Source organism: Euleptes europaea, chromosome 4 (genome assembly GCF_029931775.1).
Source record: "Euleptes europaea isolate rEulEur1 chromosome 4, rEulEur1.hap1, whole genome shotgun sequence".
Classification (NCBI taxonomy): Eukaryota; Metazoa; Chordata; class Lepidosauria; order Squamata; family Sphaerodactylidae; genus Euleptes; species Euleptes europaea.
Genome location: NC_079315.1, coordinates 107,910,601 through 108,054,779, shown reverse-complemented (window position 1 = coordinate 108,054,779; position 144,179 = coordinate 107,910,601). Strand labels below are relative to the sequence as shown.

At 45.0% G+C, this 144,179-nt stretch overlaps 1 protein-coding gene and 1 non-coding gene across 2 annotated transcripts; one reads left to right on the top strand and one right to left on the bottom strand.

The window, feature by feature from the left end:
• Positions 1-74,144: 74,144 nt before the first annotated feature.
• Positions 74,145-74,216, bottom strand: TRNAV-GAC (transfer RNA valine (anticodon GAC)). Its single transcript has one exon. It is a non-coding gene; the product is annotated as a tRNA-Val (tRNA).
• Positions 74,217-83,965: 9,749 nt separating this feature from the next.
• On the top strand, positions 83,966-135,753 carry MALT1 (MALT1 paracaspase). Its single transcript, XM_056848668.1, has 17 exons — positions 83,966-84,120; positions 91,101-91,267; positions 92,696-92,817; positions 96,216-96,366; positions 102,924-103,102; positions 105,194-105,290; positions 107,656-107,688; positions 108,064-108,090; positions 110,241-110,276; positions 119,628-119,831; positions 124,615-124,792; positions 127,013-127,087; positions 128,430-128,557; positions 131,568-131,717; positions 132,989-133,146; positions 134,321-134,446; positions 135,283-135,753. Exons 1-17 carry the CDS (start codon positions 83,966-83,968, stop codon positions 135,751-135,753), a joined length of 2,457 nt encoding a protein of 818 aa, XP_056704646.1.
• The last annotated feature ends 8,426 nt before the right edge of the window (positions 135,754-144,179 follow it).

Sequence of the window (144,179 nt, the reverse complement as noted above, 5' to 3'; positions counted from 1 at the left end):
TCGCCAATGGAGAACCAAAAACAGCTCACAATAAAAACAAGATGGGGACCTGAACATTGACTAATAATCAACGCTCCATCAGCTGCTGCTGCTTTTAAACAACATTTTCACTCCTACAGCCCATAGAAGGATAACACGAGGAGGAGAAAGTGGAGGCAGTGTATTCTGAACATTTATGGTCTCATAATAGATTCCAGACACCAGATGCTGGAGTTCTGATTCAGTATAAGACAATAATGATCTCCGGTTTCACGGTAATTAGCAGTGCTGGCGAGAGTTTAGAGAGTTCGAGGCTCCATGAACAAGTGTTCAATGCATATGGCATGCAAATTCAACCCACTGTCATCTCTGGTAGACATCTTCTGCAGGTTTCTGTTGTGTTCCCAAAATGTGTAAAACCTGCTTAAAAACAGAGACGGCCATGGGACACAATAAATAAGCACAGTGTGTCCACGACAGGTAACAACATCACAGCCCAACCCTTTCAGCTCCCTTCAAAACTGTTGTCCACCTCCAGTTTCACGAGGCATGAATCCAACAGCATGATGTACTTGACATTTTTAAAGAGGTTGAAAGTTTTCCTGAACGGAATCCAGGGCTTGGAGAGGAAATAACTGCAATAAATACAAACGCAGCTGACAATGATGAATTAATGCCTGGTGTGGGGGGGAAATCAGAGATGGGTGTTACTCCATTGCACGGCTCCATGAAAAATATCAGAATGTTCACCCTGCTACATCTTGTTTTCAGTAAGAATACAAAAGAGGGGGAAAACCTACAAGGACTGAGCAAACAACAAGTATTATTAATACAGTGCAAATAATTAAGATAGAAAACCATTACAGTGTTATTGACCTGGAAATTGTCAGGGGGTAACTGAAATGTAGGAAATGTCTAACAGGGCAAAGAAGACAATGGTTCTTGCCAATCAGTGTGTTCTTTGGGGAAAGGGGTGTCAAATTTATAACAGCCATGTATGCCTGCACAGACCCACACACGAGATGATCATCTGTCCCAAAGAGGTAATCCCAGCCCTTCCTGCAAGTACACCATCCTGCAAGCACTCACTCTACCTATCTGCCTCCCTTTCCCTTGAGGCCAATATTTCTCTCACACATGAGCTGTAGATGAGACCATGTATTATCTGAGAAAAGGTATGTGTACGGGTTGAAGCCAAGCCTTGTTTTTCCACAAGTGGTGTGTGTGTGGGACAATCTAAGGCTGGGACAATGAGGGGACGGAGGGTCACATGCAGAGCAGGCAGTCCCCATGTTATCTAGTGATTCTCGGACCCAATTCAGATTACCGTTCTAAACCGGATATCATCTGTTGATGGCCCGTTTTGGAATAAAATGATACAAAGATGGGTGTTCATACAGCTCATTTCAACCCATCTACGAGCCATCTCTAAAGCACTCTGGCTAGTTCAAACAGCCCCGCAATTGTTTTCCCACCTTTTTTGCCGGTGCGTTCTTTTCCGGCATTTTTTTTTTTTTACGTTCTGAGATTTGCGTTATGGTGCTATAGACGCGCTGGCAAAAAAAAAAAAGGCGGGGAAACAATTGCGGTCCTTCCCAAAGTGCTCCACGCAGTTCAAACAGCACACTGAACGATTCAGAGGCGCAAGGAAGAACGGAAAACGGTTGAAAGCAGTTTTCATAAAAAACGGCTCAGCCTCGCTTTGCGAATGGGACACAAGCGGCTTTGTCTGAACAGGTAAAAAAAAAAAAAAATCCGTTAGCAGCCAGGAGCCAAACCGGTTGTGTCTGAACTGACACCAAAAAAATCCATTTGCAACCCACGGCTCTCACGGATTATAAAGGCAGTCTGAATAGGCCCCCCAGTGTTCTATACTCTACCACATCTCTTGGCAATAATAGTCAATACTGAATATCAGTGCAAAACCCCACTAAATTATCATCTAAGGTCCAGAGCAATTGCAGTTTCAGGTGAGTCCCTCGTCCACTTGTCCCATCCGTTCTCTCGTAGTGGCAGCTGGAGAAGTGAACATTTGGAAACGTCCAGAAGGAGAAGTAACCTTTCCCACTTGAGTGAAGATGTAGATGTAGCAGGTTCACACATAACCTTCTGGTCAGGCTACGGTGTGGGATGCATACCTTTCACATCACTTCTATGGATATTTTCAGCAGAATTATGCAAACAAAAGCTTTTTGTGTGTGTGCTGACAAGTCACAGCTGACCTATGGAGACCCAGTAGGGTTTTCAAGGCAAGAGACGTTCAGAGGTGGTTTGCCATTGCCTGCCTCTGCATCACGCCCCTGGTATTCCTTGGAGGTCACCCACCCAAATACTAACCAGGGCTGACCCTGCTTAGCTTCTGTGATCTGACAAGATCAGGCTAGCCTGGGGCTATCCAGGTCAGGGCGGAGAAAACCTACTAAATACAGTTTCCCCAAAGACCATGCTACTTCTGCATTATCTCCCAGAGATAGTGTGTAAACACCCCCCCCTCCCCATCCACTTACACAACCCATACACATGAGTCTGTTAACCATACTTGGCAATGGGATGCTGATTCCCACCCCCACCCTGTTGTGTTCCAGTTTGGGCAGTCTGTTTGGACGTACTAAGCTATCCACTCTGCAACTTTCTTTGCGAGAATTATGGTTACTCGAATAATGTCAAATGCTCGGAGGATTACTTCAGTGCTCAATACTAGAAGAGCACAGGGTATACTGGAAAGGTGAGGATGATCATATTTCCCCCTCACTTTTTTCAGAAGGTAAGAAATCTCCTATGTTTTCTTGGCAGCCTGTGCACCAACTCCAGTTTTCTTTACAGTACTTGAGCTTGGCTGTTGTGACTTGGGTTTAGGCACTGCCAGTGCCGGCTTCCTTGTTTTTTGACAGCTGGTTTGAAGGGGTTTCAGTCCCAGCATCTCACAGTATTTATTGCACAGGTGGAGGGCCTTAAATTGATCGATAAATGAGATGGAGCAGTTGCCTTTGAAACCTTTGTACCTGCAGAAGAACAAATGATAGAAACAACTGTTTGGTTGCCAAGACAAAATACATTTTTTTTGTGTAGATGCATCTGAAATAAGGGCCTTTACACATTTCCCCAATGGGCCACATTTCCCCCAGTGGGACTTGCAGGACTGATTTGGCTTGGGAAAACAGCATGGGGGGGAAGGCTGAAGTCCCTTTTCCATGCTTACCACAGTCACAATCACAGCACAGTTGGACACGGCACAGGTGGGAAAGAACACACAACTTACAACTTATGCCCTAAGAACCATCTACTCTCAAATGAATAGGGTTGCCAGGTTCCTCTTTGCCACCGGCAGGAGGTTTTTGGGGTGGAGCCTGAAGAGGGCAGGGTTGGGGAGGGGAGGGACTTCAATGCCATAGAGTCCAATTGCCACAGTGGCCATTTTCTCCAGGTGAACTGATCTCTATCGGCTGGAGATCAGTTGTAATAGCAGGAGATCTCCAGCTAGTACCTGGAGGTTGGCAACCCTAGGCATGTGATGTTTGACCTGGTCTACATGGCCATCAGTTGTAATAGCAGGAGATCTCCATCTAGTACCTAGAGGTTGGCAATCCTACCCTTCCCCCAAAAAATTACTGGCTTTGTATGGTGTTAACATTTTAATGTTGTTGTTTTTTAATGCCATTGAAGGTTTTGGTATTGGTATTGTGTTAACAGTTGTACAGAATTCTCTTCTTGTTTCAGCCAGCCAGCCTCCATACTTTGTTTTATTAAAAAACGCTGACAGCTTTTCCCAAAATAAGCCCATTGCTCTACAAAAGGATAGTCCTGTCATTCTGAATACTCTGCAGAATGAAATATTCCCCAGTAGATAAGGCAGGGACACAACCGCCAAAATGCATAGAGAGACCCAATTCCAGCAGCCAGCCTCTTAACATTTATTTCAAGCCGTGAAGCAGTGTGATTCTGCATTTCTTCCACCCTCCTTCTGCCAAAAGCAGACTAATGGGAAAGGCGGCGATATCAGGCACTGCTCTGGGAGCATCGATAATATCAGGTGATGAAAAGGCCACCCCTCCGGATGCCAGATCGTGATGGAACATGTAATTCCACTTTGGAATCGAAAAATGCCCCTTTGATGGATCGCACAAATCCAAATGTTTTTCGAAGGGTCTTTCCAGGCATTTTTTAAAACAGGCCCCGCTATATCTTGCCAGCTTATGAAAGGATATTATTGCTTCCTTGTTTAGAAGAGGAAGAATTTTCTCACCCTTTTTAAAGGAGAATCAAACTGGCTTACAATCTCCTTCCCTTCCTCTCCCCTCAAAAGACACCTTGTGAGGTAGATGAGGCTGAGAGAGCTCAAAGAGAACTGTGACTAGCCCAGGGTCACCCAGCTGGCTTCATGTGGAGGAGTGGGGAATCAAACTTGGTTCAAAAGATTAGAGTCCACTGCTCTTAACCCCTACACCACGCTGGCGTAAACATATGCACGTTGGTTGTGAACTTTGATTGTTCCATGACTACCCCAACCAGAGGGACCCTGCCTGGACATCACACCCACAAACTGTTGAGAAGCGAATGGTCGCCCTACTTCTATCCATAATGATTAGCCAAATGTTAATGCCAACTAGGGTTGCCAGGTCCCTCTTTGCCATCGGCGGGAGGTTTTTGGGGTGGAGCCTGAAGCGGGCGGGGTTTGGGCAGGGCAGGGACATCAATGCCATTGAGTCCAATTGCCACAGCGGCCATTTTCTCCAGGGGAACTGATCTCTATCAGCTGGAGATCAGTTATAACAGCTGGAGATTTCCAGATAGTACCTGGAGGTTGGCAACCCTAATGCCAACCCAAGGCACAAACCTATCTGTATTCACACACTTGTGTCCTATCCACAGCATGACAGGCCCTGCAGGTGGATTCCTTCCTGGATCTAGTTCTGATGTCCTTGCTGCTGCACTTTTCTGTCCCCATAGATAACATTAGTTGACTGGATCGTGGGGACAGTTCTAGGAAGAGACACTGCTCAGAGCCTATCTCTCTGCATGCATCCAACCCTGAAGGCGCCACCAGGATTCCAGGCAATGAGTTCCTCCTTCACATCTGGCTCCATTTAAGGCATCAGGTCATAAGAATATAAGAAAAGCCATGCTGGATCAGACCAAGGTCCATCACTGGGGTCACTGGGGGTATGGGAGGGAGGTATTGTGAAATTCCTGCATTGTGCAGGGGGTTGGACTAGATGACTCTGGTAGTCCCTTCCAACTCTATGATTCTGTGTGGACCCATGCTACCTCTGTGTGTGTGTGTGTGTTTAAAGTGCTATCAAGTCATAGCTGACTTACAGAAACTCCTGGTGGGATTTTTCAAGGCAAGTTATTAAGCAGAGGTAGTTTGCCATTGTTTTCCTCTGAAGTCTTCCTTGGAGATCTCTCTTCCAAGTACCAACCCTGCTTAGCTTCCGAGATCTGACAAGATTGGGCAATACCAAGCTGCCTTCCCTCCCATGCCACCTCTCTACCATCAAATAATGTCCCAAACCAAAACCACACCCTGGAAACTCTATGATTTTACCACAGAGTTCCTGGCAATTCCTAGAGCGACATGACATCACTTCCAGGTTTTCCTGGAAGGGACGTCTCGACACAAACACCCATGTCCATGCCCCCCAAACTCTCAATGATCACTAGGCATGGTCTGGCATCCCCAACTAGGTGAGATCCCTCCTCAAATTCCCTCCTCCTCAGGCACTGCCCCCAAACCTCTAGGTAGGGTTGCCATCCTCCAGGTAGTAGCTGGAGATCTCCTGCTATTACAACTGATCTCCAGTTGATAAAGATCAGTTCCCCTGGAGAAAATGGCCACTTTGGCCACTGGACTCTATGGCATGGAAATCCCTCCCCAAACCCCACCCTCCTCAGGCTCTGCCCCGAAAACCTCCTGCCGGCCGTGAAGAGGGACCTGGCAACCCTATCTCTAGGAATTTCCCAGTCCAGAGGTTACAACCATACAGGGTTCTGGACCCAGTTCATTGCAGAGGTGATCCTGGAACAGAGAGAAAATGCAACAGGGGAGGGGCTGTGGCTCGGTGGTAGAGCCTCTGCTTGGCATGCAGAAGGTCCCAGGTTCAATCCCCAGCATCTCCAGATAAAGGAACTAGGCAAGAAGGTGATGTGAAAGACCCCCTGCCTGAGACCCTGGAGAGCCGCTGCCGGTCTGAGTAGACAATACTGACTTGGATGGACCAAGGGTCTGATTCAGTATATGGCACCTTCATGTGTTCATGTGTCTGACATGGCCGCCCCCATGTGTCATAAGCTTCTGATATTACCTCCACAGTGTAGGAAACAGTCATGCCTCAGTTCAGTGAAAAGGGGGCCTTGTTAGGTGGGAGGACACGTCCCTTTCCCAGTTTGCAGAAAAATCTCACCAGTGTAATGTGAGAAGACGGCCTCAGAGGGAATATGCCATGACCCTTTGAAAACCTTATCTGAAACTAGCAGGCCCACATATTGACTGAGTCACAGAAGCCGTTCTAACAGCCTCGAAAGTGAACCGGGGCCCTTTGTTCCTGTTTTTCTCGATGGAAATGTTATTTGACTGATCTGGTTCTTTTCACATTTGGCCTGATTTGGTTGAGCTCTTGCAAAGCAGTCCAGTGGCTGCGCTTTACTTGTTTAGACCTAGCCGAGTGAAGTTGATTAAATATTTCGTTAACCAAGGTTAATTTCCTGACTTTCTCCAGAGGACTGAATACTTCTTCTTTTCTTTTAAAGGATAAAGTGTGCCCTCTACTGAGTGAAAATATACAGCAGCCATTTAATATTTTCATCAAATAGATATTATGATTGCCCTCGTGTTCTACCTCGAGAGCTAAAAGTGAATTATAAGTAGGAAAGTGCCAGATACATAACAGATGAAGGGAACTTTAACTCTCCTTATAACCTGGTAATCTTGAACTAGGGTTGCCAGCTCTGGGTTGGGAAATACCTGGAGATTTTTGGGGTGGAGCCTGAGGAGGGCGGGGTTTGGGGAGGGGAGGGACTTCAATGCCATAGAGTCCAATTGCCAAAGCACCCATTTTCTCCAGGGGAACTGATCTCTAATCGCTGGAGATCAGTTGGAATAGCAGGAGATCTCCAGCTAGTACCTGGAGGCCTGCAACCCTATTAGTTGCTCATGTTGAGTTTTCAGTAAGTTTGGGATTCAGATGTTTCCTAAATGTAGGGTTGCCAACCTCCAGGTACTGCTGAGTAAACAATAGTACAAGGCTCAAACACTCAGATAGCAAAGACGTATATTTGAAAGTTACAATAGTGAAAGTGCAGGAAGTGACAAAAAGGAAACTTAACACGAATCTATTCACTAAGATCTAAAGGTCGATAAATATGATAAAGTCAATAAATATGTCTCAATAGAATCTTTAAAAGTTCATAATAAATATATTCAAATCCTTGGGTTGTGGAGACGGAAGTTCCGTCTCCACAACGCAAGGATTTGAATATATTTATTATGAACTTTTAAAGATTCTATTGAGACATATTTATTGACTATCATATTTATCGACCTTTAGATCTTAGTGAATAGATTCGTGTTAAGTTTCCTTTTTGTCACTTCCTGCACTTTCACTATTGTAACTTTCAAATATACGTCTTTGCTATCTGAGTGTTTGAGCCTTGTACTATTGTTTACTCAGCCATACTTTGTTAGTACTTGTGCATATTTATCTCAGCTCAACCTCAAGGTACTAGCTGGGGATATCCTGCTTACAACTTACCTCCAACCGACAGAGATCAGTTCACCTGGAGAAAATGGCTGCTTTGGCAATTGGACTCTATGGCATTGAAGTCCCTCCCCTTCCCAAACCCCACCCTCCTCAGGCTCCGCCACAAAAACCTCCTGCCAGTGGTGAAGAGGGACCTGGCAACCCTACATAAATGGGGGGAAAGGTTGGGAGGGAATGCATATTCCAGATGTATGCCACGCTGCTAACATATAAACAGGTCTGATATGTAGTTCTGGTGAAGAGACTACTTCCTCAGGCTTTGCCCCAAAATCTCCAGGTATTTCCCAACCCGGAGCTGGCAACCCTAGCTCCTAAGCAAGACATGTTCAGTTCACCCACTGCTAGGGCTGCCAACCTCCAGGTACTAGCTGGAGATCTCCTGCTATTACAACTGATCTCCAGACGATAGAGATCAGTTCTCCTGGAGACAATGGCTGTTTTGGCAATTGGATTCTATGGCATTGAAGTCCCTCCCCTCCCCAAACCCCACCCTTCTCAGGCTCTGCCCCAAAAACCTCCCACTGGTGGCGAAGAGGGACCTGGCAACACTACCTGCTGCCAATTTCTGCCACTATTTTAAATGTGAGGATTGCCAACACTCAAATCATGATTTGTTATGGTGGCCAACCTCCAGGAGGTGGCTGGTGATCTCCTGGGATGACAACGGATCTCCAAATGACAGGGATTAGTTCATCAGGAGAAAATGGCCTCTTTGGAAGGTGGACTCTATGGCATTATAGCCCATTGAAGTCCCTCCCCTCCCTGAACCCCGCCCTCCTCGGGCTCCACCCCCCAAATCTCCAGGTATTTCCCAACATGGAGCTGGCAACCCTATGATTTGTCTTTCTTCAATCCCCTGCATTTAAAAGCGCAAGCTGAATCCACCTTTGACTCTGGATAATTTATTCTTTTGGGAATTCTACTGGATCCTGCTTTATGTTAACAATTGTAGGAGAAAAGAAACTACAGAGATATCACAGGAATCACGATTCCGTAGCAGCGTGATTTTCCAGTTTGGTTCTATTGCAATGGAATCCGCACTTTAGCTTAAGGGGGGGAAATTAATGGGTTTCAGCCACTGCTGGTAATACTATGCAGAATGCTAATCAGAGCAATCTTCTGCAACATATATTGGTATACTCATTAAAACATATAATATCAGGGGAGGAATTCATGGTCATGAATTATTCATATTGCTTTGCCTTAGCGGCTTTTTGTAAATCCGTGAATAATGATTTACATAAAGGCATGTGAATATCCTTTCTGTTCACTCAATTATATTAAGAGTTCGAGGCAAGCTATTAAAATTCGCTAATCACAGCCCTAATGCTTCCATGCTAGGCCACTAGGAAATGTAATAATGCATAGATTACAAATACTCAGCCCTGAAGGATCTTCACTGGTGAATAATAACCTTACAAAGCTTTCTACTAGAGTTGCCAGCTCCAGGTTGGGAAATAGCTGGAGATTTTGGGGGTGGAGCCTGGTGAGGGCAAGGTTTTGGGAAGGCAGGGGCCTCAGTGGGGTACAATCCCATAGAGATGACCTGCCAAAGCAACTATGCTCTCCAGGGGAACTGATCTCTTTTGCCTGGGAATCAGTTGTAATTCTGGGAGCTCTCCACCTGGAGATCGGCAACCCTAACAGTTGTGGACTTATTTACCCACAGTCCGATAAGAACTCCTGACAGGAAGGCTGGGGCTCATATATTCTGATAAATAGAGCACAGCAAGAGAGCAGCTCAACCTTTGCCCCAATGCAGGGGCCTTGATTGTGCGTCTAGCAGCAGCAATACAGCTATACCATGGAAGAGGTCCCCACACACACACACAAGTGAGAAAGGATATAGCTCCCCAAAGCAGCTTCTAAACCTGGGTTCCCCAAAGTTTTGGAGCCTGTGGGCTCGGATTGCCAGGTACCCCCATGGCAACAGACGGGGTGGGGTGGGGTTGGGACTCACCGTAGGGTTGCCAACCCACAGGTACTAGCTGGAGATCTCCTGCTATTACAACCGATCTCCATCCAATAGAGATCACTTCACTGAGAGAAAAGGACAGCTTTGGCAATTTGACTCGATGGCATTGAAGTCCCTCCCCAAAACCCTGCCCTCTCAGGCTCCGCCCCAGAAACCTCCCGCTGGTGGTGAAGAGGGACCTGGCAACCCTAGCTGACTGGCAGTAAACAGGTTGAGGCCTCCAACATCAGAATGTGACGATGTCATCTCCAGTGTGCACCGGAGGTGATATCATCACATCGCCGACAACCATGGGGACATTGGTATTTGGCCAAAACTCTATGGTAGTGTTTTTGCCACACAACACTATCAGTTGGAGATCAGCTGTAATAACAGGAGATCTCCAGCCACCACCTGGAGGTTGCCAGCCCTAGATCAGCCATTACAGTTTGCTTCCACTTGCAATTGGCTTCAGAATTCTCACAAAGTTTGTGATTTGGTTTTACAGACCACAAGGGGCCGATCTGAACATGCTCCGCTGTTTTAGTTCCCTTCCGACTATGATAATGCCCTCTAATATATTCCTTTATTATCTAGTTTCCTTGTCTGAAACAATGTTTGCAACTATTTTTGATCCTTTTAGAAATTCCTTCTGCCTCTTAAAAAATCCTAGGAGAATTTCATCCTCTGCATCTTTCTTTCTTTCTTTCTTTCTTTCTTTCTTTCTTTCTTTCTTTCTTTCTTTCTTTCTTTCTTTCTTTCTTTCTTTCTTTCTTTCTTTCTTTCTGTCTTTCTGTCTTTCTGTCTTTCTGTCTTTCTGTCTTTCTTTCCTTCTTTCCTTCTTTCCTTCTTTCCTTCTTTCCTTCCTTCCTTCCTTCCTTGCAGGAGAGTTGCTGAACCTAAACAGCCTTCACTGTGCCACGCGGAACGGACATACAATCCTTGCTGAAATCTTTCCTTTCCTTTTATCCCTTAGACGTTCCTTGATCAATTGATCTCGAGCAGCATATATCTAGTGTTGGAGGGATATAAGGACTGAAACAAATCTTGCCACTGACAATGTAGCCTTGGGGTCCCTATCACTTAGTAAAAAAGGCATTATGTCAGTCACAGAGGCATTGGATTTGTATATTAAAAGGGGGGAAATATAGTGCGATCGAAGATCCTCGTAAAAGCGGCATCCCAAAAGGGCATGGGCTAATGAGTCAATAGAGCCAGAAGAGCAAGGACAGATCCTGTCAGAGTATGGTATATTCAGAATTCTGCCCTGCATGCTGAAATCTTTCAGCAGTACAGAAAAGCTGTTTTAAGCCCAGGCAACGGATAAAGTTAATTTTGCTGAGAAATGAGATCACTGAACCTTTGTCATCATAGACTAACGAGCACATTTAAACAATTTTTTAAATTACGCCCACATATTTTGTTTTCATATTGCTTTGACTGATCTCTTAATCTTCTATTGTCTCAGTGCTCAGGGGAATTCCGGCTCTGCCCTATAGCTGAATATCAGACAAGAACACCAGGCTAAAGAATGGAACAATATGTAATGAAAGAGACAAGAAACATACAAGAAATAGTACAATCCATATAGTGTCTAAGCACACATGGAGATAAACATTACAGTCCAGCCTCACGAGGAGGTGAATAATGCTAAGCACGATGATTTGAATCTAATATGACAAGAGGCTTAAATGTTCTGTGAAAGAATTGAATACTATGCACAGAATCTTCTGAGATCGAATGAGTAATGAAGCCTTTGGCACAAACGGACTCCTAATTTGTATCCGGAACCACCGTCTCCTTCTTTGATCTCGCTGGGACCTTTTTGATCCATTTTGGATCATTGTTCAGCGTCCACACTTACTTGACCATCACTATTCTTCACGTCTTGTTGGATTTCTCTGTCTTATTCACCTCTACGTGAGGTTGGGAAATAATGTTTATCTCCACATGCGCTGAAACACTATATAGATTGTTATACATTGTAGTATTTCTTGTATGTTTCTTTTCTATTTCATTATGTATTGTTCCATTCTTTGGCCTGGTGTTGTAGTTTTTTTTCATACTTTGCTTTTTACAACACTATTTTTCATTTTTGACTTGAATATCAGACAAGAACAGAAGGCAGCCAAGGGCTAAGGGAACAGTCCGAACAGTGTCCTCTCACTGTGGTCTGTGGTGATGGCTGCCAACTTGGAAGGCTTTAAGAGGGGAGTGGACATGTTCATGGAGGAGAGGGCTATCCATGGCTACTAGTCAAAGTGAATACTAGTCATGACGCATACCTGTTCTCCCCAGGATCAGAGGAACATGCCCATTATATTAGGTGCTTTGGAAGACAGGCAGGATAATGCTGCTGCAGTCGTCTTATTTGTGGGCTTCCTAGAGGCACCTGGTTGGCCACTGTGTGAACAGACTGCTGGACCTGATGGGCCTTGGTCTGATCCAGCATGGCCTTTCTTATGTTATTATGGATTTATTTCTTTTTTAAGAGCCAAATCTGTGCATAACGTACGATGTCAGTGATTATTTCTCTACGGTTAGGAGACTGAAAAAGCCCCAGGGCTTCATGCGTTCCTTTCCCTGTCTTTCTTTCTCCCTTTGCAAGCGTTGTGCTTGTCAAATTCCCCATCTCTGCCATTTCCTGTGCTAACCATGGTGCCTCAGTGTCATGCCTGGACTGACTTTTATGCCAGTTGTATTTAGGCCTAAACTGGTTAGCTCTGAAAGCGAAGAGGAGAATTTGAGAGGTGGAGAAAGGGAATGGTATGTGGGAACATGCAGGGCACTCTCACAGCGTCGTCCTAAGCACAGAATCCTATTATTACTTCCACAAAAAGATTTCTTAACATTGCACTATCGATTTCACCACTAGAGTTAAGAGTTCAGCAACGTTATGACCTGCAGAGTGCATACTAACCGCCCACAGCTTCAAAAGATGTGTAAATCCGTTATGCTGCGAGCAAAATCATCACACCATGCTTTTCCTGCCCACCTTTTCTTTGGAAGAACATCAATTCTTTCCCAGCCAAGGTGGCTGAGAGATAGGGATGCCGGCCTCCAGGTGGGATGCGGAACGTTCATAAACCCATCAAATCAAAGACAGGGATCCGGTATTCATCCTGTTTCGAAATGCCTATGTTTTGATGAGTGGAAATGCTACCACCTTCTATTTGACAACTTGATTGTTCCTGGCAAGATTATGAACAACGCTGGACAAGCTTTGAAATCCTATAGCATCGCATTGGACTCATGTTGTGGATTTATAGGTTTATACCTGGTTGTTACATGATGGTATATTTTGTATGTTTGAATAGTTGGATTTGTATTATACTATTATTCTCATCGTTACTACTGGTGTGTTTATTAGCCTACTCTGCTGTTTGTTTGCCATACTTCCTATTACAGCAGGGTAATCTTTATCTTTAGTGTAGCCTCCAGGTGGGACCTGGGGATTCTCTGGAGTTACAGCTCATCTCCTGACTACAGAGATCAGTTCCCCTGGAGAAAATGGATGCTTTGGAGGGTGGACTCTACGGCATTGTACCCCACTGAGGTCTCTGTCCTCCCCAGGCTCCACCCCCAAATCTCCAGGAGTTTCCCAACCGGAATCTGGAAACCCTCTGCCCACCCCCCATTCCCACCAGTGGTCAGACAGGACCTGGCAACCCTACTGAGACATGATCCGGAGACAAAAACGCAGAGTCGGAAAGAAACCTCTTGCTCCCTGTCTTTCTCCCTGTCTACTGCAGAGAAGAAATGAGCTGTCATAAAAGGAAGGCTTCTGTGAACATTTTACAAACCTGGAAAGTCCCTGCTGAAATTGGTTTTTTGCTTTTATGAGTTGGGGTAGAAAAGAGAGAGAGAGAGAGAGAGGTTGTGCGTGCGCCCACCTTCCCTTTTGAAGTCTGTGCTGTCATGAGGATGATGCACAATACAAAAAAAGAAGAAAAGAAAAGCAGGTCGGCTGAGAAATGTGTTTTTCACTCACCCTTTGGCCAGGGTTGCTATGCCAACGTCCGTTAATTTCATTCCTACACCTACAAAACAAAAGCGCAAGCCAACGTAAGACGTGTATATTCAGGTACAGAAAAGCTTTATATATCTCAAGGCAGTTTTTGTCGGCTCTGCTGTTGATTGCAGATGTCACCCGACACTTTTTTTGGGGGGTAGATGCTGCCACAAATATTGAAGATTACTTGCTCCACTCTTGTTACCGAGGATGTGGAGGGTTGGTTCCCATGTATACTCCGTGCACAAAAGTACATCTTCCTTCCTCCCAAAGCAGCCCCAAATTCCCCCAGAAATGCTGCTCCTGGGGGATAGGAGACCTTAGGGGTGACATGAAGGGGGAGTTGGAGGGCTATCATAAGAGGGGGGAATTGTACCTTCTCTTGTGTGAGTGGATGTGGAGGGTTGGTTCCCATGTATACCCAAATCCCCCTAGTTGACTTAGAATGGGGCAACTATCCTTAGGATTCCATTACAAGTCACTGTGTAGCATCAGCTCTTTACAGTCTATGCATGTTGGGCTCCATGCACCTATGCATTAGTTCGATAGTATGTTTGATGCACATCACTGCTGGAACAGTTCAAATTGAGCATAGGTGGTCCTGGTTTCTCATCACATGTTGAGGATTTCTTAGCATGGCTTTTTTATTTTTGCTGTCAAGTCATAGTCAATTTGCGGGGATCCCTCATGGGTTTTTCAAGACAAGAGACATTCAAAGGTGGTTTGCCATTGCCTGCCTCTGCATAGCAACCCTGGACTTCCTTGTTGGTCTCCCATCCAAGTACTAACCAGGACTGACCCTGCTTAGCTTCCAGTGTCTGACTAGTTTAGGCTAGCCTGGACCATCCAGGTCAGGGCAACGCAGGACTAGACTTTGGTTTACATGCATGATTAGACGTTGGTTTACAAAGCTGTCAAAATTGCAAGCTAGAATGTCTTATAAGGAGTGTCAGCAGAGTAACAGACAAGCTAAAATGAACATTATATGTGTATTAAAGGCTTGTATAAAGCTGTTTTCTTCTCTTTTCAAACTGGCTGCTATCGAGAAGATTCTTGCTGTTTCAGTTACTTCAATTGAATATTACAGCACACTGTACATTTTGCCACAGCAGGCAAAAATAATACATTTCTTTCCCTTGTCAGTAGTAACACGTTTCAAATGAATATGGCAATAGCCTTGAGGGGTGGGAGGAAAAGAGATGCCCAGAAATCTTTCTGTATGTTTTTTATTCTGGTCAGGGCTGCTTTTGGATGGCAGGACGCAAATTCTAAAGCTGGTGTTGAACTGAGGAGGCCGCCTGAGGTCTCTCAGAGATAGCTTTAGATCTTGTGTGTGAGTTGACAAGTCACAACTGACTTACGTTGACCTCGTAGGGTTTTCAAAGCAAGAGAACGTTCGGAGGTGGTTTGCCATTGCCTTCCTCTGCGTGGGCTGAGGGAGTTCTGAGAGAACTGTGACTGGCCCAAGGTCACCCAGCAGGCTTCATATAGATGAGTGGGGAATCGAACCCGGTCCTCTAGATTAGATTCCCCTGCTCTTAACCACTACACACTGGCTCGATCACATACCTCCATACAATTCTGGCCAAAGGAAGTGCAAAGGAAACCAGCTGAGTAAATCTGCTTATGCTAACAGGCCAGAGTAGGTCAGATGGTTCCCTTGTAAAAGTTTCTGGGTCAGGTTTGCTCACTGGCCCAGCAGGAGATCTCCACCTAGTATAGAACCTGGAGGCCAGCAATCCTATTCTGCATGCAAAGCAGATGCTCTACCTCTGAGCCATAGCCCCGCAGCCATGTAATGATAATAGTCAGCATTTGTGAATGTTTGAACTTCTCAAATACTATTCTAGTAATCCTTACACCCTTGTAAGGAAGATTTGTATTATCCATCCATCCATCCATCCTCTATCTATCCATCCTCTCTCTCTCTCTCTCTCTCTCTCCATCCATCTATCTATCTATCTATCTATCTATCTATCTATCTATCTATCTATCTATCTATCTATCTATCTATCTATCTATCTATCCATCTATCCATCTATCTATCCATCTATCTATCTATCCATCTATCTATCCATCTATCCATCTATCCATCTATCCATCTATCCATCTATCCATCTATCCATCTATCTATCCATCTATCTATCCATCTATCTATCCATCTATCTATCCATCTATCTATCCATCCATCCATCATCTATTTATTTATTTATTTTTATTATTTTAGATTTCTATCCCACCCTCCCCAACTGAATCCAGACTCAGGTTGGGTAACAACATTAAAACCATCCTTACGAACATAATTATTCCCATTTTGCAGGCAGGAGAGCTGAGGCTGACCGAGACTACCTTTTGTAATAATGCCTAACAAGTTCATCGGAAGGGAGAGATTTGAGCTGGTGACTCCCTAACTCACAAGTCACACTCTTGGCTGCTTCACTGCACCAGTCCTGCCCTTGAAGTCAGTCTGGAGATTTCAGCTGGGACAGAAAGCTGCATCCCCTTTCCTCGCTTTTGACACGGGTGAGTCCCTGAGAACATGTCACAGCGTCGCTGCAGTATCTGCATTCAAGCCCTTTTTGACACAAGGCCCAGATTCCTCCACCCTGAGGTGGATGAGACCTGATCAGGTAAATCAGAATAAGTATTGAGTCCAGTAGCAACTTAAAAACCAACAAGATTTCCAGGATATAAGCTTCTGGCAGTCTAAGCTCCCTTCATCAGATACTTTGAATTTTTCTTCTTCTACTGCAGACCAACAAGGGTACCCATGTGAAACAGATATACTTATTTAGAGGAAAGCCAGCGTGGTGTAGTGGTTAAGAGCAGTGATTTGAAGAGGTAGACTCTGATCTGGAAAACTGGGTTTGATTCCTCACTCCTCCACATGAGTGTCGGAGGCTAATCTGGTGAACTGGATTTGTTTCCCCACTCCTCCACACGAAGCCAGCTGGGCTAGTCACAGCTCTCTCAGCCCCACCTATCTCACAGGGTGTCTGTTGTGGGGAGAAGAAGGGAAGGTAATTGTAAGCTGGTTTGATTCTTCCTTATGTGGTAAGAAAAACCACATAACATAAAAACCAACTCTTCTTCTTCTTCTGAATGATGTTATTTTTGAGTGATTTACAGTGAAATCCATTAAATTTTAATTTTTGAGATGTTATTCATGTTTTTATTAGAGCAACTTCCCCCCTCCCCTTCTCAGCAATCAGATTTACCTGATCTGCTCAATGGGTTAGGTTTTCTTTTCCCTTCTTTGCAGCTGGAACATCTAGATGAGACCTGAACCAGGGACTTCCTGTCCCACTCAGGTACTGCCCCACACCACTTTTGCATACCCACACTGCCACAAAACAGGCCGGCACGCACCTTGCATATCCGTGATGATCAGACTGCCTCCGGTTCTTTCATACACCCAGTGCTGAAAGGTGCAACATTTCTGCCCCGCTTCCGAGTCTCTCCTCATGAAGCTGATTTCTTTCCCATCCCTGACAGAGTATTTAACAAATTCTCCAATGAGCTCTTCTTCCACAGTTGCGTAAGGGATGTTACTCTTGGGCCGATGGATCAGGAAAATAGGAATGATTCTGGAGTCAAAAACCAACAAAAGAGCATCCTAAAGACTTAACAATCTGAAGAAGCATTTAATAATAGGGTTGCCAACCTCCAGGTGGTGGCCGGAGATCTCCCGCTATTACAACTGATCTCCAGCCGATAGAGATCAGTTCACCTGGAGAAAATGTCCACTTTGGCAATTGGACTCAATGGCATTGAAGTCCCTCCCCAAACCTCGCCTTCCTCAGGCTCTGCCCCAAAAACCTCCGGCCGGTGGCGAAGAGGGACCCGGCAACCCTACTTCCAGAGTCTCTAGAAAACATGTGCTGAAGAAATTTTAAAACTTAAAAAAAAAAAAAAAGCCTTTGGGAGATGAAGGATAAATTTTGAAGGCGTTTTTCCCCCATTAAGTTTTGATCTATATAATCTAATAGCAAAGCCTGGCCTCCATCTGTAAATATCTAAATCCATGGATCAGGGCCACGTTGACACTAAAGAGATGTTCCTGCAAGCCTGGGGACCCGCCCCCCCAAGTTTGCAGAAAAATCTTAAAACTTTAAGAGTGGACTCTATGGCATTGTATCCCAGTGAGATCTCACCCCTCCCCAAACCCCAGGCTCCACTCCTAAATCCCTAGGAATTTCCCAACCCAGCATTGGCAACCCTAGCCACCCCCAGACACTGGGTAGCCCTAGTGTGTGAGCGTGTGGCCATTTATGCAGGGTCGATTCTGCTCCTCGCTCAATGCTATCTTTTTTAATCTGACCTTTAAAATTACTGGTTCTTGTAGGTTATCCGGGCTGTGTAACCGTGGTCTTGGAAAATTCCAAGACCACGGTTACACAGCCCGGATAACCTACAAGAACCAATGAACTCTGACCGTGAAAGCCTTCGACAATATTTTAAAATTACTATTCACGGTCTCGATGCGAGAGGAGAAAGTCAAACAAATTCCACCCCCCACTCGCTTGCTCCTTTTCTCCTTCATTCGCATAGTCATTAGCAATAGTAGTTTGCATAGCTAAGCCATGGCTGGGAATCTGCATGCTTCCTTCAGTGAATGCTTCAATGCAGGGGCAGAGCAAATACAAAAGGTCACGTTAAAGGGGCTCTTAAGAAATGCGAAGCAGGTATGCTCCAGCTTTTCAGTGACTTCTGGAATGACGGTTCAGCATGAAGAAATCAAACAAATATGCGGGGCACTTCAGCCTGGAATGCACTGCTAATTACCAAGCATAAACGGCCTGTGGTAGTGGAGTGGCCCCTACGCCCAGGGCATCAGCTCACCAGGACTTTTCCTGGTGTCCATAGTGGCCAATCCATTCCTGAGGATGGGAGAACAATCTATGCCAATTTGGAGCTCCTTGGAAGAAGGCCAAGCAAAAAAAAATATCCTTAATAATAAATATTAAGTGTCAAATGTCACAACTGCGCCATCCTTATACAGTCACCACGTCACAAAATTAAAACATCCACTCACTCAGGCACTTCCCCGAAGCCTTCTAATTCTGTGGTTTCAGCAGCGTATATCTTGGCATATTCTCTTGCTGTGTTCTGAATGTAGCATTCCTATACGAAAGAGAGCCCAGAGGAATGGTAAGAAATGAAAAACCATCAACGCAGCGGCCGGTATCGGTGCCCAAAAGGAAGCCCTTGCCCCCGAGCCTCGTGCAGCCCGTGATACAGCATGCATTTACCTGCAATGCCAGTTTGTAGTTCTTTTTAACGAGTTCGTCATTGTTCTTGGTCCCATAGGCGATGGCGTTGTGCACTTTCAGAACACAGGGGTGACCGGGGCTGAACACCGGTACTAAGCCCTGCATGACTTTGCTTCGGAAAGCCTTCCGGTGGACTCCTTCCCCAAAATGTAACTCTTCCGTCGTGATTCTCCCATGCAGGCTGTTAGTGAAGTAACTATCGCAGATGAAGTCTTCTCTGAACATCAGCTGCAAGAATTCAATTTCTTCCAAGCCTACAAATATATGTGTGTGTGTGTGTATATATATATTTTTTAAAAATCCCAAAGGAACTTTACTGTGCTCATTAAAAGTGTGTGCAAAAGTATGCATACTTGTGTTGTCAACTGCAAAGAGAAAGCAATTTAGAAAAGGAGGGGGGAAGGCAACAAACTAGGTGGAAGGGGAAAGAAGCTCAAATCGAAAGGGAAAGGGACAGAAAACAGAAAAGAGAGTCAGCGTGGCATAGTGGTTAAGAGTGGTGGACTCTAATCTGGAGAACTGGGTTTGATTCCCCACTCCTCCACATGAAGCCAGCTGGGTGACCTTGGACTAGTCACAGTTCTCTCTGAACTCTCTTAGCCCCACCTTGCTAACAAGGTGTCTGTTGTGGGGAGAGGAAGGGAAGGTGATTGTAAGCCACTTTGAGACTCCTTAAAGGTAGAGAAAAGCAGGGTATTAAAACTAACTCTTCTTCCTCAGGTTCCTGTGTGCATGCTCAGACCAGCCATGGCTGGTGTGGTGGAGCACAGGCAGAGAGGATTCTGCCTCCCAACACTCCGTGTCACTGAAGGGGGAAGGAGATACGGTGCCCTTACTTGAGCATGCCAGGAGGTGAAGGAAATGCTGAGACTGTTGCTGGCACACCATGCAAGCGCATGAATACTGCACAAACAGCAGTACCCAGTGAACCTGGTGCCGAAAACTGATGCCATCTTCAGTGAAGGCACAGAAGACGGCATCAGTTTTTGGCACAAGATTCTGCTATCTATTCGGTACCTGCACGGCATCGCAGCCATGGCCCAGGGGTGTTCTCTGTTGCCTTCTTTTTCCCTAATGAACCTCCTAATGCTGCTTGAGAAGGAAATTATATTTGTATACACAGTTATTTGCAACACTAGTATAATGATATGAAGAGGTCCCAGTAGCTGTCTTTGTTCCAGCACCTCTCATAAGCAGAGGAAGATAATGGCAATTCTGATATTCAGACAATTGTTGTTCAGCTGAGCATACCAAATATTAGCATAATAGCATAACTACATGATGGGAGAAACTGGGCATGTAATTTGCCTGAAAGGATGCTCGGGGGCGGATTTGAGGGTGTATTATCAACTTCAGAGGAGCTCAGCAGCAAATCTGTAGGGATTTTATCATTAGAAGCAATGGTTGATTAATGGTTGATAAAATAACTCAATCATTTATCAATGGTTGATAAAATAACTATCGTACAAAACAGAAGGCCAGGATTATTATTTGAAATGTGGGTTTCGAGGCATGAAGCTCTTACTGCTTTAAGGCTTAAACCTGTGGTGGAAACTATTACCTCTTCTTCTTCAGCATTTCATCGCCCCTTTCCTCTCTTTATTTTACCCTGCAACATTGCATTAGATCAAACAGAACAAAATCTCAGAGTAATAACACATGAACACACAAGAAGCGGCCTTATACTGAATCAGGCCATCGGTCTGTGAAGGTCAGTCTTGTCTACTCAGACTAGCAGCAGTCCTTTTAACTATCAGTGGTCCATTTAAAGGGGGCTCTTAAGAAATTCGAAGCAGGGATGCACTGGCTTCACAGTGACGGTCCAGCGTGAAGAATTTTTTTTTTAAAAAAATGAGGGGCACTTCAGCCTGGAACGCGCTGCTAATTGCCAAGCATAAACGGCCTTAGTGTTTCACCCAAGGGGCTTCTTCAGGAGAATCTGTAGTTATTGCAGTACACTACTGCAATAGTCTACTGCAATAACTACTGATTCCCATGAAGAAGCCCCTTGGACGAAACGCTTAGGGAATTTCTATTCTGAATTTTTTAAAAAAACCTATTTTGCACCATCGGCCTTATTTTTATCTTACTGGTAGGGTTGCCAACCTCCAGATAGACCTGGAGATCTCCCACAGTTGATCTCCAGATGACAAGAACAGTTTCCGTGGAGAAAACGGCTGCTTCGAAGGGTGGACTCTATACCAAGTCCCTCCTCCAACCCTGCCCTTGCCAGTATCCACCCCAAAATATCCCAGGCACTCTTGATCAATAAATGAAAAACCGTGCACCTGTTCTAATGGGAATGGAGTGAGTAATCCCGCTTCTTCATGAGTCAAAACAAATTAGACCACCCGGTCAACTGGATGAACCGCATATGACTAGCACAATATGTCTGCCAATAGCTTCTGGTAAAACATTATCTATGGTTAATTACCGTACATGCTAGGGTTACTATTAAAGTCAGGCCAACACACATGGGCGAAAGCATCTGGCATGTGAATTCCTTGTCTTTCTTGCTGGATCATGTCATGACATAGGCCTTGACAAAGACCACATGTTCTAGCACTGGGAATACATGCCTCAAAGCAGGCTTTGGTTATGTTTCTTTTTTCTTTTCATCTGATTCCTTTACAGTAACCCCCTTCAAAAGAAGAAGAAGAAAAAGAGGAGGAGTTGGAGGAGGAGGAGTTGGTTTTTATATGCTGACTTTCTCTACCACCCTCCCCACAACAGACACCCTGTGAGGTAGATGGGACTGAGAGAGCTGTAACTAGCCCAAAGTTACCCAGCTGGCTTCATGTGGAGGAGTGGGGAAACAAATCCAGTTCACCAGATTAGCATCCGACACTCATGTAGAGGAGTGGGGAATCAAACCCAGTTCTCCAGATCAGAGTCCACCGCTCCAAACCATCGCTCTTAACCACTACACTATGCTGTCTCTCCAAGTGGAATTCTACCCTGTTGTGGCTAAAGTAGCCAAGAGCCATGAGCTTTCCCTATGGGAAATCCAGGGCACCGAGTGCAAGAAAGCAGCCGAAAGCTGGTCCCTTGAGGGATGCGGATGAGTGACATGTTCTCTGCATTCTCGGAATAAGGTTACTCAGTGGTGACAGGAAAACACTCTGCATGTATTTGAATATACCGTCTCTTCGTCATCACCACTTCAAGTGTTCAAGTATGGAATGGCACCATAAAAAAGTGTGAATTTAAGTCATGGCGAACCCCGAACATTAGTAAATGCTGTGGATACGCACCTAGACCAAAGACAGGGCTTTTTCAGTGATGGCACCTTATCTTTGAAATGTTCTCTCCTTGAAGGTTGCCTGGGGCCTACCTGATTCTCCAGTCCAAAACATTTCTTGTTACACAGAGAGCCAGTGTGGTGTAGTGGTTGAGAGTGGTGGACTCTAGTCTGGAGAACTGGGTTTGATTCCCCACTCCTCCACATAAGCGGCGGACTCTAATCTGGTGAACCGGGTTGGTTTCCCCACTCCTACACATGAAGCCAGCTGGGGGACCTTGGGCTAGTCACAGTTCTCTCCAAACTCTCTCAGCCTCACCTACCTCACAGGGTGTCTGTTGTGGGGAGAGGAAGGAGATTGTAAGCCAGTTTGAGTCTTCTTAAAAAGGTAGAGAAAGCTGGCATATAAAAACCAACTCTTCTTCCCCTTCTTCTACCCAGGCTTTTAACTGAAATATTCCAACTTTTAAAAAGCTGTTTCACAGTCTGTTTCTAAACCAGAGGACTGTTTTATGTTTTCCACAACTTTTCTTTAATGGTGTACTTTTAACGGCTTGCTTTTAATGGCTTCTTTTGGTTTCGTGGTATCGTTTTAGTAGTTTTAGTAGCAAGCTGCACCAAGCCAGTCTCTGGAGATGCAGAGTATAACTTTTCAAAATAAATAAAAGAAACGCAGAGGGGCGATTATGAGTTTGCACAGTTCACAATGGGAAACACTGAATGGACTTACCTTCGACATCTTGAAAACTTGAAAGATGCTCCAGGACTGCAAAGAGATGGAAAGCAGTATGGTAATGATTCAGCCAACAACCAGGCACCTGCTGTAGCTCTTTGCCGTGAGGAGACAAGATGTTAGCCATTACCTTCTGAGGTCAGGTTGAAATCCGCAGTGGCCTTTCCGTACATATTCTTCAAGCAGCAGCAATATAGTCCTTGATCTTTCTTACCGGCTTGGACTATTGCCAAGGATACAGGATACTCATCTCCTGCACTAGAAGAGAAGTTTGTATTTGAAAATGCTTGATTCTTGTGCAGCACTGGAATTAACACAGCCCCCTAAAGATATTACATGACCCGTTCTGCTCACACGAACGAGGAGCCTGCTAGCTGTGTAGAGCCAGCTTGGTGTAGTGGTTAAGAGCGGTGGTTTGGAGCGGTGGATTCTAATCTGAAGAACCTGGTTTGATTCCCCACTCCTCCACATGAAGCCAGCTGGGTGACCTTGGGCTAGTTACAGCTCTCTTAGAGCTCTCTCAGCCCCACCTACCTCACAAGGCGTCTGTTGTGGGGAGGGGGAGGTGATAGTAAGTTGGTTTGATTCTTCCTTAAGTGGTAGAGAAAGTTGGCATATAAAAACCAACTCTTCTTCTTCCTCTTCTTCCTCTTCTTCTTCGTCTTCGTAAGTACTTTCTCTTGTGAATCAGGAATTGCATGAATTTTCCATGCTTCTTCTGGTTCCATTCGCATGAATCTGAACCCTGATTTTCTAGGGTTTTGGTTCGTACACGCATGGAAAATCCTCATATTGCCCTATTCACATGAGATGGCAACCGCATATATTGGAGTGCATTGTGGGCACCTGTATCCTACCAGCTCATGTGAACTTAATGGAACGTCTGCAGAGGGTTCATGTCTCAAAGACATCTTCTTTCATCTGCCACAAGTCCATTTCTGATTTACTTGTTGTTCAGTGGTTCTGCTTAAGGAACTCTTGTTTGTAAATTATTTTATGTTTATCAGAACACAAACTGATGAACGAGTGAAGTACCCTAAACCCTCCAACAGCTAAATTTAAAAGAGCCCCAAATTTGCAGGATTAGTGGATTCTGTCATATCCCAGTTTCCATTCAACTTGCCTTCCACAAAGTCAGGAGAATTTCAGGATGCTAATAATAGACCTTAAGACAAGAGTCTACTTTAAAAATATTAAAACTTTAAAAATAATTGGTTTCCCAAAGCCAACTTTAAAGCTAAACTCTTTCACTGACAAAACAATATTTTAAATTCTTTATTTTTATTTGTAAAGGGGTTTTACTTTTCTTAATTTTTGTATTTTACTGCTGCCCTCCTAAAATAATATTATTTTAAAAATAAATATAATCTTCTTAATTATAGACTTAATTCCCCCATATGTATTCCTGGTAGGGTTGCCAACCTCCAGGTGGTGGCTGGAGATCTCCTGCTATTACAATTGAACTCCAGGCAACAGATATGGGTTCACCTGGAGAAACTGGCTGCTCTGGAACGTGGACTCTATGGCATTATACCCCACTGAAGTTCCTCCCTGCCCCAAACCCCACCCCCTCAGGCTCCACCCCCAAAATCTCCAGGTATTTCTCAACCCTCGGAGCTGGCAACCCTAGTTCTTGGTACTCTTCCTTTGTGGTGGCCTACAACGCAGCCCTGATATACATAGGGGATGAACGGGACCAAGGCTTTTCTGAGGATCAGAACCTGAATTATTAAGAGCTCCATAAATCTGAGGGTAGTTGAAGGCACCCATCTTTTAAGAATATGTTCTCCTTTGGCTGCCTTCAGGATTGTTCACCTTCTTAGGACTTTGTTCACATCATTCTCAGATTTTTGATCACAGAATATATAAAATATCCCTCTCTTTTAAAAATTATCACAGACAACATATCTTCACCCTTCCTTTTCCTACCAGCATGAAGGGAATGTTGTTGTTGAATAACAAATGGAACCTGCTGGCAAATAAATAAATGAAATAAGCTTCTTGCCTTTATTCTCCTTACCTTCTCTGTACTCGAGCAAGTAGCTGAGAGTCTTTAGTCCATGTAATAATTGTGTCTTCATGAATTTCGATAAACTGGCAGCATAGTTTGATATTTCCAGAGAAATCAGGGAACAATTCTGCTTGGATTTTCTTCAGCAGTTTGGGGGCTTAAAATTAAAAAAAAAAACATCCACAATTGAGTAAGCAAAGCAAAATACACAGTAGACCCTCGAGATCAATTTAAAGATAACATTTTTAAAGGAGTCGCTCCTGCAGCCTGATTAATAAATCTTACATTTGGAAATGATTAATGACGTACATTCCTTGCCAACCTCCAGGTACTAGCTGGAGACCGCCTGCTGTTACAACGGATCTCCAGCCAGTAGAGATCAGTTCCCCTGGAGAAAATGGCTGCTTTGGCAACTGGACTCTATGGCATTGAAGTCCCTCCCCTCCCCAAATCCCACCCTCCTTATGCTCTGCCCCCCAAAACCTCCCACCGATGGTGAAGAGGGACCTGGCAACACTAACATGGATGTTCAGGTTTTTGTGATGGCATTAACTCTGTTGTTAAAAAAGAAGCCAGCTTTTCACTTTATGTTAGACTAAAGAAGAGAAGTCAGGGCCACACCAGCAGTAGCAAGCAGAAGAAAAGAATCAAGGTGTCGATTAAATTCTTTACAGTTTTCCCATTTAATGGTGGTGCACATCTGCATATGTGCAAACACACACACACACAATTAGGGGGGAAGTGGGGGAGCGTTCAGCGTGATCATCCATGACATCACGAACGATGATGTCATCGTTCCCCCTCCGCCAGAAAACATTGCTTTTGGGGAAACCAGTGAAGACAGGATAAAACTCATTTAGAAGTGAACACGAAAACAGAAAATAATGTTGCAAATGGAGGCGTGCGGAACTACTTTGTGGAATGCGACACCAAGCCCTGCAGATTGACCGCCTGGAAAATCTGGGGTAAGCGATGCATGCGGAAAAGGCCTTCATCAAGGGATCTATGGTAGCATAAATCTAGAGATGCCAGGTCCCTCTTTGCCACCGGCGGGAGGTTTTTGGGATGGAGCCTGAGGAGGGCGGGGTTTGGGGAGGGGAGGGACAAGTGGCAAAGGGATTTTTCACACAGAGGTGTTGCCATGGTTTAGGAGTCAATTTTCAGTGGGTTTTTCCACCGTTTTCCGTTTCCTGCCTTTCATTGGTTTCTCTGGCCTTTCTCTATGCTTTTTAAAATCACATCAAAGGTGGTTTGAGAAAGCTGGGAGAAACAACCAGAAAAACACAGAAAGGCAACAAATGGAAAATGCACATGTGAGGAAGCTTGCTGAAGACACACTTCAGGTTGGCACTCAATCTGCAGGAAAATTTCCATGTGAAAAGACCCATAATCTTGTTGAATATATATTTTTGCCTTGATATTCACTTATATCTTCTAGGGGTGGCCTATGGCACCGAACATGGGAACCAGGACCATGCACCAATATTCCTGTTCCAAACTTTGGAACTCTCATTTGTTCCAAACTCTCATTTGTTCTTAAGTTGGCAGCCATCACCACATCCTGGGGCAGGGAGTTACACAATTTAACTATGGGCGAAAACGCATGATCACTTTAGCCTCCTTTATTCCCTGTTTCAGCCAGGATTCAGCCAGGATGGAAAGCATGCGTTCAATCCTGGCTGAATCCTGGCTGAAACAGGGAATAAAAGAGGCTAAAGCGACCGTGCGTTTTCACCCTATGACACCCAGTTGGGAAGGGCCGAAGCTCAGTGGTAGAGCATCTGCTTGGCATGCAGAAGGTCCCAGATTCAATCCCCGGCATCTCCAGTTAAAGGGACTAGGCAAGCAGGTGATGTGAAAAACCCCTGCCTGAGACCCTGGAGAGCCACTACCGGTCTGAGTAGACAATACTGACTTTAATGGAACAAGGGTCTGATTCAGTATAAGGCAGCTTCGTGTGTTCATGTGCCCTGTCTCAAACGGAGCTCTTCTATGTGCAAACAAGTTAAGCCAGAGACCTTCTGTATAAATCCACATGGGGCTCAATACAGTTTCATTTCCTTCCTTATTTATAATAAAGAACCAATTTGCATGGTCAGAGGAGGCGATAGTTATTAAATATCGGCTGAGAAAAAGAACTGGTACTGGGGAGGTAACAAAAGCTATGTCTTCAGTAGCTAATGGGCCATGGTAGCTGTTCATCGAACCAAGGATGCCGCATAATAGAAGGATTTATTTTTCAGTAACCGAGTATTGAATTGGGAATTGTTCATAACTCAGGCTTATGGTTCATGCTGTTCATGAGTAAGATCTCAGCTTCAGTCACTAGCTCTGGAGGGAGGCCAGGAACGACTTGTTTCTCAGGTCTGAGAGAGACGCTGCTAGAGGTTCATTGAAGTATGCAGGAGGCATTGGGGTTCTGTTCCTCCAGAGGCCAGCTTCCAGATGTTGTCATCTACAGCTGTTGCCCAATGGCCTCAGAATTAGAAGGGGAGATTTCATAGAACCATATCATTGGAAGGGGCCATACAGGCCATCTAGTCCCACCCCCTGCTCAATGCAGGATCAGGCTAGAGCATCCCTGACCAGTGTTCGTTCAGCCGCTGCTTGAAGACCGTCAAGAGACGGAGGGCTCACCACCTCCCTTGACAGCTGATTCCACTGCTGAACTGCTCTCACTGTAAAAAAAAAATCCCTAATGTCCAGCAGTACCTTTCTGCCTGTAATTTATACCCATTATTGCAAGTCCTATCCTCTGCTGCCAACAGGAACAGCTCCCTGCCCTCCTCTAAGTGACAGCCTTTCAAATACTTAAAGAGAGCAGTCATATCTCCCCTTAACCTCCTCTTTTCCAGATTGAACATTCCCAACTCCCTCAGCCTTTCCTCGAAGGGCTTGGACTCCAGGCCCTGGTCATCCTTGTCGCTTTCCTCTGCACCCATTCCATTCTGTCCCCATCCTTTTTTAAGTGTCTCTTTAAAGGGACAAGCTCCCTTTAAAGGGAGGGGGGAAAGGAGGATCCGGGTAGCTACCGACCCATCAGCTTGACTTCTATACCAGGAAAGGTTTTTGAACAAATCATCAAACAGTCAGTCCTTGAGCATTTAGAAAGGATGGATCTGATTATTAAGAGCCAGCATGGGTTTTTCAAGAACAAGTCATGTCAGACTAATCTTATCTCCTTTTTGGAGAAAGTTACTACCATGGTGGTCCCTTCCAACTCTATAATCCTATGATTCTAATGCTCAAACTCTCTTCTACCTTGGAACAGCTCTCTGGCAAGTATGGGAATTCCCCATCCCTGGACAATGCATAACTGGAAAAACACTTTCTGAGCATACCTTTGCTGTCTTTTTCTGAAGGCGGTTTCCGTGGCTCTCTCTTATCTTCCTTCTGACCCGTCTCCACTTTTGAGACCTTTTTCACACCACCGGTGTGGTTGCCAGCATTTTCTTTGGCTCCGAGGCGTGGCTTCTTGGCTTGCGCCTTTGACACCGTCTTCTTCTTTACGGTTTCTTGCTTACGCTTCACGTCCTCGGGGCTACTGTGAGCCTGGGGTGCCTTGCAGAGTTTGGATGCCTCTTGCAACGTTGCCCGCTCTTCTTTTAATGCACATGGACCATCTGGAGGTTCTGCTGACGGGCGTGGCAGAAGTCTGCCCTGCAAGAGCTTGAGCTCGGAAGAAGCTCTGTTCTCAGAGACGCAGGCCACAACACTGACCAAAACCTTCATCTTGTGCTCTGGTGTATTTAGATTTTTACTCTCCTCAGCTCCATCGTGGCTTGTAGATGTCCCTACACATGCTCCTTTAGGCACCCCAGTTTGCTCACTAGAAGGATACAGATAGTTTATGCTTTCATGCCAGGAATGAATCTGTTCTGAAGTCATGAGCACCCTCATATAAGGCTCAACTTCTACTTCCTCTAGGTCACACTCAAGGGACTCTTGATGTTCCCTGGTGTCCCTTTCACAAGGGGCTATTTGTTTTTCTTCTTTCAGCTTTTGATGCTCTTTCATTTCCAGTTCAATGCTACCGAGCCAAGGATGCACCTGCTCTTCAGGCCCCATTAGCGCTCGCATGTAAGGCTCCACTTCAGCTTCTCCATAGTCAAGAGGAACAGGCATTTCTCTTTGCCCTGGATCTCTCTCATTTTGAACCATGAGGATCTTCTCTTCTTCCACCCTCCGGTATTGATCTTGACTCAGTTCAGGTGTTTGTTCACTCGTGCCCTTCTCAACTTCACAGTGCGTGGATTCGGTTGGCATTAGACTTTCAGCCCTAGAGGATTCTGCCTCCAAGGCTTTCATGCTACACTCCTCATTCACATCTTCTTGATTCCTCTCTTGACTACAAACAATGCCTACTATATTGCTATTGTCCAGGCCTGAACTGCTACACTCATTTCTGATGATACCAGCCATTATATTTCCATAATCCAATGTAAAGCCTGTAATATCCGTTCCCATTACTTTCTCAATTGCACAAACATGGTCAGCAATGCTAGGTTTCCCCCCTGAAATTCTCTGTTGAGAGTCCGGAAGTAGTATCTCCAAGACAGTTTCTGATTCTGGAGCAGTTTCCTCTGCAGTTGCTCTACACTCCCTTCTTTCTTGGCTTCCAGTGTTTTCCTCGCTCTTGCAGCTTCCTAATGGAACTTTGGATAGGAATTTACCTTTGTATGAAGTTTTGAACACTGCTTCATATATATCAGTATCTTCTGGCTCATCCCGATCTGCTATAGAGGCAATGGCGAGAAGTGAATTTTGTTCTTGCATGTGGTAGCTATAATTCCCTGCATCGGGTATAGCTTGAAAATCTTTTCTGTTATTACCTGTCAAAACATCATAAGTGCCATAATTACCGCCACTTTGGGCATTCATTAACTCAATTCCTTTCTCCTGAAATTTCTCTTCCATCCTTTTGTCAACTGCCATAACTGAAGAACGTCCTTCACTCGTAAATTGATCCACTTTTTTGCCAGAAAAATTACTGGATAAATCCTCTTCTGGTGAGAGCTCAGCGAGATTAGCGCCGTCCTTTATTCTTGATTGGCGTAGCGCCATGTGAGAGTTTTTAGCAGGGATCTCGTCGGACTGCTTTGCGATGGCCCCATCTGCACAACGAAAATCTAGCTCTGTATAAGATGACTGGCTGAGGTAATCAGAGGCTCCCTCCGCTAACATTTCTCGGCCGTGCTCTAAAAGACCATCCTGAGCCCCTGTAAATCTGAATGGAGATTCCGCCGCAGGAGGTGAGAATGCATTACCAGTCGTAATCTTCCCTTCCTGAGCGGCAGGCTTTTGAATAGGGCCGTTATTATCTGACTGTGCCTGCCTTTGATAATCGTCCAGGTATATTTCCGCATCAAAGCGACTGCCGTGCGAAAGATGAACAGACGGCTTTTCTGCGTCGTGTCCAAAGGCAGCGCCTCGACGCACGACATCTGTTACTACAGGTAGCGCAAGAGAGTCCTTGCCCACAGATGCATTGCCGCGCGGCCCATCTGTTTTTAGCAGGCCGTAACAGTCTGTGTAGCCTCCCGTTACCGTTTCGAGCGCGGTTGCCAACTCGGTGACAGGCTGATTATCTTCTGTTAAATGTCCTGGCACAGGCTGAGGCTTGGAGCTTGCATCTCCAGTAACATTCAGTCCTTCAGCCTCCTTGGCAGGGTCAGGCCCAGCTGCTAAACTCTTAACCTCCCTGCCTGGGCAAGTGAAATCACCGTCCCACCCTTCTTCCCCATAAAGAAGTTTCTGTAACTGCTCGTGCATCAGGGACAAATCGGCTTCTCTAGCCTCAGGTTCTGAGCATTCCAAGGCTGCCTGGAAATCCACTTTGGAGAGATGCTCCATGCAGGGGGAGTCATAGATCATTTTTATCTCGTTGACCTCACGGGGCTCAGTTCTGCATGCTGTTCCTCTTTCCTCTTGCCTATCAGGGACAGCTCTAGGAGTCAGAATGTCGCAGAAGCCTTCTGGATGAGAAATGGAAAAGGTGTGATCGAGGGTATCCAGTAATACATTGTGGCTTACAGTACTGACTTGAAGGGTTTGAGACCAGCTTGGCTCCCGTCGGTCAATCGCGTGAGTCCGATGCGGTAGATAAAGGCTTGTGGGGTTTCCCGATATTGCGGTGTCCATTTGAAAGCCCTTTTTGACAGTGACTGCCTCCAAAACTGGGTGTTCAGCAAGCCCTGAGATACTTTTTGCAGGAGGAGAAGATGTGGAAACAACTCCATCATCTGTCTCAGGTTCTGTTATAAATAGTTCATTGTCAATGGGCACTGTAGTTTCAACCTCTGTTTCTTGTGGCTTTACCTAGAAGTGAGGGTAGAGAGAAAGAAGACATATTAGGGATTTAAGGTAGTCAGTAAGAAAGCCACTGTGCTAAACAGACACAAAATTATTCCTGAATTTCCTGTTTGTGATTGGTACTACAGTGGTCTGTTGTCAGGATGAATGAAAGCACCCATATGGCATTGCTTCAAAGAAGAATGAGAATCAATTTATTTAATTCATTCATACCCCGCCTTTCTCTCCAGTGGGGACTCAAGATGGCTTACATCATTCTCCTCTCTTCCATTTTATCCTCACAACAACCCTGTGAAGGAGGTTAGTCTGAGAGTCACCCAGTGAGCTTCCATGGCATGAGTGGGGATTTGAACCTGGGTCTCCCAGATACTAGTCCGACACCCTTAACCAGGACACAAAGACACTGAGGCCTTGAGTGAAACCATTTTAACAGGGCGATTGCAAACAATGCTTGCACTTTTTCAAACAAAGTTAAGCACTTTTAAAACCAATCATTCCGATGAAAGAAATGCATGTACATGGTCAATGTTCCCACTGAAATCTACAGACAGTACAAATGCTTTTGGCTAGATCATGACTTTAGTTTTAAGTATTTAAAGTCCAGTATTCATTTTAAACCAGGTGGGGTTAAAAATCAAGAGTCCGATATTTCTAGTGAACAGGTATAGATTAACCAGTAATCTTGCCATGTTTCAGAATGAGGCCTGCAGTCCTATAGAGTCCTTAACCTCCAGGGTGAGTCATTAAACTCATTCATTCCAACCCAGTGATAGAAGCTTTTGGATACAGAGCCTGCTCCCATGCAGTCCCTCTAAACCGGAGAAGGATGTTCCATATGCATAAAAGGAAGCTTTCCACTGAAGTGAATGGAGAAGTCCATTAATGAAAGGAGCTAAATGTAGATAACTCATTACTGAGCTAGCACATTTTCCTTTAGGTTGTAAACAACCCTCTCTATCTGGAGTATCTGACAAAGGGAGTTTTGATTCTCAAAAGCTTATACTCCAGTTGGTCTCTAAGATGCTGCTGGACCTGAATCTAGCTATCCGGAGAAGTGCATCCTTTCCCATTCTCTGCCCATCACAGGGACACCAATGCACCCTTCCATCACCATATCTGTCACAGCATCTCTTGCCCGTCTGCCCCTCATCTGCAACAATGACAGATAAAAGTTCAATGTATGGACTTCACCTGCCTGCGTGCATTAATTAATCCACCAACACACTTTATTCAATAAATGAAATGCCTGTTAAATCTCAATCAATAGGTTACCGTCTAAGATCATCTGTCAAGGGCCCCGCTGAGCTATCACGGCTAATAGCTAAATGGGGCATTCATGCTCCACAGCAGGTACCTTTGGACATCAGTTTCAGGGGATAAACATCAGGGCAGTCTCCAAGTGATCACCTTCATGGCTAAGGGTTCCAACCTCCAGGTACTAGCTGGAGATCTCCCGCTATTACAACAGAGCTCCAGCCAACAGAAATCAGTTCACCTGATCAGTTCACCTGGGGAAAATGGCTGCTTTGGCAATTGGACTCTATGGCATTGAAGTCCCTCCCCAAACCCTGTCCTCCTCAGGCTCCGCCCCCAAAATCTCCAGGTATTTCCCAACCCAGAGCTGGCAACCCTATTCATGGCCTACTTGCGAACTTCCAGAGGCATCTGTCTGGCCATTGTTAGAAACACAATACTAGAGTAGATAGGGTTGCCAGATCCCACCAGCGGGAGGTTTTTGGGGTGGAGCCTAAGGAGGGCAGGGTTTGGGGAGGGGAGGGACTTCAATGCAGTAGAGTCCAATTGCCAAAGCGACCATTTTCTCCAGGTGAACCGACAGCTGCCTTCAGATAGCAGGAGTGTTAAATCGAACAGCTGGTTATTGTGGGGACTCTATGCTGAATTGTGTATTCTAGGCAGTATTTAGCTCCTTGTTTTTTTTGGGGGGGAATACTTTTTTGGCTTCTGTGCTTACAGAGAACAGTTTGAGAACACAAAGGCACTGTTTTCAGAAGGCTTGTGCAGTGTCTGTGATGTGCCCGTCATGCTGAGGTTGAAGTTCCTGTGTAAGCAGGAAGGATGTGGTCAGAAACAACCACACGCTCTGTTCCTCCTGCCTGTTTGGTACTGTGCCTACACCGTATCCTTCTCTGCAGAAGGAAAGTGGGTAGGGTTACAACCATTGGCATGGGACAGCCAAAGGTTTAGGATGCTGAAGGTAACAGTTCTAGCTGAATGGCACCAGAGCTTGAAAGGAAGCACTGTGAAAGATCTGGTACAAGGAGAAGGCAGGAAGCATGTAACATTTCGCTGGGGAACCGGCCATGCAGATGTTTTGCTGCTGCACCAGCAGGAGGAGAGTCTAATAGACAGCAAAGCTGGCCAAGAACATCTTTTCCAGCTGTGTAACATTTTTGCTGAGGTCTGCTTCTCTCCTTCCTGTTTCAGGTACCTTGGAAAGACCGGGTGAAGCCAGAGGAGTGAGCCTTTGGGAGCAAGCAGAAGGGCAAGTGCCACAGGGCTTTTGGCCCCTTGGCTCTTAGCCTGCTTCTTTGAATGAGTCGGCCAATGAGTACAGATTTAGCTATTTGTTTTTGTTTTTGTTGTTTATTTGCTGTTTACTGGATCGTCCGCATTCCTCCCCTCCCCCCCGGTGTAAGCTGTTTTGCGGAGAACAATTGGATATAAATATAAATAAATAATATTGGCAATGTGGAAAGCTCCAAGAGAGCCAGGTAGACTGACGAGGCAAGCGTCTAGTGGTTTCCCAGTGGTAGCTTGGGCAATCTCCCATTTCTGCTGAGAAGGGTGCCCAGGGAAAGCAGCTGAGCGTAAGTTCTTCAAGCCCTACTGGCATATACAGATAGGCAAAGTAGTCATGCCTGGCTTCTTCACTGGGTGCCTCTCCAATAGGGTTGCCAACCTCCAGGAAGTGTCTATCCATGGCCATTGTAATAGTTATATAAAATAGGTGTACTGATCTGTAATTGTGTAACCCTTATCATACTGTATTCAGAACTTATAATTTTGTTGTTGTACATGTTGTTATGATAAGTTAAGTTTAAAATTAAGAGAATACTTGGAGAAGGAAACACTTTGAGAAAGAATATATTTAAAAGTGAACAAATTTGTGGCTGTGTACTGAGATTATTTCCTTAGGGTTACACAACCTCCAGGTACTAGCTGGAGATTTCCTGCTATTACAACTGACCTCCAGGTGACAGCGATCAGTTCCCCTGGAGAAAATGGCCGCTTTGGCAATTGGACTCTATGGCATTGAAGTCCCTCCCCAAACCCTGCCCTCCTCAGGCTCCGCCCCATAAACCTCCCACCGGTGGCGAAGAGGGACCTGGCAACTCTAGGTGGTTGTAAAGACAAACTGCAGAAAGTGTTACATCAGCACCTCTGCAACTGTGTATGGCCTCATGTGACCCCAGTGTAGCAGATGAATTATTCCTCCCCTCTCCTCCATTAAGGGAAGCGTTCATTTTAAAACAGACACATAGAAATGAAGGGTCTCTTTGCCTGTTCCAAAGCAATGCATTAACTACCCTGGTCCCAGGGTAACAAGGGAGCCCGTGAACTTGATGGAGGAAAATCAGGGTAGAGCTCTAATAGAGACACAGAAGGATGGCTAGCAGTAGTCTACGACTTAATACCACAGAGAGGTCTATGGGAATCTCATGTTTCAGCCTTGGAGAAAAACCCTGATTCCTGTGCTGTTTGTGGTCACCCTCTAGCTTTGCTTTCCCTCCCACCAAACCCACAGGGTAGAGGAAATCCCATTCCTTCCCACTGATACCACATTGCTGCTGGATCTATTTCCCCTTTCTTTCCCTTCTCCCTATTTCTCCACTGCTTCCCCCCCCCCCCATTGCCTCGGCAACCCAAAACGGCACCCGGGATCTTGTGAGGTCTTCTCATGAGATCTCAGTTGTTGAAGGTCTTTTGGATCTTTTAAATTTTTTTATCTCCTTCCACTTTTTTTTCATTTCAGAGTTTCCTGCAAACCTGGCTATCTCCTGTGTTTGCATAACTCCCTGTCAACAGCCAAGCATGGAGACCTCCCAAATTTAAGATACAGGTTGAGTATCCCTTATCCGGACTGCTTGGGACCAGAAGTGGTCCGTATTTCATATCTTTCTGTAGAATATTTTGGAATTTTTGCAGATACATAATGAGATGACTTGGGGATGGGACCCAAATTCATTTATGTTTTATATACACTTTATACACATAGCCTGGATGTAATTTTCAACAACATGTTAAATAATTTTGTGTTCATTGAACCATCAGAAAGCAAAGGTATAACTATCTCACCAGAATACCTGTATCAACTGTTAAACAAGAACAACAACAAACTAACAACAGCAGAGTTTCAAAATAATATAATAGCCACCTACGATGCAGTGTACACTGTATTTTATTTTTTTAGGTGAGAGGAAACATTGAGAGCAGGAAGCACGGATCTGCCTGCATGCCAGCTCGAACGGTCCGGTTTTTGGATCAGTCCGGATATGGGCTGTCCGGATAAGGGATACTCTACCTGTACATCATTCCGACCTATTTTAGGGCTGGTTCACACATGATTGTAATTCCAAGATTGTAATGCCAGGCAGGGAATGCAAATAGTGAAAACAGACTTCAAAAGTAGCTTGCTTTCCCCTAAATGTGCACCAAACCTTCCATAACCTGGTACGCTTCTACATACCCGAGCAAAACTCTATCCATTTCCTTTCTAGTCAGCTATCCTTGTCCAACTGTCTCCGCTGAGAATTAATCAAAAAGCCTTTAAGGTTTTGCTCTGTCAGAGTCCAGAAGAAGACAGCCTATCCTCTTACAGCTTAATCATTCTCGAAACGTGCCCTCTGGACTGAACATGTTTGCGGTATGACTTTTTCCATCACTGCAAGCAGCTTGTTGAAAACACTCAGTGATCCAGAGTTAATCTTGGAGGCTGATCTATTGGGAAATCGAATTACTCACTCTAATAACATCTTCATCTCATTGGACTAAGAAAAACAGCTTAGGAAGAGATGAATCAATAATGTTTTTGAAAGGGTACTTTGCTGCTCTTGTGGAATTTATGCTTGTTCACATGACCTGGGGGCATTCGAGAGCCAATGTGGACTCAACATTAGGGCAGAAATGGTCAGTTTTTACAGCCCCATTAATTTTTGCCTCCTATGATTTTGTCAATGGAGAATGTGGATGTCATGGGCACCCATAATCTGAATCACAGTGGTCAATCACAATCAATCAGATTAAAATGCAGTGAGGGCAAATGATGACAGTGAGGGCAAAGAAGATGAAAAAACTGAGAAGTAGAAACCTGGAGAACAAATGGGCTCTATATACTTTCAAACCAATGCAAATATTTGGCAAAGGTTTTCTTTTTTTTGGGGGGGGGGGTTCATTTGATTGCATCAAATAGAATAAGTCTGAAGGAAATATCAAAATTAGCAGATCTTTAGTATAGTCCTAGACCAAATCACCTCTTCTCAGTCTCTGTTCCTCATCTGAAAATGGAAATATCAGCAACCAATTTCAATGGTTCTTTTGTTAAAATTACTACATAAATTGTTACCGTAGAATCTAAAATGACTAAACTGAGGCTATCATACTTTGGTCACATTATGAGAAGAGTCACTGGAAAAGACAATTATGCTAGGAAAAGTTGAAGGCAGCAGGAAAAGAGGAAGACCCAACATGAGATGGATCGACTCTATAAAGGAAGCCACGGCCCTCAATTTGCAAGTCCTGAGCAAGGTTGTTAAAGATAGGACATTTTGGGGGACATTGATTCATAGGGTCCCCATGAGTCAGAAGCGACTTGACAGGACTTAAAACACACATGGTAGGTTAGGAGGTGAGAAAGGAACTGTCTGAAACCCATTCATGTCTGAAGCCTCAACTACATGATAGAGTAGACCATCAAATCTTTCAATACCTACAGTCCACAGTGACTACGGTCCATGACCACCTCTAGATGTCCCCTCTCCAGAAAGACCCTGGCCCTGGGGGTTTCGCAAGGAGGCTTTCAAAAGCCACCTACCACAAACTACTCCTAAATATAACACAACACCCATTACAAAGAAGCAAAGCTGTTATGGTAAACACAGCATGTACAAGGAGGGAATGTCACATAATGGTATGAAATAACACACCCACCAAAAGTAAGCACATTCATCATCTTAAGTGCATGTCCAAATCTATCCCGAAGGCTCTAATCCTCAGCACTCTTTCTGTGAATTCCCACTGAACCCAGTGAAACTTATTTCTGAATAAAACTTCATGAAGATCTGGCTCTTGAGTATCGAGAATGAATTGTTTGTATTGGTGGAGTTTGATTGGACTAAGGCAGGGGTTTCAAACATACAGCCCAGGGGCCGAATTTGGCCCCTTGAGAGCTCTTATCTGGCCCGTGAGCCAGCTGAGGCAGCGACACACACTCCAGTCCCGATGTGGGCGGGTGAGGCATATGCCCCTTGGGTTGCCATGTCCGTATTCACCACCAGTGGGAGGTTTTTGGGGCAGAGCCTGAGGAGGGCGGGGTTTGGGGAGGGGAGGGACTTCAATGCCAGAGTCCAATGGCCAAAGCAGCCATTTTCTCCAGGTGATCTGATCTCTATTGGCTGGAGGTCAGTTGTAATAGCAGGATAGTTCCAGCCGCCACTTAGAGGTTGGCAACCCTACATGGCCTGGCCCAACCAAGTGGCATTTATGTCATATCCAGCCTTCGTAACAAATGAGTTCGACATCCCTGGACTAAGGAAAAGAAGAAGAACGGGAAGGAGGAAGAAGAAGGAGGAGAAGATGGCCAGTCTTCTCTCAGCCTCTTGGCTTGGCTTAACCCTTGCCCTACATTACAATCCTTGCGATGTTTACTACTTGCTAGGTAACGGTATGGATGAGATCAGCTGACTGTCTTCCTTAAGATTTGTCAGAGGGACACAATTAATCAAACTCCGTATCTAGGGAAATGCTCTTTCCACCCATTTGTGTCTACCTGAAGTTGCAACACAGCACATTATTTTCCTACAGTAGCTGCTTGAAACATCACACAGAACGTCCCAATATAAACTCTGGCCCACACTCAAGAGTGACGTGAATAGCGGTATGCGATACATGCTGCTAAGCCCATGTAAGTTGGTACAACTTAAATATCAAGGGTGTGGAAGGACAGGTTGTCGAAGGTCCATCAGCCATGAGAGAAAAGGGTAGGAGGGACGGGGGTAGGGGCTGGAGCAATAAATTGGGGAAAGTACAGGAAGACTTGAGAGTGAAAGTGAAGAAGAAAGAAGAGCAGCAGACAGACCTGGGGGCAGCCAGAACAGAGCAAGGCAAGGGAATGAAGAAGGAGGTACCACAGTATGGGCATCACAGTATGGGCAGAGTGCAGCATCCGCATAACATCATCTCCTAAATAGGGTTGTGCATATCAATATACCTGAACCAAAAATAAACCCGAAATTAGCCATTTTGACAATATTTGGGTTTTGGGTTCACCGAATACCAAAACCTGGGAATCTGCCTGAAGCCGAATAGGCGAATCCTAAAAAAGCCAAATAATTATTAGGTACGGCTATTCGTCTTTGCTCAAATATGCCGCTCTGAGCTTTTCTCCCATTTTTTCTATCTTTGACTGGTTTTGTTAGGCCTTTTGAGGTAGGGGTCGTGTAATCGGAGCCAGCTTGGTCTGACCAAACTATCCATCTAGTCTGGAGGAAGAAGAGTCATTTAAAAGACGGGGATCACCCAGTCCCGTCCAGAGGGATATACCCTCCAACTAAAAAATGCCAACTTCTTCAGCTGCTTACCAGGCTTGTGAAAAAGACTCCTCACCTGTGCAGATAAGCAATCGCCTTCACAAGAGCTGCCTTGGTCATGACTTCAGCTGGCTCCGATATCACCCCCCTGAAAACCTGCTCTCAAACGGAAGGTCACCCTGAGTAGAGGCTTCGTTTCCCTGCACCATGACCATCTCTTGAAATCAGATTTTTGATGACTATAATAAAGGACTGCTCACAAGATGTCATTTGCCAACAAAAGAAATGTTTTCGGTGCCTTATTTTACTTGAATTTAGGCCTTTTTCCTTAGTTTGGAAGCTAATTTGCATGGACATCATGCTGTGCGCCCCAGATACGAAGGAAGCCCCAGACTTTGAGGTGCCAGCCTGCCAATCAGCTCTTTCTGCCAGTCCTCAGCAATGCTGAACTTCTGAACCTGAAAACTGATGGACAGCTCTGCTCGCAAATCCCTAGAAGATGGAGGTAACCCCTTTGCTAGCCTATAAAATTGGAACCCCTGTCCCAAAGTTCACCAAACTTCAGTGACCATCTAAGGAGAGTTCCTTGCAGCAATGCTGCAAATTTGGTGACTCTACTTCTATAAACGCCCCCACAAGAACTTTGAAAAGAGTTTTCCATAGACTATAATGGGCCCAAATTTTTTTCGGTAAACCTGGAAATAAGCTGAATATCCATATTTACTGGTATGGGTATTCGGCTTATTTCAGGTTTACCAAAAAAAAAAAAAATCGGGCCCAATAAAACTGAAATCTATATATATATGCAAAACCCTATTCCAAATATCCACCTTCCAGGTTTTCACCTGCTTTGCTGTGATCTTTCCCAAATGTGGTGTGATACAATCTTTTTGAGAAGATCGTAATCAAAGCATCTTTGCACTCTATGTGGATGGGAAGATGTGCATTTTTGGAGACCCCGTCTGCATTAGCGCTATTCTTGTTGCCTTGGGGGGGCTGTAAAAAAATCCATAATCAATAAATTACTATAGCATTATGAGTAGCTATTGCCATGGTTTCTCTGCATTCCAAATTTTCATTTTTACAAAAAAGCATACACCTCTAGCCTTTTTATTGCAGAGATATAAGGGGGAAAGTGTGGGCAAAAATATAAGGGGAAAGGTCAGGGCAAAAATCCCATGAAACTCAATGGATGAACCCTCTCTCTGTCTTACCACGTGGGGATGTTGTAAGGGGGGGCAGGACAGTTCTGTCCATGTATTCTACTGAACTCATTGAAGGAAGGATGAGTTATAAAGCTAAGGAATAAATGAAGCTCAATGGTACACTGCCAAGGTGAGGGGCTGTAGCTTAGTGGTAGAGCCTCTGCTTGGCATGCAGAAGGTCCCAGGTTCAATCCCCAGCATCTAGGGACTAGGCAAGTAAGTGATGTGAAAGACCTCTGCCTGAGACCCTGGAGAGCCGCTGCCAGTCTGAGTAGACAATACTTCGATGGACCAAGGGTCTGATTCAGTATAAGACAGCTTCATGTGTTCAACCAAGGGGCTCCGCCCGCGATATTTCCCTGATTTCTTTTGAAATAGCTGATGGGAACCTGGAGGCTAAGAGAGAATGAAAGTGGAGAAAACCACACTTTTCAGTTTGTTTGTTATAAACAGATAAAGTTTCTTGGGATGTGGAGAAGCGATGGAGCACATAAGTATATGGATTTAAAGAAATGATGCATGGTAGTAATAGAAGAGGCCTGAGGGCTTGGCCGTTCTGACCTGAAACCAGAAGTTCTTAGCCTTGCTCGTTGAAAGACTGCAGGACGCTACCAGTTTCAATCAAGACCACAAGATCTATTTTGCCGGTTATACATTCAAACCACGCTCAAGTTGGTGATTGCATCAAACACAAGAGATGCTTAGAGTTCTGTAGCACAGGAGATTACTCTAGCTATCTAGAGCTATCTAGATACTGTCCTATCTAGAGGCACTGAAACAAATGGGTTGGATCCAGTGATGCACCCGCCGAAAGGAAAAGGTACCTAGCACAGTTCCACTTGCGCAAGTGGGATAAGAACAGCTGCCGCAACAGAGCGTTTAATATCATTTTGTAGAGAACAAAGTGTGCACACAGAGCAATGGACTGTAAAACAGATGGTTCATGGGATTTCTTTTAATTTGGTTTTGAAATTGTATCACGAGAAATCCCTTGAGCTGTCTTGTGCTGTGGAAAAGTGGGGATGAACTGCTTCTATTCAACACAGTCAGACAGTGAGGAGTCATTTTAGTAGTTCTTCTTGCATGAGGGCTGTTGGGCATATGGAGAGCCAGCATGGTGTAGTGGTTAAGAGCGGTGGTTTGGAGCGGTGGACTCTGATCTGGAGAACCGGGTTTACTCCCCACTCCTCCACATGAGCGGCAGATGCTAATCTGGTGAACTGGATTAGTTTCCCCATTCCTACACACAAAGCCAGCTGGATGACTTTGGGCTAGTCACAACTCTTAGAGCTCTCTGAGCCCCACCTACATCACAGGGTGTCTGTTGTGGGGACGGGAGGGGAAGGGAAGGTGATTGTAAGCCAGTTGGATTCTTCCTTAAGTGGTAGAGAAAGATAGCATATAAAAACCAACTCCTCCTTTTCCTCCTTCTGGATCTAACCCACTGTTTGAGGAGATGGTTCCTGGGAAACCACTGAACATCAAAGTTGCTACTGATAGGATGATGCAGAACTATTAGGAAAGATTCCAAAGGGGAACAGTGGTAATCCATGGCACCAAAAATGTGTCACCTTAAAGACTAACAGGAAAAGGCTTAGGTTGGAACTAAATCTTAGCTTAGAATGAGCCACTAGAAAGTTCTTTTTTATGAGGAAGGATGCTTCTCTCAGCTTTTGAACTGCTGAAAGATGGTATGGTTCACCTGGGATGAATATGTTTCTTGCTCAAGAGTTCAACTATCACCTTTCTTTATCACACACTTGAATCTGCCTTATACTGAATCCAATCCTTAGAATCATCAAGTTGGAAGGGGCCATACAGGCCATCTAGTCCAACCCCCTGCTAATGCATGATCAGCTTAAAGCATCCCTGACAAGTGTTCGTCCAGCTGCTGCTTGAAGACTGCCAGTGAGGGGGAGCCTCACCACCTGTCTGAGCAGCTGATTCTGCTGCTGAACTAATCTTACTGTAAAAAAATATTTCCTAATATTCAGCCGGTACCTTTCTGCCAGTAATTTCAACCCATTATTGCGGGACCTATCCTCTGCTGCCAACAGGAACAGCTCCCTGCCCTCCTCTAAATGGCAGCCTTTCAAATACTTAAAGCAGCAGTCATGTAACTCTCAACCTCCTCTTTTCCAGACCATCAGTATTGTCTACTCAGACCAGCAGCAGCTCTCCGGGGTCTCAGGCAGAGGTCTTTCACATCACCTACTGCCAGATCCTTTAACTGGAAATGTTGGGGATTGAACCTGGGACCTTCTGCATGCCAAGCAGATGCTCTACCACTGGGCCATGGCCCATCAGTCTTTAGTGTCCTGTTTAGAGGAATTATCAAATTTCTGGGAGACTATCCTATTGTGTGCTAAGAGGCCATTGTATTGGGGTAGATCCTACCACTATCCTACCACTCCACTAAACAAAGTTGATTAATTTTGTAATTTACTTATTAAAATAAGTATACTCCACATTTTCTCTGGGTCCAAATTGAAGCCTTCCTCCAATCTAAGAATTCTTCTTCCCACTTTAGTGGCTCTTCCATTGTAGGAAGAGCTGATTATGTTGGAGAAAGGCTCCTTTGGCTGGGGGAAGGCTATTTGGAGAATGGTTTTAGTTTTAATAAGAGAAGCTGAAGGGTCCCTAAGTGCCTTAAAACTTGGGTTTTTTGGCAAGCAGCAACTTTCAGATTTGTGAATGTTGAAGGCAGCATTATATAATGGTTAGAGTGCCCAGCAATCAGGATCAAATCCCCACTCTGCCATGGAGCTCTCTGGATGATAGGGTTGCCAGGTCCCTCTTCGCCATCGGCTGGAGGTTTTTGGGGCAGAGCCTGAAGACAGCGGGGTTTGGGGAAGGGAGGGACTTCCATAGAGTCCAATTGCCAAAGCATCCATTTTCTCCAGATGTACTGATCTTTGTCAGCTGGAGATCAGTTGTAATAGCAGGAGATCTCCAGCTAGTACCTGGAGGTTGGCAATCCTACTGGATGACCATGGGTCTCTCTCAGCCTAACCTACCTTTCACAGGGTTGTTGTGATGATACATGAAAGAGAGAGAGAATAATGCGTGTAACTCTGAGCTCCTCAGAAGGAGGGCAGGATAAAAATGTACTAAATAAAGAAGCTGATTTCAAAAAACCTGGGCCTTGCTTCTGCCACATCCCCTTGGGATTCAAAACATGCTTGACCTCATAATCATGTTCAGCCCTGGGTGGAGGGGAGGATGCTGTGAGGACAATTTAGAGCAGAGGAAGGGCTGAGCAAACTGTCCCTGACCTTCTGCTTCCCCATTTTAAACTCCCCCCTCCCTGAGAATAAGAAGAGTCCTGCTGGATCAGACCAGTGGTCCATCTAGTCCAGCATCCTGTCTCACACAATGGCCAACCAGTTGCCTTGGAGGGCCAACAAACATGGCGCCAGTGGCCCAGGCTTCTCTAGATGTGGCCTCCTAGCACTGCACGTTTACTTTTTTAAAAGTTCAAGAGCTAGTAGCCGCTGCATAAGGGGAGGAAAATGAACAATCATAGGAGAAGAGAAAAGGCACCTGAGGGCTATAAGAATTGTGCTGGCCCACGAATTACACTTTACTGATCGAAGACATATGAGGTTCACAAGCCAAGGTCTGCAATGATTCTACCTACTTGCCCAAAGACCCCCAATTAAGTGTCAACAATCAAATACATGATACTATCCAACCTTAGCTCCAGAAACGGATGAAATAGGTTTGCCTAGGGTTGCCAACCTCCAGGTAGTAGCTGGAGATCTCCTGCTATTACAACTGATCTCCAGCCAGGAGAAAATGGCCACTTTGGCAATTGGACTCTCTAGCATTGAAGTCCCTCCCATCCCCAACCCCCCTCTCCTCAGGCTCCGCCCCAAAAACCTCCCACTGATGGAGAAGAGGGACCTGGCAACCCTACGTTCGCCCAAAAGATGGTGATCCGCACAGCTTCCTGGCTGTCTTGGGATTTAAACCCCAGTCTCTTGGCCCAGCTATGACACTCTAGTTGCTGTTTGGTCAAACACTTGGTGGACTATGTGATAATGCATAATTCAAATAAATAAGTTTTGAGTGGCTCCTCATCCCAAATCAGAGCTTGATTAGAGACTTTGGCCCTCCGGGAACAAAAAATTTGCTCTATTAAAAAGGATCAGTGCGCACAGCAAAAACCCATCACTAGACTTTCACACCCATCTCTGGCTTCCAGTCTTGTTCAGGGCCAGCCATACCCCCTGAAGCTTAAATGGTCCTTAAAATAAAACTGCTTCTAATGGGACACCTGTCCTGGATTAGCTACAATAAATCAGTATCTGTATGTGCTGCAGTTCCTCTGCAGAGATAAAGAAGAAACGTTGTTTAAATAATTCAAGAGCTTGCTTGGGCGGTCATGACTGCACAAAAGACCTCAGCAAAGAAACTCTAGAGTAGCTCTGAGTTTATGAATTTTCCATATCCTTGAGATTATGACATTCAGCACAGCTTTGCTGAAGCCCGGGTGTCAAATTGGTGTGTTTAAATAATTTCAACTCCAACCTGGATGGCCGAGGGTAGCCCAATCTTGTCAGCTCTCAAAAGCTAAACTGGGTCAGCCCTAGTTAGTACTTGGATATAGGGGCGTGCAAAAAAAAAAATCAATATTTTTTGGATTCTGGTATGTTGGATCTGAAAAATATCAGTATTCATGAATACCAAATACCAATATGGTATTCAGTTTCGGGGGGGGGGGGTTCCAAATGTTTTAAGTCCATTATGCTCCATGGAGAAATTTTCCAGGTGGTTGGGGGGAATTTTTAAAGATACAGACACCAAAATTGCAGGACTGTTTGGGAAGAAGTCAGGGCCACACCAGCAGTAGCAAGCAGAAGAAAAGAATCAAGGTGCTGAATAATAAAGGAATTATTCAACACCTTGATTCTCTTCTTCTGCTTGCAGGACTTTTGTGGATCTTTTCTTCTTCTTTTTTTCCTTGTGTATCCCAGAAAATTCCCGAATACAGTCAGGATGCCGAATATATCTGTAAAATGATATTTTTCAGATATTTTCGGCATCTCAAATATATTCAGGAATTTTCAGGAAAATATATTCAGGAATATTCAGGAAAATATATTATGTTTTTGGTATATTTTGGCTCGGTTTTACCCGAATGTGCATCCCTACTTGGATGGGAAACCAACAAGGAAGTCTGGGGTTGCCACATAGAGGTTCAGAACCACCTCTGAACGTCGCTTGCCTTGGAAACCCTGCAGTGTCTCCACAAGTCAGCTGCGACTTGTCAGCACTTTCTACCGCCACTAAGGTGTTCCACTTACCTTTTTGCATATGAAATAAGATTTATCACGTATAAATGTAAACCTATTATTATTATTATTATTATTATTAATTATTAATTATATTTATAACCGGCTGAAACCGGGCTCAGGGCGGATGAGCCCCCAAATGATGAAATAGTAAATAGAATGTAGCTTTTCTTATGAAATAGCACAGGGGAGTAGGGTGCATATTCTTTGCAATGAAAAAAAAAGGGTGGGTTGTGAATGTATATGCGTGTGGTCAGGTTTTTCACTGTTTTGCAATCCCCAAAATACATTATGATCTGCTGTAGTCAGCTGCATCTGGACTACAGAAAGACTTCAAAGGATGTCTGAAAGCCCCATAAAAAAATCTCACAATAAAATTCAGGAAGAACCAACAGCGTGTTCCATGAAAATCTGAGCTAAAATATTTTCTTGAATCTGCCTTGCTTAGTTCTGTTTCTTGATGCAAGAGGGTTGGATTAATACAGCACTAACGAAATGGCTGCATTTTCCAACCCCACAGCTGTTCGTTCAGCTGCACAAAATGATTAATTAGTGGCATCTGACTCCTTGTTGACAGGTGCCTTGTCTGCCGTCCAAGCGGCGACCATATTTACTGCTGTCTTTGTTTCCAAATGAAAGTCATTCCTCCCTGCCCTGGCTGAGTCATCTCTTTCCATCCCATTGTTGAAAACAAACCATGAAATGGGCAAGCCGCTTGAATCACTGAAAAATTCTTTATACAATTCCCTTGGAGATATCGGGCAGGGTCCTACCACCCTGTGCGTGGAATGCCTTTCTTTCCAGCATCCAACTGGTGCAGTGAAGTCACATGTGATTAAAGAGATGCACCCCAGGAGCTTTGGCAATATAACACAGGATGGTGGAGAACAGCTCTGAGATTGTGCACAAACACATCAATAAAAGAATTGCATGGAATCCTGGAGTATATCTCTGGAGCATAGAATCAGAGTTGGAAAGGACCACCAGCGTCGTCCAGTCCAACCCTCTGCACAAGGCAGGAAATTCACAACTGCCTCCCCACCCACACACACCCAGTGACCCCTACTCCATGCCCAGAAGATGGCCAAGATGCCCTCCCTCTCATGATCTGCCTAAGGTCATAGAATCAGCATTGCTGACAGATGGCCATCTAGCCTCTGCTTAAAAACCTCCTGGGAAGGACAGCTTGCCACCTCCCGTGAAAGCCTGTTCCACTGAGGATATGATGTATATACTTGGGGGGCAAAAGTAGCCTGGTGCTCCTCAGAAAATTATTTATGCCAAACAGGGACTCATTTTTTAAAAATATCTTACATGGCACCCTAAATTATATAGGAGCCACAGGGAATTAGGAATCAATGGAACTCAACCTCAGGCTTTACTGCTAAAATGAATTAGGCTGTGTCCAAATATGAAGAAATTGAATGATGGTTCTCTATAGTCCTTTGCAGTAGTGGTCGAATATGTCATTAAGTTACAGCAGATTTATGGCGAACCCATAGGGTTTTCAAGGCAAGAGACATTCAGAGGTGGTTTTCCATTGCATGTCTCTGCGTAGCAACCCCGGACTTCCTTGGTGGTCTCCCATCCAAGCGCTAACCAGAGCCGACCCTGCTTAGCTTCCAAGATATGATGAGATCAACCTAGCCTAAGCCATCCAGGTCAGGGCATAGTCCTTTGCAGATACGACCTCTGCCTGAGACCCTGGAGAGCCACTGCCAGTCTGAGTAGACAATACTGACTTTGATGGACCAGGGGTTTGATTCAGTATAAGGCAGCTTCATGTGTTCATGTGTTCATATAGAGTAACGTGTAATGGGAGCCTACCAACCATATAATGAGAGTGTGACTTATCCACGATCTTCCCAGTATGCACAATTGCCATATTATGTGAAGAGAAGCAATGCATGTATTTACCATGCATGTACAACTCCATATGCATGAATGTGAACCCTGAAAAATCCAGTTCGTGCTCACATGGCAAAATCTCACATTGCCCCTGTTCACACAACATGGTGACCATGCCTAACAGGCTCCCAGTGTGCATTATTGTAATATCTGAAAGGGTCTTATGTTTTGGTTGGATGTACAATCCTTTCCCCTAGCTGGAACTCGGGGGAAATCCTTTGTATAGATCCAAGTGGCTGGAGCTCACGGCAATCACAAAGTCAATGTTGGATTCAGGGCCACTTCCTGTGTCATTTGAGGCCTGAAGTTGGGTGAAAGCAGAGCTTACTCAGCAGCAGGAAAAAACCTCACACTAATCTCTGTTCATATTTGTAATGTATTTAGTTGGTGCAAGGTCTATGCTGAGCTCTTGAACTGTTGAACTCAGCGGTGTTGAACTATGTTGAGTTTGAGGCCCTGCTCCAGGCTCCGTCATCTTTTTCTCCTATTGGACAGTGGACTTTGGCCGTCCAACCACGGACTGGGAGGGGTGGCTCTGGGTGGTTGGGAACTGTATATAAGTTGGGGTTTTGCAGTTAAGTTAGTTCTCTCTTCCTGTTAGCTGAATGAAGCAGTTGCTGTTTGAACTGTGTCTCCGGCCTCGTGTGTAACCTTCGCATACATAACAGTATTTACATCATACTAAAGGTCCCATGAACTTCATCATGAACATGTTCAGCAGGCGAATGCATACTATTTTTAACAGCTGCAATCATTCATAGGCCTAGAACCTCTCATCAACTTGACTCACTGCCATGTGACTTGAGCAGCTGCCAAACAGCTTTGTGGCTGCACAGTAGCTGTGGTGGTAGAGTAGAGTTGCTGTCGGTGGGGCAACCAGTAGGGGAGGGTGGCGGTGGTGGAGCTTACAAGCCATAAATTGAGGCCTCAGCCTGGTCGCCATCAGTTCGTTGATGTCACTTCCCGAAGTGATGACACCCGTCACCGATGACATGGGAGATGCCCTGGTAGAAACGGTATTTAGCATAGAGATTTGCCTAAATACTAGAGAGTCACCCATGTCATTGGCGATGTGATGTCGCCATTTCCAGAAGTGACATCAACGTGCCGATGGTGACCAGGCTGAGACCTTAATTTATGGCTAGTAAGACCCCCACCAGCTGGCTGAATGGAGCTTGGGGGAGGGGTCCAAAGTGGGGAATCCCCTGATCCCGGAGGGGGTCTGGCAGCCCGATGGCTCGGTGAAAAATCAACTCTCTGCTTAGAACCAATGAGCATCAATGTGAGCTGAAGCAGATACTTAAGCATCCCTGATCTGAATACCCTCACTTTGGAAGGATGTTACGAACGTACATAAGTGCTGTCAAGTCTCAACTGACTGATGGAGACCCCAGCAAGGGGCTTTCAAGGCAAAAGGAGAGGTGGTTTGCCATTGCCTTCCTCTGCAAGGCCTTCCTTGGTGTAGTATAGACTCTGCTTAGCTTTCAAGATCTGATGAGATCTAGCTAAACCATACCACCTTCACTCCTTGGGGGGTTTACAAGGTACTTATCAAAAGCTCTTCAGTGGAAATTCTCCTGATATACATCTTCTGAAGATAAAAGCCTTCCCCCCCCTCTAGTGCAGTCCAAGTGCACTAAATGTAGCACTTAGGGTTGCCAAGTCTCTTTTTGCAAGAGGGTGGGGTTTGGGGAGGGGAGGGACTTCAATGCCATGGAATCCAATCGCCAAAGCGGCCATTTTCTCCAGGTGAACTCTATTGGCTGGAGATCCGTTGTAATAGCAGGAGATCTCCAGCTAGTACCTGGAGGTTGGAAAAAAAGGGGAAGGCTCCGTGCTGTATAGTAGGTAAAGCAAACTAGAAACAGCACACAAAAACAATATGATATAAATACAAATATATTAAAGTGACAAGTGAAAAGGTGAAATAAGCAAAAATACAAACAGAACAAAATGCACAAATATATACAACAAAAAATTCCCAGCCTAGACAATTCAAACAATCATCAGAAACTGATATAATATAACAAGCTCAAAGGTAAGTATTCAGATCACAGATCTTGAAAATGCTTGTTCTATATAATTTTGTATTTCTCTTTTGCAGGAAGAAGTAGACAGAAGGCTTGGGGAACAAACATCAAGAATTAATCCATAGCTTCATTGATAGGACGTGTTGTCTAGATCATGTGACCACGTTTCGCTATAGGCTTCATCAGCTATGCAATCTGCATTCTTTTATGGAAGCAAAACATTTAAATAATTCCAAAAGAGAAATACAAGATCATATAGAACAAACCTATTCAAGATCTGTCATCTGAATACTTACCTTTGAACTTGTTATATTAGATCAGTTTCTGACGATTGTTTGAATTGTCTAGGCTGGGAATTTTTTTGTTGTATATATTTGTGCATTTTGTTCTGTTTGTATTTTTGCTTATTTCACCTTTTCACTTGTCACTTTAATATATTTGTATTTATATCATATTGTTCTTGCGTGCTGTTTCTGGTTTGCAGTACCTGGAGGTTGGCAAATTGTAAGGTTCTGAAACAACTGATGCAGTAGTCTTCCTCAAAGACAACTTGTGCTTATTCTTGTGGAAATCCTAACCATTGGCCAGCTGAAACCGCACTTCACTGACCTTCTGACAAGCTTGAAAAATGGCAATTTGTCACGTCGGGCCTGTCACTAAGGTTACCCTGAACGGGTAATGCGGAGGGGGTGCACAGCTGCCTCCCAACTCTCCACGCAAATATGTTATGATTCTGAAGCATGTGCATTTTAGAAGTGCTATGGACTCGCTGGCCTCTAGTACAATTGGCTTTTAAAAGCTGTGACTGACGTGCTTTTTAAACATTAAAAATCATTTTTGTTTGTTGCTACGAATTCATGCGGTTTCCTCCACCCCCTCCCCAGGTATCCTATGCTTTATCATTTGATTTTAGCGTGCAATACCAACGTAGGAATAGAGCAGGATAAAAGCCAGAATACATTGTTATTTTCCTGTGCGGTGGAGAGATCATGCTGATTATATTTGTGGCCTGGCAAGGAGCACTGTGAAAAAGTTTCCTTGCCACATCAACGGACGTTGGCTTAATTGATGTGTTCACAGAGCTCTTTGCCCCCCACAATGATGTTTTGAACAATGTGGAAGGGAGTAGAAAGGATGGCTATTTGTTACTATTCCCACAATTAGGGTTGGCAGCCTCCAGGTGGCGGGGAGAAAAAAGGCACCTCTGTACTAATACCACGAGGTTAGGAAAACAGTACAGGATGATAAATATACACAAAGTGCAAATTTTATAAGCTCCTGAGATGAAACAAGGACCATATACATGACACATACAAAGCACAAATATATACAATATGTACAATCGGCATAAAGCAGAAATGATTCCGAAGGTCTCAACAGAGTACCAGGTAAGTATTAGTATTGTAATCTTGGTGTATAAAGTCCATATAAAGCCACAATCATCAATGGATACGGCCGTTTCAGATCCACAGCAGTGGAAATCTTTCTTCAGTCCTTCAAAAAAGTGCTGTTATACATTCATAATTCCTTCCCATGCAGGGTAAGTACAAATTGATTCAATCAGATGTCAGCAAAGTACATCACATAGTGCAGTGAGTGCACTCTGTTGAGACCTTTGGAATCATTTCTGCTTTATGCAGATTGTACATATTGTATATATTTGTGCTTTGTATGTGTCATGTATATGGTCCTTGTTTCATCTCAGTAGCTTATAAAATTTGCACTTTGTGTATATATATATATATATATATATATATATATATATATATATATATATATATATATATATATATATAAATCATCCTGTACTGTTTTCCTAGCCTCCAGGCGGCGGCTGGAGATCTCCTGCTATTGCAACTGATCTCCAGCCGACAGAGATTGGTTTACCTGGAGAAAATGGCCTCTTTGGCAATTGGACTCTGGGGCATTGAAGTCCCTCCCCTTCTCAAACCCCACCCTCCTCAGGCTCCACCCCAAAAACCTCCCGCCGGCGGCGAAGAGGGACCTGGCAACCCTACCCACAATGTGTCTCAACTGAGAGCTGCACAGAACAGTAAGGCCATTTATGCATAGTTGTTTCCTCACGGCCACCCCGCCGACTACTTCGGTTGCTTCGATTATGCTGGCATTTCCCGACCGTCAGAGGTCGCCTCGCTCTCCTCACGCGCTTCCGTGCGTTTTGCCCGCGTTTTCTGAATTCATGTTTAGCCAGCATCCAGAAAACGTGGGGGAAATGCACGGAAACGTGCGGGGAGAGCGAGGCGACCTCTGATGGTTAGAAAATGCAATCATGATCAAAGCAAAAACCCAAAGTAGTTGGTGGGGTAACCGTGAGGAAACAGCCATGCATAAATGGCCTAAATCTGACTCCAGACAAAAATCATGAGAACATAAGAAAGGCCCTGCTGGATCAGACCCAGGCCCATCAAGTCCAGCGGTCTGTTCACACAGAGGACAACCAGGGGCCTCTAGGAAGCCCACAAACAAGACGACTGCAGCACCATCCTGCCTGTGTTTCACAGCACCTAATATAATGGGCATGGTCCTCTGATACTAGAGAGAATAGGGACTATTTTTCACTTGAAATTTTAAATCTAAGGGCTGGTTTTTCAGGCGACAGAGAATTCCTGCGATTCCCACAACATGGAACACTATTAAAGTCGCAGGGTATCTGAAAGGAAACACTGGGTGATAGCTTCCTCCATCTTTAAGTGTATGGTTGCCAACTGCCTGGAGAGAAAATTTGTCCTGTCCCTTTAACAAAGGCATATTGGAATGTTATTTACCAGATGATGAATTTAACTCTATGCCATGAGAAGGTTCAGCCGCCTATTTCCACACATCGAGCACCTATTAAAGGACAGGATAGTTTTTCTCCAGGCAGTTGGCAACCCTTCTTAAGTGGCTGTTCCTTTGGAGCCACTTCACCTATTGCTTCTTCATAACCTTATTATTTCTCTGCCACAGAAACAATGAGGGGGTGTTATTGAAATAAGACTCTTTTAAAGGGAGGCCAACCCAGGAAAGCATTTGATCAGAGCAGCTCATCCATGTAACTTGACCATGGGAGCTAGCCTGAATTGAAAAATAGATGCTAGTTGGGATGATAGGCCAACCCTACCCGAGATGAGCACAAGAAGGAATGGCAGAATTATAGAATCATAGAGGTGGAAGGGCTGTCATATAGAGGAGGGGGCCGAATTGTTTTCCATTGCCCCAAAAGGTCGGACCAGAACCAACGGGTTGAAATTAAATCAAAAGAGTTTCTGTCTAGACATTAGGAAGAATTTTCTAACAGTTAGAGTGGTTCCTCAGTGGAGCAGGCTTCCTCGGGAGGTGGTAAGCGCTCCTTCCCTGGAGGTTTTTAGGCAGAGGCTAGATGGCCATCTGTCAGCAATGCTGATTCTATGACCTTAGGCAGATCATGAGAGGGAGGCCATCTTGGCCATCTTCTGGGCATGGAGTAGGGGTCACTGGGTGTGTGTGGGGGAGGCAGTTGTGAATTTCCTGCCTTGTGCAGGGGGTTGGACTAGATGACCCTGATGGTCCCTTCCAAATCTATGATTCTATGATGGGGCCATACAGGCCTAGTCCAACCCCCTGATCAATGCAGGATCACCCTAAGCATCCCTGACAAATGTTTGTCCAGCTGCTGCTTGAAGACCTCCAGTTCAGGGGAGCTCAACATCTCCCTAGGCAGGCAATTCCACTGTTGAACTACTCTTATTGTAAAAAAAACAAAAAAGTTTCCAAATATCCAGCCGGTACCTTTCTGCCCGCAATTTAAACCCATTATTGCGAATCCTATCCTCTGCTGCCAATAGGAACAGCTCCCTGCCCTCCTCTAAGTGTCAGCCCTTCAAACACTTAAAGAGAGCCATCATGTCCCCCTTCAACCTCTTCTTCTCCAGACTGTTCTCAATTCCCTCAGCTTTTCCTTGTAGGGTTTGGTCTCCAGGCCCCTGATCATCCTCGTCGCTCTCCTCTGCACCCGCATATGCCTCCCCGCCCCCGCAAGCCATCCAGTGCATTGGCCGTGCTTCTGACACCAACAGAAATCTACAGGATAGAACAACCTACAGGCAGTGCCACCTTTCACATTCACGAACTCTGTAAATGCGATTCTGCATTTAATCTAGCATTTCCGCCATCACACAGAACCAGAAGACTGGATTTGACCAAGCTGGATATTACATCATCAGATGGGGTTTTGCTCCAGGAAACGTGGAGCCTTGAAAGCTGCTCTCTTACAGGATATTCACTGTATTGTTTGAAAGCACAAAAAGCTATTTTGGGAGGGGGGCGTCCTGCAGCTAGCCTTGCCTGCTTGATTTATAATAGGTTTCCTCTAGAAAATATTCAGGTTTTTGAACTCCCGCCTTTGGCACTTGCAGGATACCTTGAATTCCCAGAACTGCCCATAATTTATACCCATCATCATTTCACTTCATCCACTAACCTTAGGGCTGTTTAGCTTGGAAAGAAGGCGGTTAAGGGGGGACATGATAGGGGTCTCTAAAATGATGCATGGTATGGAGAGAGTGGAAAGGGAGAAGCTTTTCTCCCTCTCCCATAATACCAGAATGCAGGGTCATCTGATGAAGCCGGAGGGTGAGATATTCAAAACAGATCAAAGGAAGCATTTCTTGTGGAACTCCCTGCCCCGGGAGGTGGCGATGGCTGCCAACCTGGAAGGCTTTAAGAGGGGAGAGGACATGTTCATGGAGGAGAGGGCTATTCATGGGTACTAGTAAAAATGGATACTAGTCATGATGCATACCTATTCTCTCCAGGATCAGAGGAGTATGCTTATTATATGAGGTGCTTTGGAACACAGGCAGGATGGTGCTGCTGCAGTCGTCTTGTTTCTGGCTTCCTGGAGGCACCTGGTTGGCCACTGTGTGAGCAGACTGCTGGACTTGATGGACCTTGGTCTGATCCAGCATGGCCTTTCTAATGTCCTTATGTTCTTATGCGCCTTGCTGTTGAGTCTCCCTCTTTTCTCAAGTAAGATAGGGTGGAAATTGTTGGACTATGAGGAATTTCTTAAGCTGTTTAAGTCAATTCTTCCCAAAGGCTAATTTAGAAATTGCTGGGGACCTTAACACACGTATTGGTATTCAGGATGAGGAATGGTTGCTGAAAGGGGGGATGGAAAACCTCAATCCTTTGGAGACAGGTTATTCCTTCTTTTATGATAGAAGCTCCAAGGAGCGTAAAATCAACCAGTCGGGACTGAGGATGATCAGATGGGGGGCACCAGGCAAGGAGGGAATAACATGTGCTCCCCCCTGCTCCTCACCATGGAGAGATGGTATAATATCCAAACTGTCCCTGTTATTCATACCAAGGCATTTTGTTTGAGCCAGCTGCATGGGTGATTCATTCCAAGAAAACATTTTTATGTACACATGCCTCCATGGAAATAATTCCAAAACTTAGCCTAGTGCTACAGAAGATTATTTTTGAACTCGCCTTTGGAGGCTGCTCCGTTAGCAGTTCTTAGGATGCAATAGTGACGGATATGCACGGGTGATGCCTGCATGTGCTGTACATGAGAGCAAGCCAGCCAAGTTCATTAAAGATGTCATAGAGCCATACTGGATGACCAGTGCTGAATAAGAATGCTGATAGCTCACAAGTCACACTTTGAGGAGGAGAAAAAGGAGAATCCATCCTTCCCCACTTAACACATGAACACATGAAGCTGCCTTATACTGAATCAGACCCTTGGTCCATCAAAGTCAGTATTGTCTGCTCAGACCAGCAGCGGCTCTCCAGGGTCTCAGGCAGGGGTCTCTCACATCACCTCCTTGCCTAGTCCCTTTAACTGGAAGTGCCAGGGATTGAACCTGGGATCTTCTGCATGCCGAGCAGATGCTCTACCGCTGAGCCGCAGCCCCTTCCCCTCCACTGATGCTAGTCCACAAGGAATAATAGGATCAGCCCCAGGGAGAAGAAAGTTATCGTTACACCTACTAGTAAAATCAACTTATAACCTCCACCAGGAAAAAACAAGCATCTCCTTAATGAGGAACATCCTGTTTTAAGGTATGGCATCCTGCAACTGTTGCACTAAGAAAGTGCCCTGAATCAGTCCAGGGCCTTTTAGTTATGGATTAAACATAAAACACATGAAGTTGTATTCTACCAAGTCAGGCCATTGCTTTATCAAAGAAAGTCTTGTCTACTCTGACAGGCAGCGACTTTCCAGGGACTCAGGTAGAGGTCTTTCGCATCATCCACTAACCTGAACTTTTTAACTGGAGATTCCAGGGATTGAACCTGCAACTTTCTGCATGCTAACCTGACGCTCTGTCTCTGAATCATATATATGCAAAATGCAGTCCTGGGATATCTGTGTGTATGTGTAAAAGTGGGAGAAGATAAAACCAAATGCTACAAGTTGTAGAGAAGTTAGAGAATGAAGCAAGGAAAAGATAGCACACAGCTCTAGTAATTGGTGTCTGGGTGCGTATAAATACCATCAAGCTGCAGCCAATGTACAGCAACCCAGTAGGGTTTTCAAGGCAAGAGACTAAGAGAGGTGGTTTGCCATTCTCTGCTTCTGCATATAGTGACCCTGGTTTTCCTTGGTGGTCTCCCATCCAAGTACTAACCAGGGCCAACCCTGCTTAGCTTTTAAGATCTGACCAGATCAGACTAGCCTGGGCCATCCAGGTCAGGGCACTAATTAGTCTATGAGTACTTAATTCTTTAGCGGTGATGAAACTTACATGGTATGGACTTAATTGGCGTTCAGGCGGAAGATTGCTTGGAGGCCACTAAATTGCTACAAACACTTAAAATCAAGAGTGGGGATTAAATAGAATAAATACACCAGAAAGGAGTCCTTAAGAAAGAGATTAGTGTCACATTCTCAGACAGAATATAGAATCAGGATAATCTGAGATTTGCAAACAACCCCCGTTCCCGAATTGCTCCTCTCCCTACAGTCCTTTTCTGCCAATTGCTCCTTTCCTCCATCCAGGCTGGAATCTTTGACCAGCACCAGGGAGAAAGCCAGACATTGCTTGAACAAGACACGCGGGGCAGATTCAATATCAGATTTCTTTTTCCAGCTGTCTAAAGTCCCATTAGCGCTATTCACTATTATCAGGACTTTCCCCCCACACCACCTCTTTCTCTCTCTATAATTAGGATGGCTTAAGGTTTATCTAGGCCTTTTTCAAAACCAGACTTCCTTAACAGCCGTAGCCATCAATCACGGAGGCCTGAATGGCAAGTCGTTTTTTGGGGTTCACATTCTTTGTCTTTTAGGATTCACATTCTTCCATGAGAAGCAGGAATAAAGTACACTCAAGTCAGTGGGTATATGTCTGCAACTAAGTGGTAAAATAATTTTCCTTACCATAAGTGCAGCATTTTCCTTTGGCAACTGGTTTCCCTTGGACAGATTGCTAATCCACTTGCCCTCCTGCGGACTGTTTTCATCTCCTCCTTTGCCATGCAATACACTATAACGGGTTGAAGAGTTGGCTGTATCCGGATACGCTTCGTTTGGATCGCGGCGGTTGCATCCATGAACCAGTGTAGCAGAATCCAAACAGCTCCTTTTCCCTTGAATCGTGCGACTTTTGGACGTGTGAAGCTCTTTGGGATGCAGTTTATTCAGAGGGCGGTTTGATGCCTTCGTCGGACCCGCTGCGTTATCTTTGCCTTTGTTCCCTTTCTCCCGTACCTTTGCAAACTTTTGCGAGTTTTTCCATGAGAGGTTTCTGTCCACATCCGGTTTCTCTGTGGCCGCAGAGGAGCCGCTTATACTGCAAGAAGAAGGCTTCATCCCCAAAAGCTCGTTTTCCATGTTCTGCGATCTGCTGACGGAAGAATCTTCAGTGGATTGACTGCTGCTGCTGTTTTCCTCTTCAATTCTGGGATAATCATTTTCAATCGCCATGGAAGCCGCCTGCTGCTTGAACTTCTCTTTGTCTTTCGTGGTGGGAGCTTCCCTTTGCTGTTGCCCAACAGTCAGAGTCATTCCTGTTGGGAAGAGTGATGGATTGCATGCGGTGAGATAGCTCCTGACAGCTACTTCTTTGGATTTTGACTGATGACCACAGAAGCCAATGGTAGCATCCATAGGCACGGCGTTATCCGACACTTGGAACAGGCGAGGCATTCCGCCGAGGAAGTAAGCACACCCGTCACAATCGTTCCCCAGCTGTAACTCATCTTCATCATCGCTTTCCAACAGAAACTGCAGCTTCCTTTCCCACTCTTGATACGTCTCCTCCGTCATCACGTCAGAACGTTCGAGGTCTTCCGGTCGATCCTTGTCAAAAGAGTCATCAGCTCTAATAAACATTCTGCCCGGAAGAATCTCAAAATCATTGTCGGCATTTTTATAGGAACCCTCTAAAGAGCTGGTCTGGTTTTCTAGAGGTGCACTTGTATGACTCAGGGACAGTTGGTCTTTTCTCAGAACTTCACAGAGGCAAATCTCTTCATGTGTCTTGGCATATTCAGTTGTCTGACAAGCAGCTAAGTCCATGGCATTAAAAGAACAGCTGTTTGTATGATCATCGATTTGACTTGCCGGTTTGGAATCCACTTGTGAGCTGTTGACTGTATCCACCTCTCTCTCAGCACAGTCCCTAGACGTTTCTCTCTCAGTACACTCCGCAGGCATTTCAAGGCCATCATAGATATGGGGATCAGATGTTTTTGGGGTCATGTCCAAAATGCTTTCATTATTTTCCTCGGGACTGAGTACATTTTTAGCACACGTATTGTCTCCTAAACAATGAGTATTTTTGTGCCAGTTTTCTATTGGAGAACAAATTCCATTTCCCATTGAGCGGGAAAATGTGGTTTGTTCAGTAGACAAACCATTGAATTCTGGCGCTGCAGGTTCTGATGATCCTACAGAGAAACAGCACTCATGGGCTGAATAATTATTTTCTACGACATCGTCTTTATTCTCTGTATCTCGATTAGAATTTTCCCAATGATACCCAGTAATGTCATTTGCTCTGCGAGTTCTTACATTGTTTTCAGGATTGTTGTGTAATGTTTTATACACTTCAGATTTTGTGCCAGGCGTCACTTTAAGGAAAGCTGACGACTGAACTCTTCCCAAATAGTTACTAGCCACAATTCGATAAACACCAGCATGTTCCTCTGAACACCTGTGAATTTACAAATAAAGATTTATTTAAATGGAAATGTTTACACATGAATCAATTAGTAAACATAAAAATCAGTGGTATGTTTTAAAATCTACAGCTGAAATGTTTCAAATAGAAGAAGAGTTGGTTTTTATATGCCGATTTACTCTACCACTTAAGGCAGAATCAAACTGGCTTACAATCACCTTCCCTTCCCCTCTCCTCAACAGACCCCCTGTGAGGTAGGTGGGGCTGAGAGAGCTCTAAGAGAGCTGTGACTAGCCCAAGGTCATCCAGCTGGCTTCATGTGTAGGAGTGGGGAAACAAATCTAGTTCATCAGATTAGCCTCCACCACTCATGTGGAGGAGTGGGGAATCAAACCCAGTTCTCCACCGCTCCAAACCACCGCTCTTAAACACTACACCATGCTGGCTCTCAATGACACAGCTTTGGTCACTTAACACAACATATGTATGTATGTGTCATAAAGTTGCAACTAACTTATGGCAACCCCAGCAAGGGGTTTTCAAGGCAAGTTTCAGCCAAGGAGAAATGTAATAAATAATGTAATAAATAAAGCTAGAAATGTAATAAATAATAATAATTTTTAAAATAATAATTTTTTGCCATTGTCTTGCTCTGCAGAGCCTTCCTTGGTGGTCTCCTATCCAAGTACCAACCTTGCTTAACAAGACCTGACAAGATCCAGCTATACCACGCTGCCTTCCCTCCCACTTAACACAACAGAAGAGTGAGTGTAATTTCCAAATTCTTGTGATTGCATGAACACTAGTTGTGAAGGAAGGGTTTTCAGCATGGAAAGGAATCCAAAACATAGGGGACAAAGAGTCAAATTAGAGAGAGATTCTTAACAATATGTTGTATCTTTTTCTCAGGACTCTAACCTGGAGAACCCCTGCCAATCCACCTGGCTGTTTGCCGACCAGCTGAGGGTCGGCGGGCAATGCGTGCATGCTTGCCTGCCCGTGGGGACAAGTCACTTCCGGTTTACACCCGGAAGTGCTGCATTGCATTGGGCCTTTTACCACTCAGTTTGAGTGGTAAAGGCCCCTTGCGATGCAGCACTTCCGGGTGTAAACCAGAAGTGATGAAACACTTCTGGGCACGCGCGACCCCTGCCCCCCAAAAACCTCCTGCCGAAGGGGGACCTGGTAAGCCTACTGCTGCATGACCTTGGGCTAGTCACAGTTCTCTCTGAACTCTCTCAGCCTCTCCTACCTCACAAGGTGTCTGTTGTGGAGAGAAGAAGGGAAGGTGATTGTAAGCCGGTCTGATTCTACTTAAAAGGGAGAGAAACTCGGCATATATAAAAAAGTTCATCTTCTTCTCTTCTTCAACTCGTTAAAAACCGAAATGTGTTGTTTGGCTCCTGGAAGGCTGTAACACTGCTTAGGACAACACTGATAGCCGAGTGTCCATAGGATCACTGCCTGCAATCCCTTTTCTCCATGGAAGTGTTCAAAAAACCAAATAAGTGGTGTGGAAGAGATTGGGAGTTACAAAGCAGACAATGCCACCTTACCCAAACAGACGTAAAGTATAAATCGGGTTATCATCTGTTTTTTCATAGTTGGAAAAGTCCTCTAGTTCATTGATATCTCGTCCATTCTTACACCAGGTGATGTCCGGTTTTGGGTTGCCTAGAAACACACAGAGAAGAAAATGATTCTTGTGCATTGGTATTTCTGAAAAACGAGGCAGTGACATAGTAAAGATGCTTGAGCAACATCTTATATTTCAGAACCGACATGGCTTGATTTGCAGCATCCAGCAGAACTAGGATCCTCATATTCAGAGGGTCCTTCACCTTTCAGCTTCAAGAGGCTGGGATCCGGTAGTAGGAAATGGATCCTTCAAATTAGGTTGGTCTTAGGGTAGACTTGCAGGGAATAGTGTTGTGATGAACAAAGAGTTAATCACAGCCAACTTATGCAACCCCATAAGGTTTTCAAGGCAAGTGATTGAGCAGAGGTGGTTTGCCATTGCTTTCCTCTGCAAATTTTTCCTTGGTGGTCTCCCATCCAAGTACCGATCCTGCTTAGCTTCCACGATCTGATGAGATCGGGCTATGCTGTACCATTCCACATCCCTGTAGAGTGGAGGTCCCGGACTTCATCCTACCAAACAAACTAACAATGCCATTCTAAGCAGACTTACATACTTCTAAGTCCATTGAAGTCTATGAACAAACCGCATTTCCCAGTATACTCTCGTGTTACATTCTGAAGAACTGTACAGTGCCCTCCCTGAGAATTGGTTACAGAGAGATCGCGGACTTTTTCCAGGATGGGCCCAGTCCTAGCAATGGCCTATCAGAGTGGGTGAAGAGGGCACTTTCATTCACTACATTTAGGAGCTGATTTGAGCTTTTATGGCTCCTATATTCACTCTCAGCGCAGAACTGAATCCCGTGCCTCAATAAAACCATTTAATTTATTTCAGTTAAACTACAGAGTCTGGGTTCCTTACTGAACTGGTTAATACGGCCCGCTAGGGACCCAGATTTATGGTCTCCAAGCCATTTGGGATACAGTTAAACTTACGATGAATCCCTTAATCATACAGAGTTTATGAAAAACCCAGCAAACTGACGTGAACATTAGTTGGTAGCGCTTACCAGTTATCTTGCAAGTGAATGTAGCGTCTCCATTTTCTGGCACAGATTGCGAAGTCAGGAGGGACAAGAAATAAGGGCAGCTCTTCCTGGCAGATGATTCTGAGCTTGACATCATTCAGAGCCACACTGATCTGAAAGATAGGGGGAAAACCTACAGTTTTAAGAAGCCCTGTGTCTTTCCTTGAAATACCTCTTCCAGCAATTAAGTTTGTTTTTTTCCTATGGAAGGCCATGGAGCAAGCAATTTTAGGGCTCAAATCTTGTTTGGTTTCGCCTGCTTATGTGGCTTTATCAGCAATGACTCACTGCTGGTGGTTTATATATATTTTGTCTCCATTTTTCAAATGCAACAACACAAAAAAATATTAAAAGCAACTCATAAACACATGAAGCTGCCTTATACTGAATCCATCCAGGTCAGTACTGTCTACTCAGAGTGGAAGTGGAACTTCAGGGTCTCAGGTGGGGGTCTTTCGAATCATCTACCACTTGATCCTTTTAATGGGAGATACCAGGGATTGAACTTCTGCATACAAAGCTGATGCTCTGCCACTGGGCCACAGTCAGGGTTCCCAACCTCCAGGTGGTGCCTGGAGATCTCCTGGGATTACAACTGATCTCCAGGCAACAGAGATGAGTTCACCTGGAACACATGAAGCTGCCTTATACTGAATCAGACCCTTGGTCCATCAAGGTCGGCATTATCTTCTCAGACAGGCAGCAGCTCTCCAGGGTCTCAGGCAGGGGTCTTTCACATCACCTACCTGCCTATGCCCTTTAACTGGAGATGCCGGGGATTGAACCTGGGGCCTTCTGCATGCCAAGCAGATGTTCTGCCACTGAGCCACAGCCCCTCCCCCAAAAGGCCGCTTTGGAAGGTGGACTCGATGGCTTTGTATCTCACTGAAGTCCCTCCCCTCTTCAAACCCCACCCTCCTCAGACTCCAGTCCCAAAATCTCCAGGTATTTCCCAACACAGAGCTTGCAACCCTAGCCCCCCGCCCCCCAGGTTGCCAACCTACAGGTGGTTGCTGGAGATCTCCTGGAATTCCAACTGGTCCCCAGATGACAGAGAAAATGGCTGCTTTCAAAATTGGTCTTTAAATAGGGTTGCCAACCTCCAGGTAGTACCTGGAGATCTCCTGCTATTACAACTTATCTCCAGCCAATAGAGATCAGTTCACCTGGAGAAAATGGTCGCTTTGGCAATTGGACTCGGTGGCATTGAAGTCCCTCCCCAACCCTGCCCTCCTCAGGCTCCACCCCAAAAACCTCCTGCCGGTGGCGAAGAGGGACCTGGCAACCCTAGCAAAGGGACATATAGAAGGAGATGGTCCTTCCACCCACTGTTTTTTTAAAATGCACCAGGTTGGATCCAAACAAAGTCTTCAGGTGGTGAAAAAAGGAAGGTAGGGTGTCCCTTTGGCTGCAAAAAAAAAAAGTTTTAACTGGGATCATGGGAAGCGCATAGAGAAAAGGCATGTGGGATGGAAGCTGTACCAAGGAAGGAATTTGAGCAGGACTATGAGGAAAAGCTGGCTGGATCTAACCTGTTATTTTGCAAACACAAATTTTACTGCAAATGTTGCGTAGAAGTGTTGCTCAGGGATTAGAGGACAACCACAGCAACACCTTTTTAAAAAGTATCTCCTCTTTGTGTTCTGGTACTGATTACTCCATTTTACTGGAGAGACTTATAATAACTGGTATTATGCAAATGAACAGCTACACTGGCAATAATACCCCCCTATTATTTTTAGCCAATGATCATTCTTCTTAAATAATTTAACATTTCCTCCAGAGTCATTTTCCTAGATCGGAATGAACAAACAGGTAAATTAAATGCATGCCTATAATTATTGTGCTTTACATGAAGTAACATTATAGTTGATTGCAAAAGACTTGGTTTCCCCCTCTTTTTTTGCAGTAAACAAAAGATAATACTACCGTATTCCTTGCATTTCAAAATGCTGTTATTTTCTCCATAGAAACATTTTGGTGGCAATCCTGTGCTCTCTTTCCTAACAGTACGCACTATTAAACACAGTGGGTTTTACTTCTGAGAAAGTATGCATTGGATTGTAGTTGTTGCTGTCTAATTTTTTAAAATATCACATAACTTCTTAAATATATATGTTTGGGTTAAGGGGTGTAATGAAGAGCATTTTAAAAGCTGCAGCTGTCCACATGCGTGTGATCCCCTGGTAGAGTTGCCAGTTCCCCCCCGGCTACCCACGGTGGGTGTAGGGTTGCCAGCTCCAGGTTGGGAAATTCCTAAAGATTTGGGGATGGAGCCTGGGGAGGACAGGGACCTCAGTGGGTTACAATGCCATAGAATCCATCCTCCAAAACATCCATATTCTCCAGGGGAACTGATCTCTGTAGTCTGTAATTCCGGGGGATCCCCAGGTCTAGGGTTGCTAGGTCCGTCTTCGCCACTGGCGGGAGATTTTGGGGGCAGAACCTAAGGAGGGTGGGGTTTGGGGATGGGAGGGGCTTCAGTGCCATAGAGTGCAATTGCCAAAGTAGCCATTTTCTAAAGGGGAACTGATCTCTATCAGCTGGTGATCATATGTAATAGCAGGAGATCTCCAGCTAGTACCTAGAGAGGTTGTAGGAAGGAAACAATAAAGCCTCAATTTATATCAAACATTGTATTCAGTGTATCTAAATATGAAACACAGTGTAACAAAGACAATACAGTGATACATATAATATACAACTATATACAAATTGGTCAAGTTAGACCAACAATGACGTTTGAAGCATAATAGCTCTCTCCAAAGAAAATGAAGACCAAAGAGTCCAAAGAGTCCAAACGAAAGACATAGGTAAATATCCCAGGGTCTGTGATGGCAAAAATTGCTCCCAAAATGTTCAATGGTAAAGGCGAAGAGAAAGAGGAAATGCTATTCCGGATATTCGTAGCGCTTTCACCATAGCATAGCTTCATCAGCATATGAATATTAATATAATATAATATGATACGTTTTGTATATTTTGGTACTCTCATATAAATTTTATAAATTTTATACCGTCAAACAATCACATGCAATTCATATTTAGATACACTGAATACAATGTTTGATATAAATTGAGTCTTTACTGTTTCCTTCCTACAATTGTTTGTTAACAATATAGTGAGTAGTTTTTTACTAGCACCTAGAGGTTGGCAACCCTACGCATGTTCCACATGGAGGATGGCATCCCCGAAGACCCTGAGAGTAGTGAGCAATCTGGGTAAACAAAGATACAGCGGCAGAACAGGCAAGAGGAAGGATAAAGAAGAAACTTGCATATTCACCTTACTAGTTCTGCTGCCTCGTCTGAAGTACCGGTGTGCTTGGCACAAAGAGACATTGTACAGTCAGTCATTTCTAATACATGGTAAGCTTCAGTACAGCACCCAAACTCTTCACACAGCCAGTAAGGCCTTTTATGCAGGGACATTTCCCAGCAGTCACTAGGGTTGCCAGCTCCGGGTAGGAAATACCTGGAGATATTTGGGGCAGAGCCTGAGGAGGGCAGGGTTTGGAGAGAGGAGGGACTTCAATGCTATAGAGTCCAATTGCCAAAGCGGCCATTTCCCCAGGTGAACTGATGTCTGTTGGCTGGAGATCAGTTGTAATAGTGGAAGATCTCCAGCCACCACCTGAAGGTTGGCAACCCTAGCAGTCACCTCCCTTGATTGCTCCAGGGCTTCCTTTTGAGCATGCATCCCTTTTCTGCTCGTCAGAGGTCACCTCGCTCTCCCCGCACATTTTGCCCGTGTTTTCCAGATAGCGTTTTAGCCAGAACCTGGAAAATGCGGGCAAAATGCCTGGGGAGAACGAGGCAATCTCTGACAGGTGGAAAAGGGATGCATCGTCTAAAGGAAACCCTGAAGCAGTCAGTGGGGATGACCCTGCATAAAAGGCCTAAGTGAAAGGCTCGTCTCATTCAGAGCTGGTCAGGCACTCTGTTCCAAAACACCAGCCTTACCAACCAAGCATCATCTCCGTCTTATGTGGATTCCATATTACCATGCTCTCTCTCAGCCATCGGTCCAGGTCCTGGCCAGAAACAGAGACCGCCACTTTTGTAGACTGGTTTAATGACGTACAGACCTTTGGTCTGATGTTGTAGCAAGGCAGTTTTTATGAGCAAGGATGCGACATCTAGGGTTGCCAGCCTCCAGGTACTAGCTGGAAATCTCCTGCTATTACAACTGATCTCCAGCCTACAGAGATCAGTTCACCCGGAGAAAATGGCCGCTTTGGCAATTGGACTCTATGGCATTGAAGCCGGGTGTGAGGACGATCTGGCTGCGATGTCTGTCACCCCATTGATCGCCAGGGTTGATTCGGCTGATCTGGCTGGCTAGGCGGGTGTCCCATCCCTCCCTCACCGCTCCATGTGCGTCCCTCCCGAAGCTGAGCGCTTGGTGGAAGAGGACGACCATCCCAGATAGAAGGAGTGTACCATTCTTCGGTCAAGGGTATACGATAGCTGCATTGAAGTCCCTCCCCTCCCCAAACCCCCCCTCCTCAGGCTCCGCCCCAAAATCCTCCCATCGGTGGCAAAGAGGGACCTGGTAACCCGAGCGACACCTGCATAATCTCACCAATTGTGATATTCCACTGGTGTCTGAAGCCCCTGAAGAAACCGAGTCCTCTGCAGCAGTGTAAATCAATGCTACTGAATAAGCAGCGGACATTGTCATAGCTAGATCTGGCATAAGAGAGGCGAGGACACACATAGCTTTAAGTGGCACAAGAATGAACAAAGAGGAGTACACGGCCAGGAGGATCTGATATGAAGGTCTGGGCTCTCTCTCAACAAAGCCAATGTCTCGTGTTGTAGACATGTTGCAATCACGGCGGGGGCAGGGGGGGATCGCGATGTGAAAAGATGCAAGACGAACCCTTTCAAAACGATATCTGAATTATGCATGAAGTCGTACAGAATGAAAAGAGGGCCTCCTTGGTAAAGAAAGAAATTCCTGGGAGATAAGGAAACGGGGAGGTAGATTGTACAAATCTGATGGGATTGTATTCCGCTGGCGAAATTAAATAGGAAACCTACAGAATTGGGATGGCTTAAAAGAGCAACGTACATGTGATGTTACATGCAAGCGTGTATAATGAATACCACAAAAGATTCTTTTAAAAAATGAAAGCCAACTGCTGGAGGCTGCAATTTTGAACAGAAGGGGAAGGGTGAACACAGTAGGTGCTTAACCCTTTCCTATTCAAAACTGTCTCCAAAGTTCCTTTCCCCCCCTGTGGTGTTACAGACATACAACTATCCTTGCATACACATAATTCATTATACTTGTGTAAAATTAGTTGTATTCATTTCTGGTTTTAAATTTGTATTATTTATTGTTTTATTCCTCCCCCCCTGCCCAGGAGACTGGGAGTAGGGATATTGGGGGGTGCCAACACCCCAACAGCAAGATGCCATTTCCGAGGGGAAACAGGAAGTGACATCATGCCACGCTAGGATTCACCAGAAACTCTATGGGGAAACTATGGGAAAACCGTATCGTTTCAGCTGAATGCTAGAGCTGTGTGACATCATTTCTAAATTCATCCCAGAAATTATATCTTGCTGTCGGCACAACCGTGATTTTTTGTGGGTCTTAATTCGAGGGTTGCCAACCGCCAGGTAGTGGAGGAGAAAATACGACACCTCTGTACAAGTATCTGGAGGATAAGGAAATCAGTACAGGAGCGAATACTAGTGAAAAATAGCAAAATATATTACAGCTAAACACAATAATTTACAATAGTGGTCTCAATGACCTTCAACATACAAAATGCAACTTGTGTCAGACGCAAAAAATTATGTAATAAGATAAGGTGAGTACAGTTATCAATCTTTCTTTTTTCACAGAGGCAGGTATGCATGGACGAGAGGATGTCAATGGACGAGAGTTCATCAAGAGGATACGATCGTTTTGAAGTCAAAAAGTTCAAATCTTCATCAGTCCTTCATCACAAAGTCTCATGATTTCATTTGTCATCATCCATATCATAAAATCCCCATAGGGTAAGCATTCAAATATTGCAATATCCAATATATCCCAAGAAGGGTAAGATCCAGAGTTCCTTCCACCCATGGTAAGGTCTGAAAAACTGCCAGGTAGTAGCAGGAGATCTCCTGCTAATTCAACTGATCTCCAGCCGATAGAGATCAGATCACCTGGAGAAAAATGGCCGCTTTGGCAATTGAACTCTATGGCATTGAAGTCCCTCCCCTCCCCAAACCCCGCCCTTTTCAGGCTTGCCCCAAAAACCTCCCGCCAGTGACGAAGAGGGACCTGGCAACCCTACTTATTTCCCCTCTGCTGGCCTATTGAAAGTGGGGGGGGGGTAGGGTTGCCAGGTCCCTCTTTGCCACCAGCAGGAGGTTTTTGGGGTGGAGCCTGAGGTGGGTGGGGTTTGGGGAGGGACTTCAATGCCATAGAGTTCAATTGCCAAAGCAGCCATTTTCTCCAGGGGAATTGATCTCTATCGGCTGGATATCAGTTGTAATAGAAGGAGATCTCCAGCTACTATCTGGAGGCTGGCAACCCTAGTTGGGGGTCAGGGGCTCAAAACAGGGGATCCCACATCGGGAGTGGGAAAATGGTAACCCTAGTTGGGATATAAGTATACTAAATAAATAAATAAAAGTAGCTTTGGGAAACAACTATGAGTGGGGAGAAATGTCCACTGGACAAAGGAATAAATACACACACATATATGGTGTTTCTCCATTTAAAAGTCACAGCTCCCCATGGTTCCTTTTCATTTGAAAACAAAAACCTCTCAGGAATTCATGTATTTTCATGCAATGTACAAGTCACCACCACAATTGCTTAAATCTGGTTCCCAGTTACTCAATGCACCTACTTCCTCATTGTTCAGCGTAGGGATGAATGATGCTCAACAAAGCCAAGATCAGAGGGTACAATTAATGCAAATGAACACAGGGCAGTAAGAATTGCCTTGTCTGGTATTGAAGGGATTTTCAAACCAGGAAACATTTCTGGCTGGGGACACTGGATGACTGCAAGAGGAATAGCAATCTGTATGCTCTGTGGTGGCAGCTGCTGTAGCAAGAGAATAGCTAACACCATATTTAACAAAGGGAATAATAACAGTAACCCAGGCTACCACTGTAGTTTGAAGTAGGGTGTAAGGGCTATAATAACACTGCTATATAATACCCATAGTACCTGCAGGGGGTGACAATAAGGCAGGACTGCGGAGCCCAGGAAACCAAGCAAAAAAGAACATGCATATTTGCACTGCCTCCTACTTCTTTCCAAGTTTTTGGCTGCTGTTTTAATCAAGATCTGGCTGCTTTTGAACTTATATGCTAATGTTGAGGGTGGATGCTTTGCACATTTCATTTATATATTTAGAAAATTTTATGCCATTCTTGTAGCCCATTTTGCCTGGTCAAAGGGTCACCAGCTGATCGCTGGCACCCAGGGGGAAATAGGGGGCAGGGAAATGGGGGGCACCGTCGCCACAACATCAGTTTCGGGGGAAATCCAGAATTGACGATCCGGTTTTACCATAGAGTTTCAGGTGATTCTTATGGCTGTGCGACATCACTTCTGGGTTTTCCCTGGAAGTGACAAACACCATTGTGCTGACTGTGATTTTTTTTTTAACCTCAACTTTATTCCTGCTGGATGACAGAGCAGCAGCAGAAAATGAGGGTTGCCGTCAAGAGACCTGGAAACCCTATCTGGCCACCCTATCATGACAGCCTATAAGGTAGGACATTATTTTATTTTTCTTGTGTTACGACAGCCTATAAGGTAGGACATTATTTTATTTTTCTGGTGTTACAAACGGAGTGGGTGAGATTGCAGCATAGTGCTTATAGAATCATAGAGTTGGAAGGGACCACCAGGGTCATCAAGTCCAACCCCTGCATAATACAGGAAATTCACTACTACCTCCCCCTCCATCCAACACACACCTAGTGACCAGAAGATGGCCAAGATGCCCAAGATGTTTAAAACCCCTGTCTTGAATGCTAAGGCACTGGTGAGGAGATGACCTTGCCTCCCCTTTCTGTTCTTTTTTAAAGAGCTACTTATACAGATACACAATCATACACTTATCTTGTAATTACAAAATTACTTTAAAAGCATTTAAAGTCTGTTCAAAACTGTTCTGAAGAAGAAGAGTCGGTTTTTATATGCCGACTTTCTCTACCGCTTAAGGGAGACTCAAAATGGCTTACAATCACCTTCCTTTCCCCTCCCCACAATAGACACCCTGTGATGTAGGCAGGGCTGAGAGAGCTCTAAGAGAGCAGTGACTTGCCCAAGGTCACCCAGCTGGCTTCATGTGGAGAAGTGAGGAAACAAATCTGGTTCACCAGATTATTGTCTGCCTCTCATGTGGAGGAGTGGGGAATCAAACCTGGTTCTCCAGATCAGAGTCCACCGCTCCAAACCACCGCTCTTAACCACCACACCGCACTGGCTCTTCTGAACATGGTGTTACAGGCACTATCCAATAGGTGCCTACGAGAGTCAGAGGAAAACACACACATCTCTGTTGCAGCAATGAACATAGCTCTAGCACTGCTGGATCTAGGGTTGCCAGCTCCTGGATGGGAAATACCTGGAGATTTTGGGGTCTGAGGAGGGTGGGGTTTGGGGAGGGGAGGGACTTCATTGGGGGTATAATGCCATAGAGTCCACCTTCCAAAGCAGCCATTTTCTCCAGATGAACTGATCTCTGTTGTCTGGAGATCAGTTGTAAAAGCGGGGGATCTCCAACCACCACCTGGAGGTTGGCAGCCCTAGCTGGATCTAGTTTGGGCTTTTCTCCTATAGAAGCTGGGATAGAGGGATTTTGATCAGAAAAGTGACTGCAGGCTGCTTCAATCAAATTTACCTTGCCCCCATGAATTTATTTAATGGATTTAGATCCCGTTCTTGAGAACATGTCCAAGATGATAAATAATGCTGAAAAAATAAAGAGCTAAAACCAGCAACAAAACTTCTCTGAAAGGCTACATTTCAAGAGGACACACTCTTCTGGAGTCATCTTATACGTCTGGCTTCCTTCAGCTCTTAGTGGTACACAGAAATGGGATGCTATGGTATCTTAACGGCGCAATCATCACACTATTCTAAGACCATGGAAGTCAATGGGATTACAAGTGCATTAGCCAAGCCAGTGGTGTTTTTCTACAAACCATTATTGCTGTGTAGGATTTAAGCTTAATGATAAGTGGCAATAATTGTGGATCGAGTAAGAAGTATGCATGTTGGCCAGTGAGAAAAAATCCAAATGCATCAGGAGTGTAATACCTTCTGTTAGAACCAGCCAAAACATCACAAAGTAATAACCACGTTTTTTCATCCCCCCATAACTCTTTTGAAAAATTTGGAGAACAGTTGCTCACTTTGTGCGTCCTAATAGAAGGTATTCTGATGCTGTCACTTTTAATTAAAAAGTGGAGCTAATTAAATCTAGGCAATCACAGACACATGCTGATCCTGCCATAATCTATTTTTAAATGTTCATCGAGTAACTGATATATTCACCATGAGCAGTTCCTTCAAGTCCACATTTTGGGTATGTACGCATTATATATATTTTAGGCATATGCGCCTATATTAGCAGGGATATATGTTCATTTATCAGATATTTCATATGATTAGTAGTTAAACTATGTAGTAAGTCTCCAGTGACATTAGGAATATTGGTTATACAGAACATAGAGGTCTTTCATCCATAGACCAGAACTGTTATGCGTTTCTTACAGGCTTCATCTAAATTCAAGTAGAAATTAATGGACATCGAAGGTATTTTAGAATACTACCCAAAACAATGAAGTTAGCAAAGCTTAGTAAAGATAAATGTGTATAATTTATCACTGGTGCGGCTTAAATAATGAATAGCAGTGCTTGTTCATCATGCTGTTTAAATTACTCTAGAAATATGAAAACAAGAGGGAGAGAGAAATCTGGCTATTTAAACACTGTCTTAAGGAAACAGAGCAAACAAGTTTCTTGAAACGCTTATATGTATGTACTCACAGTGGAATTCTCTTTATGGAAGGACGGGAATGACATAGAAAAGATTGATGACTTGTTCCTCTTTCACAGTGCGGCTCTTTGACAAAGGAGGGTTGCATGTAATTCCCACTTGTGGCAAAGTGTGGCTGAAAATGCCAGTGTTGTTTTGCTGGGGCTCATCGTATCTGTTAAGGATAGTTATTTCATCACGCAGTAGCAGGTGCTTCTTCCCAAGGACGTCGTGATGGGAAATTATGGGCCTGGCCGTCAGATCACATCACACACTTCTATTTTAATTGGGAAAAAAAATGTTTAGGCAGTAGGGCTATTATATTTGAGTCGAAGAACGCATTTTTAACTCCTAGGCATGTTCTTAACTGTACATCTGCCTTCTTGAGGAAAAACAAGCTATTAAATCCCTCAGCATCTCCCGTTGCCTGTGACAGGTTCAGCAGTGGGTTCTATTTGAGACGGATGGGAATAAGTGAGGAAATACTATTCGTGTAAGAAATTAGACAGACTGGCAGCAGAAATGCAAGAGCCAGTGGAGGGTTGCCAACCTCCAGGTGGTGGGTGGAGATCTCCCGCTATTATAACTAGGGTTGCCAGGTCCAGGTGGAGCAATAACTGGAGATTTTGGGGGTAGGGCCTGAGGAGGTCGGGGTTTGAGGAGGAGAAGGACTTCAATGGGGTGTAATGCCATAGAGTCCACCTTTCAAAGCAGCCATTTTCTCCTGGAGATCACTTATAATTAGGGTTGCCAACCTCCAGGTGGTAGCTGGAGATCTCCCGCTATTACAACTGATCTCCAGGCAACAGAGATCGGTTTACCTGGAGAAAATGGCTGCTTTGAAAGGTGGACTCTATGGCATTACACCCCATTGAAGTCCTTCTCCTCCTCAAACCCCGACCTCCTCAGGCCCTACCCCCAAAATCTCCAGTTATTGCTCCACCTGGACCTGGCAACCCTAGTTATAATAGCGGGAGATCTCCACCCACCACCTGGAGGTTGGCAACCCTAATTATAACTGATCTCCAGGTGACAAAGATCAGTGCCCCTGGAAAAAATGGCTGCTTTGGAAGGTGGACTCAATGACATTGTACACCCATTGAAGTCCCTCCCCTCTCCAAACCCCACCCTCCTTAGGCTCCACCCTCCAAATCTCCAGGTATTTCCCAATCTGGAGCTGGCAACCCTAGCCCTTGGGTCGCAGCAAAGCTATACCACGGTCCCTCTCAGAGGTCCAGAGAGGCCCAGGGCACTTTCTGATTTGGAGGCCCCTAGCCATAAAGAGGAAACAATTATGACACGTTATGTCCATAAAAGCAAGTTATGAAATTTATCAAATGCCAAAAAAATGCTTTAACAGGTGGCTAAATTTCAGGCCCCCTTTAAGCATGAGTCCCCGAAATGGCCTTCTAGGCCTCTCCTCCGATTGGCCCTGCGGCATCAACAAAGCTGACGTTGGGCTGCCAAGACCCCAGAGGGGGGTGGGTTATAGGGTTGCCAGGTCTCCCCCCCCTCCTCCGGCAGGAGATTTTTGGGGTGGGGATCACATGTGCGTGGCCGCAAGTGATGCAATCCCATCACTTCTGGATCACTTCCGTGCCGCATTGCAACGGGACAATTTACCACTAAAAACCCCCATTTGAGTGCAGCGCTCCTGGAAGTAAACCGGAAGTGACGGGATTGCGTTGTTTTTGGCCGTGCACATGTGCAATCCTTGGACTCTTTGGCATTGAAGTCCTTCCCCTCCCCAAACCCCGCCCTCCTCAGGCTCCGCCCCAAAAACCTCCTGCCGGTGGTGAAGAGGGACCTGGGAACCCCTTGTGGAAAGGGAGGAGGGAACAAACCTGCCTTGGGTGGGGTCTGCAGATCTCCCCTCCGTCCATTGCAGAGGGATTCCCAAATGCTGGGCAGGCACACCTGGGGCATGTGGGTTAACCATCCAACTCACCCTGTCCCTCATAGAATCACACTGCAAGCACGTCTCTGCTCCATCTGCTGGGGCTACTCTTTCTGATCCTGCAAAGCAAGAGGCGCTGGGGGTTAGGCCAGCAAATCTGTGGGGCGGGGGGTGGGGTGCTAGTCACCGCATACTGCAGTCATGCTTCCTGCAAGCTTAGAGAGCCAACGGAGTGTCATGCCAGCATATCCTAGAGTTGCGCTCGCATGGTTGGTTGCCCACTGGAGATACATGGGCATGCCCACCACATGCCAACACAGAATGAGGCATGACAGGTCAACTCTCCCACCCACAGAGGAAGCAAGGGCCTGCCTGTTTGGAGACAGACTCTGTTTCCATCAAGGGCAGAGAGGGTTGCCAGGTCTCCTCTGGCCATCGGCAGGGGATGGGGGTGTTAGGGTTGCCAGCTCCAGGTTTGGAAACTCCTGGAGATTTGGGGATGGAGCCTGGGGAGGGGAGGGCCTTCAGTAGGGTACAATGCCACAGACTCCACCCTCCACAGCATCCATTTTCTCCAGGGGAACTGATCTCTGTGATCTGGAGATGAGCTGTAATTCCAGGGGATCCCCAGGTCCCACCTAGAGGCTGGCATCCCTAAGGCCAAGCTGTTGCCACCTGCTTTGCCCACCTTTCCACCTTGTGGATTAGTTTGTGGATGACAGGTGGAGTTGTAGTTTGGTAATTAGGGTTTTCCGTTTCTTGTAGAATTGATCTTCTGTTATTGCTCACTTGCTCGTACATTCATTCATTCATTCATTCTCTCTCTCTCTCTTTGTGGTACACATGAAGCTGCCTTATAGTGAATCAGACCCTTGGTCCATCAAAGTCAGTATTGCCTACTCAGACCAGCAGCAGCTCTCCAGGGACTCCGGCAGAGGTCTTTCACATCACCTACTTGCCTAGTCGCTTTCTGGAGATGCCAGGGATTGAACCTGGGACCTTCTGCATGTCAAGCAGATGCTCTACCACTGAGCCACAGCCCCTCCCCATTGTAAGCTGCTTTAAATCTGTGCTGAACAGAGTAAAGCAGGTTAAAAAGTTCCCATGATTAATTAATTAGAGGAGGGGGCATCCTGACAAGGTATTGTGCTGACAGGCTGAGACCAGGAGGGTTGGCCACAGCCTGGAGGGAAAAAATGTCATGTCCCTTTAACAGAGGCTTAATAGGATCTTATTAACCATGTGATGTTATTTACCTCCATGCCCATTTCTTCCTATTAAACCTCTATTAAAGGGACAGTACTTTTCCCCCAGGCTGTTGGCGACCCTATATGCCACAGTTTTTGTTGGTGTAACTTTATGATGGTTTTGTGGGGCATTTCTGGGTTGGAGCAGCTTAGGGAGCAAACTATCTCCCAGCACATCCCCAGGCTGTGGGAGCCCCTCAGCTCCCCCTTCATGCTGCTGGGGTGGGGGATTTCAGATTGCAAACAGAGTGGGGAAGCAGGGAAGATGCACTTCTATGTGCACATGATTTACATGGGATCCAATCCATTATTAGGGCTATTGAACTAATGTCAATGAAACCTGTTAAGCATATAGAATAAAAGGAGAGGGCTGGCGTAGAGTGAAAGTATACAAAAGTTATCTGAGGAGAATAAATGAAACCTAAGGGGAGTTGGGCAACGAACACATAAAGCTGCCTTCTGCTGAGTCAGACCATTGGTCTATCAAGGTCGGTATTGTCTGCTCTGACTGGCAGCAGCTCTTCAGGGCCTCAGGTGGAGGTTTTTCACATTGTCTACTAATCTGAGCTTTTAAACCGGAGATTCCAGGGACTGAAAGTGGGACCTTCTGCAAAACAAATTCTCTGTCATAGAAACACAGTTCTTCCCCCGTTATATTTTCTGGGTTTATAAAGGTAGCTGCCTAATTAGCCATGACTACCCTGACCTGGATGGCCCAGGCTAGCATGATCTCGTCAGATCTCAGAAGCTAAGCAGGGTCGGCCCTTGTTAGTATTTGGATGGGAGACCACCAAGGAAGGCCAGGGTTGCTGTGCAGAGGAAGACACTGGAAAAACCACCTCTGTTAGTCTCTTGCCATGAAAACCCAAAAAAAGGGGTCGCCATAAGTCAGCTGCGACTTGATGGCACTTTACACACACACACACACACACACTGATCTCATAGAATCATAGAGTTGGAAGGGACCGCCAGGGTCATCTAGTCCAACCCCGTGCACAATGCAGGAAATTCACAACCACCTCCCCCCATACACCCCAGTGACCCCCTACTCCATGCCCAGAAGATGGCCAAGATACCCTCCCTCTCATGAACTGCTTAAGTTCATAGAATCAGCATTGCTGATTCTCGTCAGAGCTTTGGAGCTAAGCAGGGTCAGCTATGGTTAGTACTTGGATGGGAGACCACCAAAGAAAACTTGGGTTGCTAGGCAGAGGAAAGCAATGATAAACTATATCTTTTGCCTTGAAAACCCCAAGGTCCTGGGATCGCCATGAATCAGTTGCAACAACAGTACACAATTATTATTATTAAAGTAGTGGGGTGGATAGAAGGGGAATTAGAGCTGCTAAATCTTCGTGGAATCCGTGGATTCCGTGGACTGCCAAAAAAACAAATCAGTGGGTTATAGATCAAATCAAGCCTGAACTGACCCTAGAAGCTAAAATGACTAAACTGAGGCTATCGTATTTTGGTCACGTCATGAGACGACAAGAGTCACTGGAAAAGACAGTCATGCCAGGAAAAGTTGAGGGCAGCAGGAAAAGAGGAAGACCCAACAAGAGATGGATTGGCTCAATAAAGGAAGCCACAGCCCTCAATTTGCAAGATCTGAGCAAGGCTGTCAAAGATAGGACATTTTGGAGGACTTTCATTCATAGGGTCGCCATGAGTCGGAAGCGACTTGACGGCACTTAACACACACAACAGGGGAAAACCCCTGCCCCTCCACCCTGAGGAAGAGTTCTGGAGAATTCCAAAGCTTACCCACTGTGTTGTGTTTTTCTGGTTGTTTTTAATAAATGTTATTACACGGATTTTGTGATGACCAATGAATCCCCCCCCCATCTGCGGCAGTTCAAATGAATCATCACCCACATTTTAGGCAGTCAGCCCCCTCTGCTTCCCAGGCTATCCCCCCCCACACACACACACCAAATATCCCCTGCTTCAGAAGCATTAATCACTTTTATGTGTGTGGGTGTCGAAAGTGCCGTCAAGTCGCAGCCGACTTATGGTGACCCCCTTTTGGGGGTTTTCATGGCAAGAGACTAACAGAGGTGGTTTGCCAGTGCCTTCCTCTGCACAGCAACCCTGGTATTCCTTTGTGGTCTCCCATCTAAATACTAACCAGGGGTGACCCTGCTTAGCTTCTGAGATCTGACGAGATCAGGCTCGCCTGGGCCATCCAGGTCAGGGAAGTCACTTTTTATAGGGAGGGTAAATTTGCAATCCCGCCTACACACCTACTCTGGAGTATACTCCACTGAACACAGTGGGGCATCCTTCCCAGGTTAAAATACATAGTGTTAAGCCAGATGACAACTGGAAACAACTTTTCCCAAGGAAAGCTGCCTTGCAAAGTGTTTCATAGCTACTGTAATAAGTTTTTTTGGGGGGCAGCCGTTTTGGATTCATTACACTTAAAAACAATAACGCAGGAGTCTTGTGACACTTGAAAGACTAACCGTGCATTCCTAAAGAGAGTTACTCCAGTCTAAACCCACTGAAATGAATGGGTTTAGACTGGAGTAACTCTCCTTAGGAATGCACTGTAAGACTTTTTTATTCTGGCATTTAACACACACACACAAATCTTAGAAGGATATTTGGGGGAAAGTGAGGAGATCAGAGAGAGAGGTTTGAACAGGGCCTGTGAAAAATAAAGCCTAACTGAAGACCATCTGTTGGTGGACAGCTGAAGAGCAGACCAGTCTTTCTGTCGACTGTCTCAGCATTGTGTGTGTGTGTGTGTGTGTGTGTGTGTTTAAAGTGCTCTCAAGTCACAGCCGACTGATGCTGACCTCTTATGGGGTTTTCAAGGCAAGAGACATTCAGAGGTGGTTTTGCCGGTGCCTTCCTCTGCATAGCAACCCTAGTATTCTGAGGTGGTCTCCCATCCAAATGATAACCAGGGCTGACCCCGCTTAGCAGCCGATCTGACGAGATCAGGCTGTACCATGCTGCATTGTGTGTGTTAAGTGCTGTCAAGTCGCTTCTGACGCGTGGCGATCCTATGAATCAACGTCCCCCCCGTTCGGACGCACACCTTAACTTGGTGAGGGTGTTTGTGAGCGTCAATGAAGCTGGGAGCAATGCCATAAGGGGTCTAGACCAGGGGTGTCAAACATAAGGCTTGGGGCCCAGATCCGACCCCTTGAGAGCTCTTTTCCGGCCCGTGAGCCAATCAAGTAGCCACCCGCCCCACCCACCCTGGCCTCGATCTCGGCTGCCGAGCCCGTGGCAGGCTTGACAGCCAGGGCAGCCGCCCCTGTGCTCCCGATCTGGGCTGGAGAGCTCGCCAGAAAATGCAGCCACCCCCCCCCTCAGGTGCCAATGATCAAAGACCATTAAAAAAAAGAAAATACTGTAGGAATGTTATTGTTTTCAGCATGTTTGGATTTTCAGTAAAACATAATATAATTAATTGGCTTTGCCTGTGTCTTCTATAAAGTTGTTATCTCCGGTACCGGGCATTCAATGATTTGGTACACATGACCCGGCCCAACCAATTGACATTTATGTCATATCCAGCCCTTGTAACAAATGAGTTCGATAACCCTGGTCTAAACTCCTAGCAGTCACTCAAGGCTAGGGTTACCAGGTGCCCGGTGGTAACGGGTAAAATCCTGCCAATCCACCTGGTTGCCCGCCGATCAGTTGAGCGACGCAAACGCTCTGGCAACCTCAGCTGAAACTCTATGGAAACCATAGACCCGGAAGTGATGTAGATGCATTGCACGGGGTGTGTGCGCGTGCCGCCCCAGGCACATGCGCACACCGTGCACGTCTGCTGCAGCCCCACAAAGCTCCCACCGGTGGAGCTGCAGGGCCTGGCAAGCCGACTCAAGGCGGAATGGTCCACAGCTGACACACCAGACGAAGATGCGTCCACCCACTTCAGGGATCAATGGCCACATCTGCAGAAGAGGACAGGCAGTTCCAATGGTGATGGGGGCAGAGGAATCCTTGAAGGTTAGCTGCTGGGCAGCAGCAGTAGTGGAAGGTGACACTGGCAGAGGATCTTTCGTAGACAACGGCAGTGCTGCTACAGCTAACCCTGGTTAGTACTGCGCAGAAGGTGGCACTGGTAAACCACTTCAGCGTGGTGTAGTGGTTAAGAATGGTGGTTTGGAGAGGTGGAGTCTGATCTGGAGAACCGGGTTTGATTCCCCGTTCCTCCACATGAGTGGCAGAGGCTAATCTGGTGAACTGGATTTGTTTCCCCACTCCTCCACATGAAGCCAGCTGGGTGACCTTGGGCAAGTCACACCTCTCTTAGAGCTCTCTCAGCCCCACCTACCTTACAAGGTGTCTGTTGTTGGGGAGGGGAAGCCGGTTTGAGTCTCCCTTAAGTGGTAGAGAAAGTTGGCATATCAAAACCAACTCTTCTTCTTCTTCTCATAAGAAAAGCCTTGCTGGATCAGACCAAGGCCCATCAAGTCCAGCTGTTCGGACAACCAGGTGTGCAACCAGGTGCGTCTAGGAAGCCCCCAAACAAGACGACTGCTGTAGCACCATCCTGTCTGTGTTCCACAGCACCTAAGATAATAGGCATTCTTCTTCTTCTTCTTCTTCTCCTCCTCCTCCCAACCCTTACCTTGAAAACCCCACGATGAGACAATCTTAGCATTGAAACATATGAAATAAGAAGCCAGTGCCTCTGAGCATGTGCAAAGTGCTTTCCCTTCGTGGCTGAGTAACTAATCGGCACATACCCCTTCCAGGATAGCTGAAAGGTCTTCCAGGTCAGAAGTCTGGATGCTGGCCAGTCTAAGACACAGCACTTCTAAATTTAGAAATGAAGCAGAGGGCAGAAAATGAAGAAGGAACAAGTTGGGGGGGGGGATCAGCAGGGGTTGTACCATATGTCCCCTCAAACAGGTGACAGAAAAATCACATGACACTCCCAGGCAAAACATTATAGCTTGTCATTATAGCTTGCCTGTATGCGTGGGCCTTGAATAAGTAAGACGGAATGGAGTCTGTGAGGACATTTGGTGTATGTTGCTTTGAACAGAAGACAGCATGGTAATTTTATATATGTGCTACTCTGTGCAGAAAGGGCATTGGCGGGACTGGGAACAGGGCATTAAATCCTACCACGCATAGGAGTAGGTGGAAGAATAAGTATCAGAGAAATATGAGAACCAGGATAACACAGTGTCAGATTCGGCCCGGGTTCAGGTCCTTGCTTGCCATGAAACTTACCAGGTGCCCTTGGGCCAGTCCCCCTAGCCTAACCTACCTCACAGGGTTGTTGTGATGATAAAATTGAGGTGAAAACCGTGTGGGCTGCCTGGCGCTCCCTGGAGGAAAGGTGGGATAAAAATGCATCAAATACAGCGTTTGAAGGGAGCTCGTGATGGAAGTCCTAGGTGTAGGGCTACCACATTTCTTCCACTTCTGTTAAAGGTAGCCCCTAGAAGCATTGTCTTTGTTTTTATTTCACTGGGAGAAGGAGAACACATGCATTTGCAGCTAGTATTGGCTGCAAGTTTGTCCTCTATTTATTTAGGTACATTGCTGTCCTGCTTTTCCTCCCAGTCTAGAATACAGTAACTAAATTAAGCTGCAACCCCACTTTTCTGTGGGTATTTCTGTTGACTAAAATATGATATACTATTCATGCCATAGGAACCCCGTGGCGCAGAGTGGTAAGCTGCAGTACTGCAGTCCAAGCTCTGCTCACGACCTGAGTTCGATCCTGACGGAAGTCGGTTTCAGGTAGCCCGCTCAAGGTTGACTCAGCTTTCCATCCTTCTGAGGTCGGTAAAATGAGTACCCAGCTTGTAAAGTGGGGGTAAAGGGAAGATGACTGGGGAAGGCAATGGCAAACCACCCCGCAAACAAAGTCTGCCTAGGAAACGTCGGGATGTGACGTCACCCCATGGGTCAGGAATGCTTGCACAGGGGACCTTTACCTTTATTCATGCTATAGTATTCCCTATTACTATGTATGGGTGTGAAAGCTGACAGGAAGAAAGTAGATTCCTTTGAAACGTGGTGTTGGAACAGTGTTACGGATACTGAGGACTGCCAAAAACAAACAAACAAAACCAAATCAGTGGGTTATAGATCAAATCAAGCCTGCACTTTCCCTAGAAGCTAAAATGACAAAACTCAGACTATCATACTTGCCGTGGCTTCCTTTATTGAGTCCATCCATCTCATGTTGGGTCCTCCTCTTTTCCTGCTGCCTTCAACTTTTCCTAGCATGATTGTCTTTTCCAGTGACTCTTGTCTTCTCATAACCCCGCCTTAGGCTCCGCCCCCAAAAACCTCCCGCCAGTGGCAAAGAGGGACCTGGCAACCCTATGTCAAGCTGGGTACCCACGGTTGGGTGAAAAGAATATACATATAAGTCTGTGTATAAATACTGAATGTATAATGTATTAGAAGCGCTATGAGAAGTTAAAATTATTTAAAAGCATTAAAATAGCACAATGGCAAAAGCATTAAAATAGCACAATAGCAAATGCCATTGTGTTATTTTAATGCTTTTGCCATTGTGCTATTTTAATGCTTTTAAATAATTTTAACTTCTCATAGCGCTTCTAATACATTATACTTTAAGTATTTATACACAGACTTATATATATTGTCTTTTCACCCAACCTTGGGTACCCAGCTTCTGTTTTTAGGTTGGGTTTCATTCCCCTCCTTTTTTTCTTCCAACCCTACGTCAAGGCCACAGCGCTGCATGGCAAAACTTACTGCATTAATAAACCAAAAGGAAAACACAGAATTTGGGGGAGAATGGGAGGCATGGACAACATACTGTGTAAATGAACTTAACTTGGGAAACACTAAGGGATATGTTTTGATCTAATTCAAATTGTTTAAAGTAATTAAGATACCTAAGTTAAAGATTAGATTTTAAGATAATGATAAATGTGGGTGATTATAATGAATTAGACTTTAATTACAAAGAGAGAACTAAAGATATTAAATGGATAGAGGAGGGGAGAGGGGAAGTTAATTTTATACTTTTTTTTAGTGATAAGATAGAAATTGTTCATATTATATACTATGATTGGAATTCACAGTGGGTAGCCGTGTTAGTCTGTCTGCAGTAGTAGAAAAGGGCAAGAGTCCAGGAGCACCTTAAAGACTAACAAAAATATTTTCTGGTAGGGGATGAGCTTTTGTGAGCCACAGCTCACTTCTTCAGATACAACTGAAGAATCAAAGGGAGATTGGAAAGAGAAACTGCTGAATTACAGTGGATATTCAAACTAAAGTCAATGCATTGACCAGGGCTGAATAAAGACCTTGCATTCATGGCTCATGACCAGTGCTGATTTCGCCACCCCCATCTCTCCCCTGGACATCACAGACTCTTCTGCATACCACACCTAATCCCATCATGCCTGCAATTCACATTTACATACTGTTAACATTTACATACTAATTGTAGGTTATCCGGGCTGGGTGACCGTGGCCTTGGTCTTTTCTTTCCTGACGTTTCGCCAGCAGCTGTGGCAGGCCTCTTCAGAGGAGTAACACTGAAGGACAGTGTCTTTGACACTGAGAGACACTGTCCTTCAGTTGTTGCTCCTCTGAAGATGCCGGCCACAGCTGCCGGCGAAACATCAGGAAAGAAAATACCAAGGCCACGGTCACACAGCCCGGATAACCTACAAGAACCAATGAGCTCTGACCGTGAAAGCCTTCGACAACATTTACATACTGATGCTTGCCTGAATTCACTCGCCTCTACTTAAAGACAGATGGATTCACATTCTCGCTGCATCCGAAGAAGTGAGCTGTGGCTCACGGAAGCTCATCCCCTGCCAGAAAATATTGTGGTTAGTCTTTAAGGTGTACTGGACTCTTGCCCTTTTCTACATTTAGATACATTTAGATACCTGAAGAAGTGAGCTGTGGCTCACGGAAGCTCATCCCCTGCCAGAAAATATTGTGGTTAGTCTTTAAGGTGCTCCTGGACTCTTGCCCTTTTCTACATTTACATACATTTAGATACATTTCGATACATTCAGATACCTGAAGAAGTGAGCTGTGGCTCACGGAAGCTCATCCCCTGCCAGAAAATATTGTGGTTAGTCTTTAAGGTGCTCCTGGACTCTTGCCCTTTTCTACATTTAGATACCTGAAGAAGTGAGCTGTGGCTCACGGAAGCTCATCCCCTGCCAGAAAATATTGTGGTTAGTCTTTAAGGTGCTCCTGGACTCTTGCCCTTTTCTACATTTACATACATTTAGATACATTTCGATACATTCAGATACCTGAAGAAGTGAGCTGTGGCTCACGGAAGCTCATCCCCTGCCAGAAAATATTGTGGTTAGTCTTTAAGGTGCTCCTGGACTCTTGCCCTTTTCTACATTTAGATACCTGAAGAAGTGAGCTGTGGCTCATGGAAACTCATACCCTGCCAGAAAATATTGTGGTTAGTCTTTAAGGTGCTCCTGGACTCTTGCCCTTTTCTACATTTACATACATTTAGATACATTTCGATACATTCAGATACCTGAAGAAGTGAGCTGTGGCTCACGGAAGCTCATCCCCTGCCAGAAAATATTGTGGTTAGTCTTTAAGGTGCTCCTGGACTCTTGCCCTTTTCTACATTTAGATACCTGAAGAAGTGAGCTGTGGCTCATGGAAACTCATACCCTGCCAGAAAATATTGTGGTTAGTCTTTAAGGTGCTCCTGGACTCTTGCCCTTTTCTACATTTACATACATTTAGATACATTTCGATACATTCAGATACCTGAAGAAGTGAGCTGTGGCTCACGGAAGCTCATCCCCTGCCAGAAAATATTGTGGTTAGTCTTTAAGGTGCTCCTGGACTCTTGCCCTTTTCTACATTTAGATACCTGAAGAAGTGAGCTGTGGCTCATGGAAACTCATACCCTGCCAGAAAATATTGTGGTTAGTCTTTAAGGTGCTCCTGGACTCTTGCCCTTTTCTACATTTAGATACATTTCGATACATTTCGATACATTTCGATACATTCAGATACCTGAAGAAGTGAGCTGTGGCTCACGGAAGCTCATCCCCTGCCAGAAAATATTGTGGTTAGTCTTTAAGGTGCTACTGGACTCTTGCCCTTTTCTACATTTAGATACATTTACATACATTTAGATACATTTCGATACATTCAGATACCTGAAGAAGTGAGCTGAGGCTCACGGAAACTCATCCCCTGCCAGAAAATATTTTGGTTAGTCTTTAAAGTGCTCCTGGACTCTTGCCCTTTTCTATGATCGGAACGACACAATTGAATGGGAATAAGTTTGAAAAACTAAATTTTTTTTTTTATTTTTTTTTTAAAGGGCCCCAGCGCTGCTTCTTTCTGGCTACCTGGGAGCCGGCGACCCTAAGCCTAGAGGAGGTGTCCTTTTGCAGAAGGGGCAATGGGGGGGGGAGGAGGAGGCGCCTCCCCCAGGCCGCCCCCCTCCGCGGGGAGCGGCTCGCTCCTTCCTCGCCCCGCCCCCCGGGCCGCCCCCGCAGGAGGCGAGTCCCTTTCGCTTTGCCCGCCCGGCTCTTCCGCCGCGATCGTGGGAGCGGGACGCGTGCCCGGGCATGGCTGGCTCGCCGCCGGCCGCCCCGCTGCCCCTGAGCCGCCTGGCCGAGCCCCTGCTGCGGAAGCTCAGCGACCTGCTGGACCGGGCGGCGCCGGGCAGGAGCTGGCGGGACCTGGCTCACCTGGCCGGCAGCCAGGGCGGGGTCCGGCTCAGGTGAGCCGCGGGGGGGGAGGGAGGCCGGGAGGGACAGGTTGGGGGGGGAAGGGGCCGGTGGGGTGGCGCCTGAGCCTCGGCTCCGGAGGGCGTGGGCGCCTTCCGGGTGCCACAGGGTTCTTCGTCGCCATCTCACAATGGACAAGCTGGATCGGGTCCGGAGGAGGGCAACCGGGATGGGGAGGGGTCTGGAGACCAAGTCCTATGTAGGACAGGTTGAAGGAGCTGGGGATGTTGAGCCTGGAGAGGAGAAGACTGAGAGGGGATACGACAACCATCTTCAAGTATTTGAAAGGCTGTCCTATAGAGGAGGGTGCTGAGTTGTTTTCTGTTGCCCCAGAAGGTCGGACCAGGACCAACAGTAGTAGAAAAGAGCAAGAGTCCAGTAGCACCTTCAAGGCCAACAAAAATATTTTCTGGTAGGGGATGAGCGCTCACTTCTTCAGATACGTCTTCAGTAGATACTTCTTCAGTAGTCAAAAAGAGCAAGAGTCCAGTAGCACCTTAAAGACTAACAAAAATATTTTCTGGCAGGGTATGAGCTTTCGTGAGCCACAGCTCACTTCTTCAGATACAGCTAGAATGTGAATCCATCGGTCTTTAAGTAGAGGAACAGTATGTAAATGTGAATAGCAGGCTTGATGGGATTAGGTGTGATATGCAGAAGAGTCTGTGATGTCCAGGGGAGAGATGGGGGTGGAGAAACCAGCATTGGTAATGGGCCATGAATGCAAGGTCTTTATTCAGCCCAGGTCAATGCATTGACTTTAGTTTGAATATCCACTGTAATTCAGCAGTTTCTCTTTCCAATCTCCCTTTGAAATTCCTTTGTAAGAGAACTGCTACTCTTAAATCTGCAACAGAATGTCCTGGAAGGTTGAAATGTTCACCCACTGGTTTTTGAATATTGTGGTTTCTGATGTAGATACTTCTTCAGTATCTGAAGAAGTGAGCTGTGGCTCACGAAAGCTCATACCCTACCAGAAAATATTTTTGTTCGTTTTGAGGTCGGGTTTCATTCCCCTCCTTTTTTTTCTTCCAACCCTGCGTCAAGGCCACAGCGCTGCTTCTTTCTGGCTACCTGGGAGCCGGCAACCCTAAGCCTAGAGCAGGTGTCCTTTTGCAGAAGGGGCAATGGGGGGGGGAGGCGCCTCCCCCAGGCTGCCCACCTCCGCGGGGAGCGGAGTATCTGAAGAAGTGAGCTGTGGCTCACGAAAGCTCATCCCCTGCCAGGAAATATTTTTGTTAGTCTTTAAGGTGCTACTGGACTCTTGCCCTTTTCGACTACTGCAGACAGACTAACACGGCGACCCACTGTGCGGAACCAACAGGTTGAAATTAAATCAGTAGTTTCCGCCTAGACATTAGGAAGGATTTTCTAACAGAGCTGTTCCTCGGTGGAACAGGCTTCCTTGGGAGGTGGTGGGCTCTCCTTCCCTGGAGGTTTTTAAGAAGAGGTTAGATGGCCATCTGTCAGCAATGCTGATTCTGTGACCTTGGCCATCTTCTGGTCACTGGGGGTGTGGTGGGGGGGAGGTAGTTGTGAATTTCTTGCATTGTGCAGGGGATTGGACTAGATGACCCTGGTGGCCCCTTCCAATTCTATGATTCTCAGCAGAGGAGTTTGTCAACTCTGACTTGAAAAATTCCTGGAGATTTGGGGGGAAATCATAGAGTTGGAAGGGACCACCAGGGCCATCTAGTCCAACCCCCTGCACAATGCAGGAAATTCACAACTACCTCCCCCACAAAAAAAACCCAGTGACCCCTACCACATGCCCAGAAGATGGCCAAGATGCCTGAGGGTGGCGGGTTTGGGGAGGGAGGCCCTCAGCAAGGTATAATACCACAAATCCCACCCTCCAAAGTGGTCATTTTCTCTAGGGGAACTAGGGATGCCAACATCCAGGTGGAACCTGGAGATCCCTGGCATTACCAGTCATCTTGAGTTATAAATTTTTATTTTTTAAAAATAAAATAAAAGGATAAATATAAAAAAAAGAAGGATGGGGGCTATAGTGTGATGCTTCACAGGTCTTCTCTACTATTCAGTTATATCAACAAAAGTGTGGGTATCCCTTGTATCCCGATATTGTATTTGTCTGTTTCTATGTTTCTATCAGTGCATTCCTAAGAAAAGTTACTACAGTCTAAGCCCATTGAAATGGTCTCTCCTTAGGAATGCACTGTATATTTCTATTTAACTTAACCAAAAAATATATTTTAATAACTCAAGTTTTGGTATCCTCCATATCAAACTCCTCATAACTTATATTGTTCTCGCATAAATATAATAGAACCTCAAGTTTGAGATAAATTCTTCTCTAGGTAGTTTATTTAGGAATTACCGGTCATAAGTGGACTACAGACATCAGTTCCCCTGGAGAAAATGCATGCTTTGGAGGGTGGACTCTGTGACGCTGTACTGATGTTCTTGTCCTCCCCAGGCTCCACCCCCAAATCTGCAGGAGTTTCCCAGCCTCAGTCTGGCAACCCTGCCCCCTTATCCCCCACCAGTGGCCGGGGGGGCTGGCAAAGGGGAACTGACCTGTATAGTCTGGAGACCACTTGTAATTCCAGGAGCTCTCCAGGCCCCACCTGGAGGTTGGCAACCCTATCAGCAGCCCATTCAGGCATTCAGGGGAAGGTTTGAGGTTGACACGTTTGGCTTCACCAAGCCAGGGTTTCCTCTGCCTCTCAAACAGTTGCAGGGCAGAAATTGAACAGGTGAAGCTTTATCTGCCCTGGGTGAGAGAGTTTGTCTTACAGGTGTTCACTAGTGTTCAACTAGTTTGACGTATCTGGTGAATAGTTTCTGTATTTTCTTTTGTTATTGTTGTTAGATTTCAATTGTACATAGTTGTGTTTTGCTCTCAGCTTCCTGCTTTCTGTTGAGCCTTATTTTTTTTTATTTCCATGCCCCTTATATAAAGTGACTGCTCAGGATCTTATGCCAGAATAAAAAAGTCTTACAGTGCATTCCTAAGGAGAGTTACTCCAGTCTAAACCCATTCATTTCAATGGGTTTAGACTGGAGTAACTCTCCTTAGGAATGCACGGTTAGTCTTTCAAGTGTCACAAGACTCCTGCGTTACTGTTTTTAAGTGTAATGAATCCAAAACGGCTGTCCCCCAAAAAACTTATTACAGCAGCTGTGAAACACTTTGCAAGGCAGCTTTCCTTGGGAAAAGTTGTTTCCAGTTGTCATCTGGCTTAACACTATGTATTTTAACCTGGGAAGGATGCCCCACTGTGTTCAGTGGAGTATACTCCAGAGTAGGTGTGTAGGCGGGATTGCAAATTTACCCTCCCTATAAAAAGTGACTTCCCTGACCTGGATGGCCCAGGCGAGCCTGATCTCGTCAGATCTCAGAAGCTAAGCAGGGTCACCCCTGGTTAGTATTTAGATGGGAGACCACAAAGGAATACCAGGGTTGCTGTGCAGAGGAAGACACTGGAAAAACCACCTCTGTTAGTCTCTAGCCATGAAACCCCCCAAAAGAGGGTCACCATAAGTCGGCTGCGACTTGATGGCACTTTTGACACACACACATAAAAGTGATTAATGCTTCTGAAGCAGGGGATATTTGGTGTGTGTGTGTGGGGGGGGGATAGCCTGGGAAGCAGAGGGGGCTGACTGCCTAAAATGTGGGTGATGATTCATTTGAACTGCCGAAGATGGGTGGGGGGGATTCATTGGTCATCACAAAATCCATGTAATAACATTTATTAAAAACAACCAGAAAACACAACACAGTGAGTAAGCTTTGGAATTCTCCAGAACTCTTCCTCAGGGTGGAGGGGCAGGGGTTTTCCCCTGTTGTGTGTGTTAAGTGCCGTCAAGTCGCTTCCGACTCATGGCGACCCTATGAATGAAAGTCCTCCAAAATGTCCTATCTTTGACAGCCTTGCTCAGATCTTGCAAACTGAAGGCTGTGGCTTCCTTTATTGAGTCAATCCATCTCTTGTTGGGTCTTCCTCTTTTCCTGCTGCCCTCAACTTTTCCTAGCATGACTGTCTTTTCCAGTGACTCATGTCGTCTCATGACGTGACCAAAATACGACAGCCTCAGTTTAGTCATTTTAGCTTCTAGGGTCAGTTCAGGCTTGATTTGATCTATAACCCACTGATTTGTTTTTTTGGCAGTCCACGGAATCCGTAACACTCTCCTCCAACACCACATTTCAAAGGAATCTATTTTCTTCTATCAGCTTTCTTCACTGCCCATCTTTCACACCCATACATAGCAATAGGGAATACGATGGCATGAATTAATCTAGTTTTGGTGGCCAGTGACACATCCTTACACTTCAAAATCTTTTCTAGCTCCTTCATAGCTGCCCTTCCCAGTCTCAATCTCCTTCTGATTTCTTGGCTGCAGTCTCCCTTTTGGTTGATGGTGGAGCCAAGGAATAGAAAGTCTTCAACAATTACAATTTCCTCATTGTCAACCTTAATGTTGTGTAATTCTCCTGTAGTCATTACTTTTGTCTTCTTGATGTTCAGCTGTAGTCCTGCTTTGGCACTTTCTCTTTTAACTTTCAGCAGTAGTTGTTTCAAATCTTCACTATTTTCTGCCAATAATGTAGTGTCATCAGCATATCTCAAATTATTAGTGTTCCTCCAATTTTCACTCCACCTTCATCTAAATCTAATCCAGTTTTCCTAATTATACGTTCTGCATACAGATTGAAGAGATAGGGAGATAAAATACATCTTTGACTGACACCTTTGCCAATTGGAAACCATTCTGTTTCTCCATATTCTGTTCTAACTGTAGCCTCTTGTCCAGAGTACAGATTGCGCATCAAAACTATCAGATGTAGGGGCACACCCATGTCCTTTAAAACCAGCCATAGCTTTTCATGATCCACACAGTCAAAAGCTTTGCTGTAATCTATGAAACACAAGCTGATTTTCTTCTGAAATTCTCTCATATGCTCCAGTAACCAGTGTATATTTGCAATATGATCTCTAGTGCCTCTTCCTTTTCTGAAACCAGCTTGTACATCAGGCATTTCTCGTTCCATATATGGTAACAGACTTTGCTGTAAGATTTTGAGCATCACTTTACTTGCATGAGAAATTAATGCAATGGTCCGATAGTTGCTGCAATCTTTGATGTCTCCTTTTTTGGGAATTGGAATGTAAATGGATCGTTTCCAGTCTGTGGGCCATTGTTTTGTTTTCCATATCTGTTGGCATATTCTTGTCAAGATTTTGATGGACTCGTTTTCTGTGGCTTAGAATAGCTCTATTGATATCCCATCTGCTCCTGGTGATTTGTTTCTCCCGATTGCTCTCAATGCAGCTTTCACTTTACTTTCTAAAACTGTAGGTTCTTCTTCAAAAGATTCTTCTTGGAAAGAATCTTTTATCCTTTCATCTCTTCTATATAGTTCTTCAGTGTATTGTTCCCACCTTTTCTTTATTTTGTCCTGTTCAATTAATGTATTTCCATGCTGATCTTTCAGCATGCCTACCCGTGCTTTAAATTTCCCTTTGATTTCTTGGATCTTGTGGAACAGATCTCTTGTTCTTCCTTTTTTGTTGTTCTCTTCTATTTCTTTACACTGGTTATTATAATAGGTCTCTTTGTCTCTACGTGCGAGTCGCTGGAACGTTGCACTTAGACTTTTGATTCTATTTCTGTCACCTTTAGCTTCTCATCTATCTCTGGCAATTTTAAGAGTTTCCTCAGACATTCATCGAGGTTTTTCTTTTCTTTTGGCTACAGGAATAGTCTTTGCACATTCTTCCTTGATAATATCTCTAGTTTCCACCCATAGTTCTTCAGGTTTACATTCACTTGAACTCAGTAATGCAAATCTGTTCCTTACAAGGTCTTTAAACTCTTCCGGAATATTGCTTAGATTGTATTTTGGTGCTATGAATGTTTTGGTGTTTTTCTTAAGCTTTATCTTGATTTTCGATATTAACAATTCATGATCTGTACCGCATTCGGCTCCTGGTCTTGTTTTGGCCGAGAGAATAGAGCTTCTCCATCTTCTGCTTCCAATTATATAATCTATTTGATTTCTATACTGGCCATCTGGTGATGTCCATGTATACAATCGTCTATTTGGTTGCCTGAAACACGTGTTTGCAATGAACAGATTGTTGTCTTCACAGAATTCTACGAGGCGTTCTCCTGCTTCATTACATGCTCCTAGCCCAAATCTGCCAACAACATTTGATTTCCCGTTACCTGTGAGTAATTGCAGGCACCACTCCTGTTTACTTAATTTGTCGTGCTGGTGTGTCTTCGTTAAAAGAAAACAAGAAGTTGCATGGAGGAAATTTGGGGTATAAATAGCTGTGAAGCCCACAGTTGTGTACCTCGGTTAAGTGGTATTGGCAAAGGAACCCTTTTTTGAAGTCTGTTGCTCAGAGAGAATTGGTTTTGATTTCCGTAATTAGTTGCGGCTTTTTAATATAAAAACATACTTCCCAACTTTATCGTAGAACCATAGAGTTGGAAGGGACCACCAGAGTCATCTAGTTCGACCTCCTGCACAATTCAAGAAATTCACAACTACCTCCCCCCACACCCCTACTGACCCCCACTCCATGCCCAGAAGATGTCCAAGATGCCCCCCCCCCATGAGCTGCTTTGCAATCAGCATTGCTGTCAGATGGCCATCCAGCCTCTTCTTAAAAACCTCCAGGGAAGGAGAGCCCACCACCTCCCGAAGGAAGCCTGTTCCACCGAGGAACCGCTCTAACTGTTAGAAAATTATTCCTAATGTCTAGAGGGAAACTCTTTTGATTTAATTTCAACCCGTTGGTGCTGGTCCGACCTTCTGGGGCAACAGAAAAACAACTCGGCACCCTCCTCTATATGACAGCCCTTCAAGTACTTGAAGATGGTTATCGTATCACCTCTCAGTCTTCTCCTCTGCAGATTAAACATATTTTCCTCTGCAGGCTAAACGTATTATATTTTCCTCTCCCCCTTGAAATATTCTTCTTCTTCGCAGTCCTCAGGAGCTGGAACAGTGTTCTCTCCAAGTACTGGAGGCCGATGGAAGTCCCAGCAGGAGTCTTCTTCAACTCTTGGGTGAAAGAGGCTGCACCGTCCTTGACCTCAGGGAGCTGCTACAGGCCCTCGAACACAGCGAGGCTCTCCAGTGCCTCAGTCCTCCAAGTTAGTTTTGAGTTTTCATAATAAACCGCTTCTCTGTGTCTTCTGCTGAACGTCCTCTTTGAGATGGGCTGCGTGCTCCGCTCAGTACACAGGGGAGTCAGCGTGTGGGTTAAGGGTCAGACTCGGCTCTGAGAGACCCGGGTTCGAATCCCCACTTTGCCGTGGAAGCTCTTTTCAAGAGCTCGTTTTAATGCCTTTCCGTCGGCCTTGCTCAGCGGCAGATTCCAGCATTTACCCCTGGAGTCTAGGTTGTGCCCTTGTAACTCAGATGTTGAGACAATCACCCATATTTTATTGTATTGTGAATTTTATCAGGATGTCAGAAATAGGCTGATTTTGCCCTTGTTGACCAGAGTGCTTACACATTCAGATGATTTTATTATTAAATATTTACTTGAGGATAAAGATGCCAACATTTCCTACACAGTGGCAAAGTTTTGCTACATTGCCACTAGAGTGCGGAGAGCTCGGGTTAGTCCATCAAAACTGTAATCCTGGCTCTGTATTGATCAATTGTAACAACATTTATCTGCTGGTCAAATGATCGTAAATAAAGTGAACTGAACTGCCGTGGAAGCTCACTTGGTGAAATCGGGCCCAAAGAGAAGAAAAAATAGGGCTACACCAAGCAATGTGTCAGCAAAACAAAAAAGGAAAAAAGATCTAAGGTGACAGCTTTATTGTCATGTACAGCCCCACAGCGAAACGCATAGGGACTGTACATAACAATAAAGCTCTCACCAGTCGCCTTGCACGTTTTGACCTTGGGCCAGTCACACTCTTTTAGCCTCACCTACCCCACAGGGTGATCCATCAAAGTCAGTATTGCCTACTCAGACTGGCACCAGCTCTCCAGGGTCTCAGGCTGAGGTCTTTCACATCACCTACTTGCCTAGTCCCTTTAACTGGAGATGCCGGGGATTGAACCTGGGACCTTCTGCATGCCAAGCAGAAGCAGATGCTCTACAAACTGAGCCACAGGTTGAGTCATGAGAGCTCCTGTGTTTTTGATAATGATAAACCTTTTGTATATTTGGATTCAAGTCCAATAATGCCTTAGAAGCCAAGATTTTCGGGGTATACGTTTTCAAGAGTCAAAGCTCCCTTTGTTAGATAACTGAGCTTAAACTCTCGAAAGCTAATACCCTGAAAACCTTGTTGTTTTCTAAGGTGCTAGTGGACTTGAATCTAGTTGTTCTACTGCAGACTAACATGGCTATTCACTTATAGTATATTTTGTACTTTTATTAATATTTAATAATATAAACTATTTAGACGCCTTCCTTTCTCTTATGCTTGTTTTTAATGGCTCAGATCAAGCTGAACTATTGAATACGCCAACATGTTACTGTAGTAGTAAAGCCACATCAAGTATAAGGGCTTTAATAATTCAGTGTTATACAGCTTCTTTTCTTCCTCTTTTTGTAGGTATAAAGATAGTTGTAGAACCAGAATCTCAGGCAGTGTTTGCTGGGCAGATGGTGAGGTTGAACTGCTTGGCAACTGGACATCCACTTCTGCATTATCAGTGGTTTAAGCAACAAAAAGAGGTAACCACAGTGGAAAGTTCTGGAAGTGTGCTGGAAGTATTGGTACAGTTTGAAGCAAAATTGTAAATTTCAAAAGGGAAAAAATCCATAGGATTGGGTTGAAGATGCTTCTCAGAGCCCATGGTCATTCTGAAATATCCATCTGCTGTATCTTCTGAATCATAGTGGTTACTTTGATCAAGGTGAAATGCTGTCAGCATGCTGTATGGGAAGAGAGAAATGGACTATTTTTCGTTGTTTTGTGTACCGGCTTTTGGCTGAAAACTCAGAGCGGGCCACTGTGAAAAGGTATTTTGTATCTTTAAATGTAGGCTGTTACCGCACTAGGTATTCCCAGCAATGTATCAAGAGTTTGGAAATGTTATAAAAAATTCTGTTCGCACTTTCAATGTATTCCCACAGATGTATTAAGAGTTTGAAACTGTTATAAAAAATACTGTTCGCACTTTGTTTGGCCCCTTTAAGCTGTGAAGATGTCTTCCAACCATTTTTTAGCCGTGGCATCCAAAAACCCTTTCAAAGCGATGTTTTTTATAACATTTTCAAACTCTTAATACATCGCTGGGAATACATAATGCGGTAACCCCGTAGAGAGCACACAGATTACATTTTAAAATCACTTCCCCCCGTTGTTATGGCAGCTTATGATCCACTTTGCAAAGAAAGAGTAAGCATTCACATTTTGCTGAACTGTTGTACGAGCGAGTGAATGAATATCTGTCTGGTAAATGACACCCAAATCTATAAGGCCACTCAAATGTTAGTTACAAAGCATGAATATCTAGATGCTGTGGCAGAGACACAGATTGTAATGTTGCTTCTAGTCAGTTCAGGCTTTAAAAAGCAATTGCCTGCAAAATTGCCCCTCCCAAACCTGATTTGCTGTAAGATCTCAGTAATCACTCTTCCGTTTTGAGTTTGGTGGCCATTTCTTCCTCTCTTTATCCAAGGCTTATTGTGCTGTAACATGATTACCCCTTCCTTAGAAAGCGATGACTGTAGCTATTGTTAAAAGCTGTTTTAAAGATGAGTTTAACTGGGTGGTCAACAACTGGGTGGCCAAAATTAACTTTGGTCAACATGCTGAATTGCTTTTCTCGCTCTGATTCTAATAAAATGTCTATGAAATCTTTGCAAAGATCAGTCAAAGAAAAGACCGTTCTGAACTAGCAAGTTATTTGTGTGGAGTCCTTTACAAAGGACTTAATACCAATCCCTGACAGAATATTTCCCCCCATTACGGATAACGAGTATTCGAAATCTGTAGGAACAATTTATTGCTAGGGAAGAAAATATGGAGAATGTCCTGAAATACATGCTCCCTTATACAGAATCAGACGATTGGTCCACCGAGGGCAGGATTGTCTACTCAGGCTGGCAGCAGCTTTCCAGGGTCTCAGGTGGAGGTTTTTCACCATCACTTACTGCCTGGTCCTTTCAACTGGAGATGCCAGGGATTGAACCTGGGACCTCCTGCATGCAAAGCAGAGGTTCTTCCACTGAGTCGCAGCCACTCCCATAAATACCTTGACCTCAGTTTTCTTTAAAGGCTTTAGAGGTTATTATTTCTGTAGCATTTGAAAAAATCCGATGCCAAGAAAGGCTACACTGGCACTGCAGGGTAAAGAATCTCAGTAGTTATGCCAATGCGATCTTCCAAACTGAGGTATTAAACTTGTAGCACACAGAGGTTAGGCCTGTGCTTTAAGCAATTTCAAGTGTTGAGCAATGGAAGTACATAAGAACATAAGTATAAAAGAGCAGGAGTCCAGTAGCACCTTAAAGACTAACAAAAATATTTTCTGGCAGGGTATGAGCTTTCATGAGCCAAACTCACTTCTTCAGATACATTCTAGCTGTATCTGAAGAAGTGAGCTGTGGCTCACGAAAGCTCATACCCTGCCAAAAAATATTTTTGTTAGTCTTTAAGGTGCTACTGGACTCTTGCTCTTTTCTACTACTGCAGACAGACTAACACGGCTACCCACTATGAATTATAAGAACATAAGATAGGCCATGCTGGATCAGACCAAGGCCTATCAAGTCCAGCAGTCTGTTCACACAGTGGCCAACCAGGTGCCTCTAGGAAGCCCAAAAACGAGAGGATGGCAGCAGCATTATCCTGCCTTTGCACCTAATATAATAGGCATGCTCCTCTGATCTTGGAGAGAATAGGTATGCATCATGACTAGTAAAAAATGTGAGCCATAACACCAATATATGGTCCTCAAAGCTTTGCCATTTTCTTGGTGGCAAAGATTAGCAGACTAATACACGTATGCCTCTGTGGTGGCAAGATGTACTTAACTGCATGACATCAGAGGATTTGTTTCAGAAATTTCTTTGTGTCCCCCCCTACACACACACACATTGTGGTATAGTATCTACAATGTCCAACTTGTTTCAAAACTCTGCTCAGCCTTGAATTTTCACTGGATGACCTTCATCAAAAGCAGGTCTCTTACAGCATAACTTACCTGCACAAACACATGGGCACATTTACTTATTTGTTTAAAACATGTATTAGCCACCTTTCTTCCTTACAGAGCTCTGGGCAGCTTACAATATTAATAAAGTACATAAAATAGATTACATTTAAAAAAACAAAACCAAAATTTGCAGTCACGATTTAGGACTACTTTAATCAAATGCAGTCATAAATAAAGCCGACTTCAGCTGCCTCCTAAAAACCCTAAAGATTGAAAGTGAGAGTTCCAGGCGCACCTCCCTGGGGAGGTTGTTCCATAATTGTGGGGCTGCCACCGAAAAGGCTCTTCCTCGTGTACCCACCAAACGAGCTTCTTTGATTGGTGGGGCAGTCAGGAAGACTTCTTTTGGAGATCTTAATTCCTGGGCAGTAACATCTGGGAGAAGACAGTCCTTCAGATACCCAGGTCCCAATCCATGTAGGGTTTTAAAGGTCAAAACCAACACCTTGAATTGGACCTGGGAGCGGATCGGTAGCCAGTGTAATTGCTGTAATATTGGGGTCACGTGCTGCCTTATATGGAGTCAAACCCTTGGTCTATCAAGGGCAGTGTTGTCTGCTTTGACTGGCAGAGGCTGTCCAGTGTCTTGGATCTAAGTCTTTCATATCACCCAATACCTGACTTACGTGGAGATGCCGGGATTAAACATGGTACATTCTGCATCAAAAGCAGATGCTCTACCACTGAGCCACAGTAGGATAATATAGGATAACACCATGATGCTTTGAGGAGTGGTGGGATGAAATATGATGATAAATATTAATCTGAACCATTTCCAGGTTTCAAAGTCTCAGTTTCTTTATCAGAGCATTTGACTGCAGCTCTCATATGGAAAAATCCTTGAGCTTAATTTTGTGTTATGGTTTGTGCTAAGCTTTGCTGTTGTTTTTTTAAACCTGTGCAACATAGATTCCACATGGGAATTCTCCGGAGCTGGTGTTCAACCAAGTATATGCAGACGATGCCGGGTTTTACATATGTCGAGTGAACAGTGGCTTTTCCTTCGTGTTCAGCCAGTGGGCACAACTGACTGTTTGCAATCTCCAAGGAGCCAGCCAAGGTGAGTTACAAAACGCTGCGCATGATAACAAGGGAATATTGTGTGGGATCTTATGGCCAGGAAGTACTTCAGAGCAAATACTGTGTTAATAAACTTCAGTTGTATAATGTGTTGCATAATACAGTTTGCTATAACGGATCTATGCAGAATATCGCTTATGGATACCCCGTGTAACTTTTTTTTTCTTGTTCTGAGATTAATAGGAATGTGAATGGCTCAGATGATTGAGCTGTTGTTGATAGAATGGCATTAGCTTCAGTTTAGTCATTTTAGCTTCTAGGGTCAGTTCAGGCTTGATTTGCTCTATAACCCACTGATTTGGTCTCCTCCAACACCACATTTCAAAGGAATCTATTTTCTTCCTATCAGCTTTCTCCACTGTCCAGCTTTCACACCCATACATAGTAATAGGGAATACGGTGGAATGAATTAACCTGATCTTGGTGGCCAGTGACACATCCTTACACTTCAAAATCTTTTCTAGCTCCTTCATGGCTGCCCTTCCCAGTCTCAGTCTCCTTCTGATTTCTTGGCTGCAGTCTCCCTTTTGGTTGATGGTGGAGCCAAGGAATAGAAAGTCTTGAACAATTTCAATTTCCTCATTGTCAACCTTAATGTTGTGTAATTCTCCTGTAGTCATTACTTTTGTTTTCTTGATGTTCAGAAAACATGTTCAGAAAAACCCTCTGGGGTCTCCCTAGGTTCAGCTCCAACTTGACAGCACTTTCTACCACAGCCAATGGTGGAGAGATGGTGTTCTCCTAGGCAAGTACATGTCCATAGTGCTTAAAAACCACGTTCACATGGCAGTTACAATAGCCAGTAAGCTCTACGTAGGTGGTTGAGGCAAACTGCATTTTCCTGGAACAACACATGGCTCAACCAGTCAGGAGGAAATTCGATGAACCCACAGCAGAAGTCCAGCATTAAAGAAGGATGTCTGGATTCTATGTGCTACGTTACCTATTTTTTCCAAGAAGAGCCATTTGGCGTTTATGTCTATAAAAACTGCCTGGAAAAGCCATTAGGAAGCCTTTCTGTGAGCAATTTCCAGGCTTTCCTAAAGATTGTCAGAAATCTCCATAGTGGTTGTGTGCATTATCTTTGCTAATTTCTTCTTTTTCAGAGGCCCCAGGCTAAACTTCTGGTTTCATGTCTCTTCCCCCCCCCCCACACACACACACAAGTTAAGCTGTTTCCTTATTCATAGATTTATAGAAATCTTCCCACTTAATTTGTTGGCAGTAAGGCCGATACTCCAAATGTCAACTGTTTTGTAACTCTCAACTTACAGTGGTTTGGAATTTTAACGAGACGAAACAGAACTCACAGCAGCCATGAGCCACCAAGCAATTTTTGAATCCCCAAAGAGAAAACTGTGTATAATCATGCAAAAGTTCAGCAGAGTACTTACAGAATGCGAGGGTAGTGTTCCATTTGTAAATTTACTCTAGGGAGGTAAGCGTGCAGGAAAAACAGATTAATATTATTGATAAGGTTACAGGGGGGGGGGAGCTAGAACATCTGAAATGTTCTGCATGAAGTTCTTATATATCCTTCGGTTAGCAGAAACAAAGCAATTTATATTATTGTGGTCACCCCGCTCACGCAATTAGTTTCTTAGCTGCAAAAAAATATTTTTTTTGACGTCTAGACTGAAGTGTAACTGCCGCTGTTTTGTAAATGTGCGTTCTTCTTTCCTGAGAACTACTTAAACCGGGTTTTGTGTTCTTGCCAAAGTGTATAATGCAGGTCACTGATTTTTCTCCCATGTTCAGATTTTCATGGTGTTTCACCATCTATATTTGTAGCATGTTTTCCCTGGCGTGGATGGGTGCTGCTGGGGTTTTCTTCTCTGCTTCTCCACAGCACTGTGGTACCTCCCTGCATGGGTATTCTCTGCCTTTACTGGGATGTTCCCAAACCTGCTTTGTTGCGATGGTTGGGAAAGATTACAGCAAAGCTAGGACGTATGCTGTGTGGGTGGGAAAGTTCAGATTTTCCTGACCTCCCCTTTCCATTGTAGCCATTTCTCCTGCCCACAGTGACTGCAATAGCCAACCCCCCCCCCCCCACACACACACACCAGTGGTGGACTTTTTAAAGGTGTTCTTTGTTTTGGCAATTTTAATGGAGTACACAAAACCGTTATGAAGAGGAGAAACAGAAAAGTAACTATTTGAGTCTCCCTTGCCCTGATCTGGAATGGCCCAGGCTCGCCTGATCTCATCAAATCTTGGAAGCTCAAGTATTTGGATGGGAGGCCACCCAGGAAGTCCAGGGTTGCTACGCAGTGGCAGGCAATAGCAAACCACCTCCAAACATCTCTGGCCTTAAAAACCCTACAGGGTTGCCATAAGTCAGCTGCACCTTGAGGGTACTCTCCACCTCCACCAAGACTCCCTTAGAAGAAGAAGAAGAGTTGGGTTTTATATGCCGGCTTCCTCTACACTTAAGGAAGAATCAAACTGGCTTACAATCACCTTCTCTTCCCCTCCCTGCAATAGTCACCCTGTGAGGTAGGTGGGGCTGAGAGAGCTGGTGACTAGCCCAAGGTCACCCAGCTGGCTTCATGTGTAGGAGTGGGGAAACAAATCCAGTTCACCAGATTAGCTTCGGCCGCTCTTGTGGAGGGGTGGGGAATCAAACCTGGTTCTGCAGATCAGAGTCCCCTGCTCTTAACCGCTACACCGGGCTGGCTCTATAAGAGTAGCGTAGGAGCAGGATGCGTCTGTTGTTGGTCCCTCTGAAATGTTGGCTCCTGGTTGTACGTGACCTATAAAACAAGAGGATCTGGGACAGTGGGGAGACCGAAGCATTCAGTACACGTCCGTTGTTGAACCTTTAATCCTCCGGTCCCTGGCAGGCCGGGTGCCAACTCCTGTTTGTGTCTGGATTGTCTAAACCTTTTAATCTGCAAACACCGATGTGATTGACCGCAACAACTGAGCTGAGAACTCGCAATAGATCCTTCCCACCCAGAATTGTTCAGCGTGCTCCTTGTACATTCCACACAAGGCTAAAGCCCTGCTAATATAGCATGTGCATTCGAAATGTTTAGCCCTCGTGGGCTTAGTTGTTTTTATTTTAAATGCAGTTAGGAGCGTGCCTTAATTAATTTTAAATGTTAGTTAGCAGGTGGGGCGATATGTACTGCTGGTGCCAGGCATTCTTTTTTTAAAGTATATATATATTATTAAAGAATTTTAAACATTAAACATCCACTTACACTTACACAAACCGATTGTAGCTTCGTCCAGGGCAATTAGGAAATAATTATACATAAGCCGACAAATAAACTAATAAGAGCACTTTCACACAGCCCAAATAATGCACTTTCAGTCCACTTTCAATGTACTTTGAAGGTGGATTTCATTGTGTGAACTGGCAAAATCTACTTGTGAACGATCGTTAAGGTGCACTGAAAGTGGATTGAAAGTGCATTATTTGGGGTGTGTGAAAGTGCCCCAAAACAAAAAAAAATAATTTATACTTTTAATTCTATTTATCAGTAACCTATTCTATGTTACAAAGATATCACCTAAGCTTCGTATTTTTTCACCCTACCAATATTTGACTCTAGATTTTAACATTACAGATAATATCTTATATTACTATTCTTAATCCCCCCCACACTCTGTTATCGGCAGTCTTCTTCTATCCTTTCAATCCACTGTTCCCCAAGCACAAGTATCTTATTTTAAACTTTCAGCTGAGCGTAATCATAATAACACTTCCATTTCTTTTGAAATTCATCTGTCGATCTCCCTTTGAGCAAATTAGTTAGTTTTGCCATCACCGCATATTCCAACATTCTTGAAGAGCTTTGAGTCTTGTAAAACGGAGACCTCAGGGTGGATAAAACTCTTGCCCCCTCCTCAAGGAGATGAGGCTACAGGGGTTGAATGCATTCTTGTAAGCTTAGTTTGTGCAATTTTAAAAAATATATAGAAGGGGGACTGCACAAACCTAGCCAGTAAATGTGTGTGCGTTAAGTGCTCTCAAGTCGCTTCTGACTCATGGTGACCCTATGAATCAATGTCCTCCAAAACGTCCTAGCTTTAATGGCCTTGTTTGGGTCTTGCAAATTGAGGGCCGTGGCTTCCTTTATAGAGTCAATCCATCTCTTCTTGGGTCTTCCTCTTTTCCTGCTGTTTTCGACTTTTCCAAGCCAGTAAATAGATCTGTTTTAAAAAAAAGTTTAGATTTTTTTCCTATTAGATCAGGATTTTCTTCCTGAACTTTTAAAATGGACTAAGCTTGACCTTTTTGTGTCCTCTTGGACAAAGATAGTAGAAAAAAGACTTTCAAGTTGCAGATTTGCTGTCCAAGTTTTCCCTCAGACCTCCCTTTAGTAATGAATAAGATACTCACGGATTTAGAACAAAGTGACCATCTTAAACTATGTGGTGATGCCAGAAGGAAATGCACATCCTCCTAGAACACATGAAGCTGCCTTATACTGAATCAGACCCTTGGTCCATTAAAGTCAGTATTGTCTACTCAGACCAGCAGCGGCTCTCCAGGGTCTCAGGCACATCAGGGGTCTTTCACATCACCTACCTGCCTAGTCTCTTTAACTGGAGATGCCAGGGATTGAACCTGGGATCTTCTGCATACCAAGCAGATGCTCTACCACTGAGCCACGGCCCCTCCCCTCCAGTACTTTGCAATCCTCTTGGGAACCTGCTTGGCATTGGTATTCCAATTACATTTTCTTGATGTTGATTCCTAGGGGAGAAATGTATACACAAGTTGAACATTACAGCAGGTATGAAGAGTTGTGGCTGGCTACTGTGGTGTATGGGGTGGCATTTTAGCAATGGCCAATGACAGCAGCCCCATCTGTATAATTAAAATATCTCTGGCATTCACACCAATAAAGGAAGGTGGTCATATCCAGTGCTTATTATATATCACCGGTGACAAATCTCAGTGTGGCGTAGTGGTTAAGAGTGGTGGACTCTAATCTGGAGAACCGGTTTTGATTCCACGCTCCTCCACATGAGTGGCGGACTCTAATCTGGTGAATCAGGTTGATTTCCCCACTCCTCCACATGAAGTCTGCTGGGTGACCTTGGGCTAGTCGCAGTTCTCTCCAAGCTCTCTCAGCCTCACCTACCTCACAAGATCTCTGTTGTGGGGAGGGGAAGGGAAGGCAATTGTAAGCCACTTTGAGACTCCTTATGGTGGAGAAAAGTGGGGTATAAAAACCAACTCTTCTTCTTCTCATCTGGCTCAGGAATGGCTCTCTTCTAGAAATGTATACACATCCAGTGGAGAAAAAAACCCCAAAGGTGGTATCATTCCTGTCACAGTGCTTGACTGTGAGTCAGAATCTGTGTATTATGTAGGCTATCTAAGCTAAGCAACCTGAATATCCGGGGCTAGCTGAGAAGAACAAAAAGAGAAGGAAATAAAGAAAAGGGCCAAGAGAGGGAAGGAAAGGACGGGCAGGGAGAAGGAGGCCGGCTGTTGATGCAATGCTGTTGCGGTCCTCAACCATAAGCCTGGTGAAACATCTCTGTCTTACAGGCCTTGCAAAATGGGGTTAGGTGAGTGTTTTCCTCCAGCCCCTTTTCCCACCTGACAATTGCACATTCTCTGTGGGAAACACCTCTGTGTTCACACTTATGTATATGAAAGACAGGAAGCATTTATGTGACACCCTATCTGCTGGTTTTCACCTGGAAATCATCCAGGGCCCCTCCCATCTCCTTGGCAGCAGAGAAAGAGCAACCTACGTTCCCAGACTGTCTGTGGTTCCACGGTAGAGCATTTGCTTTACACATAGGTCCCAGGTTCAATCCCCAGCATCTCGTAAGAACTTAAGAAAAGCCATGCTGGATAAGACCAAGGTCCGTCAAGTCCAGCAGTCGGTTCACACAGTGGCCAACCAGGTGCCTCCAGGAAGCCCACAAACAAGACGACTGCAGCATCTCCAATTAATTTAATCTCCAATTAAAAGGATCAGGAAGTAGGGTGAAGAGAATGACTATGACGTCCTGCTTCCAGTCAGGGTAGACAGTACTGACCTTGGTATGGAGAGAGTGGGTCATCTGCTGAAGCTGGAGGGTGAGAGATTCAAAACAGATAAAAGGAAGTATTTCTTCACACAATGCATAGTTAAATTATGGAACTCCCTTCCCCAGGACGTGGGGATGGCTGCCAACTTGGAAGGCTTTAAGAGGGGAGTGGACATGTTCATGGAGGAGAGGGCTATTTATGGCTACTAGTCAAAATGGATACTAGTCATGATGCATACCTGTTCTCTCCAGGATCAGAGGAGCATGCCTATTATATTAGGTGCTGTGGAACACAGGCAGGATGGTGCTGCTGCAGTTATCTTGCTTGTGGGCTTCCTACCGTGTGAACAGACTGCTGGACTTGATGGTCCTTGGTCTGATCCACCATGGCCTTTCCTAGGTTCTTATTATAGACTGCTGGTCTGATTCGCTATAAGGCAGCTTCACATGTTCATGTGCCTTTTGCTTCCAAACGTCAAGCTCAGCTTTGAACATCAAGTTCTTTCTCTCTTCCCCCACCTTCAATTTAAGGAAGCTCTCTCGACCTGCCTGAAAACAAGTTATATATTTGCACCCATCCGCTGTCCCAAAATCTGATAGTAGGGGAAACGTTGGTGCTTCAGTGTGGAGCTATTGGGATTTCTGCGCCTCAATATCAGTGGTTCAAGAATGGCTCTCCGCTGACTAATGGGGACAAAAAGGCATACATGGTGAGTCTCCGTTATTTTTCTTCCGTCAAAGCCTCCTGAAAATTAAGTTTATTTTTAACTGTAATCATGAAAGTCTTATAAAATGACATGTTATTTAGAAGAAGAGTTGGTTTTTATATGCTGGCTTACAATCACCTTCCCTTCCCCTCCCCACAACAGACACCCTGTGAGCTGAGGGATCTCTAAGTGAGAGCTGAGAGAGCTCTAAGAGAGCTGTGACTAGCCCAAGGTCACCCAGCAGGATTCATGTGTACGAGTGGGGAAACAAATCGAGTTCACCAGATTAGAGCTCACCACTCGTGGAGGAGTAGGGAATCCAAACCCGTTTGTCAGATTAGCATCCACCGCTCATGTGGAGGAGTGTGGAATCGAACCCAGTTCTCCAGGTTAGAGTCCACTGCTCCAAACCACTGCTCTTAACCACTACGCCATGCTGGCTCCCTGGTGCTCCCTAGTGCTCTGTCCTTAGCATGCTGGTAAGGCTTGCCTGGATTTCTTTGGAGTACTAAACTCTGAAGTGGGAGTAATCGCTTGTATACTGTTTCTGAAGGTATTCGCTGGGTGGGTGGGGATTGCGCAAAAGGTCTTTAGCTGTTACTGGAAATGTGATGCAAAGCTAGATGCTTCCCTCCTACACAGTGGCCTATTGAAATTCATAATGGAGGTTCAGGAAACGTTTGCACTCGTTCTGTTCCAGGGTACTGATGTCTTATTTATAACCAATTAGGAAGAATTTCCTGACAGAGCAGTTCCTCGGTGAGACAGACTTGGGAGGTGGTGGGCTCTCCTTCTTTGGAGGTTTTTAAGCAGAGGCTAGATGGCCATCGGGAGGAAAGGCAGCATGGTATAGCTCAATTTTGTCAGAGGGCCAGCGTGGTGTAGTGGTTAAGCATGGCGGACTCTGATCTGGAGAACTGGGTTTGATTCCCCACTCCTCCACATGAGTCATGCTGCGTACCTATTCTCTCTAGAATCAGAGGAGCATGCCTATTATATTAGGTGCTGGGGAACACAGGCAGGATGGTGCTGCTGCAGTCGTCTTGTTTGTGGCTTCCTAGAGGCACCTGGTTGGCCACTGTGTGAACAGACTGCTGGACTTGATGGGCCTTGGTCTGATCCATCAGGGACCCTTCTTATGTTATGAATAGCGGACTCTAATCTGGTGAAACGGATGTGTTTCCCCACTCCTTCATATGAAGCCTGCTGGGTGACCTTGGGCCAGTCATGGTTCTCTCCGAACTCTCTCCAGCCCCACGTACCTCACAAGGTGTTTGTTGTGAGGAGGAGAAAGTGATTGTAAGCCGCTTTGAGGCTCCTTTAAAGGTAGAGAAAAGCAGAATATAAAAATCAACCCTTCTTCATCTCAGAAGCTAAGCAGGGTCAGCCCTGCTTAGTATTTGGATGGGAGACCACCAAGGAATACCAGGGCTGCTATGCAGAGGAAGGCACCGGCAAACCACCTCTGTTAGTCTCTTGCCTTGAAAACCCCATAAGAGGTTGCCATAAGTCGGCTGCGACTTGACGGCACTGTGCAGGCACAGATGGCCATCTGACAGCAATGCTGATTCTGCGCTCACTATGAATTGAGGCAGATTGTGAGAGGGAGGGCAGGACGGGTTGAGCCAGTGCTCGGCTCTTGTGGCCCTTTCTTATATGCCCAGGGTAATGCCCATTGCCACTTTCAGCCCATTCCTGAAAGCCACCAAGGTAGGAAAAAAAAGGGGGGTTATTTCAAAAACGAAGGGGAAGGCCCCGTTGCAAAAAGTGATGCTCTGCCACCAAAAATGGTGTCACAGCAATGCCGTTGCATTAGGGGGCATTCCCAGCGCGAAAAGAGTTAGGAAGTGTACCTCCCAGGACATTGGTGCAGGGACTGGAGGAGGAGGAGAAGCCCTTCCTCTCCCCACAACAGACACCTTGTGAGGTAGGTGGGGCTGAGAGAGTTCAGAGAGAACTGTGACTAGCCCAAGGTCCCCCAGCTGGCTTCGTGTGTAACTGGGAAATCGAACCCAGTTCTCCAGATTAGAGTCCACCGCTCTTAACCACTACACCCCACTGCATTTCTTATTAGGAGTTATGATGTTTTCCTAGGTTTCCTGTGTGGATGTCGAACACCAAGGCACATACTGGTGCCGTGTATACAATGATCTGGAGGCTCAAGAAAGCAAGAAGGCCGAAGTCATTGTAGGTAAGAAACCCTAGTGAGTTGTTGTACTGTAATAAGTGCGATAAGCAGAATCCTATGTAAGAAAACCAGCAATTACTGCTGGGAAATGCGGCCAAATAAGCAAGGCTTCTGCAGAAGCTTGCGGGGGGGGGGGGATTCTCTTTATACCTCTCCCTTCTCCCCCCCCCCAATTCTTGTTCCTCTTTTCCTTCCTCCCTCCCCCTGTTCTGGTTCTGCTTCTTCCCTTCCCCAGTCTTTTCTCTCACTTAATTTCACCTGTCTGACGAAAGGTGTTTTGACTCTTGAAAGCTTATACCCTGAAAATCTTGCTGGCCTCTAAGGTGCTACTGGACTCGAATCTAGCTGTTAATTTCACTAGTGATGTTCCAAGTAGATTTTCTGCATACATTATACACCGCACCGCACACATCTCTCCATGTAAGTGAATGGCAGCAGAGTTTAATTCAGAATTAGCTGGGGGGGAGGGAGCACTCCTCCTTGATTACTCTCGGGTCAAAATACCGCAGAGGGAGAGTTGCACCCTGCTAGAGATGCCAGCCTCCAGGTGGGGCCTAGGGATCCCCCAGAATTACACCTCATCTCCAGTCTACAAAGATCAGTTCCCCTGCAGAAAATGGATGCTTTGGAGGTTGGACTCTGTGGCATTGTGCCCCACTGAGGTCCCTGCCCTCCCCAGGCTCCAGCCCCAAATCTCCAGGAGTTTCTCAACCTGGATCTGGCAACCCTATCCCTGCGGGTGGGCAGAGGGGATCTGGCAACCCTACAACCTGCATCCATGCAAGCACACACCTTCTTAATGTGGGAACTGGCAAGTTCTCATTATACAGCAGCATACTTAGAAATTTGCTGAGTGATGGAGAGAGCTTATTTGCTGATGTCCGGTGTCACGTTTCTCCTGTGCACATGACGGTGGCGAGTCTAACAGTTGCAGTGGTAACATAAGAACATAAGAAAGGCCCTGCTGGATCAGACCAAGGCCCATCAAGTCCAGCAGTCTGTTCACACAGTGGCCAACCAGGTGCCTCTAGGAAGCCACTAACAAGACGAGTGCAGCAGCACCATCCTGCCTGTGTTCCACCGCACCCAAAATAATAGGCATGCTCCTCTGATACTAGAGAGAATAGGTATACAGCATGACTAGTATCCATTCTAACTAATAGCCATGAATACCCCTTTCCTTCATGAATATGTCCACTCCCCTCTTAAAGCCCTCCAAGCTGGCAGCCATCACCACATCCTGGGGCAGGGAGTTCCACAATTTAACTATGCGTTGTGTGAAAAAATGTGAGTAAATGTAGAGGTTAAACAATTCAGACAAGGTCAGATGGTCTTCTGCAAGAAGAGGCATGACAGAAAGTTACCAACAGGACAAACAGCGGATGACTCAAGCAAGGAAGCCGAGATAAATGGGGGAAGCTTCTGAAGCAGGGGTGTCAAACATGGGACGGATCTGGCCCCTTGAGAGCTCTTACTCGGCCTGCAAACCAGCCAAGTCAGCCACACCCCTTTCTTGATCTGGGCTGTCGAAGCATGGTCCGGCCTGACCAAGTGACATTTATGTCATATCTGGCCCTCGTAACAATTGAGTTTGACACCCCTGTTCTATAGCAAAAGCATCACTTGTCTATCGGTTTTTGTTTCCCAGCCAGTGTCTGTTGCAGTGTAGTACTAAAGTTACATCAGTCTGGTTTAAATCAGGGGTCCCCAACATGATGCCTGTGAGTGCCTTGGCACCTGCTGTCACCTTTCCTGGTGCCCACCAAGTGTTTCTAGAAAGTGGGAGGGGCCAGGGGGGCTTTTGCATGGCAAGGCGTCTGATTGCCCATTGGAGATGTGGTTGGCTGTGCAGATTTTTAAAAAGGTTGCTTTGACAGCAGCTGCCACCACAGCACAAGGATCTTCACTGTATGACTGAAGGGAAGCTGTGGCAGCCATTTGGTGGCTGTGCCCACCTCACTGTGTTCAGAACTCCAAAGGTGCCCGCAGGCTCGAAAATGCTGGGGACCCTTGCTTTAAACTATTTATTTATTTATTTAATTTATACCTTATTCTCCCCAGAGGGGAACCAAAATAGCTTACATCACTGTCCTTTCCTCCGTTTCCCCCTCACAACAACCCTGTGAAGGAGGATAGGCTGAGTGATTTGGTCCAAGGTCATCCAGCCAGCTTCGATGGCAGAGCAGGAATTCGAACCTGGGTCTCCCAGCGCTTAGCCCAACAACTCTGACTGCTACACCACATCCATTGCTCATTCATAACCAATCTTTCAAGAAGTTAAATTACCCTAGATAATTTCCCACTTGTGTTTAAGACCTGGCCTAAATGAAATCAAGAACTTCTTCTTTTTGTTTTCTTGAAACCCAAGGTGGAAAATCTATTGCAGTAGAATGCAGCGAAGGTAAAATCGGCCTTTGGTGTGGTGGAGCTTCATGGTGAATTCTGCATGCTGGGAACTATATAACGTTATAACATTAATTGCAATAGGATCTATATGCTGTTTTGAGCATTAGTGCTGTTTACTGTGTTGATTTACTTCTGCATGTCTTCATTTCTCCATTTACACCTTCTATTAATGATAGAAAAATGTCCTTTCCTTTACCAATGAATGTGGAGCAGCTTTATCTGCTGACCATATTTAACACATCGTTGTCAATCATAATCATTAAACATGGCCTTCCCTCTATCTTTAGCTTTCTGTTAGATCCATTCATGAATCTCCTTTTAATATGTCTGTCGAATGCACGATCGCTCAGTTTTCTGTATTCCCTTTCAGAAGATCTAACTGGCGTCGGAGGGCCTGGTAAGTATAACATTACTTCATAAGACTATGAATCTCGAGTGATTTATCACAAAACTATAATAATCTTCAGATGTAATACCTTGGAGAAGCAATATCAATAGCTTAATATAGACGTTTAAGAAAGTTAGGTATGGCGTAGTAAGACATTTTCTTTACCTTAATGTAGATTTTAATATCAATTTAGTGATTAACCTTAAACTTGTGCATAATAGAATATAAGACATAGTATTGAACAGATGGTAGTAATAAAAATTGTTTGAATAGATAGTCAATCTAGGAGAAAGTAAGGCACATTTGGTATTATGTTATGTTACACATTATGTAGTTAGGATGTATGTCATGTCTTATTTTATATGTCATGTTTTTGTAAGTGTAAGTTTAAAAATAAAAATATATAAAAAAAATCTTCAGTGGCCAAATGTAACAAGATGATTATGATGGAAAAACATCAGGTGTTGTGAGCCTGGAAAATCCACGGTATCAAATAATGACTCCATTAGGGTTTGTGCCAGGCATTTTGGGGGACAAAAATGCCCATCTAAAGGTCATGCCAGCCCTTCCCTGGCTGCAGAAGTCCGTGTTTGCTTTTTTGCCCAGTGCTACTGTGGGGTCCAACATATCCCGTCCCGCAGAATGTTGCACACGCAGCTGTGAAAGCCGAAAACCATTCCGCGTACCTACTCAGCGGAGAACATATGTTATCTGTGCCTTGGCACTGCAAGCATTGTGTTTAGAGTAACAAAATATTTCTTATAGCAAACCTTCCGGGGTTTTGCTTAGAGCCAAACGAGATTTTACATTTAAAAACAAACAAACAACCAGTTGACTTAAAGCATCTGCAGATAATGTCTCTTTAAAAACCAAGGAAAGTCCGATTTGGCTCCAAACTGTGGCTTTAGGGGAGGAGAGGATTCTGCCCCCCCCCCACATTTCCTAAGATTAGGTGGGGGGGATTATTTCCCCCTTTTTGGCAGAATCAAGCTCTCTGAGTTTTAGAGAGACTTTCCCTGCAGCAACCGTGCAGCTATAGGAAAAGTGAATCAGGTCCAGGCAACATGGACCTGACTCTTACCAAAAAAAAAGAAGAAGAAGAAGAACATCTACTTTGGTCCTTAATGTACAGCAGAAGGATTGGGAACTTCATCTCAGGGAGCCATACTGGAATTGCGTCAGGAGCTGGAAGGATGCTGCTGATTGTTCGGGTTTACAGTGCAATCTGTTACACCCTTCTAAGCCCCTTTATGTCAATGAGTCTAGAAGCGTGAGACTCTGCTTCGGATTGCACTATTAGTCCACTAAGGCTGGCATAGTTTAATCTAGGGGGGTAGCTGTGTTGAGTAGCACCTATGGACCCCATAGTGCCCTTTACCCATTTCCTAGTGTTTGCCAAGTAGTTTTGGAAAGTGGGCAGGGCCAGGTGGGGCTTGTACCCAGCAGGGTTTCTGATTGTCCACTGGAGATCTGATTGGCTGTGCAGATTAAAAAGGCATCCTGTCAAACGGATGAATGTCAATGTTGAAGAGTCACTATTAGAGTTATGCGTGACCTCACTCTCTGACATTGTGACGTTGGCTCTGCCCCCTGTGGCAGCCAGTTTGTGGTGGAGCTGCTAGACTTCTGTGTAGTTTAGGGTTGCCAGCTCTGGGTTGGGAAAGACCTGGAGATTTTGGGGGCGGAGCCTGAGGACGGCGGGGTTTGGAGAGGGGAGGGACTTCAGTGCCATAGAGTCCGCTTACCTAAGCGGCCGTTTTCTCCAGGGGAGCTGATCTCTTTCAGCTGGAGATCAGTTTTAATAACAAGAGATCGCCATCTACCACCTGGAGGTTGGCAACGCTAGTGTAGTTTAATCTAGTCTTTGGATTCTGGTTAGTGGGGAAACTGTTTAACCATGTGCCTGCACTGATAGCATCCTGTATAACCGGAGTTCACGTTTGACAGCAATTCTTGGCGGGAGAAATGGGGCTGAGCTTGTGATAACTCTGGTTCGTGCACATTGTTCCATCACTGTGGTTATACATCAAGGGTGCAGTCTTGATGAAATCGAAACACAAAGAGCAACAGAGCGGGAGAACTTTAAACAAAATCTTTGAATGTTTGCAGATATTGTTGGCAGTAGTGAATTGACCTTTTTAATTTCCTTTCTTACAAAGCAGGTCTTATGGAACAATTGACTGAAAGGCATTTTGGTGAGTAGTTTGTTTGTATGCTTGTTCAGAAAATGCCTGCTGCTGCCTCTCCAGAGAACCTGCTGGAGACGGCTTACATAGCAAAACATGGTGAGAACATAAAACTGCATAAAAGTCATTAAAATTAACAAGCACATTTAGATACATGGCTTTGCCAACTTTGCTTTAGATTGTATCCAGGCCTTTTTGAAATCAGCAGGGCTTATTGCTCCATTTTGATTTTAAGATGGTATAGCTGTCTGTAGGATTTGACTCGATTTAAGTGTTCATTAGATTTGTTTCCCGTATCAAGAGTTTTCTTACAGTCTGGACTTTTGATCTCTAGTGTATTTTGTTTGAATGGAGAGAGGTGCTATTTAAGGAAGCTAGACATCTCTGGGAATAAAACAGTTTTTAAACAGGAGTGTGTGGTACCTTAAAGATTTTTCCTTTGTGCTTCTAAGATCTTTATTTTTCTGATTATTTATGGTTACTGGTTTTTGCAGTTATTTTTAAAAAATATTGTATGCTACTTTGAGGATTTATTTGAAATAGGTCAGCTGTAGGTATTCCAAATTAACTAAAGACCAACCGGTTTTTATTCTAGCATAAGCCTTTGTGGTCCAGAACCCTGTTCGTCCTGTGTCTGGAAAGTAGGGTTGCCAACCTCCAGGTACTAGCTGGAGATCTCCTGCTATTACAACTGATCTCCAACTGATAGAGATCAGTTCACCTGGAGAAAATGGCCACTTTGGCAATTGGACTCTATGGCACTGAAGTCCCTCCCCTCCCCAAACCCTGCCCTCCTCAGGCTCTGCCCCAAAAACGTCTTGCCAGTGGGGAAGAGGGTCTGGCAACCCTACTGGAAAGGGGGGCTCTTGCCTAGTCTGTGGAAACTTAGAATTAAAAAACATGTCAGGCTTTAAGGTGCCACAAAATTCCTGTTTTCAATACCTCTCTAGAACTGTACATTTTAGATCTCCATTCCTAAATACCTCTTTGTACCTGGTGGATAAAAAACAACTGTAGCTCTTCACATCTGGCTGCTATCGACTTTTTATCTTAATGTCAAGTTGCAGCTGACTTATTGCGACCCCTTTTGGGGTTTTCAAGGCAAGAGATGCTCAGAGGTGGTTTTGCCATTGTCTGTCTCTGCATAGCAATCCTAAACTTCCTTGGTGGTCTCCCATCGAAGTACTAACCAGGACTGACCCTGCTTAGCTTCTGAGTTCTGATTATATCAGGTTAGCCTGGGCTGTCCCAAAATCTGCATCACTGACTGCATCTACACATGGATATTATACTGCTGTTGCACTGTTGCAGATGTTCACAACCGGATTGGCTTGACCACACAGGATAAGCTGGTTGCAAACGCTTGTTATAGTACAGTGATACCTCAACATATGATTCTATATGACACTATGATTATAAGCGTGGTGTAGTGTTTAAGAGCTGTGGTTTGGAGTGGTGGGCTCTAATCTGGAGAACAGGGTTTAATTCCCCACTCCTCCACATGAGCGGCGGAGGGTAATGTGAACTGGATTTGTTTCCCCACTCCTACGCATGAAGCCAGCTGGGTGACCTTGGGCAAGTCACTCTCTCTCAGCCCCACCTACCTCACAGGATGTCTTGTGGGGAGGGGAAAGAAAGGCAATTGTAGGCCGATTTGATTCTTCTTTAAGTGGCAGAGAAAGTCGGCATATAAAAACCAACTCTTCTTCTTCATCTATGGGGCGGGATAGCTTTCATAGTTCTCTATCCCCAGCTCAGCAAAGCCTTTGTAAACCAGTGAAAGTGTGAAAATGGGCTTACGTACAGCAGTGGAATGTTATTGGCTTGATTTCAATCCTAGAACTTCAATCCTAGAATCTCTCTGTTTCTTTCAGGCAAGCTTAGTTTCTTGTTTTGTTGATTTTGGCTTTCTGTAGATGGTGCTTACATCCATTTTGAGGAAGGTTCCACTCCATTAGATTCTTCCACTAATAAGGAATATTATTAGTGTCTGTCTGTCTGTCTATCATCTATCTATCAATCATCTATCTGTCTACCTACCTACCTATCTATCTATCTGTCTGTCTGTCTGTCTGTCTGTCTGTCTGTCTGTCTATCTATCTTATATATTGATTTTTAAATGTATGTCTCTGTCTATCATCTATCTATCAATCATCTATCTGTCTATCTATCTATCTACCTATCAATTGTCTGTCTGTCTGTCTGTCTGTCTGTCTGTCTGTCTGTCTGTCTGTCTGTCTATCTATCTATCTATCTATCTATCTATCTATCTATCTATCTATCTATCTATCTAATATATCGATTTTTAAAAAGGATTAAACCATAGACCTAAACAACAAAAGGCCAGTGCGTTCTGTTAGAACAACAAAATGCACGCTATGGAAAGGGTCATTGCAAAAAAAAGCATAGTAAGTTTTAGGGAGGGGCTGTGGCTCAGTGGAAGAGCCTCTGGGTCCCAGGTTCAATTCCCAGCGTCTCCAGTTTAAAAGGACCAGGCAGTAGGGGATGTGAAAGACCTCTACCTGACACACTAGAACGTCTTCTTTTTCCTTCTAAGCCTATTGACTCTCTTTAGGATTGCACAGTCAAGCCGGTTGCTGGTTCTGCAAAGACCTGGCTTTATTGCCTTTGCAGGTGGTTTTGCTGCTCCGGGGGAAAAGGGGAAGAGGGTGGTTTTCTGGGCAACAGCGCTAACTTCCTTGTTCCCAATTAAGCACTGTGGCCAGAGATGAACAAGCTCTTTGCATGCTGAAGGGGCAGAAAGTGTGTGTGTGAGAGAGACGTACACAGCAGAGGATTAAGTAAAGACTGACCAAGGCAACCTAACCTGTTAGATGATAAAACTGCAGTTGGGCTGTGTTACTTCAGAGTGCTGTTAGTGGGTGTTGGTTGAATCACACTTTCCTCCATATTTAAAAACAAGCCAAATGAAAACCCTCACAGAAAAACAGAGCATGGAGGAGAGAGATTCTATCCTCCTCTTTTCTCTGACGTGTTTTTTTTTTCTTTCTTCCCCACAAGGAGCACTTAAACATTTATTTACTAAATACGTTTGTATTCTACCTTCTCGTCAAGACATTCAAAGATGATGCAGGAAATAGGAAAAAAATTGTCTCGGGTCCTTGGTGGTCCTTGGCCTGCGACACGTCTTACTCTCAAGGGATCTCGGCCTTTTGGTGGCCCCAAGGAAAACAGACGAGGGGCTGCCTCGGCTGGGTTCTCTCAGGCCGTTGTTGGTCTCTTCAGGAGCTCTTCTCCACAGTGTGAAGGAACTGTTTTACTACACGTTCTGCCATTGGGAAGACTGACCCGACCCCGGATGGGGGAGACTCGGCGGTGGGCGCGACTCCATCCACTGCTAATGAACTCTTCACACTCGTTACGAGGAGTCCTTTCTTGCCAACTCCAAAACCGTGCAGCCTTCTTCAACTCCCTGTCCTCTGGAAGGGGTCGTTAAACGTCACTCCTCTTCCATGCATGGGTCCTGCCTGTCCTCTTCTCCCCATTCTGTTCACCCCCAACTTTACCATACCACCGCCTTTAGAACGCTTCCCAAAGCTAGACCACCTGCCCCCACCCAATTCCACCTCTAGCCACCCGACCTCCAGCCCTGAGGATGCGCCCCTGCCCCCTAACACAGCTGAAGCAGCCACCCAGGCCCACAGCATGCGTCCCTGGCCACATCCAACTGGTGAGTTCTCACTTGTGTACTCCTAAGAACATCAGAACAGCCATGCTGGATCAGACCAAGCTCCATCAAGTCCAGCAGTCTGTTCACACAGCGGCCAACCGGGTGCCTCTAGGAAGCCACAAACAAGACGACTGCAGCAGCACCATCCTGCCTGTGTTCCCCAGCACCTAATATAATAGGCACACTCCTCTGATCCTGGAGAGAATAGGTATGCAGCATGACTAGTATCCATTTTTTACTAATAGCCATGAATACCCCTTTCCTCCATGAACATGTCCACTCCCCTCTTAAAGCCTTCCAAGTTGGCAGCCATCACCACATCCTGGGGCAGGGAGTTCCACAATTTAACTATGCGTTGTGTGAAAAAATACTTTTATCTGTTTTGAATCTGTCACCCTCCAGCTTCAACAGATGACCTTGCGTTCTAGTATTATGGGAGAGGGAGAAAAACGTCTCCCTGTCCACGCTCTCCAAACCATGCATAATTTTATAGACCTCTATCATGTCTCCCCTCAGCCGCCGTCTTTCCAAGCTAAACAGCCCTAAGGGTCTTAACCGCTCCCCATAGGACAGTTTGCTCTGACAGTTCTCCTGGTCTGAGCCTCGTTTCCTCTTCATCTGCGGCCCTCCTGTTGGACTGTAGGGAGACCCAGAACTTGACCTGGGTTACAGTCCCTCAGCAACCTGGGTTGGAGAGCTTGACCCAGGGCTGTGACCCAGGGCTTGACCTGGGTCACAGGCCCTCAGGAAGGGGCTGAGGCCATTGCATAGTAATGAGGGTTGGGAGGAATAGCCAACCATGCACTAGTCTTGGCACAAAATTATCTTCCCGTTCAAGGTTTTCCCCCCATCTGGCTGCCTTTTGTGAGCAGAAAAGTGAGCCGTTGTGGCTCAGATTTTATGTCCTTTTAGGCTCGGGGATGGTACTGAGGAGCTAATGGTGCACGCAGTTCTTAGCGGTGTCACAGTTCTAAGAACATCACAGGTGCCCTGCTGGAGCAAACCAGTGGTCCGTCTAGTCCAGCATCCTGTCTCACACACTCACCGGCCAGCTGCCCTGGAGGGCCACCAAACAGGACCTAGAGGCAAAATCCCCTGATTTTGCCTCCTAACACTGCCATTCAGAGATTTACTGCCTCTGAATGTTGAGATGTCCATTATTCATTGTGGCTATTAGTCATTGATGGTCTTCTCCTCCACAAATGTATCTAATCCTCCTTTAAAGCCGTCTATGCCAGTGGCCATCACTACGTCCATGGGCAGTGAATCCCACAATTTAATTACTTATTTAGTATAGAATAGAATCATAGAGTTGGAAGGGACCACCAGGGCCATCAAGTCCAACAATGCAGGAAATTCACAACTACCTCCCCCCTCCCCACCCCTCGTGACCAGAAGATGGCCAAGATGCCCTCCCTCTCATCATCTGCCTAAGGTCACAGAATCAGCATTGCTGACAGATGGCCATCTAACCTCTTCTTAGTAAAGAGGTACAGGTTGAGTATCCCTTATCCGGACTGCTTGGGGCCAGAAGTGGTCTGTATTTCAGATCTTTCCGCATACTGGGTTTTTTTGGAATTTTTGCATATACATGATGAGATATCTTGGGGATGGGACCCAAATTCATTTAGGTTTTATATACGTTTTATACTGATCACCTGAATGTAATTTTAAACAATATTTTTAGTAATTTTGTGTACACTGAACCATCAGAAAGTAAAGTTGTATCTTACCAGAATCCATGTATCAGCTGTTAAACAAGAACAACAACAAACTAACAACGGCAGGCTTTCAGTCTCCACCTACAATGCATTGTACCCTGCATTTTAATTTTTTTAGGTGAGAGGAAACATTGAAAACGAGCAGCACGCATCTGCCTGCATGCCGGCTCGAAGGGACCAGTTTTCGGATTAGTCTGGATATGGGATGTCCAGATAAGGGATACTCTACCTGTACTTCTTTTTGTCAGCCTGTGAGTCTATTGCCCATCAGCTTCATTGGGTGCCCATGAAATCTTGTATTTTAGAAGAGAAAATGGTCTCTGTATCCACTTTCTTCACCCCATGCATAATTTTATAAACCACTCTCACGTCCCCTCTGTGGAAGACAGCGGGCTTGGAAGGGTGTTAATTCCATTAATATCCAAAGATATTATGCTGTCGGGGAGGGGCTGTGGCTCAGTGGTAGAGCATCTGCTTGACCTGCAGAAGGTCCGAGGTTCAATCCCTGACATCTTCAGTTAAAGGGACTAGGCAGGTAGGTGATGTGAAAGACCTCTGCCTGGGACCCTGGAGAGCCGCTGCCGGTCTGAGTAGACAGTACTGACTTTGATGGACCAAGGGTGTGATTCAGTATAAGGCAGCTTCATGTGTGTTCATGTGTTCAAGGATTGATGGACTCACATTCTAGCTGTAGCTGAAGAAATGAGCTGTGTCTCACGATAGCTCATACCCTACCAGAAATTTGGGAGGGATCGTGGCTCAGTGGTAGAGTATCTGCTTGGCATGCAGAAGGTCCCAGGTTCAATCCCCGGCATCTGCAGTTAAAGGGACTAGGCAAGTAGGTGATATGAAAGATCTTCCTGAGACCCTGGAGAGCCGCTGCCGGTCTGAGTAGACAATACTGACTTTGATGGACCGAGGGTCTGACTCAGTATAAGGCAGCTTCATGTGTGTTCATGTGTTCATTTAGGATTACATTTGTCAGTCAGCCTATTGCTGCAGGGTGCTGTACTTTGAGTGCATGTTCCTGATTTTATATTGTCAGGTCAGAGTCGATTGACATCGGCAATCCATTTTGCTGTGATAGTTGCATTGGCGATAGCAAGGGCCCTGAACTTCCTAGCCGAGGCTGGATACTGGAATTTCTGTCCTTGAGTCTGATAAATGATGTGGAAAATGTGACGCCGCCGTTGTGCTTTTCAGCCCAGGACTGAATTCTCAAAAGAGAAACAGAATTTATATATGAAGCCTGGCAGTTTGTAAATGGTCTTTACTAATTTACAGTTTCTCTTGGGATAAGCGGCGCTCAAAGATATTATGCTGTCAGTGTAAATAGGCCTGTATTAATGACTCTGTTGCGCAAACTCTTCAAACAGGTGGCCATTGAAACTGGGAGAGCGTTGTAATCATTTGTAACTGTCTCTGTAAAATGGCTTTCATTGTGATGGAGCTTGGCAGATTGTATTTCATCTACAAATGATCTGTTTATTTCTAAAGCTGCAAGTGCGCACAGCAAATTAAGACCAAGGCACAGAGATCTGTTCGTGATTGTGTTGGGGAAACCTGTCAAATCTCCTTATTCTGCTTTTGAAGCTCAAGTCTGTTCATTCTTTTTACCCATTTCTTTATAGGTATTTTCAAACAGAATAGCAAAAAAAACAATATCAAAGGCATTACAGGTAGAAAGTGTTAAAAAAAACCTTAAAACACCAATGCTCAGTTCAGACGCTATGATAGACCATGGTTTAGGAAGTTTAACTACGGTTTAGCGTAGTGTCTTCAGTGGCCACTGCAGTTGGCAGCTGGAGTGCTAAACATGTAAGCAGCTCTAGTGTTTGGCTTGCCTGTTCGTTTGGAAGCTTAAACCGTGGTTGGAAGCTTAAACCATGAACTCAGGTTAGAGCAAACCATGGTTTGTCATAATACCAGAACTGAACCTAACAATGCAATCTTAAACTGAGTTACACACTTCTAAGTCCATTGAAGTTGGTGAGCTTAGAAGGGTGTAACTCTTAGGACTGCATTTTTAACAATTCTTCCTCCATTGCCACTCATGTATATTGTCATATAAGCTTCATTACTGAAAATTACAGGTTGGGTACAAAGAGCTGTAACGTTGGCTGTCCCTTAACTATACTCTCTCCTCCCATCCTCTTTTAGTCTTATTGTTGAACCGTGACCTGAAACTATGTTGGTTTTAAACCCTGCTTAATGCAGCTCTGCTTAGCTGTATGTAAAGTCATGGTTTGGTTGGAACCGTGGCTCAGTGGTAAAGCATTTGCTTGGCATGCAGAAGGCCCCAGGTTCAGTCCCCAGCATCTCCAGTCGAAAGGGTCAGGCAGTAGGTTATGTGAAAGATCTGGAGAGACTGTACAGTTGCTACTGTTCAGAGCAAATGACGTTGACCTTGATGGACCGCTGGTCTGACTCAGTAGAAGGTACCTTCGTGTGTTTGTGTGTCAGTGCCATGTTAACCACTGGAAAGGAAGGGGGAGAATTGCTCCTGAGAGGGGAAAGGGTGTGAGGAGAAGGCTACACATTCTTACTGCTGGATCCAGCATGGTGCAGTGGTTAAGAGCGGTGGTTTGGAGCGGTGGACTCTAATCTGGAGAACCCGGTTTGATTCCCCACTCCTCCACATGAGCGGTGGATGCTAATCTGGTGAATTGGATTTGTTTTTCCCATTCCTACACACAAAGCCAGCTGGGTGACCTTGGACTAGTCACAGCTCTCTTAGAGCTCTCTCAGACCCACCTACCTCACAGGGTGGCTGTTGTGGGGAGGGGAGGGGAAGGAGATTGTAAGCCGGTTTGATTCTTCCTTAAGTGGTAGAGAAAGTTGGCATATAAAAACCAATGCTTCTTCATCCGTCTCTTAGCCACAGTTGAATGGGATTTAATAACCTACTCTTTTGGAATGAGAGGAATGCTTTTTAAGACCAGTGTGTGTCTCACATCAAATGTGTAGTATGAAGACTGTTGTATACAACAGGTTAAATTGTTGCATCCTTGTGTATACAGGACAGAGATGCCATATTTCAAGGACATCATTATTGTTTAAATTATGACTAATTTTGCCTACCTTTAATGTTCTATAATTTGCATAATGGTAGTGCATGGTTTTCAGTGTTACAAAGTTTAGCTGAATATACAAATATGAGTCCACTCCTATTGCGACAGGCTGTTTCTGGCCAAATTAATCCACTTTTGTATGTTTACTACAAAATATGCATATTCTATTTCCCATTTTTCCTACCCTTTAGATTTATTTACTTCATTTATACCCCACTTTCCTCTCCATTGGGGACCCAAAGTGGATTACAACGTTCTTCCCTGCTTCATTTGATCCTCACAACGGCCCCATGAAATAGATCAGGCTGAGGGTGTGTGACTGGCCCAAGGTCACCCCACAAGCTTCTATGGGGTTTTGAACATGGATCCCCCAGACCCTAGTCCAACACTCTAACCATTATGTCACGCTGTCGGCAGGCAATGGGAAACCACCTCTGTTCTTCTTGGGCCTTGAAAACCCTACAGGGTCGCTGTAAGTCGGCTGCAACTTGCTAGCACTTATCACCACCAAGCCAACAAAAGCTGAGGTATCATATGTTACAGCAGTGTGCAGATCTCTTTCCCATATTAGATGTCCATGCAGTTCTACTTGCAGAAAACTGATGCGTTAATTTTCTAATTTTCATAAATATGTCACATAGTATATTTAATAACTAATTTATAACAATGCATTTTATATTGTTAAAGCGTAAAATAACGTTAGGCTTGAGAACAAAGGAAGTACTGCATACATTTTCATTCTCCCCAGAATTTCCAGTTTTTTCTTGGTGGTAGGGGGCAATGGTTGTTGTTGTTTTTTTTTGCCAAAGGGCTTCAGATTGTCTGGAAATGGACATCTCTACTCAGTAGTAGGCCAAAGTGTGCTTTGCTTTTCCAGCCGTAGACAAGGTGGCCTTGCTGATCGGCAACATGAGTTATTGCCGGCATCCGAAGCTGAAGGCCCCTTTGGTGGACGTTTACGAACTCACCAACGTGCTGAGGCAGCTGGACTTTAAAGTGGTTTCCCTCCTGGATCTTACTGAACCTGAGATGCGGAACGCCGTCGATGAGTTCTTGCTGCTTCTGGACAAAGGAGTATACGGTAAGAATAAATGACACAAAAGCAGATCCGTTGAATACATGTACTTGCTTGTACATCCCGACACTCTTGTTGTGAGAAATGGCCTCGTCCCATACCAGTGATCCCCAAGGGGACACCCTCCAGTGAGTTTCCTACTTTCCCAAAGGAGTTCATCCCCAAAGCAAAGAGCCAATCCTCTCTTTTCATCACCTCATCGCAGCAGGAGGTGCTTCACAAAATCCCAGGAAGTGCCGTTGGTTTGTCTGTAGGGGGCACCCTTTCAGAAAATGGCAGCATCCATCATAGGATGCTTGGCTTGGGACATTTTGTGATGGGCCCCAACTCCCATGGGTGGTGCTAATTACCTGTTCTCAGAATTCTAGAAGCATCCGCAAACTTCACTGAGTTGAGGGACCTTGTCCTGTACAATTAGAAGAATAAAAAAACTTCTGTTTTATATAAAGATTTCCCCCCCTTTCACCCTCTGAAAAATTAATTACTGCAATTGCTTAACAGTAATCAATTTTTCAGATGTTGAGGGTGGGGGGAATTACTGTAATTACTACAGCCCTGACCTAAATGGCCCAGGCTAGCCTGATGTCATCAGATCTCAGAAGCTAAACAGAGGTGGTCCTGGTAGTACTTGGATGGGAGATTCCCCAAGGAACACCAGGGTCGCTATGCAGAGGAAGGCAACAGCAAACCACCTCTGTTAGTCTCTTGCCTTGAAAGCCCTACGGGGTTGCCATACGTCAGCTGTGACTTGACAGTACTTTACACATTACAATTACTTAACAGACCGTTTTTTAAAAAAAAAAATCAAGGAGGATGAGAAAGCAGATTCAGCTGTTATCATTGGTCAAAAACATTGTAGAAGTGGAAGATATCAAGCTGTATCGTACAAGTCAAGATGCTGATCCCCAATACTGTGTTCTACAGCTTTCTTTCCTAGTGTTCGTACCTGAGATTCTTTTAAGTAGAGATACCAAGGATCTGTTCGTGCGCTTGCAAAATGCATGCTCTGCTGAGCTACGGCTCCTCCCCTTCTCATCATTCCCCCCTAAATCTAAAAAGCGCCCTGCATTAAAGTTGCAGTTGTGAAAAACAAATTATGCTTTCACTGAAGGCATTTATAGAGAAGGTCCCTGCCCCGATAGGGCTGTTGCAAGTGGTTAAGTGGAGGGGAGAGGGTGTTCATGCAATAGTTTTACATTGGTTGCCTCTTTGCAGCTGGTGCCAAGGTGAAGTGTTTACAAAGTACGACTTTCTCTTTGATCGGTTACCTTTGATTCGTTCAATGCTGGCTGATGTGACATTCAGAAAGGTCTTGCCCTTTCTGCAGCCGAGCCAAGGGTCACTGTGACAGGAAGATTTACTGGAGCAGGAAGGGTGCCCACAGACCTTCTGACGATTCCCTTTTCTTAGCAGTCACTTGTCAGTTGCATTTAAAGCCATGGCAGCCGTGCCCTTGCTGGAGCCAACTGACAGGAACTCGAATGAAAAGCTGCGTCAAACTGTGTGTGGCACCCAGCCTTTTTATTATTTAAAATTTGTCCGTTATTCATGTAATTAATTAAAAATAATTTTGGACAAGGACTCAGTTTGAGAGCCAGTGGGGTGTAGTTGTTAGGAGCGGTGGATTCTAATCTGGAGAACCGGGTTCGATTCCCCACTCCTCCCCATGAAGCCTGCTGGTTGACTTTGGGCTAGTCACGGTTCTCTCAGAGCTCTCTCAGCCCCACCTACCTCACAAGGTGCCTGTTGTGGGGAGAGGAAGGGAAGGCGATTGTAAGCCGGTTTAATTCTCCTTAAAAGGTAGAGAAAGTCGGCATATGAAAACCAGCTCTTCTTCTCATCAGGATCCCAAAGCTCTTTCTGCATCTAAAATTGCATAAGTAAAACCATATTTTTGTCCATGGACTTTCTACAAATGACATGCCGCTGTCTTCTGAAAGTTCCATCTTTCTCTCATAATAAAATTACATAAATGGAGGAGAAGAGAACTCAAGGGCATCCAACGAAGCTGATGAGTAGTAGGTTCAGAATGGACAAAAGGAAATACTTCTTTAGACAATGAATGATTAAAATGTGGAATTCGCTGCCAGAGGATGTCGTGACGGCCACAGCCAAAGGCAGCTTTAAAAGGGGAGGGGGGGCAGGTAGACAGATTCACGGAAGATAGCCAGGGTGATTAAAGGGAACCACCATATTTAGAGGCAGTAAACCTCTAAATACCAGTGCCAGTGCCAGGAGGCAACATCAGGAAAAGGCCTCAGGCTGTATTCCCTGTTGTTGATGCTAGAATGGATGGACCACTGATCTGATCCAGCAGGGCTCTTCTTATGTTCTTAATCTATAAGGAAGTAGAATCATATAATCATAGAGTTGGAAGGGACCTATGGGGTCATCTAGTCCAACCCCCTACACAATGCAGGAAATTCACAACTCCCTCCCCCACACACCCCAGTGACCCCTACTCCTTGTCCAGAAGATGGCCAAGGTGCCCTCCCTCTCACCATCTGCTTGTGTGTGTGTGTTAAGTGCCATCAAGTCGCTTCCGACTCATGGCGACCTTATGAATGAAAGTCCTCCAAAATGTCCTGTCTTTGACAGCCTTGCTCAGATCTTGCAAATTGAAGGCTGTGGCTTCCTTTATTGAGTCAATCCATCTCTTGTTGGGTCTTTCTCTTTTCCTGCTGCCCTCAACTTTTCCTAGCATCATCTGCTTAAGGTCATAGAATCAGCCTTGCTGACAGATGGCCATCTAGCCTCTGCTCAAAAACCTCCAGGGAAGGAGAGCTCACCACCTCCCAAGGAAGCCTGTTCCACTGAGGAACCACTCTAACTGTTAGAAAATCCTTCCTAATGTCTAGACAGAAATCTCTCTCTCTCTCTTCCTCCCCACCCCAATATGCCAATCCTGTTCAAACAGCCAAATCCTGTTCTTCAGGACAAAGTACATTTTATGGTGGCTTTTTTCTGGGTTTCTTTTTATCAGCCTTCAGTTGCATAGCTCTGCAACTAATTGGCTGTTGGTATTATCAGCTGTTTGATGTTGCTTAAAACGGGATAGCAGAGGCATGGAGTTGGTGCCTTTTGCATGCACAAAGGCATTAACCACAAAGCGAACGCTAGGTTAGGAAGGTTAGGAAGGAAATGTGGCACTACACCCTTGAGCTGCTACAATCACAGGGGCACACAAAAAGCACCGCTGATCCACTGGATAAGAAAGTTTTGTGTGGTTTCAAAAACGTGGTTTCCAACAAAAGATTCCAGTTACGCAACAAAACAATTTACACAAGTTGCAACCATCTATGCAAGTTTACAAGGTTTCGCGAATCTTCTCCTTCTTACGCTGATTGCATTGGTCTGTTGCTGCTGTACAGGAAAAACTTGACTTTTTGATTTTGCTCCCTGTTGCCAAGCAGATTAGTTATATTTATAAAGGCAGACCATGCTGCTTTGTGCACAAGCCTTTTTTCCCTCTGGTCTGCCAGGAGCAATTTTTTTTAAAAAAAGCATAACTGGAACCTTTTGTTGGAAACCACGTTTTTGAAACCACATAAAACTTTCTTATCCAGTGCATCAGTGGTACTTTTTGTGTGCGTATATATTCCACGTACCACTTCCCTTTTTGTATTGTATACAATCACAGGGGCAGCATAGACTCTTGGGATGGTTCCTGGGTGTGGGACTTCCTTATCGGCATGTACACAACACCTATGCGCCCATTCCCGAATCTGTCTGGTACATTGGGGAACGGTGGTGATGCGCTGGGACCGCATTCCACAGCTGTACTTTAATGGCTCACGATAGATCCGGCTCTTCAGTTACATTGTCATTTTCAGCCGTCAGGGTAATACCTTTTGAATATTCGTGGCGCGTATAAAAAGATGCGGTTGGTGTACAGATTGTTGTGGGCTTATTGCATTTTAATGGCCGCAGCTGCTTCTGGACTCCGTTTAGTCCTTTTTACAACTGCGGTGCTTATAACGATATGGTTTTGTTATAATTACTGCTGGGATAATGGCATTTCACATCCTATAAAAGCACATCTGGCAAATTTGCCCCTGTGCCGGAATAGATGGTGCTAGAAGCGCGTGGTTGGATCCTCTCGGCCATTTCTGCTGACGGAAGGGGGGGAACGATGACAATTTGGCCCAATTCCCACCTCCAGCTCTCCCTTTATGCTGCTTCTGGGGTCTCCCTTCCCCAGCAGTAGCATTTCAGGGGGCATTTTGGGGCTGCAGTGGGTGGCAGAAGGTAGCCAAGTCACGCTCAGCTGACAAAAATTCTTCCGGCTTGTGGTTGTTTTGGGGAGGATCCAATCTGTAGCCATTCACAACGCTGCCACCTTCCCCATCAAGGCAGATGATAGTCAGCAGGTATTGTAGGAGGATGAGCCCCATGGCGCAGAGTGGTAAGTCGCAGCACTGAAGTCAGAAGCTCTGCTCACAACCTGAGTTCGATCCCGATGGAAATCGGTTTCAGGTAGCTCAAGGTTGACTCAGCCATCCATATTTCCGAGGTCGGTGAAATGAATACCCAGCTTGCTGGGGGGAAAGTGTAGACAACCGGGGAAGGCAATAGCAAACCGCCCCATAAGACATAGTCTGCTTAGTAAATGTCAGGATGTGACATCACCCCATGGGTCAAGAATGACCCGGTGCTTCCACAGGGGACTACCTTTACTTTTTATTGTAGGAGGAGCGTAGCCTATTTTGTGGTTTTTGTCATTTTAAATTAAACCAATGATTGTGCTGAATGTCTTGGCTCAATTGAGCGGTCTCGTTTTCCCTCCCAGGCTTATTATATTATGCTGGCCACGGCTACGAAAACTATGGCAACAGTTTTATGGTTCCTATCGATGCCCCAAATCCCTATCGGGCTGCCAATTGTCTCTGCGTACAAAACATTCTCAAACGGATGCAGGCAAAGGAGACCGGCCTCAATGTGTTTTTACTGGATATGTGCAGGAAAAGGTATTAAATCTAAGTTTCTTATGTTAAGAGATGAATCAGTTTTAAAAAATGCTTCACTGACAAAGAGAGCTGTTGTGGTATAGTGGTTAAGAGTGTCGGACTCTTAACCACAGTAACTACTATAGTATCTGGGAGACCCAGGTTTGAATCTCCACTTGTGCCACGGAAGTTTGCTGGGTGATCTGGGGTCACACTCTGTCAGCCTAACCTACCTCACAGGGTTGTTGTGAGGATAAAATGGAGTAGAAGAGAATGATGTAAGCCTCTTTGGGTCTCCATTGGGGAGAAAGGTGGGGTATAAATAAACAACTAACATAAAGGACAGGTCAAGATGTAAGAGCCCCATGGCGCAGAGTGGTAAGCTGCAGTACTGCAGTCCAAGCTCTGCTCACGACCTGAGTTCGATCCTGACAGAAGTCAGTTTCAGGTAGCCGGCTCAAGGTTGACTCAGCCTTCCATCCTTCCGAGGTCAGTGAAATGAGTACCCAGCTTGCTGGGGGTAAAGGGAAGATGACTGGGGAAGGCACTGGCAAACCACCCCGCAAACAAAGTCTGCCTAGTAAACGTCGGGATATGACGCCCCCCATGGGTCAGGAATGACTCGGTGCTTGCACAGGGGACCTTTACCAGATGTATAGCTATGTTGGTTCCACAGAAGGAGACACGCCGAATACGTAAAAGGATAAGTCCTGTTTATACCATGCAGGATTCTACTCTGGATTGAGGAGTTCAGAGCAATGGCAAAATAACATGGGATGGATTAAACTTGCTACCTGGCTAACAAAAGAACAATGCCTTTAATTGTTGCTTTCCCACAAAAACTCTCCCCAAAGGTTTTGTGCCTCAAATTTCAAAATTAAGCCGCAAACATGCGAAAAGCTAAGGAAGCGTAAAGGTCCTACTGACGTCCACCAATTTGTTAAGTCTCTCTCTCTCTCTCTCTCTCTCTGTCAGCGATGCTGTTCTGCCACTTACATGGAGGAGAGGGCTAGTCATTAAGTCAAAATGAATACTAGTCATGACGCATACCTATTCTCTCCAGAATCAGAGGAGCATGCCTATTATATTAGGAACGCAGGCAGAACGATGCTGCTGCAGTCGTCTTATTTGTGGGCTTCCTAGAGGCACCTGGTTGGCCACTGTGTGAACAGACTGCTGGACTTGATGGGCCTGGGTCTGATCCAGCATGGCCTTTCTTATGTTCTTATCTGGCTGGCCTCTGTGGAAACTGAGTGCTGGACCACATGCCTCTTTGTACTGATCCGATGGACTGCTTTCAGATGGTATAACACACTGAGCAGCGAGGGAGTTTCTGACTGTTGTAGGAAGGGATCTCTGTTCAGATCACTGCCCTGCAAGCCCAATAAGGTCATGAGTTTTAAATTTACTTTCCAGGCATGCTTTATAAAGGTGGGGTAGAGGTGTCTTTTGGGCAAGCCCCAAGAAGTCAGAGAGGGAGTGGTCGCATTGGGAGATATGCCCAGGTTGTCAATAAGGGTGATACATCCTTGGCAGTTTGTGTACATTCCCTGGCAAAGCCATCTGCTGCAAGGTCAGGTTTTATTTGCAAAAATCTTTCCAGGACTAAATATATGTCTAGATTAAGTGACAACATTTTAAACACTCTGGGGAAGCGGTGGGGATATGTTGACAGTTGTTTATAGATGCAAAAGGGCATCAGAAACAAAATGAAAAAAGGGAGAAACAATTACTTGCTCCAAAAATGGAAGGCTGAGTTAAAGGGCAATGAGGCTGATAAGACTTCTGCAAAACAACAACAACAACAAATAACAACACCCAAATCGTGGGTGTGCAGTTGAGCAAGTTGTTCAGGTAAGCTTTGAAGGAAAGGCTGAATAGACAGGAATTGAACTAGGCAGGCTAGGGATCTGAACAGCCCTTCCCATGACTCGGGTCTGTTGGTAGCTCTTGGCCAAAATTGCAGGACTCAGACAAGGTGAGAGACTGGAATGGGTATAGGCAGGAGAAGTCTGAGCCAGCTGCAAGATGAAACTAGATTTTCAGACAGAGAATCTAGAAGATTTGGAGACCGGATTCCTGGTATTAATATACCAGAATGAGGCTTATTTAGCTGTTCATTGACTGACGTTTCAAGGGAGCAGCATAAATGAAACTGTGTGGGGATAAAAGATGCTGGTTGTTTGATCTTCTCCAAGTTTGACTGTTCTTCTGATTTTTGTGTTCTTTTGTTTATTGAAGGAATGAGTATGACAACACCATTCTAATCTTGGATGCCCTGAAGGTTACAGCTAACATTGTTTTTGGATATGCCACGTAAGGTTCATTGTATGAAATCTGTAGATTTTAATTTTTTTCTTTTAAAAAAAATCAGAATGGGGTCTGACCTTCTAAAGCGAGATTCTCTTGTCATTTTCTTACAAAACTGGTGGGTTTATGAAGACAATCTGCCCGTGGGCTCATTTAAACCCTAATCTAACATCTCTTGGTTGTCTTGAACCAAAATTGAACCCTAAACAGGAATTTAAAAAATGGGTTTTGTTCAGGTTCAAGCCAATGAAAAGATTCAGGTTTAAGCCCCAGCTTTTTCTGACGGATCTTATATATTGTGGCACAGAATTTAGCTACTTGCTTCACCCTCTGGTCTGATCCTTCCCATAGGAGGCTCCCCCGTCTCCATTCCTCGGAGCTGTCCTTTGTTAGATCAAGGAGAGGGGAAATTAGCTTGTGTCGGACTTCCTGATGGAACGAGCATCTGAAAAAGAAGTGTGCAGTAGATTCAACCTCACCCGACTTCAGGGACATCCCCATTCTGATCTTGGTAATCTCCAGATCTGCCTTCTAGGATCGCCGAGGGTAGGGCAGAGCTTCTAGCAAGCGAAAAAGCCCTTCTTTATTTGTTCGTTTCCAAATAGGAAAGATATTCTGTTGGCCAGATGAGAATTCTCAACCTAGAGCGAAACTCTTGAGCCGGTCCTCCTGTTCCCATTTTACTGGAATAGAACTGAGGGGAAGAGAACAGAGGCTTGTTAAAAGCCACACAGCGCGTGTATGAGGACCATCAAATTCTACTTTCTACAATTGCTGGTGCTGAATAATTTCATGTTACACTCCCAGATTTTTGTCCCCTAATGTTGAACGCTTGTGTTCAACAGATGTTCTTGATTATTCCAGCAGCTGTTTGTTCACCTAAAGGAGATTGCCAAATTTTCCAGGTTATGCTAGAGACTTGCACTAGTACATCAATATGTATCAATAGAGATTTTGAATTAGAGCGTACCAAATGAAAGAGTGTGTTTTTTTCTTTCTTTCTTTTTTTTGAAGTCTGAATATGCTTTACTGTGAAATCTGAACTGATTTTTGGTATCCTGTAAAACTGAACAGAAGTCTAGCGGCACCTTGAAGTACAGGATTTGAACATGCATCTGATGAAGTGAATGCTGACTCACAAATGCTTATCCTGGAATAAATTCTGTAGGTCTTCGAGGACTTCTGTTTTAGTTTTGCTGAAGCAGATTTACACAGCTACCCCTCCAAAACGAGCATCCTGTAAAGACTCTCTTCAGAAAGCTTCATTTTCATATTTCCTTTTTTAAAATGCTTACCCGCCTCTTTTATTGTTTGCTTAGTCACTTATTTACTATCCTATATTTTAAAGGTGCCAGGGGGCAGAAGCTTTTGAAATTCAACATTCTGGATTAGCCAATGGAATTTTCATGAAGTTTTTGAAAGAACGCTTATTGGAAGACAAGAAGATTACTGTGTTGCTGGACGGGGTGGCAGAAGGTGAGAGAAGCTGACGTGTAGTACAGGATCTCCTTTCTGGGTGGGATAAAGGAGACTATGATGACAGGAGGAGGAAAGGTTGGATGTGTTTATCAGTCATTCCTGTTCAGAAAGGTGCTACGACTGGGACAGAAGCTCTTCTCGCTGACAGGGTTGTTACACTGTCTGCATATCCCCGTGTTGCTTGACCTATGGCAAAGGCTGGGACTGTAGAGCAGTACTGAACTATGGAGGCGGAAGTCCACCCCCATCCCACACGCACAGGGTTTCCAGTAATGATTCAGAAAATACGTCTTTAAAAAATTCGAGGAACAAATGACAAAACTGCAACCTCAGAAGCAACCAAGAAATGTACACGAAGATAAAGAAAAAGGGGATGTAGAGGATCCTGTTACAGTGCATGACACAGCATCAGACCAAGGAGGTGACCCAATACCACTTCCTGTTTCAGAGGTCCCATCAGAACCACCACTAGTAGATACAGTGGGGTGACTTTATCCTGGTGTCAGCAAATGAGGGTTTGAATCTCTTCAGTGAACAGTTAAAAAGAATGGCTAAGTTGTAAGGCTTTTAAGTGACGTGCTTCATATCCAAAGCGTATTTTGAGAGCCAACATGGTTAAGAGCGACAGACTCTAATCTGGAGAACCACCCCTCCACATTGTAGATCAGTACTGAGTCTAATCTGGTGGCAGAGTCTAATCTGGTGAACCAGGTTTGTTTCCACTCCTCCACATCAAGCCTGTTGGGTGACCTTGGGCTAGTCACAGTTCTCTCTGTACTCTCCTAGCCCCACCTACCTCACAAGGTAGGGGAAGGGAAGGTGATTGTAAGCCGCTTTGAGACTCATTAAAGGTAGAGAAAAGCAGGGTATAAAAACCAACTCTTCCTCTTTTTCCTCACTTGTAGACCATTAGTCCTGCAGCATTCTGTAGCATACAGGGACTTTTAGATATGTCAGTAAGTCCCTGGCTAAAACTAACCTTGGATCCATTGTGTTTGCCTAAGATTGAAAACATATGAAAGAAGGTGGATGTTTGATTTTTTTTTAAAGAAGTTACATATTCTTCCACTAGTTCAATAGAGGTGGAAGAACAAAAGGATTCGGCACCATGGGCCCTGGATGATAGAATGGGTGGGAAATTAGATCGGTTAAGAAGAAAATTACTCCTCTTCAGGGATGACTGTTAGGATAATCAATTATCAAGTTGTTGTGGGTCAGTACCAGTTGTCCTTATGACCGCACATATACCTTTGTCCTGATTTGATCCCTGAAGATAAAAGAAAGAAGAAGAAGAGTTGGTTTTTATATGCTGACTTTATCACTTAAGGAAGAATCAAACCAGCTTACAATCTCCTTCCCTTCCTCTCCCCACAACACAGAAAATGGGTGGAATTCTTCTAGAAAGGATTAAATAATGCATATCCTCCAGTGAAACAGCCTTGTTCCTCAATGGAATTTGAAATTGGTGTTAAAACCATTTGGTCCATTTGCTACCTGTTTTCCTCAATGTTGAACACTCAAGAGGGTGCGCATGCTAACTATCACTTCTGCACATTACATTTGTGGAACAAGAGCATGGAGATCCTTCACCATTTCATAAGGATATCAAACCATTCTGAGAAATGGCCTAGAACTCTTAAACCTAAAATAATTTCTCAATTTCATCTTGATTATAGTACCAGTTTTCTATCCTGAACTTACAGGTGTAAAGGAAAGAGTGCTACATTCTCTAGATATTAGTGGATCATTATTTTATTTTATTTATTTCAATTATACCTTGTCTTGGTGGGGACCTAAAGCAGGAGAATATTGTAAGGTACTTTGGGTCCCTGTTAGGAATAGAAGTAAACTATAAATGAAACAAACAAATAAATATACTGTTATCTTCTCCATTTTATCTGCATTTTATCCCTTAGAGAAATATTGGGCTGAGAGTGAGTGACTCAAGGTCACCGAGCAAGCCTCCATGTCAGAGTGCGGATTCAGACCTGGATCTCCCAGAGCCTAATCCGACATTCTAACCACTACACACTTTGGGTGCTTTCACACATGCCGAATAATGCATTTTCAATGCACTTTGCAGCTGGATTTTACTATGTGAAACAGCAAAATCCACTTGCAAACTATCGTAAAAGTGCATTGAAAGTGGACTGAAAATGCATTATTCAGGCTGTGGGAAAGCCCCAATTTTCAATTTTCAGTTTTCAATACATAACCAAGTAATATAGAAATAAATCATTAGGGAGTGTTCTAACACTGATGGTTATAATTATTAATTAATTAGTTTTGTAATAATCATACGCATTATATATATGCTGTTTTAATATGACTGTAATAGAACTTTAGATATATTCGTAAGTTGTTCCCATGCGAACTGAATAGCAGTACGTTTTTCCAGATGCAACAACATAACTACTCTGAGAACTATATGGTATAATGGATAAATTTACTAGGCTTATTTAATAACCGTATATTTAACCTATTTTTTATAGTTACTTTATAGTTTCAATATAATCGAAGTTAGACCCACTTCACTTACAAAGCAATGTCTTGTCTAAGAAATATAGTCTTAAGTATCTATACTTTGTTATGTTATTATATTGTCTTTTTGTGTATTGTATTGTGATGGCTATATTTTTCTAAAACAAAAAATACTTTAAAAAAGGAATAAGTAGAGTGTATCTACATATGGGAAGAAGATGGAATGCACTGAATAAGAAGCATTCAGAGATGCTAAAGGAGTGTTTGGGTCATTTTGAATACTCCTTCCTCCAATTTAGCATTTAGTAAAGTGCTTCTTGTAAGAAATCTTGCACAGCGTGTTCCTTTTGGTACTGAGTTGTGGAACAACCGGGCTCTGAAAAGCCCTCTGAATCGCGTTTGTCACGGAAACGCTGATGTGGCTAGAATCGTAGCGACGCGGCGGCGCTATTGGGCTGTGGGTGCTTTAATTAGAATTTTGCAGCAGCTTTGATTCCTAGAAAATGATTTGTGCCTTTATTTTTAGATATGGGCAAGTGTCACCTTACCAAAGGCAAGCAGGCTTTGGAGATCCGCAGCAGCTTATCTGAGAAGAGAGCGTTAACTGATCCCATTCAGCAAACTGGAACCTCCGCAGAGGCGCTGGCGCGGAACCTACAGTGGGCCAAGGCGCATGGTATGGTCAACATGGACACCCTCTGTTTTGTTAATCAATGACCCCTCCTTTTTTTGGGGTGGGGTGAACTACAATGTTGCCCTTGCATTAAATGATCAGGTAAAGACTCCCAAGGGTAGTGACGTGTCTGTTTTTTTCCACAAACGAACAATATTCTGCAGCGGTGTTTTAGGAAAATGCTATGTTGGGGAAAGCCCAATTGCAGCATCCTTAGGCATCCCACTGTTATCCTTCCAGTTCTGGAGATGAGCCATTGAAGCATAGCTGGTATTGAGGTGGATGACCTACCATGATGTTCTTGCTCGGTGATTCAGAAGAAGGCATGTTGTCCCAATTCCCTCTTCATTAACCCTTCACCGCTTGTTGCCCCTATGCTAATAAGCCCTTGTCATAAGAAAATAAGAAAAGCCATGCTGGATCATAGAATCATAGAGTTGGAAGGTACCACCAGGGTCATCTAGTCCAACCCCCTGCACAATGAAGGAAATTCACAACTACCCCCAGTGACCCCCTAATCCATGGCCAGAAGATGGTCAAGATGCCCTCCCTCTCATGATCTGCCTAAGGTCGTAAAATCAGCATTGCTGACATGGCCATCTAGCCTCTGCTTAAAAACCTCCCGGGAAGGAGCACTTACCACCTCCCGAGGAAGCCTGTTCCACTGAGGAACTGCTTTAACTGTTAGAAAATTCTTCCTAATGTCTAGAGACGGAAACTCTTGATTTAATTTCAACCCATTGGTTCTGGTCCAACATTCTGGGGCAACAGAAAACAACTCAGACCAAGGCCCATTAAGTCCGGCAGTGGCCAACCAGGTGCCTCTGGGAAACCCACACACAAAATGACTGCGGCAGCATCCTGCCTGTGTTCCACAGCACCTGATATAATAGGCATGCTCCTCTGATACTGGAGAGAATAGGTAAGCATCATGGCTAGTATCCATTTTTACTAGTAGCCCTATCCTCCATGAACATGTCTACTCCCCTCTTAAAGCTTTCCACGTTGGAAGCGATCACCACATCCTGGGGCAGGGAGTTCCACAGTTTAAGTAACTCATTCACTTGAGGTGTAGCTTGTATAGTGAAGGTAAGAGGGGGCATCTTTCAAAAGGTTGTGGGAAGGGCCAGTCAATGAGGTCTTGAAGACTGACCAACAGCCAAATGTCCACTTTGTCTACTGAAATAAGCGTAAGGAAGAATGTAATTTGCACAGCTAATTTTTGAATAGCAGTTATGTTAACTGCTACTCATTTTTAATGTGTTTATTTCCAGAGCTTCCTGAAAGCATGTGCCTTGAGTTTACATGTGGTGTTCAAATTCAGCTTGGTTTCGCAGCCGAATTTTCCAACGTCATGATTGTCTACACGAGGATAGTAAAGAAACCCCCCGAAATAACCGTCTGCAAAGCCTACGTCACAGATTTCCCGCTTGTAAGTCGGTGTGCGAAGCAGGCATGGGTAGGCACTTGGCTAACAGTGTGACCCACATGTGTTCCCTGTAAATCACAAATTGTGTGATCTGATAGCTAGCAGCTGTGATGAAATAATGTACTTACAGAGTTGAAAAATAATTATGACAGTGAGAGCTTTTCGCTTGGGTGCCCATATTGTGTCTCCCCCCACTTTCCCGCACATGTTTTGCTCCCTCTAGTGGTCACTTCGATTTTTCTCACTGGATCTTTAAGCGCTCATAAATAAGCTGAAGATACAGCAATGAAATATCGAAGTGACCACAAGAGGGAGCAAAACACTGTGCAGAAAAGGGGAAAAAACTCAATGCAGTACAGGCACACAAGCAACAAAAATAAGACGTGCAGAAAAACCCAGAGATCTGCAAGAACTTTCAAGAGGAGGAGTCTGCTCCCCTCCCCGTTACCACCTCTTGCTTCCCCTCATCGCCTAGCCACCTCCCTGCATGTTCTTTGCCCTCTTCTTTCTTCCCTCCCTGTATTTAGGTTTCTCTCTCACACTGTTGCTTACCTCTCCCTCCTCAGCATGGTGAGATGTGGGTGAGAGGTATGCCCAAGCCAGCACCATTTTCCCTTCCTCACCTGCTCCAGGCTGTGTTTGTGCACGCCATTTTAAGTTTCTGTGGGAACACAGGGAAGGGGCCATGGCTCAGTGGTAGAGCATCTGCTTGGCATGCAGAACGTCCCAGGTTCAATCCCCGGCATCTCCAGTTAAAGGGACTAGGCAGGTAGGTGATGTGAAAGAGAGCCCCTGCCAGTCTGAGTAGACAATATTTGATGGACCAGGGGTCTGATTCAGTGTAAGGCAGATTCATGTGTTCATGTGAAATGCTGCTTGAACTCTGGCTTTGGTTTGTGGGGAGCTTGGCAACTTCTGAAGAAGAGGAGGAGTTGGTTTTTATATGCCAGCTTTCTCTACCACTTCAGCAAGAATCATATGTGAAACAGCACCATGATAAACTGGAGCACGTTTATTTTCAGTATTGTTGTTTTTTAAATGTTACCCTTCTGTATATTTTAATGAGTCGGTGTTTAGACCATGACAGGCCATGCTGTGAAAATATTTATTTAGCACCTTTATAGCTCTTATCACTGTTGAACCTTCAGTGGAATGTTTTCTTGCTTTATTTTGACAGGATTTGGATGTGGATCCTAAGGAGTCAAACAAGGGCACGCCTGAGGAAACGGGCAGCTATTTGCTTTCGAAGGACTTGCCCAAACACTGTCTTTATACAAGAATAAGTTCACTACAGATGCTAAAGGTCAGTTGATTTTTTTTTTTTTTGGTCTGGCAAACTCACTTTGTGTTGTTTCTTATATCAGCCACAGGAATAAGATGAAACGTTTGACGAGCACTAATAGCCCACAGTGACCAGCTACCTTCTAAAATGGAGCCAGCATAACGCATAACACAGCGCATAACCCACAAGGTCAAAAAGGTTGAGGACCCCTGGTTTAAAGCATAGACTGTAAAACACCAGTGTAGAATGTGTTGTCCGGGAGGCATGAGAATCCTCTTCCCAGCATGGTCCTTCTGTTGTGCAAAGGTGTGAATTGATAAAAACAAAAGAATTTTGACCGCAATTGTGTGTGTGTGTTAAGTGCCATCAAGTCGCTTCCGACTCATGGCGACCCTATGAATCAATGTCCTCCAAAATGTCCAATCTTTGACAGCCTTGGTCAGATCTTGCAAATTGAAGGCTGTGGCTTCCTTTATACAGTCAATCCATCTCTTCTTGGGTCTTCTCTTTTCCTGCTGCCCCCCACTTTTCCTAGCATGACTGTCTTTTCCAGTGACTCTTGTCTTCTCATAATGTGATCAAAATACAATTGCCTCAGTGTAGTCATTTTAGCTTCTAGGGTCAGTACAGGCTTGATTTGATGTAAAACCCACTGATTTGTTTTTATTTTTTTGGCAGTCCTCGGTATCCGTAACACTCTCCTCCAACCGCAATTGATACCGCCTTTTAATTAATTAATTGGCCGCAATTAATACCGCCTTTTGACTTAATGGGTTGCTTTTGTTTCTTTTGTCAAGAAGAGCTGCCATTTATTTATTTATCCCCATTCCTTTCTCTCCCACCCCTTAATATCACAGGAAGACTTAACTTTCACTGTGTGCCTACATTATGAATACGCCGGAATAGACGACATCGTGGACGAGAGGAAGCTGGTGAACATTGGCAAGCCGCTCATAGCGAAACTGCGCATTCATCAAGGGTTCCAGAAGAACAGCTGCATCCAGAGCTGTTGTGTGCCCAACGGGCCTCGCCTCGCCCAGTCCCCTGTTGTGGGGGCACCCAAACACTTCCCCCCGTCCAGTCGGCACCTTCCGCCACACCCCTACATGGGCTTTTGCCAACTGAGCTCCACTCACTCAGGAAATCCTGTGCAGCCGCTGACGTGTCACTGTGGTGTGACTCCGGACAGGTTAACTGGTTGGCAGCCAACCTGGATGTATCCTTCCAGCTCAAACCCAAGCAACATACCTGTGGAGACGACGGATGATATGGGTGAAGAACTGGGGTCCCATTTGTCAGGAAGCTTAAGGTTGTCTCATCCACAGTAGCTGCAGTCTTTGCACTGGGCTGTGTGTTTTTGCCGACAACGCTCCTGAGAGAGAGTGGCAACAACTGCTTTTGTGTGTCTCCCTTGGTTCATAAGAAGGGCATTAGCATTTATCAACAACAGCAAACCCTTTAAATGCATATCTGTGAGGCAACAGGAAAGGATAATTTGCCGCACCATTCCTATATATCAGAGATTCCGAAAATGGTCAGTACCACCCCCTGAGGGGGTGGAATTACCTAGGGGGGCACTAAGAGGTAAGGGGACAGCAGGGGGGTGTTAGAGGTGGGGCCCTTCAACTGTGTTGTCACTAATTTTCAATAGATCAAGCTATGGCATCATGCTGGCAAATTTGGTGGAAACTATCAGAATTTTTTTCTAGACGTTGAAGAGCTGGTCCCACTGGATCGAGTTCATCTGTTTTGTTGAATACATTTCAACTAAAAAGCTGTAATGTGATTTTGAATAGATGTGCAATTAATTGTTATTGTTTTGAAATTTTATTGTTATTACCTTCTTTAGTGCATCATGCAAACCCCTATTTTGAATAATACTTTTTATAGGATAGGGTAGGGGGCGCTGGGGTTGAGTTTGTGGAACCAAGGGGGTGGTGGCCCGAAATGTTTGGGAACCACTGCTATGTATCTTCTCTTGCTGGTGAAGCATTGAGGAACTTGCAAGTCACTTGGAAAGACAGCGGGCACTTTCACACGTGCTGAATAATGCACTTTCAATCCACTTTGAAGCTGGATTTTACTGTGTGAAATGGCAAAATCCACTTGCAAACGATTGTTAAAGTGCATTGAAAGTGGATTGAAAGTGCATTATGCGGCATGTGTGAAAGTGCCCAGCGATAAGGAAGAGTCTGGTGAAGATGGAGGAACACAGCAAGGCCAGTTATGGCACAGGAAGAACATCTGCACTCTCCTAACCTTTGGGGTATGTTCAGGGAATGGCACTGTACTTCCGAATACAGCTGGTGAGCGCAACCTTAATTGGGTTGGGGCTGTCGCGCAGCTTGCTGACCTGCTTAAACATCTGGATGGAATCTGTTGGAAACAGGATGCTGGATGACACAGGCTCTCCTCCTGGCCCACCGGGGAAGTTCTGGAGAGCCGGCATGGTGTAGTGGATAAGAGCGGTGGTTTGGAGCGGTGGACTCAGAAGTGGAGAACCGAGTTTGATTCCCCATTCCTCCACATGAGTGGGAGAAGCTAATCTGGTGAACTGGATTTGTTTCCCCACTCCTACACATGAAGCCAGCTGGGTGACCTTGGGCTAGTCACACTCAACCCCACCTACCTCACAGGGTGTCTGTTGTGGAGAGGGGAAGGGAAGGTGATTGTAAGCCGGTTTGATTCTTCCTTAAGTGGTAAAGAAAGTTGTCATATAAAAACCAACTCTTCTTCTAAGAGTTCTTCTTCCCTTTGTTCATTTGCCATAATTCTGTCCCCTGTAGCCCCCTCACTCCCTCTGTGGTTTTGTGTATGGCCCTTTTCCCTCTCTGCTTTTCCACCCATATCCATTGGAGGCTGGGTATCTGTAGCCATGAGAGGCAAGGGGGCTTCTGTGAGGGATAAGGAAGAAGGCCAGTTAGCCCTGGAACCAAATTGCCTCACACAAACCCAGGAGGCAGGGAACTCCAGAACATGTCTTCATCACACATGAATTGGCCCATCGTACAAATTCAAGCACCTAAAAAATTTGCATCCCTCACATAATTCGAGGAACTAAATTCCCAAAAGATGCTGCTGTTTGCCCGGGCCGAACTTTTGTCTCTTCATTTTGTGTACATGATCCATGTTTATCATGCTTGAACCTGGGGAAGTGTAAAGTCTTCAGAGAAACAAAATAAAGTGAAAGGTTTATGAAATCAGGGGACAGGTGTAAGTGCTGTGTAAAATAGTGTTATGCCATTAGACTGTGGATGAATTTGATATTTTTCCGGTGATCCTTAAGATCTTAACATGCTGGCAGGTTGTCTTTGGTAATCATAGTTCCTATTCCTTTCTACCATTTACCTGAAAGGATAGCTATTTTGGCAGGTGTCCAGGTGGCAAACAAGCCTTAAGTCAACTATTTATTCCAAAGCACTAATTGTTTTCCCCTTACCTTCAGAAACTGGTTCGATAAAAGGTACCGCCAGAGGTTGCATGGAATTTCCACAGCCTGGCAACCTGCAAAACTATGTGAGGGGTGCCAGTTTTTCAGGCACTTGAACAGAGAGAACGATGGGCCAATTCACGAGTGATAAAGACAGAGGTCTGTGAGGCAATTTGGTTCCAGGCTGCAACGTGTGTGGAGAGGGGGTTTAAGCCAGCGTGGGGTAGTGGTTGAGAGCGATGGTTTGGAGCAGTGGGCTCTGACCTGGAGAACCAGGTTTGATTCCCCACTCCTCCACATGAGCGGCGGACGCTAATCTGGTGAACTGGGTTTGTTTCCCCGCTCCTCCACACGAAGCCAGCTGGATGACCTTGGGCTAGTCACAGCTCTCTCAGCCCCACCTACCTCACAAGGTGTCTGTTGCGGGGAGGGGAAGGGAAGGTGATTGTAAGCTGGTTTGAGTCTCCCTTAAGTGGAGGGAAAGTTGGCATATAAAAACCAACTCTTCTTCTTCCTTCTCCCCCCACGCCTGTTCTCAGGTTGGGAAAATGGAATCAGGAAAGGCTTTAAGTCCTCTCTCCCCTCATGCTGTGGTCCCACATCACAGCCCACGTGTGCCTAGGACTCCAGAACGTGTGTTTGAAATGTGAATCAGCCCTGAGCTTTTCAGAGGACGTGTGGCTGGAATTATGGACTCTGAAAGTCCGGCGCCAAATCTCGTGACCTCTTCAGAATCTCAGTTTCATTTGATAAAAGGGCACATTTTTGCCAGTCCTGCTTCAGAGGAGAGGTAAAACGAGAAATGTGATTCTGGAAATCATATTTGTCCTTTTGAAGCCAGCGTGGTGTAGTGGTTAAGAGCGGCGCTTTCAAGTGGTGGAGCCTGATCTGGAGAACCGGGTTTGATTCCCCCACTCCCCCACGTGAGCGGCGGAGGTTAATCTGGTGAACCGGGTTGGTTTCCCCACTCCTCCGCATGAAGCCAGCTGGGTGACCTTGGGCTAGTCACAGCTCTCTCAGCCCCACCTACCTCACAGGGTGTCTGTTGTGGGGAGGGGAAGGTGATTGTAAGCCGGTGTGAGTCTCCCTTAAGTGGCCGAGAAAGTCGGCATGTAAAAACCAACTCTTCTTCTGAAATTACAAAGGAAGTGTGTTTTGCAAGTGGCTGTGAATGAAGGAGCTGTCATGTAAGCGGTGTTAAAAGCTTCTGCGGAACGGCGCTGCATCCCCTTGGGTCTGCTGTGCTTTGCTCTAAGAGCAGTGACTTTTCAAGTCCTTTTGCACCTGTGCGATTCACAACCCCACCTTAAAGAGGCAGCAATTAGTGCTGAGCCTGCATCCCCATGGTAACGTGTGTTTTCTCTCTCAAGTACCTTTGGCACTTGGGAAGCCTTTTTTGACTCCCTCCTCCGATTAAATCATCTGAGCATTGTTCAGCGCGTTGCAAGAGTAAGGCCGTCAAGATTATAGCGCAGCGATGGATATACCCCCAAGAATCTTGTAAGCCACGCACATTGCAATGTGCATCGCATGAGGTCTTGCCGGGCCGCACTCGGGGCCATCTCCCTCTCTCCATACCATTCTCGAAAGTAAATGTTCAGACTGAGCCTGTCTGGAGTTGGAAGCATAGTTTATGCTGAGGTGGTAAACTTGTGTGGGCTGTAACACTTCAGGCTGCAGGCGGAAGCTTGAAAGTACTTCCATACAACAACAACACCCCCCAAAAAATCCTTGTTTATAGAAACCCAGCATGCCAGGGAGAAAGAACTCTTGCTAGTTTTCTATGTGCAGGGTTTTATTCGTGTTTGGTGTGGAGGAGCATTCGTTCATGCCCTCTGCCTCCTTATCTGCAGTCTGAAGGTTTGGCTTTGGCTGGATGTTTTAGTTCGGAGACCCCTCCCGCAAAGGGCTTGCGGGTGACTTTCAATTGTTTTATAGGAACTTGGACAGGTGATTGTTATTCTGTGTGCTTAGAGCACAAGTTGGAGGCCTACTGGAATAGCTGCCAGCTAGGCCAGTTGCGATTCATGGTCGCAGCTGCTGGTGTCAAGAATGTGGGGTATTTGGTTACCCTTGACAGAATGTATATCTCACCCATATATCGCAGGACTTCTTTCTCATATTTGCACGGCATCCGTTCCTGCTCCAACTATTGTTCGTACTATGCAAACCAACATTATATCTAGTCACCTACGCCTCCCCCACCCCAAAGACTCAGGGTAGGTAATGAAATCTGGTTCATCATTCATTCTGGCAGCAGAAATTTGTGTCCGTTGGGGCACGCGTGGATGTGTTTTGCATTTATATTACACTTTTCTACCCGGCTGGGACTCAACATAGATCATTTCCCCCTCCTCCATTTTCTTACAACAACCCTGTGAGGTAGGCCAGACAGAATTTCCATGGTGGGAGTGGGGGTTTGAACCCATGTCCATGGTAGAGCTTGAGAAGGTGCAGAAAAGAGCAACCAAAAGGATTAGGGGACTAGAGCAACTGTCCTATGGGGAGCCGTTAAGACGCTTAGGGCTGTTTAGCTTGGAAAGAAGGCGGCTGAGGGGAGACATGATAGAGGTCTATAAAATTAGGCATGGTTTGGAGAGAGTGGACAGGGAGAAGTTTTTCTCCCTCTCCCATAATACAAGAATATAAGGTCATCTGCTAAAGCTAGAGGGTGAGAGATTCAAAACAGATAAAAGGAAGTATTTTTTCACACAACGCATAGTTAAATTGTGGAACTCCCTGCCCCAGGATGTGGTGATGGCTGCCAGCTTGGAGGGCTTTAAGAGGGGAGTGGACATATTCATGGAGGAGAGGGGTATTCATGGCTGTTAGTTAGAATGGATACTAGTCATGCTGCTTACCTATTCTCTCTAGTATCAGAGGAGCATGCCTATTATTTTGGGTGCTGTTGAACACAGGCAGGATGGTGCTGCTGCACTCGTCTTGTTTCTGGGCTTCCTAGAGGCACCTAGTTGGCCACTGTGTGAACAGACTGCTGGACTTGATGGGCCTTGGTCTGATCCAGCAGGGCCTTTCTTATGTTCTTATGTAGAAGAGGGGGTTTGAACCCATGTCCATGGTGGAAGAGGGGGTTTGAACCCATGTCCATAGTGGAAGAGGGTGTGTGAACCCATGTCTCCCAGCATCCTAGTCCAACAATGTGTCTTCTACGCCATGCCGGCTCTGATGCTGAAGGACCATAAAGTACAGGCTGTTGGCGCTTTCTGTCCCTGCACTTCTTCCAAAGTTTTTAGGGCATTCTTTTTCTGGAGCAGTTTTTCTTTTTTTGGGGGGGGGGTCAGTTGCAACTATGTTGGGGATCGTTTCAATGTCATTTGAAGGGTGCTTGTATCAATTGCTTTGTTGTCTTTTAATGCTAGATTTTTTGGAATTAAAAGTTTTTTTTTTCCAAAAAATTATTATTAAGGGGGGAATTGCACAGTAAAGCTGAAACGGATCACAAGGGCTGTTTCTCTTTGAATTAACATGATTTGCACAAAACAAGGTTCAACCTTTATTTTCAAAATGTAATTAAAAAAAAGTAACAAACTCGTTAAAAGATGTTTTGCTTTCTCGCCTTCCTTCTTTGACCAGTCCGGGTTCACTGATCTTAGATACTTTCCATACAAACCGTAGCTGTTCTGAACCACATCAGAAATATGTCAATTTGAGGCTGCCATGATCTTTGCAGTCAATGTGTGTGTCTGCTAAGTGCCGTCAAGTCGCTTCCGACTCATGGTGACCCTATGAATCAGTGTCCTCCAAAACGTCCTATCGTTAACAGCCATGCTCAAGTCTTGCAAACAGGGACATGGCTTCCTTTTGCAGTCCATGGAAGGAATCAAATGTGTTTTAGCTATTGAATTGTCCGTATACCTTACATGTTCATATAAGATGGTGGCTCGTCCCCCAATGTGGCAGCCTCCCTTTTGGTTGATGATGGAGCCAAGCAATAGAAAGTCTTGAACAATTTCAATTTCCTCATTGTCAACCTTAAAGTTATGTAGTTCCCCGGTAGTCATTACTTTTGTCTTCTTGATGATCAGATGTGACACTTGATGTTCCACTTTAGCACTTTCCGCTTTAACTTTCCGCAATAGTCGTTTCAAGTCTTCACTATTTTCTGCCAGTAATGTGGTATCGTGAGCATATCTCAAATTGTTAATGTCCGTTGGTTCCCCGAATGGGTTCTCATGGGCATCATGGCTACCACCAGTACTTCCCCTGATGACCACCAAGCTTTTCAGAAAGTGGGCCTTTGTAGAGCAGCGCTTGTTATTGGCTTTTCCTCATTCGAATGAAAGGTTTTTTTTTCATGGGTGCGATAGCAGAAGCTGCTACCGGAGGATCAGGGAAACTAGTAAGCCTCCAGTTTTGTGGTTCCATTCCCCCTTCAGGGCTTGCTCCTTTTTATTCCCCTTCCCCAATACTTCTGCAAAGCATGGTGGCCATTTTTGTTTTGGTTCCCCCTCCTTCGGCAGGCATTTTGGGGTGACACTTATCACCCTCCCTCAAATTTCCCACAGGGTCAAAAAGGTTAGGGACCCACGGAGTAGACAGTATCACCCATGACAGTCCAGTGGTCTGACTTGATGTAAGGCAGTTTGCTGTTTTCATGTGTTGATGAACACAAAGTTGTGTTGAGCTGAGACCCCCTTGGGAAAGGGGGATTACCAAGGTAACAACCACACGGAAACTTAAGATGTCTCTTCAGTTGAATTTTAGCAATAGAGAAACCAAGTCGCAGTACTGTGTGGCGTGTGCATCCTTCCTCTGGCATTCACCACTTACAGGTCTCCAGTGTCTATCTTACAGGGACAATTGGACATTTGTTCATTCCAGGACCAATGTGAACGCTCAGCTGGTACTCAGTGTTCTAGCTAAAAACTTTATGTTGAAGTAATCTGTGAGAAAAGAAGATAAAAGGAATATAAAAAATACATAAATCACACTGTCAGCCCTTGGCCCACAGAACCAGAAATCACCACAAAGTCATATAGAGTCCAAACAGATGGCTTTTACTGGTCAAATAGGCATACAGTGCAAACGAATAAAATGACAGCTATGAGAGACTCACTAGCTGGGAGATATTATAAGGCAGGAAAGGCGGGAGATTACACGCATAGGCTGAATACAGTTTCCCAGGAGCTGAGTTCCCAGGCCTAGGTATGCGACCTTGGGGGGCAGACAATACAGCGCAGAGACAGAGGCAATAACGAAACCGAGATAGCAACCTGACATTCTGCTCCCCTCAAGGCCCCCTCCCAGTTCGCAAGGGGGCTGGCCTATCCGGGTAAGCAATGTGAAAGGCGTCGACGAGGTCGGGGGCGGAGACATCCCGTGCGCGCACCCATTCGTCATAGGCAGGGGGGAAATGTTTCCAACGGACTAAATATTGCAGGTTGCCATGGTGAACACGGGAGTCAAGGATCTTGGAAACTTCGAAGTGTTCCTCCCCCCCCACCATGATGGGTTGCGCAGGAGGTGGGTCCGGATGCCACTGTGGAGAAGCAACATGGGGTTTGAGGAGGCTTATGTGGAAAACAGGATGCACACGCCTCAAGGATTTGGGGAGAGCCAGTTCCACCGTGACAGGGTTTATGACCCGGGTGATGGGGAAAGGGCCAATGAATTTGGCGCTGAGCTTATGGCACGGTTGGGTGGAACGGAGATTTTTGGTGGAAAGGTAAACCAAAGCCCCCACTTGCAGATCACCCCCGGGGGAGCGATGTTTGTCAGCTTGCGCTTTGTATTTACGTTTGGCCCGGTCGAGGTTGCTAACGAGCCAGGGCCAAGTGGTACGGAGGGCGTGTGCCCAGGAGGCAATGTCGGGGTTCCCCTCCCCCTCTACATCATCTGCAGGAGCGATGGGACTGAAATCTTGTCCATACACAGCAAAAAACGGGCTAAAACCTGTGGATTGATGCATGGCATTATTGTAGGCATATTCTGCTAAAGGCAACAGTTCCACCCAGTTATCCTGGTGGTAGTTAACATAACAGCGTAAATAACATTCAAGTACAGCATTGACACGTTCAGTTTGACCATCAGTTTGAGGATGGTATGCACTAGACAACCCTTGTTCCACTCCCACCAACTTGAGGAAAGCTTTCCAAAACTTAGAAACGAAACCACTTCCGCGGTCACAAATTATCTTACGCGGAAACGAATGTAAATGAAAGATATGCGTCACGAAGAGGCGGGCCAGTTTCTGAGCAGAGGGGATCCCTGCGCATGGAATCAAATGTATTTGCTTAGAAAACAAATCAGTAACAACCCACAACACAGTTTTACCCCCACTGAGAGGGAGATCAGTCATGAAGT

Coding starts and splice junctions, on each gene's coding strand:
- MALT1 (XM_056848668.1), top strand. CDS start 83,966: ATGGCTGGCTCGCCGCCGGCCGCCCCGCTGCCCCTGAGCCGCCTGGCC. Junction 127,088..128,429: donor ATTGTTTTTGGATATGCCAC/GTAAGGTTCATT, acceptor TATATTTTAAAG/GTGCCAGGGGGCAGAAGCTT. Junction 131,718..132,988: donor ACAGTGGGCCAAGGCGCATG/GTATGGTCAACA, acceptor GTTTATTTCCAG/AGCTTCCTGAAAGCATGTGC.